General features: G+C 41.3%; 1 protein-coding gene across 1 annotated transcript; it reads left to right on the top strand.

The window, feature by feature from the left end:
• Positions 1-51485: 51485 nt before the first annotated feature.
• On the top strand, positions 51486-86070 carry ABHD5 (abhydrolase domain containing 5, lysophosphatidic acid acyltransferase). Its single transcript, XM_001381247.5, has 7 exons — positions 51486-51713; positions 68345-68430; positions 72273-72645; positions 80943-81097; positions 81852-81963; positions 84818-85004; positions 85698-86070. The coding sequence occupies exons 1-7, from the start codon at positions 51688-51690 to the stop codon at positions 85785-85787; spliced, it is 1029 nt and encodes a 342-aa protein (XP_001381284.2). The 5' UTR covers positions 51486-51687; the 3' UTR covers positions 85788-86070.
• The last annotated feature ends 58109 nt before the right edge of the window (positions 86071-144179 follow it).

Here is a 144179-nt window from a genome sequence, read left to right as displayed (position 1 = left end):
TTGGGATTGTGGTTCAAGTTCTGTCCCGAACTTGTACTAGTTGTGTGACTTTGGATCAATCATTGAATTCCCCCAGTTAACTCTCTAAGACCCTTACATTTCATAAAAGCAATCAGCATTGGCACAGAGAGTTTCCATACCAATTCCCACCCCTCTTCCTCCCTCTGCCCTGGGATAAAATCACAAATCTGGATAAAGACAAAAACAGCTTCTGGATGCAATCGAGGGTACGGATGATGCCATGAAAATCTTTATTTTGCATTTTCCAATGTTGGAGTGTTTAAGTATGCAATTATAATGAAATACTGTCATAGCTTTTGGTTGTAATGTGTTTCTATTGCTGTTTTAAAAATATTTTTTCACACAGTGCTTACAAAGGAATGAAACAAATAGAAGCCACACAGAATATTAATGCAATTTAAAATAATTTACATTATAGAAAACATACTTATTTCAAATAATATTAAATTTCTTATATAGATTCAGGTTTCTTAATTGAACTACCCATTTGTAAAGACATTTTCAAGTTCAAAGACTGTTTTGAAATTAAAGTCTTATTTCAAATGCTCAACTTAGTAAGAAGGAAATATCCAATATTGCTTTGGGTTCTTTTTTCCTCACCAATTAAAAAAGTCTCTGAGCTAAACAATGGTCAGTTAGCAGTAATAATACAAAGCATTATGCAAATGATTCCAAAACTGAAAGCAAAAGAAACAGAAAATTGTAGTTATTTGGAAAGAAAATCGTTATTGGACTTTCCTGGGAGTGAGATTGGTAAAAAGTAATAATCACTAGCAATGATTGTCCCAAAATAATTACTGATCCCAATAGAAGGCCAAAACTCTCTCTGGATTTGGGATCCCAGAGTCCAGTCCTAGATGATTTCATTAATGAGACATTGATGATCTAGGCAAATGACATTGAAACTCTAATGCTTTTGATTTGACATTTAGCCAGATCAGAATAATTTCAATGCAACGACAAATCATTAAGGGATGGGAGGAAACATGGGTGTTTTTATTACTATGATTAACTAAGCATTGATTTTTTTCCTTTTATTTTAAACAAAAAATCATAGGCTACTGGAGACCAGTCTTTATTATTTCAGGCAGCAGGATGGCAAAGAGAAAGTTGTACCTATAGGGGATTGTTCACAGAAAAAATTCCAGCTAGTTTGTAGTTACCTGGATCCTTTGATCTATGATCCAGTCCCTCCCTCAAGTGATGGAGATAGGAGCCCATCCTTGGTTTCTCATCCTTATCACTGTTGTCTCTGTTTTCTGGTAGACCAGTCACAAGGAGTTCAACAGAAATGCTAGGAGCCTTTTCTCTAGATCTTTGGACATTGCATGGAGACCATCCAGCAGGGCCTGTGGACTGGGTTTTGTTTTTCTTTTGCTCTTGCTAAATGACTAGCCCATGTTTTTATCCCCAGCATATGTTTCTTCAATAACATCCTATCTGGGCTTTTCCCCTGAATAGTTCCCCTTTTGTTATATGTTGTAACCATTTCTGTCCAACCAGAGATGGCCTCTCCATTACAGTTGGGAACACTTACCAACTTAATTCTTGAGTAACTGTACTAATCCATGACTCGTAACCCTGTGGTGCCAGTAGAAGAATAATGGAGTTTAAAAGATAGAACTGTATTTCAGGGAGAAGTTTGGGGTCATTCAAAGCACAGCGTAATTAATTTCTCAAAGATGATCCAAACTTGGCTCCTCCTCTTAGTCCGTGTTGGAACCAGTCCCAATATTTTCATTTTGATTTGGCAATATTTACAGGGTTATTGTTAAGTTGTTAGTTCATTTCTATTTAACAAAGATTACTGAGTATTTACTGTGTAAAGCACTATGCCAGGGATTCTGAGTTTTTTTTTCACTTTAAACATTATTTTATTTGGTCATTTCCAAACATTATTCATTGGAAACAAAGATCATTTTCTTTTCCTCCCACCCCCCCACCCCCTTCCCACCACCTCTCCCATAGCCCACGCGCAATTCCATTGGGTATCACATGTGTTCTTGGTTCGAACCCATTTCCATGTTGTGGGTATTTGCATTAGAGTGTTCATTTAGCGTCTCTCCTCAGTCATATCCCCTCCACCCCTGTAGTCAAGCAGTTGCTTTTCCTCGGTGTTTTTACTCCCACAGTTTATCCTCTGCTTGTGGATAGTGTTTTTTAGATCCCTGCAGATTGTGAGGGACATTGCATTGCTGCTAGTAGAGAAGTCCATTACATTCGATTGTACCACAGTGTATCAGTCTCTGTGTACAATGTTCTCCTGGTTCTGCTCCTCTCGCTCTGCATCACTTCCTGGAGGTTGTTCCAGTCTCCGTGGAATTCCTCCACTTTATTATTCCTTTTAGCACAATAGTATTCCATCACCAACATATACCACAATTTGTTCAGCCATTTCCCAATTGATGGGCATCCCCTTGTTTTCCATTTTTTGGCCACCACAAAGAGTGCAGCTATGAATATTCTTGTACAAGTCTTTTTCCTTATTGTCTCTTTGGGGTACAAACCCAGCAGTGCTATGGCTGGATCAAAGGGCAGACAGTCTTTTATCACCCTTTGGGCATAGTTCCAAATTGCCCTCCAGTATGGTTGGATCAATTTAAAACTCCACCAGCAATGAATTAATGTCCCTACTTTGCCACGGGATTCTGAGTTTTATAAAAAACAAAACAAAACAAAACAAAATCCCTGCTTTTGAGGTATTTATGATCTATTCATGAGGATAAAGTGGTCAACTAGGTGGCACAGTGGATAAAGCACAGGGTCTAGAGTCAGGAAGACCTGAGTTCAAATCCAGCTTCAAATACAAGTTGGGTGACCCTGGTCAAGTCACTTAAACCTGTTTGCCTCAGTTTCTTCACCTATAAAATGAGCTGGAGAAGGAAATAGAAAACCACTCCAGGACTTTGGTGAAGAAAATCCTAAAATGGAATCACTAAGAGTCAGATGTGACTGAAAACGACTAAACCACATCAACAAAGACAAGGAGGAGCACACAACTCAACTAGAAGGAAAGCCATGGTGTGACAAATAAAAGAAAGCTCCCAAGAAAGTTCTAAGGTACTTCAGAGAAGAGAGAGCTAACTAATTGAGGGAATAGGAAAAGAGAACATCGATCTGTAGACATTCATGAAATACTTGCTATGTGTTAGACACTGGGGATACAAAGAAAATCAAAAAAAAAAGAAAGAAAAAGAAAAGAAAGAGGCAGCTTCCACTCTCACAGAGAGGATAGTCATAAATGCTGTAGACAGAGTAGAAGCGATATGAAAGCAGGTCATCTGAAAAAGGAAAATGCTAACATCTTTGGGGACCAGGAAAGTGAGATTGGAGAGTTGGAGAAAGTCAGACAAGTAGGTGGGAGAATGAAAATATGTTCCAGGTGTGGGTGAAATCATCTGAGTGGAGGTGAGAAAGCTTGGAACTAAAGGAGCATTGAGAAATCCTGTGTGATTGGAACAAAGAGTACACGTGGGAGGGTTATTTGGCAGAGAGGTTGGTATCATCTTACAGAGGTCCCTTAGGCTTTGGACTCTTCAGTAGGCACTGAGCAGCAGCGTGATGTAGTGAATGGTGCTGCCCTCAAAGGCCAAAGGATCTGCATTCACATCCTCCCTCTAACAAATAATGACTGAGTGGCCGTGGGTGACGATGCTCTAGACAACTCTACTCTAGAGTGTGTAGCCCTGTATTGGCAGAAGAAAGTGCCTCACCAGGGAGTTCCCTCTATCAGTGAAATCTCAAGTCTGAGAAAGACAGTACATGCATCTCCTTGGAGCTGGGGAATTGGGCTGAAAAACCCCTGAGTGCTTAGAACTAACCTGAGCCTTTAGGGGATTTGACTCTCTGCCTGCCATTTTCCTGTCTGTCCAATAAGAATAACAGCATCCTGACATTTTTCTATGGCATTGTTGATCCTCTTTGACCTGATACACTCTACTTTGCATTGTAGTAGAGGCATGGAGAGAAACTGAGAGAACTTATAAACCAAGATGCAAGAGCCAGGGCTGGGACCTAGCTGTCAATCAAGAGAAAGTCCCAACGGAATGTTCCCAGGAGTGGCAGTTGGGGGTTTCTGGCCACACTAAGGGGAAGAGGCAGGAAAAAAGGGCTTTGGACTTGGTCTCTGGCTCTGAGCACTGGACGTTGATCAAGGGAGACATTTTGGGACTTTGGTTTCTCTTTGAGAGTTGAACTGGCTAGGAGGAGGATCTGATTCTCTCTCTCTCTCTCTGGAGGTTGGAAACCTGGCTGAAAGACCCCTGTGGGGCTGACTTGGTTTTGGGGGTTCTCTGGCTTTGGACAGTTGAAGTTGACAAGAAGGAGAAACTTGGCTTTTGAGTTGGTGGTCTATATGAGAGTTGAGCTGGCCAGGAGAAACTGCGAGACTTTGAGCTTTGTTTTTCTCTGGGGTTGAAGCTGAGAGATCTTGCTGAATTTTGTAAAGAAGAAGAAAGAAGATTTTTGAAAAGGCTGATGTCCTCCATCTCCCTAACTGTCTAAGAGTCACACTTGTGACTTCCCAAACCCTCAATTTTACCTCATTTAGATTAGGGAAATCCTCATCCCTCTTACCTCAGTTTCCCATCCTGTTATCCCAATAAACCCCCTGACTTGAAAAGGAAAAGAAAAGAGTATCTTTATAGTTCACTCAAGGGGGGAGGAAAGAATTGGGAGGAGAGGGTGGCAGGAAGAAGAGGGTTGGAAAAGGGAGGGAGTGAAAGGGAGGAGGAGATGAGAAAGATATACTGACCCATCAGCCATCAGTAGGCATCAGCAGGCAAACCCCAGAGTAAACCCCTGAGTATCCTCCAGTATCTATCTAGAGCAGTATCCCCTGTGTACCAGTATCTCTGTGTGGTGACATCCCTCAGCATTTCTTATTCCTACCTCCATTATAAATAAGCAGCGTCAGGTTCCTATAGCAGCTCTCTCTAGTCATAAACCAGAGAACAGCAGTCATTGCAAAGAGAAACAAGTTCCCCTCAGTTTACCTTCTCTATTTCAACAAGTAATAGTTTCAGTCAGTTTACTCTCTCTATTTCAAGGAGAAACAGTTTCCCTTCAGTTTCCCTTTTCTATTTCAATTAGAAATAGTTTCTCTCAGTTTACTTTTCTATTTCAAGTGGCACCCTTAGTCTGACTGTACCCAACAATCCCACAGGCAGGAAAGCTAGTAAAGATGTTCAAACAAGTAGTTTTTGGTGTGGTGGTTTTGGCAGCCATTGCTTGCTTTTGGGTTTATCATATTGTTTACAGCAGACTGACTCAAATGGTTGTGGAAAGTGTGGATCATGTAGGAAACTTGACAATGACTGTGTTACAAATACCTTTTCAACATGAATTAGTTCTCTGGCAAGTCCTAGTACAAGTATATGTACTCTTCATGGCTGTGTTTCAGACTCTAACCCAAGTGAAGAAAGTTTTTAGATTTATTGTTCCCTTGAAGGCAGAGAAGGTTATGGCCATTGATACCAACCTAGACAAGATGATTAAGGCAGTGTTTGAACAACTCATTAAGGAAAAAGGTTTGGATCTAGTTATGGGCAAACAGAGAATGCACCTCAGGAAACTGAAGGTGGCAGTGAAAATGAAAACCAGGCTGCTAGTGCCCCTGAGAAAATATGTCCATTGAAGGAAGTCACCAAACTAGCAACTAATGCTGGTGTTATTTACTCAAAGGCCCATAGACAATTCACTACTCAAGAACTTGAGTCCATTAAACGTCATTTTCCAAAATTTGTAGACAATCTTTTTAAATCCCACAAAGAGCTGAAGAGAGCATTTCGGATCTTTGATCCAGATTTCAAGGATGTTAAACTTCTTTTATTAGAAATGTTCATCCCCAATGAACAAAGGAAATTTGTGGAGACAACTAGATCTGATGACAATTTGACCAGCTGGCCTACAGTGGAACAAAGGGAGGATTTTGACTTTGCCAATCCAACTTGCATGTCATACCTTAAATGGTGCAGGGAGGATTTGCTTCAAGGCATTAAGCAATGCTGTTCCAAACCTAGTGCATGGTCCAAGTTTGACAAGGTTAGGCAGGATAAAGGGGAACATCCTGCCACATACATAGACTGTCTGTCAGAAATGGCAGAGGCAATCTTAGGTTTAGAAGCAGATAATGAAGAAACAGCTGGCCAGGTCCGTAGACAATTTCTGAGGGGATGCACATCCAATTTGAGGACATTTTTCAAGAACGATTTTCCTAGATATGACTCAGTTTCTCTAATTGAATTGAGAGAGACTGCAGGTTACCTATTTGAAAATAGTTCAGACTTCCAGTCAAGATGGCGGTGTAGAAGCAGCGAAAGTTCAGACCTCCGAAACCCTTCCCTACCGATCGCAAACAAAGTGCTCCTAGGCCACCGAAATTCAAGCTGAACAACAGGATAGACCTGGGGAAACCTCCTCCTGGACCTGGATCAAAAGGTACCACACCCCAAAAGCCAGAACCCTAGATCACTCAGATCTAAGGGGTAGACAGAAAGAAGGTCCCAGGACCCATCCCCCCCCAACCCAGAGTGCTGAGCCCAAGGCAGCAGCGGGAACCTCAGGGCTCTGAGGACTCACCTTGAAAGCAACCCGAGCCAGTCTCCGGAGCGCCCAACACAGACGGCAGGGAAGCATAAAGAGAAGGGGGAAGCCTGTGGCCCCCTGGCTGGGTTCTTCCCTCTGGGTCTCGGGGGAGGTCCCAGCTTTGGGGCACCAGGTGAGCCCAATACCATCGGGAGCCCTCAGAGCTACTGAAAGGACAGAGGGCTCAGGGCTGGCAAAGGGGTGGCACCGAAGAGCCTACCTTGAAAGTAATCCGGGCCAGTTTCTGGGCACTCAACACAGACTGAGGAAGAGGAGGTTGCTGCTTTTCTCTTTCTTCTTTTTTTTGGCTCCAGGATCATTTGCCCCACACCACCTGAACCTAATCCCATCAGGAGCCATCAGAGTCCAGGCAAGCCACTACCCCTCCCCCCTTAGAGAGCAGGGTCTTCTGAAAGAACCAGTTGAACCTAATCCCATCAGGAGCCCTTAGAGCTGCTGAGAGGACGGAGAACTCAGGGCTGGCAAGGGGGGTGCTCCGGGGAGCTTGCCTTGAAAGTAACCCGGGCCAGTTTCCGGGCATTCAACACAGACTGTGGAAGAGGAGGTTGCTGCTTTTCTCTTTCTTCTTTTTTTTGGCTCCGGGATCATTTGGCCCACACTACCTGAACCTAATCCCATCAGGAGCCATTAGAGTCCAGGCAAGCCACGACCCCTCCCCCCTTAGAGAGCAAGGTCTTCTGAAAGAACCAGCTGAACCTAATCCCATCAGGAGCCCTCAGAGCTACTGAAAGGACAGAAAACTCAGGGCTGGCAAAGGGGTTGCTCCAAAGAGCTTTCCTTGAAAGTAACTCGGCCAGTTTCTGGGCACTCAACACAGACTGTGGAAGAGGAGGTGGCTGCTTTTTTTTTTTCTTTCCTTCCCTTTTTTGGCTCTGGGATCTTTCGGCCCACACCACCTGAACCTAATCTCATCAGGAGCCCTCAGAGTCCAGGCAAGCCACAACCCCTTCCCCCTTAGAGAGCTGGGTCTTCTTAAAAAACAGAAACCTAGAGGCGAAGTCAAGATGGCAGCCTAGAAGGAGCATAGACCTGGCAGCCTGGCCAGAGCTTTAGAGATCCTCCATATCTGCTCCAGCCGTCCAGGAAGTTTAAAACTCAGAATAAACCCATCCCAAATAAGCTGAACTCAATCCCATCAAAAGTCTCCAGAACACAGGGAAGCCCAGGCTCCCCATCCATCCTCACTGACTGCTGAACTTTAAGCCAATCAAAAGCCTCCAGAGGACAGGAAAGCTCAAACCCCCAACAACCCTCCCTCAGAGATTACACCAAGAGATCCTCTGTTAAAGCTCCAAGAGGGGAGACTGATAGAAGTCCCTAAAAAATAAAAAAATGAGAGGAACAAGAGCACAGACAAATACAGGGAGGAAAGAAGGGGTGAATTTGAACAAACAACAGAAACAGAAGAAAGAAACTACAATAGACAGCTACTACTCACCAAATGGAACAGAGGGGGAGAGATCAGCAAACGATAAACCAGAAATCCCAGCGAATTGGATACAGGCTGTGGAAGAACTCAAAACACAACTAAGAGAGGCTGAAGACAATTGGGAAAAGAACTTAAAAATTAAGATAAGTCATCTGGAAACAGAGGCACTTGAACTAAAACAAGAAAATAGTGTCCTGAAAGCCAAAATCATCCAGCTGGAAAATGAGGCAAAGGAGATGAAAGATGAGGCAAAGGAGATGAAAGACGAGATAAAGAGGATGAAAGACAATCTTCAAAGAAACTCAGAGACCAGAAGGAAAAAGACGACCAAAAAGCCAAAGATGAAATCCAATCTTTAAGAACCCGAGTAAAACAACTAGAATCAAGTGACCTCACAAGGCAACAGGACACTATAAAACAAAACAAAAAGAATGAAAAAATTGAGGAAAATGTGAAGCATCTCATTCACAAAACAGACTATTTAGAAAATCGTTCAAGAAGAGACAATTTAAGAATAATTGGACTACCAGAAGACCACAACAAAAGAAAAAGCCTGGACATAATACTAGAGGAAATTATCCAGGAAAACTGTCCCGAAATCCTAGAACAAGAGGGGAAAGTGGAGATTGAAAGAATCCACAGATCACCCCCTGTTTTTAATCCCCAACTGACAACACCAAGAAATGTTATAGCCAAATTCAAAAACAATCAGATAAAAGAACAGGTATTACAAGCTGCCAAAAAGAAACCATTCAGATACCATGGAAACATGGTGAGGATAACACAGGATCTGTCTGCATCCACACTGAAGGACCGAAAGGCATGGAATATGATATTCCGGAAAGCAAGGGAACTAGGCCTATAGCCAAGAATAAAATACCCATCAAAACTGACTATATTCTTACAGGGGAAAGTATGGTCATTTAACACAACAGAGGAATTCCAAGCATTCATAAATAAAAGACCAGACCTGAACAGAAAATTCGAAGTCCAACCACAGAATTCAAGAGAATCATCAAAAGGTAATTAAAAAAGAGGGGAAAAACAACAACAACAACAAAGGTTTTCTTTAAGAGACTCAATAAGTTAAAATGATATGTATCCCTATAAGAAAAGAGGTCATTGGCAACTCTTAAAAACTGTTGCTATCACCTAAGCAGCTAGAAGAACTACACTCAGAGGGAACAGTGACAAACTGTATAGGATGAAAGGACAAGACATAAATAGGTATATAGAGATATGCATGCATAAATACATATACATGTGTATGTATATATATATATACATGACTAAAGCTAAAAAAGAAAAGAGGTTATGACTAAAAGAAATGGAAAAAAAAAGAAAAAAAAAGAAAATAGTTCAGATCAGAGCAAGGAAGTTAAAGATCTTAAGGAAAAGTTAGAGAGGACTGAAAAGGATTTGAAATAGAAGGAAATTGATGAAATAAAAATCTGAACATGGTCAGAACATACATAAAACCCAGTACTCAAAAGAAACCTAGTTACCAAGCAAGATCAGTGCAAAAATAAACTAGGGAGTGTTTCTTTTGCCACCATAAAGGACACTTGATTAGGAACTGTTTCTTGAAGAAGAAACATGAGAATACTAACAGGGACAAATATAAGGCAGAAACTGGGTACAAGAAATCCACTTGCTGTTCACACTGCAAGTTGAAGACCTCACAACAAGCTCCAAACTTGAGGGAAATGCAAAAGGCAATAGAAGCTGGAGCTAAGCCTAAATATTCCGAAATGGTTAGAAGGGAATTATGAAGCCAGGCACTCAGAGGTAGAAGAAATAGTAATTAAAAGGCTGCAGACAAAAATAATAGTAAAAAGTTGGGAAAATTGGTGCAAGAAAGTGATTCTGTAAATGATAGCCATTACAATAAAGCAAGAGAAAGGCAGAGCCAGATTAAAGAGTCAGAAACAGAAATTAAAGAAATAACATCTCAAATTGTAAATGAGATGAGAGAATTTGATAAGACCTATATAGTAACCACACAGGGAAAGTCTGTAAAGGAAATCATATCATTCCTAGAAAACTTTTTCCATTGTAGAGTGGATCATGGGGTTGAATTATGCAAAAGGGAAAGAAAGAATAAGTCACAAGAACTCAAGAAAAAGTTAGTGACTGATACAGAGACACATAATTTAAATTCCCTAAATGTTACTGTTGATAAAGATGACAAGACTCTAAAAACATTCACAGATGAAGTCCCAGCAAACTTAGTTAATTCTCCTAATAGCTTTATGGCAGAAGTATGCTTTGTAAATACATCTAGTTTGAATCCAGAAGCTAGTACTTTCCATCCAACAGAGTGTTATAGATAAGGAAAAACTAACTGATAATGGAGCTGACATTACTTTTGGACAAAATAATTATCATATTCGAAGTAGTGGAGGTGACATATCAGTTAAATTTGAATCTGGGGCTTTGTAACAACCAAGGATTCAGTTAGTGCCAATGTTTTATGGGGCACAGGGCTATCTAGCCAAAGCAACTACCATGGTTTAGTTTCATGTTCCATTGAAGATTTCATTGGGAATGAATCAAATCAGAAAGAATTAACTGGGTTACATATACACCTGAAAGAGAGTATCAAGGGCATAGACAATGAGTCATTAGTTATGAGCACCTTGGCTACTAAACCAGAAACAGATACATGTTGTTGTGGGGGGCAACATGAAGACCCACATCCTATTACTGATGGTGCAGGGGGAAATGCAGAAGTACAAACCTTATTCCCAGAAGACAGTAATGAATTAGAGGGAAAGATTCCTATCTCTACACAGTCAAATGAGAGGGGAAAATGAACATAAATCTCAGACTAGTGTTAGGGTAGGATCTATGATTATTAACAGTGGAGAAGTTCTGCATAACCCCATACCATCAAGTTTACCAATTCAAAGTGTAAATCAAAAGCTTAATAGTGAGACACACACAGAAACTGATTTGAGTAACACAGAAGCTGGTGACAAAGGCTTAGATCAAAATGCAAAGCCAGAGTTGCCAACATCTGACAAAAGTTTACAAGGCATTGAGCAAAATCCTAAAAGCATGGTGATTGCATTTAGTGACTGATCCAGACACTGAATCTGAAGGGATACCAGAAGGTATAATTATAATGAATGAAGATGATGTAGAACAAATGCCATGTCAGTTTTATAAGCTTTAGGAAGAGGTAGATGAAGAAGGGGATGTGTGGGATGCAAGTGAAAAGATAGAAAACCTAGAACCAGTGCAAACAAACTCATAGCAATACAATGATGAGGAATTCTTCTTTGGGCACCGAACAAGCTGTATAACATTGGAAAAAATTTATGCGAGTTTAGGGGTTGACAATGAAAATGATTTTATAGATGAGTTGAATTACATGGCGCATGAGGGTACAGATTCTGAATGGGTAGGATAATATCAAGAAACATGTGGAGAAATGGAGGAAGGGACATAGATACAAAATTTCATTTCTAGTCTCTAACTTCAAACATAGGACACGTACCATTCAAGCTGTAACAGTGAAACCAAGATTAGTTGGAGTTCCATAGGGTAACATTCTACACTAAACCTTATGTGAATGTAGGCTAAACTGATTGGAAACTATTACTTATTGAAATAAAAAAGTAAACTGATGGGAAACTGTTTCTTATTGAAATAGAGAAGGTAAACTGAGGGGAACTTGTTTCTCTTTGCAATGACTGCTGTTCTCTGGTTTATGACTAGAGAGAGCTGCTATAGGAACCTGACGCTGCTTATTTATAATGGAGGTAGGAATAAGAAATGCTGAGGGATGTCACCACACAGAGATACTGGTACACAGGGGATACTGCTCTAGATAGATACTGGAGGATACTCAGGGGTTTACTCTGGGGTTTGCCTGCTGATGCCTACTGATGGCTGATGGGTCAGTATATCTTTCTCATCTCCTCCTCCCTTTCACTCCCTCCCTTTTCCAACCCTCTTCTTCCTGCCACCCTCTCCTCCCAATTCTTCCCTCCCCCCTTGAGTGAACTATAAAGATACTCTTTTCTTTTCCTTTTCAAGTCAGGGGGTTTATTGGGATAACAGGATGGGAAACTGAGGTAAGAGGGATGAGGATTTCCCTAATCTAAATGAGGTAAAATTGAGGGTTTGGGAAGTCACAAGTGTGACTCTTAGACAGTTAGGGAGATGGAGGACATCAGCCTTTTCAAAAATCTTCTTTCTTCTTCTTTACAAAATTCAGCAAGATCTCTCAGCTTCAACCCCAGAGAAAAACAAAGCTCAAAGTCTCTCAGTTTCTCCTGGCCAGCTCAACTCTCATATAGACCACCAACTCAAAAGCCAAGTTTCTCCTTCTTGTCAACTTCAACTGTCCAAAGCCAGAGAACCCCTAAAACCAAGTCAGCCCCATAGGGGTCTTTCAGCCAGGTTTCCAACCTCCAGAGAGAGAGAGAGAGAGAATCAGATCCTCCTCCTAGCCAGTTCAACTCTCAAAGAGAAACCAAAGTCCCAAAATGTCTCCCTTGATCAACGTCCAGTGCTCAGAGTCAGAGACTAAGTCCAAAGCCTTTTTTTCCTGCCTCTTCCCCTTAGTGTGGCCAGAAACCCCCAACTGCCACTCCTGGGAACATTCTGTTGGGACCTTCTCTTGATTGACAGCTAGGTCCCAGCCCTGGCTCTTGCATCTTGGTTTATAAGTTCTCTCAGTTTCTCTCCATGCCTCTACTACAGCATTATATTTATCTGTATACATGATACATCTCTCCTCAATAAATCAATATTTATTAAGCACCTACTAAGTGCCAGGCACTGTGCTACTAGGCAAAAGATAGTTCCTGCACTCAGGAACTCAAAGTCTAATTGGGGAGACAATATGCAAACACATACGTACAAAACAAGCTGTATATATGATATATATATATGTTATATATATGATAAACAGGAAATAATCAACAGAGGGAAGACACTAGAATAAATAGGGTCTGGGAAAGGCTTCCTGCAGTAGATGAGATTTTAGTTGGGACTTGAAGACTAGAGGTTCTTTGAGTGTAGCGGTTATTTCATTTTTCATTTTATCTTTAATTCAAAGCATCTTACCTTGGATATATATACCTATCAAATCTTTTATTAGACTGAACATTAAGAATATTGCAAAGAAGAAGTAGTTAAATCTATCAAGCATTTTAAACTCCTTATAAAAGGATGCTATTTGAATAGGAAGTGTCATTTAGCCAATGGTGCAATGGATCACATATAGACCAAAGACTCAAAGGATCCATTAAATGAAAACATGTTGAAGTACCTCTAAGTATTTGCAAAGCAATCCATGGGGTGTTGAAAAGGCAGATCAGAAAAATAAAATCAAGAGTTCAAGAGATCTATTAAAAAAAGGGCCCTTGTTCTCAGACACTTCCCTCAACTTACCTGGTTCAAAGAGTCCCCCGCTGTGTCCACCTTCTACAGGAAGCTCTTAATTCTAACGCCTTTCAGATTCACCCTATATATAGCTTCTTTGTACATGGGTGCTTGAATACTGTCTCTCCCATTATATGGTGAGTTGCTCAATGACAAGGTTTGTTGGGGACAGCTTGGTGGCTCAGTGGATTGAGAGACAAGCCTAGAGATGGGGAGTCATAGGTTGAAATCTGGTTTCAGACACTTCCTAGCTGTGTAACCCTGAGCAAGTCACTTAACCCCTATTGCCTAATCCTTACTGCTCCCACTCTTCTGCCTTGGAACCAATACACAGTATTGATTCTAAGGTAGAAGGTAAAAGTTTTAAAAAAAACAACACCACAAGGTTTGTCTTTGTATCTCCATCCCTTAGTACTGTTCTTTAGCTCTTGGGTATTCAATAAAAGTTGACTGATTGACTTTATTCACTACAGTCTCAGCTGGCATTATGACAGTGAAAGGGATTAATTCATGCCTCCTCAGTCCCACCAACATCTTGGCCTTCCATAACTCTATATATTGTCTACCCCTATTAAGATAGAAAGTCCTACACTAATACACTGCTGGTGGAGCTGTGAATTGATCTAACCATTCTGGAGGACAATTTGGAACTCTGCCCAAAGGACTTTAAAAGTCTGCCTGCCCTTGGATCTAGCCATACTACTGCTAGGTTTGTCCCCCAGAGAGGTAATAAGGAAAGATTCATACAAAAATATTTATAGCCATACTTTGTGGTGGCAAAAAAATTGGAAAATGAGGGGATGTCCATCAATTGGGGAATGGCTGAACAAATTGTGGTATATGTTGGTGATGGAATACTATTGTGCTCAAAGGAATAATAAACTGGAGGGATTCCATGTGAACTGGAACGACCTCCAGGAATTGATGCAGAGTGAGAGGAGCAGAAGCAGGAAAACATTGTACACAGAGACTGATACATTGTGGTACAACTCCATTAGTGTCAATGCAATGTCCCTGAACAATCTGCAGGGATCTAGGAGAAGAAACACCATCCACAATCAGAGGACAAACTGTGGGAGTAAAAACACCGAGGAAAAGCAACTGCTTGACTACAGGGGTTGAGGGGACATGTCTGAGGAGAGACTCTAAATGAACACTCTAATGCAAATACCAACAACATGGAAATGGGTTCAAATCAAGAACACATGTGATACCCAGTGGAATCGCACGTTGGCTATGGTATAGGTGGGGGGGGGGAGGAAAAGAAAATGATCTTTGTCTCCAATGAATAATGTTTGGAAATGACCAAATAAAATAATGGTTTTTTTTAAAAGATCCTTGTACCAGAAATATTTGAGTACAACACACCCATAATGCCAATCAAGAAAGCAAAACCAGATAGTAAAGGAAAACAGCATAGAGATTTGTGCAAGACCTACGAGCTGCAAATGATTTCATGATAAAGTCATACTCTTTCATTCCAAGCCCTGCAAGTATTTTAGCTGAGATTCCAAGCAAAGTAAAATATTATACAATTATTCATCTCTGCTCTGCCTATTTTTCAATACCCATAGATAAAGAAAACCAAAATATTTTTACATTTACTTGGGAAGGCATTCAGATAACATGGCAGCATCTCCCACAAGACTGGTGTGAGTCAGGCAGTATCTTTCACCAAATTTTGAAGCAAGACCTGAAATCCATTGTGTTTAAAGAAAACACTTTGTGGAAAATATTCTCCTCACTAGCCCAATAGCAAAGATTTGTCTCAGAGATAGTACTAAACTCCTCTTTGAGCTTTACAAAAGGGCCCACAAAGCATCTAAATAAAAATTACAGTGGTGCACGCCCAGGGTTGAATATTTAGAGTTCATATTAGAGAAGGGGACAAGGCAGATATCTAAGAAAAGGGTAGCTGACATCCAAAAGCTCAGTGTGCCAAGGACCAAATGACAACTGGGAGCAATTCTAGGAGTGACAGGGTTCTATAGGCAATGGATCCCAGGTTATAATCAAATAACCAAATGCCTGACAAATCTTACAAGAAATAACGTAACCAAACTACTGAAACTCAATGCCAAACATCTATAAGCATTAGCTAAACTAAAAGCATCAATAAAAACAGCCCCAGCCTTAGGTATCCCAGATTATGACAAAGAGTTCCATCTGTTTGTCCACGAAGCACAAGGGATAGCTTCAGGAGTCTTAGTGCAACATTTAGGACCCAGTTTTAGACCAATGGCTTACTATAGTTCACATGGACAACATGGCAAAAGGCATGATCCCTTGCCTCAGAGCAGTAACAGCGGTAGCACTGTTGATCCAAAAGTCAATGGATCTTATGCTAGGATCTAACTAAATGTCTGTTCTGTGCACCAGCTGGAAGCAATCTTTTTTTTTTTTTATTTTAATATTATTTTATTTGGTCGTTTTCATACATTATTCACTGGAAACAAAGATTGTTTTCTTTTCCTCCCCTCCCCTCCCCCCCCCCCGCCTTTCCCTCTCCCATAGCCGACGCATGATTCCACTGGTTATCACATGTGTTCTTGACTCGAACCCATTTCCCTGTTGTTGGAGTTTGCATTATAGTGTTCATTTAGAGTCTCTCCTCAGTCTTATCTCCTCCAACCCTGTAGTCAAGCAGTTGCTTTTCAGCGGTGTTTTTACTCCCACAGTTTATCCTCTGCTTGTGGGTAGTATTTTTTTTTAGATCCCTGCAGATTGTTCAGGGATTGCATTGATATTAATGGAGAAGTCCATCACCTTCGATTGTACCACAATGTATCAGTCTCTGTGTACAATGTTTTCCTGGTTCTGCTCCTCTCGCTCTGCATTACTTCCTGGAGGTTGTTCCAGTCTCCATGGAACTTCTCCACTTTATTATTCCTTTTAGCACAATAGTATTCCATCACCAACATATACCACAATTTGTTCAGCCATTCCCCGATTGAAGGGCATCCCCTCATTTTCCAATTTTTGGCCACCACAAAGAGCGCAGCTATGAATATTTTTGTACAAGTCTTTTTGTCCATTATCTCTTTGGGGTACAAGCCCAGCAGTGCTATGGCTGGATCAAAGGGCAGACAGTCTTTTATTGCCCTTTGGACATAGTTCCAAATTGCCCTCCAGAATGGTTGGATCAATTCACAATTCCACCAGCAATGAATCAATGTCCCCACTTTGCCACATCCCCTCCAGCATTCATTGCTTTGCATAGCTGTCATGTTAGCCAATCTGCTAGGTGTGAGATGATACCTCAGAGTTGTTTTGATTTGCATCTCTCTGATTATAAGAGATGTAGAGCACTTTTTCATGTGCTTATTAATAGTTTTGATTTCTTTGGCTGAGAATTGCCTGTTCATGTCCCTTGCCCATTTGTCAATTGGAGAATGGCTTGATTTTTTGTACAATTGATTTAGTTCTTTATAAATTTTAGTAATTAAACCCTTGTCAGAGGTTTTTATGAAGATTGTTTCCCAATTTGTTGCTACCCTTCTGATTTTGGTTACATTGGTTTTGTTTGTACAAAAACTTTTTAATTTGATGTAATCCAGATTATTTATTTTACATTTTGTGACTCTTTCTAAGTGTTGCTTGGTTTTAAAGTCTTTCCCTTCCCAAAGGTCTGACATGTATACTATTCTGTGTTCGCCTAATTTTCTTATAGTTTCCTTCTTTATGTTCAAGTCATTCATCCATTTTGAATTTATCTTGGTGTAGGGTGTGAGGTGTTGATCTAAGCCTAATCTTTCCCACACTGTCCTCCAATTTTCCCAACAGTTTTTATGAAATAGTGGATTTTTGTCCCAAAAGCTGGGATCTTTGGGTTTGTCATATACTGTCTTGCTGAGGTTGCTTGCCCCCAGTCTATTCCACTGATCCTCCTTTCTGTCTCTTAGCCAGTACCAAATTGTTTTGATGACCGCTGCTTTATAATATAGTCTGAGATCTGGGACTGCAAGACCCCCTTCCTTTGTGTTTTTTTTTCATTAATTCCCTGGATATCCTTGATCTTTTGTTCTTCCAAATGAACTTTGTTATGTTTTTTTCTAAATCAGTAAAAAAAATTTTTGGAAGTTCCATGGGTATGGCACTAAATAGATAGATGAGTTTGGGTAGGATGGTCATTTTTATTATATTGGCTCGTCCTACCCATGAGCAGTTAATGTTCTTCCAATTGTTCAAGTCTAGTTTTAGTTGTGTGGAAAGTGTTTTGTAGTTGTGTTCATATAGATCCTGTGTTTGTCTCGGGAGATAGATTCCTAAGTATTTTATTTTGTCTTGGGTAATTTTGAATGGGATTTCTCTTTCTAGTTCTTGCTGCTGAGCTGTGTTGGAATTATATAGAAATGCTGATGACTTATGTGGGTTTATTTTGTATCCTGCAACTTTGCTAAAGTTGTTGATTATTTCAATTAGCTTTTTGGTTGAGTCTCTAGGATTCTTTAAGTAGACCATCATGTCATCTGCAAAGAGTGATAATTTGGTCTCCTCCTTGCCTATTTTGATGCCTTCAATTTCTTTTTCTTCTCTAATTGCTACTGCTAGTGTTTCTAATACAATGTCAAATAATAGAGGTGATAATGGGCATCCTTGTTTCACTCCTGATCTTAATGGGAATGGGTTTAGTTTATCCCCATTGCAGATGATATTAGCTGATGGTTTTAGATATATACTGTTTATTATTTTTAGGAATGACCCTTCTATTCCTATGCTTTCTAGTGTTTTTAGTAGGAATGGGTGTTGTATTTTATCAAAGGCTTTTTCTGCATCTATTGAGATAATCATGTGATTCTTGTTGGTTTGCTTGTTGATGTGGTCAATTATGTGGATAGTTTTCCTAATGTTGAACCAGCCCTGCATCCCTGGTATGAATCCTACTTGATCATGGTGGATGACCCTTCTAATCACTTGCTGGAGTCTTTTTGCTAGTATCCTATTTAAGATTTTTGCATCTATATTCATTAGGGAGATTGGCCTATAGTTTTCTTTCTCTGTTTTTGGCCTGCCTGGCTTTGGAATTAGTACCATGCTTGTGTCATAAAAGGAGTTTGGTAGGACTCCCTCTTTGCTTATTATGTCAAATAGTTTGTGTAATATTGGGGTTAACTGTTCTCTGAATGTTTGATAGAATTCACTGGTGAATCCATCAGGCCCTGGGGATTTTTTCTTAGGCAGTTCTTTGATGGCTTGATGGATTTCAATTTCTGATATGGGATTATTTAAGAAAACTATTTCTTCTTCTGTTAGTCTAGGCAATTTATATTTTTGTAAATATTCATCCATATCACCTAGGTTGGTATATTTATTGCCATATAGTTGGGCAAAGTAGTTTTTAATGATTGCCTTAATTTCCTCTTCATTTGAGGTGAGATCCCCCTTTTCATCCTTGATGCTATTAATTTGCCTTTCTTCTTTCCTTTTTTTAATTAAATTAACCAGTACTTTGTCTATTTTGTCTGTTTTTTCAAAGTACCAGCTTCTAGTCTTGTTTATTAGCTCAATAGTTCTGTCACTTTCTATTTTATTAATTTCTCCCTTAATTTTTAGGATCTCTAGTATGGTTTTCTTCTGGGGGTTTTTAATTTGTTCATTCTCAAGTTTTTTTATTTGCATTTCCAATTCCTTGGTCTCTGTCCTCCCTAATTTGTTAATATATGCACTCAGGGATATGAATTTTCCTCTAAGTACTGCCTTGGCTGCATCCCATAAGGTTTGAAAGGATGTTTCGCCGTTGTCATTTTCTTCAACGAAATTGTTAATTGTTTCTATGATTTCTTCTCTAACTATCCGATTTTGGAGTATCATGTTATTTAATTTCCAATTAATTTTTGATTTGGGTCTCCATGTACCCTTGCCGATCAATATTTTAATTGCCTTGTGATCTGAAAAGGCTGCAGTTAATATTTCTGCTTTTCTGCATTTAAGTGCCATGTTTCTATGACCTAGTGTATGATCTATTTTTGTGAATGTGCCATGTGGTGCTGAAAAGAAGGTGTATTCTTTTTTGTCCCTATTTATTTTTCTCCATATGTCTATTAATTCTAATTTTTCTAAGATTTCATTCACCTCTTTTACCTCTTTCTTATTTATTTTTTGATTTGATTTATCTAAATTTGATAGTGGTTGGTTCAAGTCTCCCACTAATATGGTTTTACTGTCTAATTCCTCCTTCAATTCTCCTAGTTTCTCTATTAAAAATTTGGATGCTATACCATTTGGTGCATACATGTTGATTAGTGATATTTCCTCATTGTCTATATTTCCTTTTAGCAGAATATATTTACCTTCCCTGTCCCTTTTGATCAGGTCTATTTGTACTTTGGCTTTGTCAGATATCATGATTGCAACTCCTGCCTTCTTTCTATCGGTTGAGGCCCAAAAGGTCTTACTCCAACCTTTAATTCTAACCTTGTGAGTGTCAACCCGTCTCATATGTGTTTCTTGAAGACAACATATGGTAGGGTTTTGTGTTCTAATCCAATCTGCTATTTGTCTGCGTTTTATGGGTGAGTTCATCCCATTCACGTTCAAAGTTATGATTGTTATTTGTGGATTCGCTGGCATTTTGATGTCTTCCCCTAGTTCTGATCTTTCTTCTTTAGCTTTCTCCTTTTCAACCAGTGATTTACTTTAGGTTAGTCCCCCTAGTCCCCTCCCTTGAGATGCTTCCCTTTCTAGCCCCTCCCTTTTTATGCTCCCTTCCCCTCCCCCCTCTCCTTCCCTCCCTTTTTGTACTCCCTCCCCCCCCTCCTTAATTTTCCTTTCTTTCTTGCCCTAATGGATAAGATAGAATTTAGGATCCCACTGGATCTAGATGTTCTTCCCTCTCAGATTTGATTTCACTGAGAGTAAGGTTTAAGTAATTCCACTTCACGCTCTCTTCCTCTCCTTCTCATATGAGAGTTCTTCCCCTCCCCTTCCCATGTGTATCTTTATATGGGAAAGTTTATTCTATTGATTCCCCCCCTATTTCTTGAAGTTAATCTTAGTATTATCACGGTTCCCCCCTCCCTTTTCCTTTTTTTGCCCCAACTTTCCCCAAATCTTCTTAATTCCCCAGTCTTTCCCTATGCATGTTTCTTCTAACTACTCTTATGATGATACAATTTATAAGAGTTACACAAAACATTTTCCCCACATATTAATATATATAATTAGATGTAAATGTAGTCCTTATAGAAGGGAGTTTGACTTAAAGAGAAAGATAAGATTTATCTCCTTTTCCCTTTCTTTCATATTTACCTTTTCATGTTTCTCTTGCTTTCTGTGCTTGGATATCGAACTTTCCACAGAGCTCTGGTCTTTTCTTAGCAAATGCTTGGAAATCTTCTATTTTGTTGAATGCCCATACTTTCCCCTGGAAGTATATAGTCAGTTTTGCTGGGTAGTTGATTCTTGGTTGGAGACCCAGCTCTCTTGCCTTTCTAAATATCGTGTTCCATGCTTTGCGGTCTCTTAGTGTATTAGCCGCTAAGTCGTGTGTGATCCTTATGGGAGCCCCCTTATATCTGAAGCTCTTCTTCTTGGCTTCTTGTAGGATTTTCTCCTTTACTTGGAAGCTCTTGAATTTGGCAATTACATTCCTAGGCGTTGTCTTTTGGGGATTTAGTATAGAAGGTGTTCTATGAATCCTTTCTATTTCTATTTTGCCCCCTTGCTCCAGAACGTGGGGGCAATTTTCTTTTATAATCTCCTCTAGAATAAAATCCAATTTGTTGTTTACCTCTGGTTTTTCTGGGAGACCGATGATACGGAGATTTTCTTGTCTTCCTCTGTTCTCCAGGTCCGTGACCTTCTCAGTGAGATATTTTCTGTTTTCTTCCAATTCATTAATTATTTGGGTTTGCTTTATTGATTCTTGCTGTTTTATCATCTCACTTTCTTCGAGGTCCTTAATTCTGGTCATTAGGGACTGGATTTGCTTTTCAGCCTTGTCTGCCCTTCTATTGGATGCTTCGAGTTCTTTTTCCAATTGAGCAGTCTTATCTGTCAGACAGCTGATCTCTTTCTCCCATTTTTCTTTCCAGAAGGTTTCCATCTTTTGGATAAGTTCCAGTTTGAGATCTTCCAGAGCTTGTTGATAGTTTCCATTTTGGGAGGCGTGTTCTGAATTTTTTTGGATTTCCTCCTCATTCTCCTCTTTTCCTTGGGTACTTCCACCATAAAAGTTTTCAATAGTCACTTTTTTCCCTTTCTTCCTGGAGGCTTGATTTTGGGCCATGTGAGCCATCCCTTTGGTGGTTTTATTTCCCTTTCCTTTTTGGTCTGGGGTCTGGGTTATAAGAGCGGTTTTTCTGTGAATTTAGGTTGCTTCAGACTAGTTCTTCCCAGCCTCCGAGCCCAGGTATTCAGCTCTGCCCAGATAATCAGCGCGCGTTGTTCAGCCCAGCCCGCACCGAGTCCAGGTCCGCTGGATTCTCCAGTGAAAGCGCCCTGAGACGTTTTTTTCCTGGCAGTCCCCAGATCCCAAGGACCCTGGAGTGCCCCCCCAGACAGAGACGCTCCCCACTCACTCGCTGTCCCGGTGAGCGCTCAGGTAGCTCACTCTGGTTTAGTGGGGGAGGTGGGGTGGGGGAAGGGCGGCTCAGTTCACTTTTCTGTGCAAGCTTTTCCTTCTTATTTTAGTGTGGAAATGTTCAAGCCCCACGTACCTTTGCCTCTGTGGGGTACTGGGGAGTCCTTCTGTTCCTCCAAAGGTGATTTTATGCTCCTTTGATGTAGTCTATTTCGTTCGGTGCTGGGGAGAGGAAGCGTGCGCGTCTAGATTGCAGCCATGATTACCCGGAAGTCCCTGGAAGCAATCTTAAAAAAGATGCAATCTGCAAACTTTCACTCAGCAGAGGTTCTCCCAAGATGAAATTGTTTTGCTGAGTAATGAAAATATCACTTTAAAGAGATGCAATGTATTAAATCCTGTAAGCATTCTCCAAGATTTACCACTACAGGGAGACCCAATCCATAACTATGAGGAAACAATCTCATTGGTAGAAAAAACCAAGATGGATTTGAAAGATACTATATTAGCGAATTCAGAACTAGAGATTTTTACTGATGGTTCAAGTTACATGGTTGTGGGCAAGAGATTTACAGGGGCAGTGGTGGTGACACAAACAAAAACATTGGATCATTGCCCAGTAACATAAGTATTTAAGGGGCAGAATTGATTGCTCTGGTGCATGCATGTAAGATAGGAAAAGGCAAGAGAGTAAATATATTTACTGATTCCAGATATGCTTTCTCAGTCATACATGCAACTGGAGAAATATGGAGTAATTAAGGATTTTTAATCAGTGCAGCCAAAGAAATAGTCTACGCCAAGATCATTACTGAACTTCTGGAAGCCATACAATTGCCTAAAGAAGTTGCAGTGATCCATTGTCAAACTCATAGCTTTGGAACAGATCTTATATCCCAGGGAAACCATACAGCAGATGTGACAGCCAAGTTTGCAGCCAGGAAAGGTCTAATGAATGTCCTGAATTTTTTAATCATCAAAGAGGAATATTTAACTAGTGACTATGATGATTTGGAAGTTCAGACATGGAAAAATAACTTTGGATCCAAGGAGATAGGAAAATATAGTTTTCAGACTTAGGCATACCCATCTTGCCTAAAAAGCTTTTCTATCATTTATGCAATGCAATACATGAGAAAGGACACTTTGGGACGCAGGCTATGATCGATACATTAAGGAGATTTTGGCTGGCACCAGGGATTACACCAATTGCAATGAGATTCTGTGGCAGATGTAACATTTGCATGAAGTACAATCAAGGAGTGTTCAAGAAAGGTCTGGGAGGTCAACCATTAGCATTCAATCCATTTGAAAGCATACAGATTGATTACATCAATATGCCAAGAGATAAAGGGTTTAAATATTGCCTAGTAATAGTAAATAGACTCATGAAGTGGCCAGAAGTATTTCCTGCTAGAAAGAACAATGCAGCATTCATAGTAAAAGTGTTATTGAAAGAAATCATACCTAGGTATAGAATTCCATCGCATGTGGATTTCAAACAGGGATCACATTGATCAGAAACCATTCTAAAGCAAGTCTATGAAAATTTGGGAATCAAAGCCAGTTTTCATGCACCTTACCATCCACAATGCTCTGGACAAGTGAAAAGATTGAATAGAAAGGTCAAGACTCTACTTGGAAAATTATGTTTAGAGACTCACTTGAAATGGACTGATATTTTGCCTCTAGCTCTTTTTTACTTATGAACTTGTCCAAGTGGAGAATTTACATCTTTCTCCATTTGAGATGCTGTACAGACATCTGCCATTATAAGTCCAAATGTGCAAACCAAGTTTTATTTCAGTGCTTGGAGGTGATTGTCAGCTGTCAAGTTACATAAAAGCTTTACAAACAAGATTTAAAGAACTCCATGAAATGGGAATGATCTAACAAAAAACACTTTTAGATTTTTCTTTGCATAAAATAACACCAGGAGACACAGTCTATGTAAGAAATTTTAATAGAAAAATGGTTACTGAAGAAAAATGGGTTAGACCCTATGAAGTTTTGCTCACAACTCCATCAGCAATAAAGGAAAATATTCTTGCATATACTGTTCCAATGTGAAAATCAAAAAACCTCACACTGATAGCAAAGATCAAAGTGCAAATAGTCATTAGGAAGACAATAATGAGGATACAAATCCAACAAAAGCAATAGAATTAGATCAAAGAGGAACAGAAGTTCCTGAACCGGTTTTAGAAGAAGATGCAGGTGTAGACAACAGTCAAGTATAGACAACTGGCAGAAAGTACATTAGGGGACAAATGGAGAGGAAGAGACAAGCCAGAAGAAAAGACAAAGATCTACCAGCCAAGAGGGAAAGAGGGAAGAAAAGCTGCAAGAACAGAATGAAAATAGAACTTTTAGGGAGCTGACATGGACAGCACAGCCACTGAATATTGTAAATAGTTGTACATAGCAAAAGGACAGACAGTAACCAGGACATGTGTAAGATCACAGACATACACAATCACAACTTAGAGCATGCAACACAAACACAACAGGGAAGAAAGAGAAGATTACAGCAGGCAGCTGTGAAAAGTGGATTTCTGAAGAGGATCTGTAAATATCACAGCCAACATGACATAAAATAGAATACATATTTTACAAAATGTTGCAACCCCATGTAGATAAATGGGAGTCTTTTATCTGTGGAAAATGTAATGATAAGTATGTAGATAGCTAGTATAGATCCCATAGGTGTTAATTGAATAAGAGAATCTATAATCTATAGTTCTCAGTTTAATTAACATCAGGGCATTGATAGAATTGAAAATGTTTTGTAAATATGTACATAAACATGTGTATATTTTTACATACTTGTAACAAAGATTCCTTGTAATTATGTATCATATCTGTGAAAAGACCATGTACAGGATGGGATTAGATGGTTATTGCAACAATTTAATTATAGAGTTCAGGAATAGTATAGAATATATGATAAACTATTTAGAAAGTTCAGAGCAAAAAGTTACACTGCATTTGCAAAAGTTTTTCTTTAAAATGAAAGTTTTTTGTGAAAGTTTTGGCCGAAATTGTGTTAAATGGAAAAGTTTAAGGTTTTAATGTTGTTCTAGTATATTAGTAGCCATAGATAGGAAGTTTTCTGTATTAGTCTAGTATTATAGGAATAGTTAGCAGTTGCATTTGCATTGGTTATTATAAAGATTAAAGATCTTTGTGTTCTAATGTTCCATTTTGTACTTATTATGTAAAACCCACCCTCAACCTATGTCTTTCCTGGGAAAATTCTAGATTAGGAATAGTTAAATAGAATATAGAATAGCATAGAGTAGAGAGAGTTTTGTGTTTTTTTTTTTATTCTGGGGGACTAGTTAATAGAATAGATTAAACTTTAAAGATAAGTAGTAGAATTCATGACATTGACCTTGGTAAGGTCTCCAATTGTAAAAGGGGACAATTAAGAGAAGGGTTTTGCAAGAAAATACCATGGAATGTTGATGAACAGAAAAGAATCTGGAAGCAAGGGGTTCTGGGAGTTCAACGCTCCCTGAAGGAGGATGCTCTGGGAACTGGGGGGTGGGGTGGGAAGGGGTTGGGCTCTGGGACTCTGAGGAGAGAGCTAGCTCTGAGATCCCTACTCCAGATCTTGGAAGTAAAACTATTCCTGTGAGGATTTTCATTAAAATCCAGAGATCTGCTGAGACCTGCAAATCATTCTTGTCACAATGAGATGAGCAAGACCTGTGTGGGAGATGATTGAACTGCTCCATTTGTCTTCAGGGTTAGCCTTGAGGATGGATGTGATCAGTCCTGAAGCCTGACCTCTCACCTTTGGAAACTGTTACCTAGAGACTTAACCCTTCATGGATTTAGCATAGGATTAGTCAGCATAGAAGGGAAATACCAGACAGAGAGGTTTTCCATGCTAGCCTTGGCTTTAGCAGAAGACTGAAGGCTTTTGAAGACCATTTCACTAATTAGGGAAACCTTATAATCCTCTTTCTGACCCCATCTCTGTTATATTCCATTTAAATAAATATCCATATAACAAGAAGCAGTCAGATCAATTATGCTTTTGGATAAGACAGGAATCAGACAGTTTGGTTCATATCCTGGAGAGAAAGTCCTATCTGACTGGGTTGAGCAAAACCTCCCAGTCACCCATCTTGATCTCTCTTTCAGGTTAGCACTCTGTCTCAGGGGAGAACACCTTAGATAGGCTAGGTCAGTCAAAAGGCAACCTTTTGACTTTGGTGTGTCAAAATTTGCCAAAAAACTGAGCATAACTTGGGTTTTGGGTCACTTTAAGAAAAAAACCATAATTTCGTGATGTTTATAGTTTAAATAACAAAAATGTATAATTGTAATATATAACTGTATTTAATAAAATAAAAACTAATTATTTAACTTACCTGCCTCCCTTTCCAGCACTAGCTGTATGTTCTTTCATTAGTTGGAGGTGGGAAGGAGGGGGAGAAAGGACAAATTGGAATATTCCTTGCTCCCCATACTTCTAGGCTTTCCCCCTTTCACCATCACTGCATAACCTCTTCTCCTTTGAGGTTCACTGAATCCATACCTATCATTTTTCTTGTTGTTTTTCAGTTGTATCTGACTCTTTGTGACCTCTTTTGGGGTTTTCTGGACAAAGATCCTAGAGTGTTTTACTATTTCCTTCTCCAGCTCATTTTCAGATGAGGAAACAGGACAACAGGGTAAAGTAACTCACACAGATTCAGCAGCTAATAAATGTCTGATTCCAGATTTGAACTCAGATCTTTTTGATTCTGGGCCCTGCATTCTATCTAATGTAACATCTGTAATTGTCCCCTCAGAATCCTGGTAGATGTTGCCTAATGACATTCATAATACCCCTTTTCTTGATGAGTTCAGTGCATCTCACCCAGTCTTTCTTTTCTCCTCAGCTCCCACCATTATAAGAGGGGACTTCAATATACATATTGTTACTGTAGTGCAGTGGTTCTCTTTCTAATGCTGTGACCCTGCAATATAGTTCCTCATGTTGCGATGACCTCAAACCAAAAAATTATTTTGGTGGCTACTTCAAAACTGTAATTTCACTAAAGTTATGATTCAGAATGTAAATATCTGATATGCATTATGTATTCTCATTGCTACAAATCAAACATAATTTAAACATAGTGATTAATCACAAAAACAATATTTAAGTATATATTGAGAAATATTAATCCAGCAGGAGGCAGCCTGAGTGCTGGGGCAGGAGATAAGTCCTGCCTGGAGAGGGGGTCCGCAGATGCTGCCTTCTTCTTCCTGTCATCTCCCTCCAGCTTGAGCTGAGGCTTCACTTTGCTGGGGTTACTCGGCTCCATTATCTGCTCCAGGAGTTATCCACTCCAGGACTCATTCTTAACCCCTCTGGAGCCAGCTCCCAGGTGCTCTCTCTGGGTCTCTGTTTGACTCCAGTCTCCAGGCCACAGGGTAAATCCATCGCCCCTCATAGGGGAAGGGCTGCTGATAGGTAACTAATATTAGTACAATATGCGGGCAGCAGGGTCCCTGTTCTTTCTGAGATCTTGTTGTAAAGTAGTGTGATTTCTCAGTGGCTAAAGCCATCAGAAATATGTATTTTCTGATGACTTTAAGGGACCCCTGTGTTTTGGTCATTCAACACCCCCCCCCCCCCGCTGGGGTCACGACCCACAGGTTGAGAACCGCTGCTGTAGTGTAAGATGTGATGTGTGTGAGGAATTCTGAGAAGCATTGGCAGAGCCACATGAACTGATGCAGCCCGAAGTCAGCAGAGCCCAGAAAACAATATACATACTAATTAGAACAATGTAAATGGAAGAACAATACAACAAAAAATCAAAGGGAAATGTGACAAAAAAAATTTTGTGATAAAATTATAAAGATCAAGCAGAACTCTAATCAAAAGATAACAAAAGACATCTTCACTTACCTATTCCTGGAGATGGACAGTCCACTGGTGTTATACATGACACATGTTTTGGGACATTTTCAATGTATTTATCGGTAATGCTGAGTCTTTTTCTTTTTTAAAAAATATTATTTGTCATAGGGGATGGCTTTTTGGAGAGGAGGGGAAAGTGTACTTGAGGATAACTATGATGATATAAGAAACAGAAAATATCAATTAAAAAGTATTTAAAAGAGAACACAAGAGGGGAAGCTAGATGGCTCTGTGTATTGAGAGCCAGGCCCTGAGACAGGAGGTCCTGGTTTCAAATCTGAAAAAAAGAAAACTTCATAGCTGTGTGACCCTAGGCAAGTCACTAAACTCAATTGCCTAGCCCTTACTACTCTTCTGTCATGGAACCAATACATAGTATTGATGAGATAGAAGATAGGGGTTTTAAAAAAAGAAAAGAAAATTACTCTGTTCTCTTCTTTCAAGTCCCTTTCCCCCTATCCTATCATCAATCTTGACCTCTAGAAGTTCAACATTGGATTACTTCCATCCTCTGATTTCTTCACTTCCACTCATGTACTACTGAACAAAGATATAGAAAATCATGAAACCATGTTGAATTGCAAATTTGTTAAATAAACTCAACTGAGCCCTCAGTGTGGCTAAGTAATTCTTTTATAATTCCATGTCAAATTACTCTTCCAATCACCCCAGTGGGCTTTCCAAATCATTCATCCCTCTACAAACGACCCAAAGTTTCTCCTTATACTCTCTCAGCTATGAACCTTTTTATAGAAAAAAATTGGAGTTATTAGCTGAGCACTCCCTCTTCTCCCCAATTCTTTATCTTATAACACTTGGACGATTTCTGCTACTATTTCCTCTACTAGCTTCATTTAATATAAAGAGGTCTGCCAGGCCAAATCTTTCTACATGAACAAGTGATCCCATTCTATCCTGTCTTGTCCAGCAGATTTCCCCTTCTATGATCCCCACTTTCCCTAATCTTCAATCTTTTCCTATCTAATTATTGCTTCCCTTTTGTCTACAAACAATGCCCATGTCTCCCCTATCCTTGAAAACCTCATTTGATCCATCCACTCTCACTATGGTCCTATATCTCTTCTACCCTTTGTGCTTCGAATCCTTGAGAAGGCTGTCTACAATGGATATCTACTTCCCTTTCCCTAATTTTTTCTTAACTTTCCGCAGTATGGCTTTCTGTGTCATTGTTCAATTGAAACTACTCCCTCCAAAGTTATCAATGATCTCTTAAATGCGAAATCTAGTGGTCCATTCTCAGTTCTCATCCTTCTTGACTTCTTTGGAGGCCCTCAGCACCTCATCCTTGGTCCATGCAATAGCTTTCTGGTTGGTCTCCATGTCTCACATCTCTCTCCACTCAGCTCAAGTTGGTCTTTCTTGAGGCAGATCTAACCATCTCCTCCTCCTTCTGTTTAATGAATCCCAGTGGCTCCTTATTAGCTCCAGGATCAAATATAACATTTCCTGTTGGACTTTTAAAGGCTTTTGTAACCTGGTCCCTTCTCCCTTTCCAATCTTCTTGTACCTTGCTCCATTGCACACACTTTGTGATCCAGTGACACTTGGCCTCCTTGCTGTTCCTGTCTCCTGACTCTGAGCACTTTCACTAGCTGAGTCCATGCCTGGAACTCTGTCCCTCCTCCTTTCTTTCTTCTAACTTCCATGATTTCTTTTAAGTCTAGTAAAGTCTTGCCTTCTGCAAAAATCCTTCCCTAGTCAGCCTTAATGTCAATGCCTCCCTCTGGTGATTATCTCCAACCGATCCTCCCAATCTCTCTTTTGTACACAGTTGTCTTCATGACATCTCCTCCACTGGACTGTGAACTCCCTAAGGGCAGGGACTGTTTTATGACTTTTTTTGTTTGTTTGTTTGTATCCTCATTGCTTGGCCCAGGCCTTAGCATATAGTAGGTGCTTAATAAATCTGCTTGACTAACTCTGTCGACTACAATTGCACTTTAAGTTAATGTACACTTTATCCACTGATTTGGGGTGTATTTGTTACAAGAGAGTATCCCAGGTTTTGGAAGGATGTATTATACCGGCTATCCATACTAGATTTTCTCTGTAGCTCCCTTTCCTGAAAACTAGTGTAGTCAGCTAGTTGGTTTTTCTGTTTGGGGCTTCAGAGCAACAGTAACAAAATTACAACCCCCAGGTTTATCCCTAAGACCCTGGGTAATAATAGTGATCCTGTCCCTTTAAGGACCCAATCTGTCAGTGGGCTATGAGTTGAGAAAATAAGTCCAGAGGGATACTACATTTGTATCCTCAATGCTAGCGGAGTTCCTGGCACTTAATAAATGCTTTTTCACTCAATCATGAAATTGTATAAAGTACAGGAAACCACAGATTATCATCTGGTTGGGTAAATGCAATCAATACTAACAAACTATACAAGTGTGTAAGTAATAAAATGCATAACCAATCAAAGCAATATACACATCCTATCTTGTTTGTGAAACAAATGGGAATAACCTGTTTCTGGTCAGGCTAATTGCTCAAAGAGGAAAACTGAGCCGCGCAAATCCAACGGTCCTATTCTAGCATCACCTAGTGAGATTAAGCAATGGATCATTTTTATACTAAAAGTTGTCTTTTGTTATGAAGGTGACTCTCTGGAAATGAAAGAAGGACTCTATTTGTTAACAAAAGGGGTATAAAAATAAAAGTTTTCAATAAAAACAATTATTGAAACCTATATAAAAATCTACCTAGCTATAAAATTCCATATTATGATTTTATTATATGATTTTAATATACATTCTATGTAGTATAGAATATATAATAATTCTTTATTATGAAATAATATGTAGAAGCTTCATAGAATCATACTCTGAGGTTTTTATGGATTTGTGAACTCGCTGATGATGTGGATACCTCCTCAATCAATGATTACATCCCATTCATTCATACCCACCATCTTGTGTCCTGCTCATTTTTGTCTTCCCATAAATACAACACAAGACTTTTCTCAAAATCGTTACTGTCGCACAGACACTAGCATAGCCCAAGCAATCTAGCCCTTGCCCTCACTATATGACCAACCCATTCTTTTTTTTAATTCACATATAGATTCATAAAATATTCTTCCCAGAAGGGATCTCTGAGATTGCTCAGTCCCCTCATTTTACAGATGAGAGGGTTAGATAAGCTAAGGAACTCACCCAAAATCACAAGGTGGGTTAATAGTTTCCATAAAGCAATCATTCATCCAATAAACATTTATTATTATTTATTATTATTTAAGCATTGGACCTGGGCTCAAATCCTGTCTCAGATGAGCTATGTAATACTAGACAAGCCACTTAACTTCCCTCTCCTGTAGCAAATCTCTAAGACAGTCAGTTACAGAGAAGATGCCAACAAAATCATAGCTCTGGTCTCTTTCACTGTCCAAAGTACTTCTTTTGGGTTAACCTGCACCTTTCCCTCAAGACTATGCCTGTTCGCCTGTTCGTGTAAAAGTGAAAGCCTAATTTAAATATCCAGCAGAAGACAGAAGAGCTAATATATCTAAGGTAGGAGACAAAGACATATGGTCCGTGCTAAGAAGCCTAAAGAAGACAGATTCAATAACAGCCATATCTCTGACCTGCAGCTGAAAGAAGATACATGATTAAATCCAAGGCATCACCGAGATGAGGTGAGTGTATCTAAGCAACAGTTTCAAGCCTCCAAGGAGAAATGTTATGAGAAAGGATGCCCTGAACTTAGCTATTAAACATATATTCAGCAGCAAAACTAAAGAGGGCCCCAAGGAACAGTTTCCAGCATCTAACAAAACAAAACAAAACAAAACAAAATGTGCTAAAAGTCATGGAAAGTTATTATGCAACTGAGGTTCTTGGAGGAGCCCTCTTCTACCTCCCAGTCATTTCTCAGGTCACTGTTTCTGTTTGGGATGCCCTTTCCACTAGTCTCCAGCTCCAGACTGCCTTTTTCCTCCTATAACTCAAGAGAGTGAAAATAGGCTGCCCCCCCTACCTTTCCCAATGTGGAAACATTGCTGCTTATAGCTATCCACTTTTAAGTGATAATTAGTATGAGCAAGGTTGATTTATTTGCCATCTACTTCCTGTCATGTTGTCAGACCCACTGGGGCTTGTTCCTCTTTCTGTGATGCTCTCAGATCCTCGTTTGTGGCTTCCTCTGTAATAATCCCAGTACAGCAGATAGTCTATGACCTTGTTGTCGCTTTTACATAGACTTATAGCACAATTTTGACTGCCTGCTCTCTGCCTTGTGATCCACTGCAGAATTCTACAGGAATCGTAAGATGTTTCAGCACAGAGTCAATGACGGGTGAAAATTGTCCCCTCAGTGCATCCCTGCAGTGAGAAAGCTAAACAGGCCAATTTGCTGAATTACTCAGAACAAAATATTTATTGCGTCGCAAACATATTTCCTCCTTGTCAGGAAATGTAATAGAGGCAAGACACCAATTGTTTGTTTTTTGCTGCGAATGTAGACTAAACTGAATGATTTTTCAATAAGTTGCATTGGATGGAAGGGAATGTTTTCAAAATGGTGAGAAGGTGCATAACTAGGAAACATTAACATCAGTGGGAATTATGAGGAAAAAACATTTCCACCTGGTTATTGTAAAAAAAAATCACATAGCTTCAAATGTATGATATAAATAACAACCCTAGAGATGTTTTCCTTCATTTTTTCAAAGATCAAAATGTTGTTTTACTTACAAAAATCTCAACATTTTGGGAGGTCTGTTTTTCTAGCTAAGGCTAACTATAAAAGAAAATAATGGCAACCAAAACCAAAAAGAAGGATCTAAAAGTCTTGAAAAAGAGTTTCATTGTAGCTATCAAATTTGAAGATGACATAGAATTGGGAGGATAATTAGTACCGTGAGTCAGAATCCCAAAATATTTCAACAAGCCAAAACAATAGAAATTAAGTGGGATAGATATAGACAGAATCAGGGTAATTCCCACATTGCCAAGAGAAGTAGAGGGAAGTCTCCATCTTGTCAATTGGTTGAACTTCTTGAGGAGGATTTATGGGAAGACATGAACAAGTGCTATACCTTGGCCAGACTAAATCAACAATATTGTCCCAGTTCTTTATGGTATTTTCAAGGAAAAACATAGACAAACTAGAGTATACCTTGAAGAGTTCAGACCAGGATTGTGAAAGACATATGAGAATCCACTGTAGGATCTGGAAATGATAGTCTCAAAAAGAGAAGACTTATGGTAAAAGATTGCTGTCCCATGTATCTGAAAAGCTGATATGAGGATGGGTTTAGACAGGGTCTAAGGGCAGAATACAGAATAAAGGTGGAAGTTCCATGGAGACAGATGTTAACTCAAGGTAATAGAAAAATTATAGCAGTCCAGTAGAATGAGCTGCCTTGGAAGATTCTGAGTTCTTTCTCACTGAAGGTCTTCAAGAGGCTAGACAATATTTGGAAGGGAAGTTGTGGTGTGAATGCCTATTCTGGTACAGTTTGGAGTAGATGACCTCTGAGTTTCCATGATTCTAAGAATTCTCATTCTGCAAATCAATGATTTTGTGATCCTCAAACAGAATTAACAATGAGCGCTTTGATATAACATACAGTGAAGTGGAGAATGGAAGAACTTACCTAATAATTAAGTCCTTTATTTTTCTTTGAGTTAGATCGTTTTGACCACCAAGTTGAAAAGTGCCACTTCCTACCTTTGCTTTCCATTATCTGATCACCCCAAACAATGGAATTGGAGGCTGGCTCCATTTGTACTTAATAACCTAAGTCAATGCCTCTCCCACCATAATTTTCAAGGAGTTATAGAGACAATGGGAGACACCACAAAGTTGCAGATAAATTCATAAACTGTGATCTACTAAAAATAGAGATGGATGGTTCTGAATGTGGACAGTAGAGGGAAATGAATTTATTTGGCTTTATTTACAAATACTCCCTTCCTCTCTTCAACTTCCAGATTCTGTGGACTATTGCAGATCTCAGCTTACAAAAGAGGGTCACAAAGTCAGATTTTGCTTCTTCTGTAGTCTTATCCTTTTACCCCTTACTTAATACTGAACCTCTTCCAACCATGCAAGCTCTTTCCCTCCCTTTCAACTTGTTTGTCTCTACTTTGGGATCATGGTTGCCTTGAGATAATTTCTCTAATTTCAGGGACCTTTGTGATAATTCAGAATAGATGTGGACTTTTTGATGAATTTATGACCTGAAGTGGGAACTATGGACAAGAATGCTATATTTAGTGCTTAGACCTCAGAGGATATCAAATCCAACCCTTGCAGATGAGGACACTGAGGCCCAGAGAAGTCATGATTTGCTCAAGTTCACAAGGAAGCAAGAGATAGAGTCAGAATTTGAACTTGGATTCTCTGACTTCATATTTTTCAGGAGTCTTTTCAGGAGATCTAGAAAAAAATCCCCCATCATGTTGGTTAGACTTCCTGAGGAGGACTTCAATGGAACCAAAATAGAAGACTTTGATAATCACAAATTTGCTCCGATATTTTCATTTATTCCATTTCCTGTGTCTAAATGTGTCTTCATACAGAATCCAACTTGTTCCTAGATCAATGAAAATAAGAGCATTTTTTGTCCTGGAAAACCTGTAATATTGTAGCTGAGGCATCTTATCCATTATAATAATGCAAGAGCTCACAATGAAAACACTCAGTAAAAGAGTTCATGAGATACTTCCTTTGAAATGAATTTAAAACTATTCAGGAAAAACTCAAGCAAGCAATCAAAATGCCTGCTATGAACCAGATTCTTCTCTAAACACTGTAGAATCAAAGTTGAAATAAAAATGATTCCTTTCATAAAGGAACTTATACTCTAAGGGTGAGAAAATATGTACCTATATTTTTGTCCTTGTTAAGTCATTTCAGTCATGTCTGACTCTTTGTGAGCACATTTTGCATTTTCTTGGCAAAAATGGCTTGCCATTTCCCTCTCCAATGTACATATGTAGGAATATTACATATATTATATATGCATATAACACACCTATAGATTATGCAAAACATAAATCAGATACAAGTTTATCTTGGAGGGGAAGGTACTACTCTCAAGAGGTTCAAGAAGGGTCTCATGCAGAAAGAAGAACTTGAGTTCTGTATAATTGAAAATCTGTTACGCTAAAAAAGAACTACATTTTGTGGGAGCTCACCGACTTTCTGCCATTACAGACTTCCTGTAGACAGGGGATATTAGGCAAGGATGGGGAGGGTCCCAGCCTCTTTGGTTTGCAACAAGCATGGTAGCAGTAGTAAGCTAAGTGCATGGATTTTTAATAGGTTAATCAACCGTGGGCACATGGTCTTTATTTTGTATCCTCTTTATTCCTTGATTTCTAATGATCATTAATAAATCTCCTAAAATATAATCTTTTATTAAGGCTAATTTTAATTTTTATGGTTAAATCTTGAAGAAAATAATAAATTCTAAGAGGAAGGAGAGCATGTCAAGCATGCGGATAGTCCATGCAAAAGTCATGGAGATGAGAGATTATGGGTTATGTTTAAGTAACAATAAGTAGACCTGTATGGTCAAAACACTGAGTTGATGGAGGGTAGTAATGTGAAAGACCAAAATATGTAGGATAGAGCAAGATGATGAAGACACCATGTTAATCAGAAGTTATCTTGGCCTTCCCTGAGCACAAGATTATAAGATATAGAGGACTTTGGAGACCATCTGGTCCAACTGTGGTATGGAAAGTGCATTGGTGGGAGTTGGTTTTGCCACTTGATGATACATATTTGTAACCAGAATTCTGCTTTTCTTGTTTTCTCAGCAGTGGTGGAGAGAGAAAGAAGAGGTAGGTTTTCATTTGGAACACAAACAGGGCATAGGACTTGAATTCAGGAGTTATGATTTTGACTATTTCCTATCTCCATGGGAATGACTAGGTAGTACAGTGAATAGAGCACTGGGCTTGGAGTCAGGAAGACCAATCTTTAGGATTTCAAAACCAGTCTTAGATACTTACTAGCTATGTGACCCTGGGGCAAATCACTTAACCCTTTATATCTCAATTTCCTCATCTGTAAAATGAGCTGGAGAAACAAATGGCAAACCACGCCAGCATCTCTGCCAAGAAAACCTCAAATGATGTCATGGAGCATGAGATCAACTAAAAAACAACTGAACAACAGCATGTCCATTTATAGAGATTCTAATCATTTATCTTGATGAAATGGCGTCTTCTCTTTGAACCTGTCTAGATTTCATAACTTGTATTTACAAAGCACCTTCAGGTTTATAAAGGGATTTACATACATTTATTATTTGAGTCATTCAACAACACTATGAAGTAGATACTTCAATTTAAAGATGAGGAAATTGAGGCTCATGGAGGTAGTGTTGGAGGTCTAGCCTAAAGATTCAGTACTCAAAGCACTATTATATCCCTTCTCTAGTAATCAAGACAATCTCTTTTTTGCTTCTTTTTTCTTTCTCTTTTCTCTCTCTTCCTCCCTCCCCTTAACCACACCATTCGAATTTTTTCTTTCTTTTTTCTTCCTTCCCTTCTTCTTTTTTTACTTTCTTCCTCACCTCTTTCTCTCTCTTCTCTCTCCGTCTTCTCTGTCATTCCCTCTCCTCCTCTTTCTTCCTTTTCCACCTTTTCTCTTTGTCTCTTTTCCTCCCCTTTCCTTGTATTCACTGGAGGCACTCATTCTATTTTGTATGATGGTTATCTGCACAAAGGTCTTATTGCTTCTCTTAAATTAAAAAATTCCTAGAAGGCACAAGCCATGCCTCTTTCATCTTTCTATTTCCCTTAGCGCCTAGTATATATTGTACATAATATTAGGTAGCTGATAAAATGTTTGTTGGATGGACGGCTAAATGGAATCTCCTTATTTCATTAAAAGTCTACTGTGACTTTTCATTGACCTACAGATAAGAGAGAAGATTTCCTTCTGTTTACTGAAGTTTTATCAGTCTGTCCAAGATTCAAATGGGTGTAATGGCTAGAACCTTGGTTTTACCCTATAAGAAGCCCTGGGTTTGAATGCCAGCTTTGTAACTCTGACCATGTGCTCTTTCTTTCCAGCCTCATCACTAGCTGATTACTTTAAGTTTCCAGACTTATTAATGTCTCGTAGTCACACAATATTAATTAAAATCAATAACTCATAATACTAATTTATATTAGGAAGAACCACCAGAGACACTGCATGCATTATAATGCCTCTTTTCTAGATGGGAAACTGAGGCTCATAGAAATTATAGACTTATCCAGTTATACAGTTAAGAAAGGTTGGGGTGGGGCTGTTAGGTGGCTCAGTGGATTGATAACCAGGCCTAGAGTTGGGAGGTCCTGGGTTCAGATCCAGCCTGACACTTCCTAGCTGAGTTACCCTGGGCAAGTCATTTAACCCCCACTGCCTTGCCCTTACCACTCTTCTGCCTTGGAATCAATAAACAGTATTGATTCTAAGACAGAAGGTAAGGGTTTAAAAAAATAAAAGGTTGGAACAGAGATTTATATACAGGTCTCTCCTGTTTCTAGATCTAGGCTCTTTCCATTATATCACACTATCTCCCTCATATATTTTCCAATGCCTCTTTTCCTCACCAGATCTATTTCTTTCTTTGATTTAAAGGAGTTCTTTGATTTCTCTCGCTGCCCAAGGCCTTTCTGGACTCTGGGAACGAGGGGACATTCTTTCCTTTTATTCCCTTCTCCAAACACAACTTCCATGTTTCACTTCGCAGTCTCAACCACAAAATGCTTATCAATACCTCCACCTGACATAGATGCAATAGGCCAGACTCCCCTATCCCCTCTGACTATGCCTGTGGGACCAACTCCTCTTCATTGATTGTTGAGCCAGAAAAACTGATGACAGACGATGCTACAAAGAGCAGAAGTGGCTCTTCTTTGGGAGAAAGCTCTGAACGAAGATTTTTGAGATGTGTTTCCAGTGAGGGAACAGGGTTGTGGAAGAAAAAAGGGATCTTCCCTAGCCAAGCAAAATGGGGGCTCCAGGGCCTTCCTGGTGTCCAAGCCTATTCCCCACTTGGGGAATAGGAGCATAGAATCAACTAGCGGGGTGTCTCCAGAATCCCTGAATGCCTTCCCTCTCCTTTTGCGTTTCTTCAGGCATTGACTCTGTAGCACCTCTCCAAGCAGTCCCAGTCCCTGCATCACTAGCAATATGAGGTTTTGGACACGAAAGATTTGGGCTTCCAAGACTCAGAAATGGAAGTTCCACTTGGGTCCTACTTGTCTCACTGGACAATGCCAGTGCAGTGGGACAGCCTCGTACACACTTCATCCCAATGAGCCCCCCAAATGACTATCAGGAATAGAGAGGATACAAAATAAAAACCACATGCCCATGACTGATTAGCCCATTAAAAATCCCCGCACGTAGCTTACTTGATGCATCATTGCGAAGGAAGAGAGCATGGGAGGCATCACTGCCAGTTAAATACCAATTGTGATCTCGCCAAGGTGGAGACTCAGGAGAGATTATAGGGAATTCTGGGAAATACCAAGGACTTCTGGGGAATGAAGTCTAGGGTTCAAAATCTCCATTTATACAATGGTGTGCCCTCATCAAAGAATGAACTGCTCTCTGTGAGCAAAGAAGAATAGTTATAACTCAAAAGAATTGTGGGATGCACAGACATCTCCATTCCAAATATTCCTACTATAAAAGATAATCTAATCAAGCAACTTAAATCTGTTCTTCTTGATTATTTTATACCTTTTTAGAAATATATCCTCTGTGTGTAATCCTATTAGATTCCTAGCATTTATAATAAGTTGTAACCACAGATTTAATAGTAAGTAAAAATCACAATTGTTGATTGAAGAATTATGTATGAGAATCGGTAATCAATAATCACATTGTGAGTAAAATAATAAGGAAAATGCTTTGAGATGCCTTGCAAAAAAGATCATTGCTAAGGGGCAGCTGGATGGCTCAGTGGATTGAGAGTCAGGTCCAGAGACAGAAGATCCTGGGTTCAAATCTGACTTCCTAACTATGTAACCCTGGGCAAGTCACTTATACAGTAGTGTGTGTGTGTGTGTGTGTGTGTGTGTGTGTGTGTGTGTGTGTGTGTGTGTGTACAGTATTGATTCTAAGATGGAAGATAAGGGTTTAAAAAATATTAAAAAAAGATCATTGCCAAGAGAGCTGTGAGCATGCCTCTAGCATCCTGGAATGTGTCTAAACATTCCTGAAGCCTATAGATGGATGACATTTCAGTTGGCTTTGACACTATAGAATGGCCTTGGCTATTACTGTATGTGGAACAGAGGTGATGGAATTGGCCACAAGATAAGAAGACTTTACTTTCTTGAAGAAGGAAACCCTCTAAAAGATGAAACTCTGGCTGACCCACATTGAGAAGAAATGTTCAGCTGACCCGCCTTTCTGGGGGGAGTTTGTAATCTCCTTTTTCATAGACTATAAAATCTTGGGCAGTTCAAATCTCAGCATCTTAGTACATACTAGGCATATCTTGGGTCCTGACATTTTGAATTTAGAGTTCCTACAATAAACATCAGTTTGAGCTAAGAAATGGCTTCCCAGTGTTTATTTTTCTTTGGCACTTTGGGTTATCGGTGCCAGACCCGTAGTCGAGCCATCAGAGCGCGCATCAGTCTGAATGTCGTTTTGGTTGTTTTTGAAAACAAAGGACCAGCTACCATGTGGTAATCCATTGTCTCTTCCGTACCTGACTCATAGTTGTACACCGGGTACCTTTTTTACTTTTCCCTCATGAGGGGGAAACACACACGCATATAAACACATATCCCCATTTCTAAGATTAGGAAATATAGATGGAGCAACATTTTCCAGAGCAGACAGCGTGGGGATGATGAGCCAATCAGTGGGAGAATTGAAAGCCTAGTTCCCCTATTGGGAAGTCAGGCAACTCTGGAGCAGTGAACCCAGAGGAAACCTCCAAGGAAGGTAAAGGATATGGAGGAGTACCCGTTGCCAAGCCCTGTGGCTTCAGCCAAGAAGGGCTGAGCAAGCCATTGTATGGCTAATTAATGCTCAGATCGCCCATTTGTCCAATACTTGCCAAGTTTGTCCGTTGTCGATTCTGGACTCCGGTAGAAGTCATCCTCCTTCTGAGCTCCACCTCTACGATCCCATTCACTCTTACAGCTTCAGCTAAATCCCTCTCCCCAGGCCTGATGCCTCTTCAGAGTTCCAGATGTGACTCACCAGTGTGAACGGTGCTCTATAGCCAGATGTAGAGTGTTCTCTGGGAGGCAGGCAGATGGCCGAGCATCCTTCCCCACTCAGCCCTCTCTAGACCGCACTTCTGTAGAAGCAGTTCATATCTCTTAGGTTACGCCCTGGACTCTACATTATGCCTAGACTTCCCAGAGGGCACCAATGACAGGAAGATGGGCTAATTGCTTCCCTGGAATGAGGGGCTCTCTCTGGGGAGTGAGAGTCTATTGCATGCATGCTCTCCATGGAGAAGCGAGAAGCCAAAGATGCACCAGTCCCCTCAGTTGTAGTTCTCAGGGTAGAATTCAGAGAGAGGGGACGAGGGCCTACCATGAGCTTAGGAGGCCAGGCTGACCCAGGACAGAGGAGATGTTTCTCAAGGATAGAGTTACTTGCTTCCCACTTGGTCTCTCCTTTCCTGTCTCTAGGAAATCAGGGAAGATCCTGCTAGATCTAAGGCTATATTCTGAAAAACCCAAGAGTGGCATGATTAACATGAAGCTGAAATGATAGTCTATGAGGCCTAGAAAATCAAGGAGATAGTAAATCAGGGAACCTAAAGGGGCTCCTGGAATAAGAACCTTTAAATTTTTTGTGTCATGGACACCTTGGGCTGTCTAGTGAAGTCTATGGACTCCTCAGAATGTTTTTCAATGCATGCAATGAAACATACAAGATCATAAAATAAACTCATATCAAAATAATTATCTATCTATATTTAGGGTTCATAAACCTCAAATTAAGAACCCCAGTACTACATGAATATTGATTTCATTGAGGTTGACAGAGGGAGAAAAGAGAGGAAGAATGTGAATTGGGTATTACCTGCCATCTTTGCTACCATTAGCACCAAATAGTTGCCACCAGCAAGCTGATTAAATCCAAGAATACCAAGAACAAATGGCATTTTCCTCCACATCAATGGCTCTGCTTCAGCCTGCATCCACCCAACTGACATCTAGGGGAGCAACCCTTGGGGAGAAGTGACCTGACATCTGATTCTGCATTTGCTCCCAGCTTCTCAGAATCCACAGCTACTAAAGACCCAGAAAAAAAAAAGTCTTGTCAGCAAAGTCTTCAGCACTGCCAAATGGCTCAACATCAGAAACAGATCAAATTTTAGCAATGGAAAAGGACTCTAGAAGATGCCTTGTCACCATACCCTAAAGACTACTGGACCTTTCCATCCACCCTGCAGGTGAACCATCCAATGTTTATCATCTCCTTCATTAGGATGTGAGTTCTTGTGAGCAAGGAGTTTCTTTTCTATCTATATCTTTAGTTCTTAGCATAGTTGCCCACAATAGATGTTTAATAAATGTTTTCCTGTTCTTTTTTCCTTTTCTTTCCTCTTTTTACCTCCCTCCCTCCCCTCCCTCCCTCCCTCCCTCCCTTCCTTCCTTCCTTCCTTCCTTCCTTCCTTCCTTCCTTCCTTCCTCCCTTCCTCCCTCCCTCCCTCCCTCCCTCCCTCCCTCCCTCCCTCCCTCCCTCCCTCCCTCCCTTCCTCCCTCCCTCCCTCCCTCCCTTCCTCCCTCCCTCCCTCCCTCCCTCCCTTCCTCCCTCCCTCCCTCCCTTCCTCCCTCCCTCCCTCCCTCCCTCCCTCCCTCCCTCCCTCCCTTCCTCCCTCCCTCCCTCCCTTCCTTCCTTCCTTCCTTCCTTCCTTCCTTCCTTCCTTCCTTCCTTCCTTCCTTCCTTCCTTCCTTCCTTCCTCCCTCCCTCCCTCCCTCTTCCACTCTCCCTTCCTTTCTTCTTCCCCATCTCCCCTCCTGTCTTCTTAAAATGGTAGAAGAAATTCTCAAGTAGATATTTGAACTTTTGTCTGCAAACAATTTATCTTTCCTGTTTGGTGCGTACATTTCCAAAATATCTTCCGCAGCACTAGGCTTTGGAGTATTCTCTAACACATCAGCTTTACAGAGCCAAGAAAAACTCTGTCAGAGTATAGCTTAGCCATGTGTGTCCAGAACTTGGCCCTTCTAAGACACTCAGAAGAAATTCCCTGTGCATCACAGAAGTAGCTCTGGGACTTTGGTGAACAAAACAGCGTATTTATGGGTGCACAAAAAGGGCACATTCTGTTTGTTCTGTCACATGTGATGTAAGCTAACTCAGATACTAACTTCCAAGGTCAGTCAAGGGCTGAATAATCAGGACATGGGAAGTCATTTATTTTTCCATGAAATGAGGAATTTTGACTTGAGAAATGGGCTTTCAACAAAGCATGTATGTTGGCACTTTCTTATGCCAGGACCTCTTTTTAGGGCCAGATTCCTATAAAGCTGTTCTGTTCTGAAGTAGAAGAATCTGGCTTTTTTTTCCCCAGAACTTTATAACAAGTGGATTTGCATCTCAGAGTGAGAGCACATGATAACACCAGACAATCTATTCTAGGATAATGTGACCTGGGCTAGTTTACTCCTAGTGCCTGGATAGTTATAGTCATAGCTCCCCAAATACCCAGAGTGACCTCAGTTGAATATAATAAAAAGTAGAAAACATCCATCAGTTTCATATCCTGTTTCATTCTCAATGGCAAGGAATAGTCACTCCATAAATATCTACTGAGCACCTACTATGTAGGTGACACAGTAATAACAAGCACCGATAGTATTTCACATATATTCATACAGTATTTTTAACTACATGATGCATAACATTTTTACCTAAAAAAAGAGTAAGCGACAAATTCTTGTTGTAGCTCTGCAAAGAAGGCTGGTGCTAGGTAAGTCCCATGCATCTGTCAATAGGGAAACTGAAAGACAGCATCAAGAGTCCATTAAGAAGGATGAGTTTTTGGTCAAAGGTCTGGTGCTACACTAACTCACCCGGTGCATTAGTCCAAGAAATCAGATGCTTGGCTTCTAAATTGGAGGAGGAGTGATCTATGCAAATCTTTCCTGATCTCTTATAACGGGATTACTTTTCCAAGTTCTCTATAAACAGCATGCCTTATGTCATAGGATCCCAGCTGGAAGGAAATGTAGAGACTATCTAGACCAAACCATTGGTTTTATAGGCAAACTAAGGATAAGGACCTTAAGTGATTGGCACAGGGCCAAATGGCCAAGTCAGGATTTTAGACCAATTATATCACCAGCTTGCTTTTACAAGTGAGGAATCAATGCAGAAAGATCTGCCCCATGTAGACAGATGGTGTCAGAGGTGGGATTCAAAGCCCAGTTCAGTATTCCAACCACTACATTAGCATTACATTACAGAATCTTAGAATCTCCAAGTGAGAAGGAGCCTGGGAAGCTCTCTGGCCAGAGCTATCTAGGATCCCTAGGAAGCTTTTCCTCACAGTGAGCCTCTAGGAAGAAATTTGCTAGTAAAAGAGAAGAAAAATGTAAAGTGGCGACTTGAGGAAAAACAAGATCAAGGAGAAATGAACATGTTTTTGGCAAAAGAGCCATTAGAGAAAGAAAATTCAAGATGGGGGTGGTAGAGAGAGGAGGTGAAGGAGAAGAGAGGTGAAAGAGAGAGGAGTGGGGAAGAGAGGGGGGGTGGTGAAGAGGGAAACAGAGACAGAGAAACAGAGAGAAAGAGACCGAGAATCTCAGTATAGATTTCCAGTAAAGTCTAGGGCTATTTGTTCAGAGGCTCCTCCTTTGTTTTCCTATGGGCTGTTCCACTTATTTATAGCAAACACTTGTAAAAATCAGCTTATCTTTATCTAGAGATAAACCCCACTATAAAAATACAGATTGCCAATAAGCAAATTTACCAAGGGTAGAGGATAAGAGATGCCAGTTTCCAGTAATTATTGGGGGCAGGAGAAGAGGAATTCTAGAGAGGACAACTTCACCAGGTACATAGCAAAATTCTGTCTATTCTTTGCATAGGTCAGTAAACTATCTGCTCATGATTGTATTCTGTTTGAGGTTCCCACTTGATTGCTGGTTCCATGCCCAGCCACTGGCATCAAGCTCATGCAATGATCCACGCACAATCAAACCCCCTAAAGCTCCAAAGTTCCTGGATTTTCCTTATCCCGATTGGCTTCTGCTTCCCATGGTCCTCCATTTCCTATCTCCAGGTGGGAGGGAGCTCTATTTCTTATCAGTTCTCCTTGCTAGTTAAGAGCTAACCAAAAATTGAATTAATAATGCTTAGACCACTTGTCCCTTGTTTGTTGTCTTTTTAAAGAAAAATTCTTTGTAAACTTTAAAAAGTTTATAAATGGATCACATCATTGTTATACAAAGATACTATATTGTGGCTAAGTTTTAATAATCAACTGCTCACAGAGAATTCACCATATAAAGAATGCTTAATAAACAATGGACCAGGCTTACTTCCATCCAAGGCAACCACTGCCATTGCTTACGCTTACTTGTAAACCCACAGAGAAACATCCTACAGATTTCTGGAATCAAGAGAGAAGGACTGTGGCTCATTGTGTTCTACTTATGTGTCTACCTAAAGATGAGGCCCAGTTTGGGGGAAATGACCCAAGGCAGGAGAATATTGGAAGAGGACAACTAAAAGCTCTTTGTGGCTTCTCTTTTTCAGTCACCACTGAACAAAAGCCTCTCTTTGGCTGTCAGACATAAGGAGACTAGCTCTTAATTAATTAGAGGCATCCTCTGTTAATTATTTCCAATTTATCCTGATTTTAACTTGTTTGTACACAATTTTTTGCATAATGTGTTCCTCATTAGACTGTGAGCTCCTTTAGAGCAGGAACTTTTGCCTTTCTATCTCCAGGGCTTAGCACTGTCCCAGAATAGAATAAACACTATATAAATGCTAGTTATTCTTTATTATTGTTATTAACAGTATTAGTATAACTTCAGTCATATATCTCTGGGTCTTTAATCATCCTTAAAATGAGGGGGTTGGAAGAGGTAATTTCTAAGATTCTTCAAGCTCTGGATTTGACCATCCTATGCTGTCATTTGCCTATGCAGAGTTCCTCACCTGTAACTTTGGAGTAATCTACAATTACTCATTTTGGAGTAAGATCACTTCCAGACTATATTATTAAGAAGAAATCAAAACTATTTGTTAGTTTAAAAAGTAGAAAAATAAATCAGCAGAATAGATAAGAATCAGAAAAAAATGGAATTCAATAACTCCTTGTTAGGTATTGCCCCCCCAAAGTAAATGTGAGAAAAAAACTCCTTATTTGACAAGAACTGATACGTGATCTGGGGTGAGAAATGAGGCCTTTAATAGGGAAACTTGTTATAAAAATGTTTGATATTATGATATCTTTGAACATAATGCAGTTTCTCAAATTACCTTTTAATCGGGTTCATCTTTATTTTGCTTTGTCTGAGGTCACGATTGCTACCCTTGTCTTTTTTGTTTTTACTTCAGCTGAAGCATGATAGCCCTTTATTTTAAGTCTGTGTGTGTCTTTCTGTTTTAAATGTGTTTCTTATGAACAACGTATTGTTGGATTCTGGTTTCTAATCCATTCTGCTTCTGTTTTATGGGTAAGCTCATCCCAACCACAGGCACAGTTAGTTATTACTGTGTATTTCCCTCCAACCTGTTTTCTTATGTTTTTTCATCTTTTTTATTCTACCCCTCCTCAAAGGCCCATATTTTGTTCTAATTGCTGCCTCTCTTAATCTTCCCTTCCTTATCCTATTCCTCCCTTTTATCCCCTCACCCCCCCCCCCCATTTCCATATTGGTTAAGTTACATTTATGTACACAACAGAGATTTTCATCATTCTCATTTCTCTTCCCAATTTGTACCACTCATCTCAGTTTTTAACTTCCAGGAAATGGATTTGGTTTTACAATGTACATTTCCCCCCCTTCTGTGTTAATGTCTTGCCCTGCCCTTGCAATAGCTTTGTAGAATAAAATTCTTTTGTTGTTGTTTGCTCATTTTTCTAGCCTATTTCTTTTTTTTTTACTTTTAAAACATTATTTTATTTGGTTATTTACAAACATTATTCATTGGAAACAATGATCATTATCTTTTCCTCCCCTCGCCCCCCTCCCACCACTTCTCCCATAGCCGGCGCACAATTCCACTGGGTTTCACATTTGTTCTTGGTTCGAACCCATTTCCATGTTGTTGGTATTTGCACTAGAGTGTTCATTTAGAGTCGCTCCTCAGTCATTTCCTCTCAGCCCCTGTAGTCAGGCAGTTGCCTTTCATCGGTGTTTTTATTCCCATAGTTTATCCTCTGCTTGTGGATAGTGTTTTTTAGTCCCTGCAGATTGTTCAGAGACATTGTATTGTCCCTAGTGGAGAAGTCCATCACCTTCGATTGTACCACAGTGTATTAGTCTCTGTGTACAATGTTCTCCTGGTTCTGCTCCTCTCGCTCTGCATCACTTCCTGGAGGTTGTTCCAGTCTCCATGGAATTCCTCCACTTTAGTATTCCTTTGAGCACAATAGTATTCCATCCCCAACATATACCACAGTTTGCTCAGCCATTCCCCAATTGAAGGGCATCCCCTCATTTTCCAATTTTTGGCTACCACAAAGAGCGCAGCTATGAATATTCTTGTACAAGTCTTTTTCCTTATGATCTCTTTGGGGTACAAACCCAGCAGTGCTATGGCTGGATCAAAGGGCAGACAGTCTTTTAGCACCCTTTGGGCAGAGTTCCAAATTGCCCTCCAGAATGGTTGGATCAATTCACAACTCCACCAGCAATGAATTAATGTCCCTACTTTGCCACATCCCCTCCAGCATTCATTACTTTCCATAGCTGTCATGTTAGCCAATCTGCTAGGTGTGAGGTGATACCTCAGAGTTGTTTTGATTTGCATCTCTCTGATTATAAGAGATGTAGAACACTTCTTCATGTGCTTGTTAATAGTTTTGATTTCTTTGGCTGAGAACTGCCTGTTCATGTCCCTTGCCCATTTATCAATTGGAGAATGGCTTGATTTTTGTACAATTGATTTAGCTCTTTGTACATTTGAGTAATTAAACCTTTGTCAGAGGTTTTTATGAAGATTGTTTCCCAATTTGTTGCTTCCCTTCTGATTTTGGTTACATTGGTTTTGTTTGTACAAAAGCTTTTTAATTTGATGTAGTCAAAATTATTTATTTTACATTTTGTGACTCTTTCTAAGTGTTGCTTGGTTTTAAAGTCTTTCCCTTCCCAAAGGTCTGACATGTATACTATTCTGTGTTTACTTAATTTACTTATAGTTTCCTTCTTTATGTTCATGTCAGTCACCCATTTTGAATTTATCTTGGTGCAGGGTGTGAGGTGTTGATCTAATCCTAATCTTTCCCACGCTATCCTCCAATTTTCCCAGCAGTTTTTATCGAATAGTGGATTTTTGACCCAAAAGCTGGGATCTTTGGGTTTATCATATATTGTCTTGCTGAGGTCACTTGCCCCAAGTCTATTCCACTTATCCTTCTTTCTGTCTCTTAGCCAGTACCAAATTGTTTTGATGACCGCTGCTTTGTAATATAGTCTGAGATCTTAGCCTATTTCTTGAACTTGAACTTTAGGTTAAAGTTGGGCTCTGCTCACCTGGAGGTGGGGAGACATAGTTCCAAACTTTAGGCGTTTGTGTGCTATTTTCAGGGACAGTTTAGGGGTCTGCAAGCTTTTGGTGCTTCCAAAGTGGTCTTTACTCAGGAGAGGCCCTCCGGCTCCTGCAGCCACAAGGAACAGAGTAATCACTTATTAAATGAGCTTGTTGACCGTCTGACATATCTGGCAGGTAAGTCATCTAGTTATTGCTTGACAAATTCCAGAGACAGGGAACTCACTACCTCCTAAAGAAGCCCATGTCACTTTTGGACAACTCTAATTATTAGCAAATTATCTGTACATGGAGTCAAAATACACTTACTAAATTTTTTTATCCAGTTGTAGTTTGTCAGCTTAGTTTTGTCCCATCTTTCCAACTTGGCCAGATTTGGGGTCATTTTGTTGAAGGTGGTTACCCTATAAACCCTTTGAAATTCTTTTGATTAGTGAGCTATCTTAAAAAAATATATTCCCAGGCTTACATGTAATTGGTAAAATAAAATATCTTTACAAAAAAATAATTCCCAGGTCTAAATGCAAAGGATGAGACATATAAAAAAATTATCCTAGTTATTGCTTTCTGGGTCTTTGGATCTTATTCCAAGTCTCCCCTTTTCCTACCTTTCTTTTTTTTTTTAACCTCTACCTTCTATCTTAGAACTAATACTGTATATTGGTTCCAAGGCAGAAGAGTGTCAAAGCCTAGGCAATGTGTCTGAGGCCATATTTGAACCCAAGACCTCTTGTCTCTAGGCTCAGATCTCAATCCACTGACCCACCTAGCTGCCCACCCTCTCCCCCCATTTCCTTCTTACTGTGGAAGGTACCATCAAGGTACATCTCATATCCAACCATGCCAAGTTCTGCCATTTCTACCTTCGTGACATCTCATATTTGGACTTTCTTGTCCAGTGCAAGCTCTTATCACATCACACTTGGACTTCTGCCAAAGCTGCTAGTCGTTCTGGTTGCCTCAAAGCTCTCTCCACTCTAGCCCATTCACTCTTCCACTGCTAAATTGATCTTCCTTAGCTCAGGTCTGGCCATACGACCTCAATCTATGTTCACTCAACTCCAGTGGCTTCCTATGGCCTCTGGTATCCAATATGAAATCCTCTGGCATTTAAAACCACCTGTACCAGGCTTCTAAAACCTTCCAGAGCTCCATGGACTTTGCTATCCAGCAACAATGGCCTCCTTGCTATTTCTCTCATCACTCCATCTCCTGATTCCAGGCATTTTCACTTGCTATCCCCCATGCCTAGCATTCCCTCCCTCTTCATCTCTGCCTCTGGACTCTCCTGAAGTCTCCTCTCAAGTCCCACCTTCTCTAAGAAGCTTTTCCTGATCCCCCTTAATGCTAGTACCTTCTCTCCATTGATTCCCCCCCTCCCCCAAGTTTATCTCTTATATGTCAGGTCTGTAAAGAGCTGTTTGCATAATGTCTTCCCCCTGAGGCTGTAAGCTCTTGTAAGGGCAGGAACTGTCTTTTATTTCTTTGTATTATTAGCACTTAGTGTAGTGCCTACCTGACACAAGTAATTATTGACTGACTGATTTACTACTGACTGACTGACTGACTAAGAAGAGGCAATGCAGAGAAAGGATATGGAGTCAGAATGCTGGTTCAAATCCTGATTTTGCCTCTGTGGGGCTTGGTGTAAGTCACTCATCAACTTGGAACTTCAGTTTTCTCATCTGTGAAGTGATAGACAGACGTGATCCCTCAGGTTTCAAAAGACATTTTTGCTAAACAACTTTAGAAAACCATGAGGTGTGGTTGTGGTAGGTAGTTAGGGAAACTTTGCTCCACAATGATTCCTCTCATGTTAGCTCTTAGTGGGATGTTTTATCCATGCAGTGTTTGCTCAGGACTGCTTTGTGATCCAGGACTCAAGAATGGACAATTACAAACTCATTCTTCCTTGGTCTCGTCTAATTCCTCAGGAATCTATTTGCGTGACCAGGTTTAAGAGCGTCTGTGTCATCCTGAGAGAGAAATTATAATAGTCATGGCAATGGTGTCAGTCATTTATTGAAGGCATACACAGATCCACAACTTCATCATCACCAGGCATTGCCTCACATCTGACAGCTCCATTACCCAGGAATTCCTGTTAAACCACAGCCTACTTCTCTGTTTTCTCCTCTCCAGACCCACACAGCTTTCAGTCTGTCTTAAACACTTCACTCAAACCCTTCCTGGCTCTCTGACCACTCCACATCTCTATACTCTATACTGGTTTGCCCTTTGTGACCTGCAAGGTTCCAGCTATAGTTTACCCTTTCATGCATCAGGGAAGCTAGGGAGGATTCCTAGAATTGTAGATTTGTAAGTGAAAGACTGGAGGTCAAGTGGTACAAACCCTTTATTTTATCAATAAGGAAACTCAGGCCCAAGTAGCATTAAAAGTAACTTGTCCAGCATCTCACAGGTAGAAAGTAGGCAGGGCTAGGATATGAATCAGGATTCTGCTAGGACTCACAGGGCAACAATAAAGTTATAAAGAGACAAATTTAGGTTTGATACAAGGAAGAAAATCTTGGCAATAAGTATGCAGAAGTGGAAATGAGCTGTCCTAGGAGGTAGTGAGTTCCCCTTACTAGAAGTTTCTGGCTGGCTCTCCATTCACTTTATGAGGAGAGGGAAGCAGCCCAAGAGAACATAAAGGAGTTGGTCCCAGACTGACAAAGAATTTGACTTGAAGTGCTGCCTTGGGTCATCCTGGTTTGTGACTGGCCAAAGTAACAACCTCTCAGGGCTCTAAGCAAACTTTTGCAGAGAAGGTGCCTCCCCTGGAGCTCCCAAGGCAGATAAAATCACAAACCCAGGGGAAAAAATCAAGGGGAATTTTGAGTTGGGCTGTGCAAGATGCCTCTGAACATCCTGGGACTCCATGGTCCCCAAACCACCCCTCTTCCACTGAATGGAGATGCCTTACCAGATCTCCCTCATTTGAGCTCCTCCTACTTCTTTCTCTCTCAGTGTAGGACAAATGCCACATCCTCCAAGATCTTTTCTAGACTCTGGCATTCCAGACTTCCAGTCATCCTTCCTGGGTTCCCTCTTCTGTCTTTCACTTCCTTGCTGGGTCCTAAAATCAGACTTTTAGACTCCACCCTTGTATAGCCAGCAAAACTATTTCAGCTTTCAGCTCACCCCAGATCGGTCCTTCCTTCTTCTCTCTCAGATTCATATCTCTTCTTCCTTTCCGTCACTCCCATCCCAAACTTGATTTATTTCTAATGATATAATTTACTACCATCTCACTCCCTCACACTCAAAGCCTGGGCTACCATCTTGGAGCCTTCTCTGCACCCAAACCACTTGCTAAGTCCTCTTTAGTCGGTCCTCATGGCTTCTCATTGCACTTCTCTACTTCTTCAGTCAAGCCCTCCCTAGGTCAAATCCCTAATTGGGCTTTACACCTTTACCCAAAGAATCCTCCTAACTCCGTGTTCTGATCACATCACTCCTCAGCTGGAGACAGGACGGCTCTTCTGGGGGGGGGGGGGGTCGCACTATATGACTTCTGCGGTCCTTTCCAGTCCTCAGTTTGCTCCCTCGGTATAAAGTGGGACTCCCACTAATTGACATCTGGAGTCTCTTTCAGCCCTTCATGTGGGCTCTTAGTTTGAAGGGATGTCTCTTCTATTTGCCTCGGTTTCCTCCTCTGTAAAAGGCGGGGGCCGCACTAATGGACCTCTAGGGTCTCCTCCAACCCTAGATCTGGGCTCCTGGAATGAAGAAACCTCTCTTCCCGGAGAAGGGTGGCCCTAACCAAACCCCGGGCTCCATTCCAGCGTTGACCTCTGCGCCCCGCCCCCTCATGACTCCTCCCCCTCCACCCGGTGGGAGGGGCGGTACCTGACGCGCATGCGCACAGGACACAGAGGTCGCGCTTGGCCGCGCCCGCGAGCGCGATGACGCAGAGGCACGTGCGGGGCCGGGCCAGGGGGTGGCGCGCGCCCTTAAGGTCTCGCGGCTGTGGGAGGCGGTGCCTCCTCAGTCGGGTTGTCAACCGGCTTGTGTGGTGGCGAGGGGCCTCGGGCGAGACTGGGTCATTTCTTCGGGGTCGCCCGGAGCCCGAGTCGGGCTGGGGCGAGCAAGGAGAAAGCGGACATGGCGGAGGAGGAGGTCCCCGAAAGGTGAGCGGCCCGGGCGGCTCGGACTGGGGAGGAGGGAGCGAACGTTGGGGCCGGGAGTGGGGAACGGCGCGAGGACGACGATGGAACGACGGGGTCTGACGCGAGGAGTGGGGGGTGGGGGTGGGGTGAGCAGGTGTGGTGACCCTGCCGGGAGCCGGCTCGGAGCTCCGAGAATGGGGGAGGAGAGCGTTTAGACCAGGGCGGGGCGAGGATGTTGAGAACTGTCGGGGATTGGCTGGAGCAGACTCGGGTGGGGTGAGCGTGAGAGCATTGGGGGACGTTGAGTGTGACTGGAAGGAGAAGGCGTGGTTAGAACTACGAGAGTAGCCTGGGATTGGCTGCAGACCGCGTGAGAGGGCCAGGCGAGGATTAGAATGTTGTGAGTCGTGTGTGACGAGGTGAAGAGGAGGATGGAGCCCTGAAGCTGGGGGGCGGGGCTAGGACGCTGGGAGCGGCCGGTGATTGGCCGGGCCGACGGGGGTCGGTGCGGCTTTCCTCCCGGGTTGGGGGGGAGGCTAACCTATCCTTGGGTGTTGGCGCCTCTCTGAGTAGTCCAGGTGTGACTCCGGGTGTGACTGTATATTTGCGGGGACTCTATTGTGACTGGCTATGTTGCCGTTATTGCTCGCGAATTCCGAGTACGGGATTTACCCGGGAAGTTGTCCTTGGGGGCCTTACCTACTTCCTTAGCTCAATCTGACTCCTGGTTCCTCGTTGAAGAAACTGGCTGGCGAGTGAGGGAGGGACTCCCTCACTTGCCAGCTCTTTCCCTATAGGCGTGTCACTTACAGTACACCTTAGTTTCCTCTTTTGCAAAAGTGGCCCTAACGCCACCTGTATTTCCAACGTTTCTGAGACCTGCTGAAGTCTTGACTTTTTGAGACTCATGTGGGGTTTTCTTGTCGGAGATCCTGGTTTGCCATTTCCTTACTCCAGCTCATTTGATAGATGAGGAAACAAAGACAAAAAGGGTGAAATGACTTGTTCAGGGTCACACAGCTAGTAAGTGTCTGAGGCCAGATTTTAATTTAGGAAGATGAGCCTTCCAAACACCAGGCCTGGGACTATATCCACTCTACCACCTTTAGCTGCCCTAATCTGAAAAATGACTCAGTTTTAAATACAACTCATGGAAAAACTAGGTTTTGACCAAAAATGCTCCAGTTACTGAGAACTAAATTCTTCAAGGTTGTATTTCTTGGACCTATACCCCACTCCATCTCACCCCCCACCCCCACATACACACAAACAATATAGAAATGCTTTTGAATGAGGTTCAGGGTGAGTGACATACAGTTGCAAGTTTCAGGGAACTTTTGACTTAAAAAGAATGTAACAAAAAAAGTGAAGCATGTCTGTGAAATAAAATCCCTGCAAATTATCACTTAGATCTGTTGGTTTGTTTCCCCATTCCAAATTCTTTTAGATCTATTTTTTTTTAAGAGCAATTTGGAGGTTGAATTAATCCAGCATTAAAACATTTTTAATAGTTTAAAATAAAGAACTTGTACCTATTTTGCCTTTCATTTAAAGTCAGGTTCTTGATAATTAAACCTGGTTAATTTCCTGAAGAATTAATTTGAAAAAAATTATCTTATTTCTCAACATTGGAAAAAATTGCATTTCTACACTCTTCTCCACATGGATCAAGTTTTTCAGTTGGTTGAAGCGTATGTGGCTTCTTTCTGAGACCTGCAGAAATATACTTCTAATTTTACTATTTACAATTCATTATGAAAACTAGTATATTCAGAAAGATATGATTATAGAAACATTGAAACTTATGGTAAAATAAAGACTGATGACCATTTGCCAGGTATGTTGTAAGAATTTTTGCAAAGATAGATTTGATTAGACCACCATCAAGATCCTTTCCAATTCAGAAATTCTGTGGTTCTATAATTCTCATTACCTCCTTGGCTGAAGGATGATAGTTTTCAAAAACAACACCTGCCAAACACTACAGAGTGGTTATGCTTGGTGAGGTGGGGTGGTCCCACATCAATGAAATCCTAGATTCTTGGAAAGTGCAAAGCCATGTCAGGCTCTGGGGAAGACAAAAAGACTAAGAAATGGTTCCTGTCCTTATGGAGTGTAAAGGACATTATTATTTTTAACATTTTATCTTATTATTATTCATTTCTTACATTATTGCAGCACATTCATTTCCCAATATTTTCCTCTCCCACTCAAATGAGCTATCTCTTGAAACAGAAATGTTTAAAAAGAGGGTAAAAAGACATTTCAGCAAAACAGACCACCATAGTGACCTGACTGCTGGTATGTTGTTCACTGTTCCTAGGGGAGAGGTGTTTTTGCTCTACTCTTCAGGGTAAAGTTTGGGCATTATAGTTACCTTATGTTCCCCCCCCCCCCTTCCATTTTCCATTCTTGGCATTGTGTGTATTGTTTTCTTGGTTCAGTTTCATTTACCCTGCCTCATCTTGTGTAAGTTTTTCCATGATTCACTGAACATTCCTTATTTCTTATAACAGCTATCATTAATTCTATTATACACATGCCAATATTTGTTTGGCCATCTTCAATTGAAAGGCATCTGCTTGTTTTGAAGTTTCTTGCTACCAAAAAAGTTCTTATATAAATATTTTGCTATATAAAGAGCCTTTCAGTCTTTAATCTCCTTGAAGTATGTACCTAGCAGTAGGTTCTCTAGGTCAAAGAGTATGGATATTTTAGTTCTTTTTTCATAATTCTATACTGCTTTCTAGCAGTGTTTCTCTATCAACTGTGTTTGCTTAACTTTCTTGCTAGCATTTTTAACTATTTCTCCTTTGTCATCAGATAATTTACTGGATCTGAGGTGAAGCCTCAGAATGGTTTCACTTTGCATTCTCTTATTGTTATTATGGTGACTTTTCTTTCGTAATTATTCTTCATGACTCATGCAGCTGTTCCTCACAAATGAGGAAACTATTATTCTTCAGACATTTCATTTGTGTATAACTCTTTCTGACCTATTTGGGGTCTTGTTGGCAAAGATACTTTCTCCAACTCATTTGACAGATGAGAAAACTGGGTTAAGTGACTGTCCCAGGGTCCCACAGCTAATAAGTATCTGAGGCCAGGTTTGAACTCGAGATGAGTTTTCCTTACTACAGGCCTTAGTCCTCATCCTCTGTGTCACCTAGCAGTCTAGTAAAGTTCAAAGTGCTTCAACAAATCTTATTTCTGGTGGGCATGGAGAGTAGACCATATTTGCAGTGATTTGAGAGTGTGTATGTGAGATAGTTTTGTATTTCTGCCTTAATTTGTTGACTGCCTGCTTAGAATTGGAAGTGAAAGCTTGTCTCCCTTATAGAAAAATAGATAGGGATGACTCTATTCACCAAATCATTAGGAAGAATGAAAAATCTCTAAAAAAATAAAATAAGGGGGAAGCTGGGTGGTTCAGTGGTTCAAATGTGGCCTCAAATACTTCCTAGCTGTGTGACCCTGGGCAAGTCATTTAATCCTCATTGCCTAGCCCTTACTGCTCTTCTGCCTTGAAACCAATACATAATATTGATTCTAAGACAGAAGGTAAGGGACTCTAAAAAAATAAATAAAATAAAAGGACTCAATGTGAAAAATGAAGAAAAAGGTTCTCAATAAAATAATTGTGGCTTATTTGAGGAGACTTGGGGGATAGAAAAAAATTTTTTAATTATAAAATTCTTTACTTGTTGAGAAGCCAAACTTGGGCGAAAATACTGGAGTTGTTGTCTTTGAGGCACATTATTTATGATGTTCATGTTAACTTTTCTCTCCTTGAACCTCTGGGGCCATCTGAAATGGCATTTGCTTTGTGACATATATCTAATACACTTATTCCAGGTTCAAGAACCAGTTCAGAGAATGGAGCTTCTTTAAACAGCACTTTTAACTCTTCATCAGCCATAATTTCTAGTGCTTCTATACTGCAATGATAAAAGCCTTGAGTACACCTTTTGGCAGATCCCAATCCTTTCTTACCATGAACAAATTTTGTCACTTCTGTTGCAAGCCATATTTGGGGTCATGTTTTTCTGTCACTTTCATATGCATCTACATTATATGTTCGATTTCCGGAAGGGGTAGAAAAGGTAGTTTAAGGTACCTTTCTATATAGTCATTGGACTGTAGGACAAAAAACTGATAAAATTCAAAAGGAGAAGTGAGAAATAGATAAAGAGTCTTAAAGAAGAGAATTGGCCCTGAAGAGAAAGGAACTTTTCTGTTTACTACAAGGAATGATGTTGATGCTGACAAAGTTCTCTGGGTCATCAAGGGTGAGCAAAAAAGAGGATCGGTATCCGGAATCCTGCTCAGGAGATCTGAGGAACAGTTTGTCACCTTGATCCCAGTAGTAAAGATCAGGAAAATGTTTAGGATGTGATAGAGAATTTCCCAAGACTTGTCAAACCAGAAGGTTACCACCCACTTCTGATGACTCAGTTGGCCATAATTGATGTTGTCTAAAGGAATTTGACAGCATTGCTAAGCTTTGTAAAGGTGTGGGGAAGAAATTGAAGAACTTAGAGGTGTGGTGTTTCATCACTATAGCCAGTCAATCACCAAGCATTTATTAATAACCTACTATGTTCCGAGGATTTATGAAGGATACCAAGACAAAAATGAAACAGCTTCTGTCCCCAAGGATCTTCCATTCTAATAAATCAAAGGCAAGAGTTTCAGAAGAGAGAGGTAGATTTATGAAGTGAATCACTGTTTAAAGAAGGTGGTGTCTGAGAAATGGGATTTGTATTTCTTGGCCGTACCCTGAAATATAAGAATGATAGGCTCCTGGCCAGGGACACTGTGCTCTTGGGAATGGCTGGTGAGAATGTTTGGACTCTTGCAATATCTGTAATCAAAAAGTCTGTAAATTGAAAAGGAAGGGGAGAGAAGAAAATTGATGTCTATATAGTTACCAAACTAGATACCATAGAGAGTGGCCACAAGGTAGGGAGAAAAATGACACCTTCAAATTCTTAGCAGAATAAACTAAATTCAAGATGAAAGGATCTAGAAGTAAAACATGTAACTTATATACACAAATGCACAAAGTTTAGGCAAACAAGTAAGAACTGAAGATCCAAAAAGCAAGGAGGCAAATTTGAACCTCATAAGTATCACTGAGACTTGATGGGAGTTAACTTAATTAGAGTATGACTCTGGAAGAGTATGCCTTATTCAAAAGGTAAAGGATAAGTAAAAAGGAAGTGTAGTAGATTCTTGAGAAGATTTTTGAGAAAACAGCTTCTTGGAAAGATAGGACATCTGTAACAGTTAAAATTTAGGAATATGGGGAGACTAAGGCAGGTAGAAATTAGTTTCTCTCTGCAAGGAGTATTATATTTTTTAGAGGTTTATTAAGGATTAAGGATTAAAGAATATACAAGTAAGAAACATGTGCCTAGGCCAGAGGCCTAGACAAAATAACCTCAAATCATGGAAAAGACGCCTCTGCTCCAAAAAGGAAGTCCAAAAAGAGACCTCAGCTTAAATACCTTCTAGATCTCGCCCACCTCAGAATTCTGTGGGATTACAAAGCATTTTGGGGAAGTGGAGCAAGGGCTTGTGGGGATTGAAGTCCAGAGTTCAAATCTCAATTTTACACATCTAAGTTCTAGAGCAGGAAGCTCTAATTCAACAGAGGGAGAAACTTATGATTAAATCCTACAGACCACCTGGAAAGGAGAAGATGGGTATGAAAAGTTTTGGAAATAGGTGATTTCTAGCATGGAGACAGGATATAATAGTAATGAGAAGCATCTGGTTATCTACTGGAGTTTTCTCTCGGCCAAAAGCAAAGCTTCAGGTAATGACTTGCCTTATTAATAACCTTATCTTTAAAAAGATGGAAGACTCAAGGAGAAATACTGTACTAGATTGGATTCTCACAAACAAGGAAGAATTGGTTGCTAGGGTACAAATGATGGTAGTCTTCTGGGAAAGAGACAATTTCCAACTAAAAATTTATGATAGAGAATAGGAAAGTCAGGGTTCACCTTAGATGTGCTGTAGATTTAGATTTTTAAAGGATATGTATGGAAGATTTTTAAACGGGAAGATAAGAGAGATAGCTATCATGTTTCCCCTTAGTCTATAGGCCAATCATTTCCAAGTCCATCAGCTGATCCTCATGTACCATGATCTTAAGGCTCCACCATTCTGGTTGTCCTCTGCACATTTTCCAGCTTATCAATGTCCTCCTTAAATCATTGTGCCCAGAATTAAACACAACCCTTGAGGTCTGAGAGCATAGTGTAGGGGAATTTTCACCTTGCTATTTCTATAAGCTATGATTCTTCTAATGGAAACCTTGACTTCATTAGCTTTTTTTTTGACTACCCCATATCATATTATTGACTCAGTCTGAGTTTGTAGTCCACTATTAAAAACTCCAATTCTTTTTCAGAACTATTGTTTTTCCATACCTTTTGCATCTTATGCTAGTAAAATTGGTACCCAGGTGCAAGACTTGATATGAATCCCTTATGAATCCCCGTTGAATGTTTTATTAGATTAAGCCTGTTAACATCCTTTTGGATCCTGATTCTGTTATCTAGTGTGTTAGCTGCTTCTCCTAGCTTTGCGACATCTGCAAATTTGATGAGCATACTGTCCATTCCTTTATGTTAAAAAGGTTAAAAGTAAATGACCTAAACACTGATCCTAGGGACATTTCTCTTAAGGGCCTCTTGTCAAGAAGACAAACATTGTGCCATTAGCAGGTACTTTCTGAGTCTGACCATCTAATCTATTATGAATCCATTTGACTGTATTCATGTCCATTTTATCTGTAAGAATAGTATGAGATACTTTTATCAAAAGCTTTGCTAAAATAAATCTAGGTAAACTATACCTCATCTACTAATTTAGTTTTCCTGTCAAAAAAGGAAACAAGGTTAGTCTGGAATGACTCGTTCCTAATGAGAAATCAGTGTAACTCTTTATATTCCATTGCCTTTTGTAGATGTTTGTCAGCCATTTCTTTTATGATCTATTCATATACCTATTCTAGGCAGCAAGGTGGTATAGTGGGTAGAACACTGTGTCTAGAGTCTGAAAGACCCAGACAAATCACTTAATGTTTGCCTCATCTGTAAAATGGGGATCACCCATTGTTGGGGGTCTACTTGGCACTGAATTCTTACCTTTGTTTCCAAGAAGCTCTAGCACATAGAGTGACCACAGCCCTCTGAACCATCTTAGCAGATGGGCTAAACTAGATTGAGGGTGATCAATGGGCCACCAACTCATTGGTGAGTTGGGAGGGGGGTTGTCTATCCAAGCATGTGAAAACTAACCATGGTGGAATTGGGCAGATGAGAACAATTTGTTCCACTAGCCATGAAGGTGGGTGCTTAGAGCTTGGTCAGACATGGAGGGTGCCAAGGTCATCCAGGGCCATCACTAATCCTCCTGACCTTTGTCTTGCCACTGAATGGTCTTAGATGACTTTGGAAGAGAGAATGAGATTGACCACTCTGTGCACCTTTGCCTCACTTCAATCCAATTAATGCAAAAGTCAAGACATCTCTCCTGGATAGCATTGGTTTTCTTAAAAGGAAGGATGAACAACAAAATGGGAATAATAACAGCTCCTACTTTGTAAGGTTGGGAGGACAAATGAGAATCTGAAGTGCCAAGTAGTTTCTGGCACATAGAAGGTACTATATAAATATATATATTATGCCCTTCCTCTTTTCCAGCATTCAAAATTTTCCTTCTGACTCTGTGCCTTTGGACTATGCTTTCCTCCATGTCTTCCCCTCTTGGCTTCCTTCAGAAACTCATTTCAAAGCCCACCTTTTGCTGGAGGGCCTTCCTTTCATTCTCTTATCCCCCTTTCCTCTGAAATCACTTTACATCATCTACTCTATTACCTTATATAATACTCTGTTGTCTAGTTATTTAGGAATTGTCTCTCTCCTTAGACCATGAGCTTCTTGAAGGCAAGGATGTTTTTGCCTTTCTTGTATCTTTAGCACTAAGTACCATACCTGACAGATAGTCAATTATTGTTGATTGATTAACTCCACAACTGTATCTCCTTTAAAATTCCAGTTAGTTGTGAAAGTTTAGAGCAGATTTTATTATATCAGAAAAAGCCCCATGTAAACAAAAAGATTGCCAGTCCTTGGTTAATTGCCATCTTATTTGGAACAATCTTTGATACAACAAAATTTCAGTACCAAATTTCAGTGGATTTTGAATTTATCAAAATGGGATTTATCTGGAATGATTTTTCAAAGACTATGCCTTTATAGAGTTTTGCCAGGACTGTTTTGCTGGCTCCTCAGTGGGAACAAGAATAATTTTTAACATTTACTAAGGCACAGAGAGGGTAAGGAGCTAATTGGTGGGGATTCAGATGGAAAAAAACAACAGTCCTTACTCTCAAGGGGAGATGTAAGCATAAAGGAGAAGAGAGTGGGAGAGAGCTTGTGTTTTGGACTGGGAAGTCAGGGGCATGGTTAGTGGAGTCATAGGGCAAGGCAAAGTACATACCATTTCCAGGAATGGTAGTAGAGATTTGATTTTTCTTTCCAGAACAAGAAATGGAAAACAAGTAGCTAGATATGATGAATAGTCATCAGTCAGGACTAAAATGATTTAAATGTAGACAGTGGAAGCTGCAGCATTACAGAAAAATGATAGGCATTCAAGAGTCTTTGAGGCAAAGAATAAGACTGTTCATTAAACAAAAACAGTTGAGAATCGCTGGTCTTTTTAAAACCTGGAGTTGTTCTATCAAACCATATTTTGATTCAGTCTTATTTTCTAATTCTCCAATTTGGAGAAGTATTTTGATGAACAAGAAACTTCCCTTCAGAATTTTGATGGAATGGTTATTAATAATAGATATTTAATATATGAGACTTGAACTTTTTATCTTTTATGTTTTTATCCTTTACCATTACAATACCAGCTTGATATTGTTATTTCTTTTTTAAACCCTTACCTTCTGTCTTGGAATCAATACTGTGTATTGGTTCCAAGGTAGAAGAGTGGTAAGAGCTGGTCAGTGGGGGTAAAGTGACTTGCCCAGGGCCACACATCTAGGAAGTATCGAAGGCCAGATTTGAACCTGGACTGCCCATGCCTAGGCCTGTCTTTCAGTCCACTGAGCCACCAAACTGCTCCAAAGCTTGATTTTTTCAAAACTGAAATGTCATCAGCTTTTTAAGCAATATAAGAGTAAAAAATACACATTATCTTTTTGGGTGGTTGGATAGTGTTCTGGAATGGTTGGCAGCAGTGTGGGGGAAGCTGGACAGTAAAGGCAGTAACGGAGAAGAAAATAGTTTCAACAGATTTAGTATTCATGCAGTGGCATTCTAGTTTGAGATTTTTTTTTTCCACTTACAACCAATTTTTATGGTGGTTTTATAGACCATACAGTATGAATGTGACTCCAAAGCTATGTAATCCACTAGAGAAGCCATAACATATTAATGTAAATTGATAAGATTTTAGAAAATCAAATCATGTATGTAAAGTCCTTTCCAAACCTCATGGGATTACTTATAGAAAAACCAACTATATTATCTAGGTGACTGTTTTTGGAAGCAGGAAGACCTTGGTACACATCTCTTCTTCACTAAGCTGTGCGATGTTATTTCTCAGTGCCCAAGGCAATTCTGCCTGTAGATAGAATAGACTTAAAACAATAAGAAGAGATTCAAATTCGTTTGACCAACATTGATTAATTAGTTGACACCTTTTATCCTAAGTTCTTGCTTTAACAAAGTTATTTTTTAATGTCACATTTCTTGTCTTTAAGAATCACTTGCACTGAGGTTAGGATATCCCATGTGTACATTTAAATATAATAAAAGGCAGGAAGTGGTAGAGACAAAGGAAGGTTCCAGATAAGGTTCTTTAGGGAACCAGATAACGTTCTTTAGGAGGAAGAGATGATTGTCAACTAGGGAGATACAGAAGAAAAAAGTCAAGGCTGCTCTTTAGCTGAGCCTTGAAAGGAGAAGGATTCTGAAAAGCAGAGACTAGCAGGGAATTCGTTTGGGCACAGGAATTGCTATGTTCATTGAAGCCTTTGCCCCTAAATGAATGTGAGCTCCTCAAGAGCAGGGACCATCAAGCTTTTCTGTTTTCATCCTTTGTGCTTAGCTTAGGACTTCTTCACCTTGTAAGTGTTTAATAAATGTTTCATTCACTCAAGTGTTACTGGTTTTCGAAGAAATCTGTTTTTATGTAGGGAAGAAAGAGCCAATTTTTTTTAATGAAATAAATTGACATCTCCTATTACCTCTGGTACTTTGGGTTACAAAAAGGTATCCTGTTATTTATAGTTTCCTTGGCCCTGTGTAAAGATTAAAATTTAGGAATATGGAGACTGAGGCAGGTAGAAATTAGTTTCTCTCTGCAAGGAGTATTATATTTTTTAGAGGTTTATTAAAGGTTAAAGATTAAAGAAAATACAGAATAAGAAAAAACACGTGCCTAGGCCAGAGGTCTAGGCAAGATAACCTCACATCATGGAAAAGACGCCTCTGCTCCAAAACAGAAGTCCAAAAAAGAAGACCAAAAAGCCTTTGCCATCAGTTTAAATCCTTCCTCAATCTCGGCCCACCTCAGAATTGCATGAGATTACAAAGCATTCTGGGGAAGTGGAGCAAGGGTTTGTGGGGATTGAAGTCCAGAGTTCAGATCTCAATTTTACACCTGTGAGATCTACCTGTTCATCTACAAAAGGGAAAATAAAGTATGGGGGCAGCTGAGTTGTTCAGTGGATTGAGTGCCAGGCCTAGAGATGGGAGGACCTAGGTTCAAATATGGCCTCAGACACGTTTCACCTCCATTGCCTACCCCTTACCATTCTTCTGCCTTGGAACCAATACACAGTACTGATTCTAAGACAGAAAGAAGGGTTTAAAAAAAATAGAAGAACACTGTAGTACCCAGAGAATAACATGGTTAAACTGGCAGCTCATTATATATAGCTTGAACAGTACTCCATATAGACAGTGAGAAATGAATAGCAAGAGAGTAAAATTGGGTCAGATTTGGAGAAAATGAAGTTCTTCCAGCGATATCTCTCTTCTCAGCTAAACTCTTCGAGAAACACATCTACACTGGATAATTCCAGTTTCTCTCATCACATACTTCCAGACCTACTGAATTGTGACTTCTGACCAAATATTCAACTCAAATTGTTTTCTCCAAAGTTACCAGAGATCTTTTAAATTGCTAAATCTAATGCCTCTCTTTCATTCTTCATCCTTCTTGACCTCTCTGCGTCTTTTGACATTGTTGATCACTCTCTTCTCCTGAATCTTCTTTCCAGTCTAGTTTTCATGGAACTGTTCATTGTTGGGTCTTTTCTTACCTGTCTTGACTATTCCTTCTCAGGCTCTTGCTAGAGTCACTTTTGCTCAGTCTCTTTTTCATCCACTTATGTCCACTAATAGTAAGTATTCCCCAAAGCCCTGCTCTAGGCCCATTTCTCTTTTCCCTCTATACTGTCTCACTTGGTTTCATTAAGTCCCCATCTACTTAATCCTTGCAAATGGTGCCCAGATCTATATCCAGTCCTAGTCTTTCATTCCAGTCCTATATAAACATTCTTGAGTTGGATAGCCGCCCGAGCCTCTCAAACTCAGTATGTTCAAAACAGAACTCATTATCTTTCCACCTTAAACTTTTTGAACCTTTCTTTTCTCTTCCCAACTTTCCTGTTACGGTCCTGGGTGTTACCATGTTCAGCCCAGGATTACAACTTTGGTGCCACCTTCAATTCTTTACTCTTAATTCCTATCAATTATTCTTTTGTCATCAGATGACGTTTTTACCTTCACAGCATCTCTCTTATAATATCTGTTTCTCTCCATTTTTACACAGGCATCACTATAGTACAGGCCTTAGAACATGACCTCACTCTGTGACAAGGAAATCACTTTAAAAGACTGATATATATTAATTTAAGGTCGCCAAGGGATTCAGCTATGTAATTCCTAAATGAAAACTCAAGTCAGCCGTCAGCCTTTTATAGAGTTTAATTACAAACAGGAGGAAGAAAGGAATTAGAGATATAGAGAGAGAGGGAGAGAGAAAGGGGAGAGAAGGGAATAGGGCTTAAATACCCCTTCTGTTTAGGCTGGGCCAAAAGGCCCAAGCCCTTAGATAGCTGGGGCAATGAAAGGAGATCAGTCCCTATCACTCACGTGACCAAAATGGAGAAACAGATCTCTTCACTTTAATCCATCCTTTACCCAGCCAGTGGTGGTTTTCCTAAAGGAAAGGCCTGACCATAGTACTGTCCTACTCAGTAAGCTCTATTGGTTCTCTCTTCCAAGCTCAAATATAAAATGCTCTGGTTGGCATTTATAGCCTTTCATGATTTGCTGCCTTCCTACATTCTAGTCTGACAGTATTCCTCTCCACTCACTTTGTGGTCTGGTTTCATTGGTCACCTTGCAGTTCTTGGAATATGACAGTCTCCATCTCCATCCTCTGTGGCGTTTCACCAGCAATCCTCCATGTCAGTCCTCCATGTCAGAAATTGTTCAGCTTCAATCTCACCCTCTGCGGAGGCTCTTCCTGATCCCTTTCCCTCAGAGATCTCTGTATACGTCTCTATACATACCTAGTTATGTGCATGTTTCTCCCCCATTAGATTGCATGCTTCTGGGAGGAGTGGGGACTATTTTTTTTCCTTTTATATATCCCTACCACTTACCACCACAGTGACAGTAAGTGATTAGTAAATGCTGGTCTACGCACGTCTGTCATAGAAAACCCACTGGTAATGTTCCATAGCCTGTCGGTGATGCTGTAGCACTATCTGGAGTCACAACTGCAACTAGAACATGGAAAGCTGTAGAGAGACTCGGTCGGAGTGGGCATAAGCAGCATCAGACCAAATTGTGATCATTTAAAATAAAACTAAAGTACTAGAAAGATATTTCACAAAATAATTACAAATGTGTTCTTTAAGAGTTTTTTTGTGGAAATAAGCCAACCTGCTTCTTTGAAATCTTTGACTTTCATAATATCTATGGATTGTGTAATTCAGATTTAGCAACACTCTCGATTGTCAAATAGCTTGACTGAACAGAATAAAGAAATTACTAGGGAACAGATGTTAGGATATTATAATGTTAAATACCTTTAAAAAGTATGTTTGGTAGCAATCCCTTTTGTAGGGGAATTTTTTTTTCCCTAGGAAAAGTATTTTCAGCACAGTAACTCCTAATTCTTTGAGTGTAAATAATTGCTTGTATATATTTTCTCTTAATCTGTTACTATTATATAAGCACAGATTACTTATGTTATTCTTCTTAATATTGGCTTTCACTGACCACAAAGATAGCTAATTAGTCCTTAAAATCCTTTATTGCTGTGGACTTCTTATTACTAAAAGGACCAGCCTCATTTTCATTTGTTTAGTTTTTTTAGCTAGAATCCATTGCAACCTGGATCCTTTGTGTCACTAACATTCCTCACTGTCGAACCAGTGAGGTGGAACCTCCAGCCAATTAGGGTCCAGCATAAAACTTTATTTTGCTATGAGTATTTGCTTGTAGGAGGTTGTATACTATTGATTAGTGGACTTTTTCTGTTCTTTCTTTTATGTATGGACAGATCTCATGACCAAGCAGAGGATGAAAATGTTTCCAGTATCTCTGCCCAAACACAGCATATTCAGCTTTACTCCCAAATCTCTAATATATAGACCCTACCTCTGTGCCATTTTTGAGTGGTAGGCTTAGAAGAACCTTTTAGTGATCTTTCTCACCATATTCTTGAAGTCATAGCTTCCTATTTATGAGATTTGTTTGTTTTTGTGAATTTTGTGTTCTCAAAAGAATTGCCTTATCAGGCTTCTCTCACACTTATACTTTGAATGCTTTTTTTTTACCCTGTACCTACACTTAGTGAATAAAAGAACATGGAAAATGGAGGGAAGGGAGCTAGGTATTAGTGGTTGGAAGAGATCCAGAAAAACCCAGGGAAAGTGGGCTTTCTGCTCAGAAAAGAGGCCTCAGAGGGATTAGGAAGCAGTAAATTATGAGAACTCCTTGGAGGACAACAGCTGAAAGAAAAAGTTGACCAAATTTTTATTCTGTAGAATCATAGGATAGAACTGAAAGAGCCCAATGAGTCATTTAATCAAGCTTCTTCCTCCTTTTGTAGTGTGACTCAAGTGATAGAGGGGAAGAAGGATCTTAGCACAAGCCAGGCAGTAAAAGGAATTCCAAAAGAGGTTCTTAGATTCAAAAGGTTTATAATCTAGTGATTAAAGTGAAATTGAGGGGGCAGCTACATGGCTCAGTGGATAGAGAGCCAGGCCTAGAGATGGGAGATTCTGGGTTCAGATTTAGCCTCAAACACTTCCTACGAACGATGTGACTTTGATCGATTCACCGAACCCCAATTGCCAACCCTTACCCCTTTTTTGCCTTAGAACAGAAGGTAAGGCTTTTTTTTGTTATTGTTTAAATTAAATTAAGACTTGATGCTAAAAAAAAAAATCTGAAGGATTAGAGAAAGCAGGATTTTGTTTAATTAAAATGGAAAATTCAATTTTTGATTAGCTTTTCTTAACAGATTTGTGTTAAATGCATCTTCTTTGTAAGTGTTATAAATAGCAATATCTAAATTTCCTTTAGTACTTGAAAGGAATGGGTTTTAATAAAGTATTAATCTGGAAAATATAGAAATATTTGTTGGTCATGACACAGCAAAATGATTGGGAGATGATAATGGCTTTGCTCTTCTAAAATATTCATCTTGGTTGTGCCCAGAGTATCCATACAACTAGATAGGAGTAAGTTTTCACAAATTAGAGTAGTGTTGGAAAAAGTTATTTTAATGGTTTTAGACTGGAACAAAGATTGTACTGGTCTTCTCTTTGAAGTAATTTTAATTTCTTGGTTGTAGGTCAGTGGAACAATAATTATATTTAATTCTTTCACTTTTTAAATTTTGATTTGTATTGACCTCTGGTTCTCTCTGGTAGAGAAGTTTGCTATGATTTGAAACTTAGTTACTTAAGTAGGTGGTTGAGATTGGATATAAATGTCCTCCTCTTGGTAGGAGTCCATGTTTATATGATCTAACATGAGAAGTGGTCTCATGTGCATCTGGTCAAGGGCAGAGAGAACATAACTAGAGCATATTCTTTTGAGCAAAAAAAAAAAGCCAGGAAAATTATTGTTTTCAGTATAGTGCTTTTTTCAGCTCAATAGAAATATAGTTTTTAAAAAATTGTTATACCCTGGATAAGTTCTCTCACACACAAATCCTCTCCCTCTAGCCTCTTAGTTAATCTAGCTTTTTGGATTGGTTCAGTGTTCTGGTCCTCCCTAGAAAGCATCAAGGGAGAGATGAAATAGAGCTCAAGGTTCTGACTCCTAGACTTTTCCTCTGGGGTATTACAAGAATGCTTGTCATTACTATTCATAATAGTTCTTTCTTTTCTTTTTTTTTAAACCCTTACCTTCCATCTTACAATCAATACTGGGTATTGGTTCCAAGGCTGAAGAGTGGTAAGGGCTAGGGTAGGCAAGGGGGTATAAGTGACTTGCCCAGGGGACACACAGCTAGGAAGTGTCCAAGACCAGATTTGAACCTAGGACCTCTTGTCTCTAGGCCTGGCTCTCAATCCACTGAGCTACCCAACTGCCCTCCATAATAGTTCTTTCTTTCTTTCTTTCTTTTTTAAACCCTTACTTTCCATCTTGGAGTCAATACTGTGTATTGGCTCCAAGGCAGAAGAGTGATAAGGGCTAGGCAATGGGGGTCAAGTGACTTGCCCAGGGTCACACAGCTGGGAAGTATCTGAGGCTAGATTTGAACCCAGGACCTCCCATCTCTAGGCCTGGTTCTCAGACCACTGAGCCACCCAGCTGCCCCCCATAATAGTTCTTTCTGCAGCAGCCTTTTTCTCTCCTTTCCAAGGCACCTGCTTGACCACCAGACAGCCCCTCTCACCTCTTGGCTCTCTGGCTTGGGTTTTTTTTTCTTTGCTGTTGCTGCTCTAATGAGAGTGATTTTGTAACCTGAAAAAGAGGGCTCTTTTTCATCACTCTTGTTTTGCCTATTCTCAGTAGAGAAGCAGGGTAGACTAGAGAGCATGAGTTTAGGAGTACAAAGTCCTGGTCCACATCCTGACTCACCTGTAACTATAGAACCTGGACTTCTGTAAATGAGGGCTTGGAGTATTCACTTTTGTAAGATGTATTCCTGCTCTTTTTCACTGTTGTGGCATAATGGGATCATCTGTGGAGCATGAGATATGCTGTATGTAGGCTATTGGTTATATGCAGGAATGGGGGTTGACCTTGAATATATGGAATGTTACAAGTCTCATCCCTTCTTGGACTGAATTCCTAAAGGTTTCCAGAACTGTGACTCCATTGGCATATAGGGCCATTTCAGATGAGGAAACCTTCAACAACCCAGGTCTTGTACCTTTTCTGCCTAGAGTGCTGAGGGTTCAGCCAACTGGTCAAATCCAAACATTTGTCATGGAAGCCAGGCCTGCCGGGATCCAAGGCCAGCTCTCTCTGAGACCACACTCCCAGGGAAGAGCAGGATAAAACAGGCTTCACCACACTTATGAAATATTCGTTTCTAACTTGTAACATGTCTACTGTATTCTGTTTTCATTGGTCCAGGTCAGGATGGCTGACAGGATGGCTTCCCACTTGGTGTCCAACATCTTTGTCCCTGCTAAAAGAAGCTGAGGAAAAGATCTTAAAGTGTGAGTCTTTGTCCCTTTCCCCCTCCTCATTGCATCCCACGTCTAAAGGAGATTGAGTGGTGGTGCAGGAGGAAGAGCCTGGTTTGGGATTCTGGAGCCCTGAATTCTAGGGCCACCTTGGCCTTGAGAACGGTAGGCCTTTGGACAAAGTCCCCACTTATCTGAGCTTCAGTTTTCCATTAGTTAAAGGAGGGAGTTAGATTAGATGACTACTTTGTGGAAATAATTGAAGGTTGTGAGAGAGAATAAAGACTGGCCAAAGACAGCTCTTTGGGAAATCCCTATATTAAAGGTCAGGAAGAAGACAAGAAAAAGGAGTGATTAGAGGAGAATCAGGAGAGGGCAGTTTGGGATCACCAGTGTGAAAAGCTGTGGTAATGCTGAAGAGGATGAGGGCTAAAAAAGCACAGTTTGGCATTAGGTGACAGTCTTTGGTAACTTTGTGTGACTATCAGTGTGTCTGGGGCTGAAGCCCATTTGCAAAAGGTTGGAAAGAGTAAATGAGTAGTGAGTGAGAAAGGGACTGCATAGGGTCAAGACAGTTCATCCCAGCTCTTCCACACTAAAGAGGAGAGTGAGACCGGTAGGGCACTGGCTGGACAAGGGAGAAGGATGCTATTTGTAGTATGAATGTTTTGATAGATTAGGGTGACCTGAGGATGGTTTTGAAAAGGAACCAGTGAGAAAGGTTGGAATGCGTAAGAGAGGGAATATCTAATGGAACAGTATCCCTAAGGGGGGAAGGAGGGAGTGGGATGATGGGATTACTGTGATTGGAAGTATTGGGATTCATGTTGGGGAGCTATCTGGGGGATGTTTCTCTTATTACTGGAGAGATGGAAGAGGGGAAAGATAACAATGTTGAGGGGATTTGGGAAGGGGAACCTGAGTGATAAGGTTATCTGCTGGGGACAAGTATGAGATGCAGGGCAAGAAATGGGAAGGTCAGTTGGCCGGACAATACTTTTCTTGTGAGGCTGTAGTAATATAGTCTCACTAATGTGAAAAGGGGAAATTGCATTGAAACACTAAAGTGAGAATTATTCTGTGCTAGAGGATGACAGAATGGGTTCTCCATCCACAGTGAAAGGCCCTGTGCTTTTGGCATCTTTGTTTTAGTATATGTGCAAGGGCCTGTTGTCATCTTTGTGAGAGGGGAGCTCTGTTAACTCCTACACACAGTTGGCTCTTTGATGCTGTTGCTGTACTTCTTGGGAAGAATCTAATGAAGAGAGATAAAACAGGGGCTACTTTGATTCCTGCCACAGTGGGCTGGCACTGGGAAGCCCTTTCTATTTATCTTCCAACTCTTGCTCTGTGTTTCTGATTTGCTTTCAGGGATGGAGCAAGTGTTGAGGCTGACTCCATCTCAGCAAATACTGATGTGTGACTGCCAGATGGATCTTTAGATAAAAGAGCTTGAGTATTTCCAAGATCCTTGATTTCAGCACTATATATGCTTCTCACCTTGAAGACAGGCTTGGTGTTTTGATAAGACTAAAATATTCATTGCTTAATCACCAGCATTCAGGTGATGGAGCTCCAAATATAGCTGGGTTTGTCCCCTGTAGCAGATGTAGTCAGGTGTGCTGGGGCCATCTTTAAGGCTCTAACTTGCTTGGACAAGTGTGAGAGAATCTAGTCTGCTGGCATAGCCTTTGATAATTCAGAGTCCTCCACTATGATAAGGTATAAGAGAAGGATTTTAGTGAAGACTCAAAACAAAAAGTATACAGATAACTTGAGAATGAGGGTCTTTGGAGGCATGGCATTTATGTGGGAATCTCTGTTTTCACATTTGAATAGGGAAAGAATGATTGACATTTAGAAATGAAGCAATCTTCTTTTAAGTGATGACTTGAAAATAGATTGGAAATGGCTTCCTGTACTTAACATGAGATCATAAATTTAGAGCAGGAGGGAACCTTGGAAACTATCAAGTCTACCTCCCCCCCCCCCCCATCATTTTACAGAGAGAAAACTAAAGCCCAGAGATTTAAGTGAATGACTCAGGGTCACATAGCCAGTATATGATATGCTCAGGGAAGATTCAAACTAGGATCATCCTGAACAGAAAATTGCATTTGATGTGCTTTCTTAAAGTAGAGAAAGTTAGGAGTGGGATTGTTACAAGTGCTATTTCTTGGTCTTGAGAACTGGCTTATCTGCCATCTAGCCCTCTGTTCAGAGTGCTTTAGTCCTAGAACTGAAAAAGTGGACTGACATGCTCTTTTCTAATCTGCTTGTTTGAATTTCTGGATAGAAGTTTACTTTGATTTTTGTGAAGAAATGGAATATGGCACCTCATTTCAGAGGAGGAAGAGAGAGATTTCTCTTTCAGTTCCTGAGGCTAATCTTCTTCCCCATTCTCTCGCTTCCCTTACTCCTTTTCTCTGCCTTTCCACACCGATAGTGGTTTACATAGCTTAACTTTTGTCTTGTTGTAGGATGTCATGTTGAGGGAGAGGCAGTAAATGTGCCTGTAGTTTGAAAGTATTAAATAGTCTCATGGGAACACTCATTGTCATTTGTTTTATTCTGTCCTCAGCCTCCCAACAGACTGACAGCTGGAGTTCTGTTCACATTCCTTCTCTCACCCACCTTGAGGCCCAGGTGCTTTCTTTTTTTGGACCTCTTCTCTTCATGTGGTGTCACATAGGCCCTTTTAGATGATAGAACTCCACAATACTGGACTGAGACAGCTCAGAGACCCTCCTATTTTTTTCGGTTTTATTCTAGGCTTCCCACTTGTGAATTTTCTGTGAAGCTTTCCTTCCCTTAGCTTCTTGTCACCAATACTTTTTTTTTTCCTTCTGGTGTGTACCACCCTGAATAGATGATTAATACCTGGAGAGTCTCTTTTCTGCTAGCTAGAATGTTGGCATGTCCCCTTCGAATTTCCCATTCATGAGATATACCTACTGATTCTGAAGCAGAATTTTAGAGCTGAAAGGGAGGGGCCTTTGAGATCTGCTAGCTAGCCCACCCATTCCAGTTATATTATAGATGAGAAAATTTGAGGCCCTGAGGAGCTGTGATTCACCCAAAGACTCTATCAGGACTTAGTAGCCAAGAATCTAGATTTCTTGTCTAGTGCTGCAGCGGATAGATTGCCTAGCCTGGAGCCTAGAAGACTCATCTTCCAGATTTCAAATCTGGCCTCAGACACTTAACAAATATGGACCCTGGGCAAGTCACTTCATCCTGCTTGCCTCAGTTTCCTCATCTATAAAATGAGGTGATGAAGCAAATGGCAAAGCACTCCAATATCTTTGCCAAGAACACTCCAAATGGGTTCAGGAAGAGTCAAACATGCCCGAAAACTTCTGAACGGTAGCAGCTCTTTCTACTCAATCAGAGCTACTTTTAAAATATTTTAACTTCTCAATGAGGTGTTAGTACAGATTCTTCTCATTTCTTTTTCTACCCTTCTCTCATTGTTTTATGGTATCTCTCCTGGTTTTAAAGCAGCCTGGCTTTCCTTAGCAGCACAGTGCCTGGCACATAGTAAGTAGATGTTTAATAAATGTGTGTTGATTTTCTTTGAACCAAAGCATAAAATGAACGTTCTCCAGATCTAGAGACTCAGCCAGCTTTTTGGTCAAAGTCGAGCACTGTAGGGACAAGACTGAGGCCCATATCATATGGGGAGACTTTTTTCAGTTTCATTAATTAGCTCCTGTGCAGGTTTTAGATTTCCTTTTTTAGAATGAGAGTCAAGCAGTGATTTATGAATGGGATAGATATTTTTCAGTGTTAATTAAGAATATATTCTATTTCCCAGAAATAGTATGATCAAATTAAGCAAAATTTTTCTTTTGTTTTCTGTTTTTTTCTTTTAGGTGTGCCCTGTTCATACAAAAAAGAACCTGTTTGTATATCTAATGGAAATAAAATATGGACACTAAAATTCTCTCAGGATATTGTACATAAGACTCCGCTTGTCCTCCTCCATGGCTTTGGAGGTGGTGTCGGACTCTGGGCACTCAACTTTGGAGATCTTTGTGAAAACAGACCCGTCTATGCTTTGGACCTGCTGGGATTTGGGCGGAGTAGTAGACCCCAGTTTGGTAGTGATGCCACAGAAGCCGAGGACCAGTTTGTGGAAACAATTGAAGAATGGAGGTGTGCCCTGGGTTTGGATGCAGTGATCATGCTGGGACACAATCTGGGTGGATTCTTGGCTGCTGCGTATTCACTGAAGTATCCATCAAGGTAAAGTGAGGGCAGCAGGAACGGATGAAACTTTAGTCATAGAATCACAAAGATGGAGGACATCTGACCACATCATTTGTTCTTCAGACTGGATTTAGACCCACAGTGCAGAGCTGCTTTAGTATTGGGGAATCATAAACATAAGAGACCATATTAGTAACAAGAATATTGTCAGGTCTTGGCTTTCTTTTATCAGAGCAATGAAATGTATGAGCCATGGTTGACTGCTTGTCATTAAAAAAAAAAATCCAGAGAGGAAGAGAAACTGCCAATTTCTTGTCAGAGTCTTCCAGAAAATTAAAGACACCTCCATTGGTCAGCCCAAATCCTGCAATATTTGGAGAGAGGAGACTTGAAAAGGGACTGTCTTAATATTCCTGGAACAGGTTAGGAAGTACATGTCTGAGTTTGTGTAAGCTAGAAGCCAGAGGAGTAATCCTGGATGTAGTTACTACCCAGCACAGCGTTTTTATTGACTGTGTGTGTATTCACTTTAGGTCTGGGCATTTGCATTTCTAGTACTCTGTAATCAATTGGACAAAATGTAACATCTACTAAATGGTCCTTCCCTTCTTCAAAGCACTATATCCATACTGTAGGACTTAGGAAAGGGCTTGCCCATTGTGAAAAGTTTTGCTTGTACATACTATGAAATCCCTGACTGAACATTTTTGGGTAGAAAAACATTTATTCATTGTGTAAATTGCCTTGTTCCTCCTCTATCTTATTTAACTAGTCGATGAGTCAGTACTTTATTGAGGAAACAAGGAGTGGCAAAGAAGAGGAAAAACGTATTCATTAATTCTAGGTACAGGTGCTTGTTAACAATTGTGTAGTCACAGAATTTGGGCTGGTTGCAACCTTAGAGATGATTTGTACCCTAAGTGACTTGGTAAGACATCTTTCTGAATTTCTTCATAAATGATGAAAATCACTTCATTGACAAGTTATATTAATTCTGAATGGGAATTTTAGTATTTATTTTGTATATATTAATTATATAAAATGCTTTCCAATAGGATGGCCATGGTTATAGAAAATTCATTTTGGCTTTGGAAAGAAAACAGGTGAATCTTGAAGTTCTGGTAAGAGGGATATTTCTGGGATTAACTGTCAGGATCAAGAGGTCTTTTCTAGAAAAGATTAGTACAACCCAAAGGATTGGAGTATAACTATAAAAAGTATTAAAATGGTGTTTTTCTTATAGTTAACTTTTTTTTTGGAAATCCTTACCTTCTGTCTTGGAATCAGTACTGTGTATTGGTTCCAAGGCAGAAGAGTGTGGTAAGGGCTAAGTAATGGGAGTTGTGACTTGCCCAGGGTCACACAGCTAGGAAGTGTCTGAGGCCAAATTTGAACCTAGAACCTCCCATCTATAGGCCTGGCTTTCAATCCACTGAGCCACCCAGCTGTCCCCTATAGTTTACTTTTAAAAACTGTACAAACTCATCTTCTCTGGGTGGCATAGATATTAGGACACTAGACTGGGAATTAGGAAAATTTTAGTTGTGCTTCTGCCAACTCCACATCCTTAGCTCTTTTCCCCTGGCCAAGTCTTTGAACCTCCTCTTTAGCCTCAGTTTTTTCATCTGTAAAAATGAGAATAAATACACTAAAGTCTTCACAGTGTTGTGGGGAAGATCAGATGAAATAATGTATAGAATCCTGGGCAAAGCTTAAAGAGCTATATAAATGCTAACTCCTGTTATCATCATCATTGTCATCTTCATCCTTAAGCCAGCCCCCCTAATCCCCCACCCCCATTATGCTATCCTCTCCAGCAAATGTAGCTTTAAGATCCAGGAATGAATTACTGGCCACTTAATACAAACTTGGATGTTGGGGAGTATAATCCAAAGAATGAGAAAAAAAGTCTCCCTCTTAGCTTTTAGGAAAGATTATTTAAAATTGTTTTCCCAACAAAGAAAAGGAGCTTCTGATTTGAGTCTGTCTGGGCAATTTTCATTTATAATTTCTTGATCGAGATGTCTTTTGCTTGTGGTCTTCTCAGGTGTCCATATGGTTCTTAAAATGTCTCTTTCTTTTCTCTTTTCTATTTCTAGGCCATTTGTTTTTGATAGGAGATACCTTACATTTTCTTCAGTCTTTTAAATTTTGTTCTTATATTTCTAGTGTCTCATTGAGTCTTTGATTCTATTTGTTTTACTTAAATTTTTAGGGAGTTGATTTCTTGGGCAAGATCTTGCTTATTCTTCTGGAACTTTTCCCTAGTGCCTATTTAATTTTTTATTTCATCTTTTCCAAGAATTTTAGTAGATCTTATGACCAAGCCACACCTTTGGTCTATGAACTGCCCATAGTTTCTATAGAGTTACTCTTTTCCTCTAGCTTTGTGTTTTGGACATTCCTAGGTCCATAAAATTTATTTATCAGCAACATCTTCTATTTGCCCATTTTCCAGCTTGATTTACTGAATTGGAATTTTTGTCAGGGTGAGGCTCTGACTCTTCCTGCACTCTTAGGTGGGATGGAGGGCCCAACTTTGGTCCCATTTGATGTTATTTGGTGTCCTGCCACTGGTGTCTGCTCTTAACAGAAGCTCCTGAAGTGCTGATGTCTTTGAGACTGTTAGCCCAAAAGTACCTTAGGTAGGGTAGGGCTCGGGTTATTATATGTACATCCAATCAGAGTTCTCCAAGTACAACTATGGCTTTGGTGGCATTTGGGCCTTGTTTCTCAAGCTCCTCATCTACTTTCTATCCAAGTAATCTGTAGCATGCCTTAGTGATAGTCCTACCTGCATTGATCTTCCTCAGACTTTGTGGATTTCCTCACTTGAGTATCTTTTTAGTATATAACACACATAGCCCCTCTTTCTGTTCATTTTGTCCCTCACCCAAGTTTGACTTCTCTTTCTCCTTTGGAGTAAGATGTACTCATATTCCCATCTGGGTACTCCTACCAAGACTCAATGACACTAAAGAGAGAACTCACCCTTCCTTCAGTGCCGTGGAGGCCACTGCCTCCTGAGGCAGTCTGTTCTCCTTTTGGATTGTTCTCATTGGAAAAATTGAGTTTCTCTGTATTTGCCCTGGGATATCTATAATCCCACTTTGCATGAAACAGTTTCTTTGCCATCTTCTGGGAGGGGGACGATAAGTACTTTGAAAGTCAGTCACTTGGTTACTGTAGAAATACAAACATTGTACAATACAAATTGCCCATAATATTGCTCTTGCTTATTGAGCTGTTGGAAGTAAGATTTTTTTAGTCCTTTTTATATTCTCTCTTCAGTACCCAGGAAAACCATTGTCTTACATTGCATGTGGGACCCTTCAGCCCTGAATCCTTTTCATACTCTTAGCTTTGAGAGCAATCCTTTCTCTCTGACCTCATGTTAACTTACCTAACTACTGACCTCTTCTTACTAACTTAGTCTCTTATCTGGCTTAATAACTTGCCTTATCTTTTCTCTGCTAGCTTCCTTTAGCTCAAAACCTTCATCTCCCTTCTTGGTCCCTTTTCTTCACCTCTAGCACTTCCATTTTTCAGCTTCTTTAAAGTTCTCCCAGATTTTACTTCCAAACACAACCTTGGCCTTCTTCATGAACCTTCCAGATCCTTTGTATTAATTCCCCTTCTTGCTTCTCCTCCAACCTCAGCTGGGAAATTAAAGAATTACAGACAAAGTCCATTCTCTCCAGATCAGTTCTTTTTAAGTGGTAATAGATTAATAGCCATGTTTTAACTCACCTTCTTAGATGACTTTAGGTTGTTTCTCACCTTCTGTAGAATGAGAAACACCTTTATGTTAAGGTTGTTTTTTTATGTTATGTTGAGGTATTGAGGAGTAGCATCTTCTATTTGTATTTATTCTTTTTCCTTTCCCCAAGAATATTTTCTTTTAGGTAAAAACACATTTTAGTAATGCATGTTATACCTATATATACCTTCTCTAATGCTAATGGTCCCTAGCTGACCATGGAACATCCTTTTAGACAAGCAAAAGCTAGGAAAGTAGTTTGTTCTTGCTTTCTCTCATTTGACAGATATTGACTAAAATAAACTAGTTAGAAAGTTGCAGAACTTTAAATTTGTTCCACTTTTAAGTCAGGATCATAGGATCCTGAAAAAGATCCTAAATTAACTTTTTGATAATACTTGATAAAAGAAGACTTATTAGATTCTTGGAATATTTAGCCAATTTTTAATTTAATTATTTCAATCTCATAGTACATTATTTCTATATTATGAAGTTTTCATTATTCCTTCTTGAACTCAGTATTTTAATAGTAGTAGTAGTAGTTAGGGAAGCAAAAAGCTGACTGAGTTCTCAATACTTTGTTCTCCAAAACTACTCTGTCCATTTGACTTCCTAATTCTTTGCCTGGAAAACCATGTCCCTTCAAAGCATGAAAGAGTGGAAGTCTTTTTATTTATATATATGTATGATGTACTGCTTAGTCTCTTCCTTTAGGTAAGTCCAGATAATCAATACTTGAATCTGTCAGCTCATCCATCCAAGGGATAATCCTTTGGACACTGAAGATCTCCTCCCAGCTCAGCAATCTCATCTTGTCTGATTCTCATCCATGTTTTCCCATGAATCCTTCAAAGAGAATCTACTGAAAAATGCTGTGTTTCTTCTAGATCATTGAACTTTGTTGGTAGCATAGCAGCACTCAAGCTTACCATCTCTTACTACTTGCTGAGAGGGATCTCTGATACCACTACTTGTGAGCAAGTCATTGTTGATCCATAGGCTTTGGCCTCCTTGCTTCTACCAGACCACTTTCCATTGCTTTCTTGATTCACTCAAAATTTGAGGGATTTACTACAAACTTTTAGGGTGAGGGGCATTTAGGAAGTTCCTCAAACTGCCAATATCAGAAGCTCTCCTAGGCCTTATGACATCAAAATTTGATAATTGTTGCTACCTTCTGATGTGAAAATCAACCATTTTAATCCTTTGCCTTATGAGCTCATTTTATCTGTTGCCTGGCCTGGTCTTATCCTGTGTCCTGACTATGCATTTCTGTTAGCCTCCCCCCCAGACCTCTGAAAAGAGGTCCTGCTCTTCTGGGGCCTCATTAGCTTCTGAAATCTGCAGGGGAGGACTTTTCCAGTCCTGACAATTACTCTGCTGACTTCAGACCAGTTGTCTCATCCTTACAGATGCTTCTGTCACAGGTATTCTCACATCCCTCTATTACCTCTTCTCCATTATCCAAATAGACCTAGCATTCTCCCTAGCATTCTGGTTCTTTTCTGATAGAAATTGACCAGTAACCATGGCTAACTTGAATGCCACTGTGAGATCAAGCAAGCTTCTTCACCTGTTGTGGGCTACAGCTCAGTTTGTTAGCCTTTAGACATAGTGTGGACTTTCCTTTATTATCATATCCCTGGAGAAGAAGTACTCTGTTCCTTTTTGCTCTAAAATTGACTTCATTTCCCCATTTTCTAGTTGTTCTCTTATGCTAACTCATCCCATTCCCAAGAGAGGACAGGTATGAAGAAAGCATGAAGACCAGCTAAGGGTCTGGATTATAGATACTGAGCTGGGAAGAACCTCTGAGGCTAGCAGGTCATCTATGTTGGGACAAAATTCAGGCCTATGGAGTCCCTAGCCTCCAGTGCCAATTCTCCCATTATACCATGCTGCCAGCCCTCAGCAGTGCTGTTGAGTTTCAAAGTTTTTTTGGATCCGCAGTTTTGATTCTCATTTGTAATCCTTGCACAGAAAACAGTGTTTCTGGGGGCATCTAGGTTGCTTAGTGGATTGAGAGCCAAGCTCAGAAACAGGACTAGCCTCAGAACCTTCCAAGCTGTGTGACTCTGGGGAAGTCACTTTACCCCTATTGCTCTAGCCATTACTGCTCTTCTGCCTTGGAACTAATACATCATATTGATTCTAAGACAGAAGATAAGGATTTTTTTTTAAAATGGTGTTAACTAAGAGGGATCTGGTACTTGAAAATGTTAAAAAAAGAACAAAATAATTCACTTCTTCATTGACACTGTTGGCTCATAATATAATCTTCACTTTATGTACTCTTATTCAGTTTGGACCAATCCATTCTAATCTGAAAAAAGTGTTTAGTTTCTGAATCTTTCCCTATTTGTGTGGGGATGACACACTTTTCAAAAACTGTGTGAGAAAGTACCTTACAAAGATTAGTTAGATCATTTTAGGAAATTTAGACTCACTATGGGATCCTTTTATTTGGCCATAAGAGCAGCTATTGAATATTTAAGCAAGACAGTTTTAGTGACAATAAAGATGTTTAGTTTAGTGAAGGAATGTGCCTTGTCTGGCCTTGGTTTTTTTGTTAGGGGTAAAAATTTTAGAAGCATTTATGTGAATTTCACTGATGACTCTTCATTACACACTTAATAGCTACTAATGCCTGAGAAATTGTGTCTGGCCCTCTAAAACTTAACTGTTCCAAGTGACTTAGTAGTTTTGGTTAAATACCTTGATATAGCTAGACCTAGTCTGTCCTTACCAAGTTAGGAGATGAGGAAGAGAATAAAATCACTATTTTTTCCCTGATTCACTATTTTTCCTCCTCTGCTAGGAAAATAAACCTATAAAAGGGTAAAGCTAGAATTTTGGTGGGAGATGTGGGGACCAAACTCCCTTCAAAGTGACATCAGTGTGTATGAATGATGAAAAGAAGTGTTGAGTACTGGACTGAGAGTTGGGCATACCGAGTCCTTGCCCTCAAGGAGCTTTCATTCTAAAGAAGAAACAACTTGATATTTATTAAACACTTACTATGTGCCAGGCACAGCTAAGCACTGAGAATACAAATACAAAAAGACTGTTCTGCTCTCAGAGGAACAGAGGCAGATATCCTAAGGGGGGGAAGACTCCAAAGGAACTCTTAGCTAGAAGGTGGGAGTGAAGTGGGATAGGGGAGAGAGCAGAAATGGGAGAGGAATGAAGGATGAGAGGAGCTTGGGTCTTTTCTAAAATTAGAGGTTCCAAGAGGAACTCAGCAGTGGGAGGAGGTCAGAAGGCCCTGAGGGATGGCCATTCTTGAGTGAGATAACTCAGCCACTGAGGGAACTTCCAAGGTGAGAAGGCATCCAAGGCAAAGTCTGGAGAAAACTCCTAAAATGTGGTGGCCCAAAAAGGATCTTTTGGTCTAGAACTCACAGGGACAGTATACCATGAGTCATCTTCAGAAGCCCTTGGCAGGAGGTGCAAAGAAACTTGGGCAATGACATCGCAGGAAGATGTCTATGAAGCCTTGTTGGGTGTTTGAGGCCAGTCTCAATAAGGTGAGCTCTTACCAATCAAATGACACATAAAAGGCCCCAGATAATAAGGATAGATTTAGAGACTAAGACTGTGAGCCAGGTATTGAACTCCTTGAAAAAAGAAGTCATCTAGAGATCAGGGGAGGCAGAGAGATGGCCAGCGCCTCCTCTTGGACCAGCTCATTTGGGCAGCACCAGAGAAGAAGCAACCCACACTAGCAACATGGACCAGTCTTGGTGTGGGGTCTTCATTAAATAAAGACCTAAGCACCAGCCTTCTCAGGAGAGTGATGTTTACTTACGGTGGTCTTGACCAAACTAGACAAACGAGAGAGAAGACTTTCTGAGGTTTGGCCTTCTTTTGCCATGATACTTTCATACTCTTTTGTTGTCTAGGAAGCTTATTAATATCGTGATCTGTTCCTTCCTTTTGGGGATAGCCAAAACCAGTGGGAACTACAGCTGGTTAGTACGCCTTGGAAGTTAGCACCCACAAACACATTGATACAAATTAGCACCACTTCCCTGCAAGACTCATATCAGTCCTCGCCCTTGGCTACCCTTAGTGTTGTCAGAGAGCCCCACTGAATACTTCATGTGACCATTTTCTTAGTTTTCAAAATGATTGTACATTATTTTTTACCATTTCCTGCATGTGCCCTGCTTGAAGGTTTTCCAGTGCCCTTGCTGCTAGCCTTTTTTTCACACTGTACACATATAGATTTGAATGTACAGTCATTTGTATGCAGTTTGCTCCATTAGAATGTGAGATCCTTGGGACAGGAAGCATGTATTTGCCTTTGTACTTTAGCACATACCACCATGTCTGTCATATATTAGACACTTAGTAAATGCTTATTGACTGACTACATTATTTCATCTGATTCCCACTGAGTCTGGTGAAGCTGTGGTCTCTGTGGTCTTACAGGTATTACTATCCCCCTGACGTTTTTTTACAGAGGAGAAAGGCAAACTCAAAGAATTGCAGTGATATTCTATGGCAAACCAGTGTTGGACTGCTTCTAACAAATCCATTCTTATCTGAAAATGACTTATTGTCCCTAAAGGGTGAAGCACCTTATCTTAGTGGAGCCTTGGGGTTTTCCAGAGAGACCTGATAGTGCTGATCAAGACAGGCCAATTCCAGTGTGGATCAAAGCCTTGGGAGCTGTACTGACCCCTTTTAATCCCTTAGCTGGCCTCAGAATTGCAGGACCCTTTGGTAAGTACTTATATCCCTTCAAAGTAAAGGCATGCATCCATAAACATTTTGGTCTTAGATTTCAGTGAAATGAAATGAGAATGCTTTTTTTTTGTGATGACATTAGTAATATCTTTAGACAATTTTTACTTGATGTTGTTTGGAAAAAATAATCCCCTTGATATTACCTGTTGATTAATAATAATTATAATCATTCTTTACATCTCTCATCTACTAATCTTATCTGGAAATTCTATGCAACCAATGTACGGTATGTCTGCAGCCTAATTATAGACTATAACATCCATTTTAGTAATAAATGTATTTTTTGAATTGGTGGGGGTTTTTCCTTTTATTTCCTCATTAACTTGTTCTATTTCAGAGGGTTTATCTTGTGTTTTCACATTTACATGCTCTCCTGCTAGTTAATCGTAAAACTTTACCTTCTCTATTCTGGGGAAGTAAACACTTCTCTGTGCCCTTCTTCCTTCCCTGGTTTTCCTAGTACTTAGGTTATATTGAGTATTGCCCAATAACATTGGCATACATAGAGCTGCCCTTAAAAATAGGCTGTTGGTAATTATTTTAACCCTCTTGGTGTGACTTTTGGGGAGTAGCATCTAGGATCTAATTTCTGTTTGTTTTTGTACTTAAGGTTAACATCTGTATATCTATCATAAGTGGTCTATGCAGATTAGTGCTAAAATCTGTTGATTTAGGCTCTTGGCTTTTGCTAGACTTTAAAGGATAAACTGTATTCTCTGTCATTACTTAGGCTTAAGCCTTGTGCAACGTTTAAGACCTGATTTTAAGAGAAAGTATGCCTCAATGTTTGAAGATGATACCGTGACAGAATATATCTACCACTGTAATGTACAGACACCCAGGTAAACTTTGTGTTTCTTAAGTTGATTATGTTTGCATACATTTTAGGAAAATTGTACTAGAAAAATGAGTACCACAGAAAATCGTTTGGAAGTTCTCAAGTGTCTAATAAATTGTAACCTAGTTGCAAATCATTCATCAAATACTGCTAGTACTTGCATAGAAAATGCTTTTCACAGCACTGTATGACAAAGAGTTTATACTCTTGACCTAAAAGTTTTATTTACCAATCATTTTCCAAGTTCTTGTATGTAAAGCATTATGATGATTGCTGAGAAAAATAAAAACATAATTAAGATAACATATATTCCTTCGCTTTGTGGATACAGTTTGACAAGTTCATGAGTGAGTACTACAGAGGGCATGTGGTTTAGGACTGCAGCAGAATTAAACATCATTGAATTGGAATGGTTTGGGGAAGCTTCATAAAAGAGTTTGGTTTTTAAGCTCTGTTCCTGGAAAGATGGGTGACATTTAAATAGACTTTCTACATGTCAGAGGGCATTGCTCTGAACAGGATAGGGAGACAGGTGTGGAGGCTGTGCTGTTCTCAAGACACTGCCTAAACGTTGGTTTGTGGAGATAAGTAGTGAACTAAATGTAAAGGTGGGCAAGAGGGCCTCCGTTCATAAGGAAACACTTGGTGGCTCACCATTATCTTTAGGGTAGTGAATGGATAAAGGGGTGCAATAGGTTTGACTTTTTCAGTTTCCCAGTCAGACATCACTGCCCATGTTTATATAGGGTAGTCAAGGTTTCATAAAGTTTCTTCCACTTGAGTCGGATTGGTATCATCTTTGAAATCATCATTTTAGAAACTAAGAGATCTCATTGACTTAAGAACATGAAGAACAACAGTGAAGTAGTCCTACAATTGCTGAGGTATATATACATTCATGTGCCCTGACCTCAGCTTGGGGGTTCCTCTTCTCTAGTTCATCCTGTGTGACCAGTGCCTAAAGGCTCTTTTTTCTCCATGGCCTTTAGTTGAGCTTTGCTAAAAAGCACTGTTTCTTGGGGATTTTGTACATCAATCAATTCAACTTTATAAGTGGGTGAATCTTTAACAACCAAAACTAGTGGGGAAAAACTTGAAAGGGGGAGCCATGAGGATATTTTATCCAAGAGTGAACAGAATGAACTTGATGAAATTCACAAAGGAACAAAATAGCTCTTACAGTTAAAAAAAAAAAAGACCTAAATAATATTCTTTCTATGTTTTAGGGAAAGTTATAGGGGCTACAAATCAGATATTATGGAATGAGTTCAGTCAGCAAGCATTTATGAGTTGTGGCAGTCACAAACTAGCTGGCTAAGACCAGATTCTGATACAAACTGGAAAGACTTCTTTCCAGCCTAGCCCACAAATGGTTTGGATCCAGCCTTTGCAGGAAGGAATCCAGGGAAGAGAAGCCTCATTGCCTCTCAAGAGATCAGGCAGTTTGAAGACTATCCAGTCAGATGAGAGACTGATTATAGAGATGGAGATATTGCAAATGTAGATAAGGGAATTCAAGTGGACAACCTTGATCTTTTCAGTAAGATATATTTTGAAAGAGGGAGATTAAGGTCTTGAAGATAGTGGAAAAGACTTTTAGTTGTGCTGGAGAATTAGCAGAAGGTAAAAATAAAAGAACGGGCAAGTTGCATTTAGCAGGAGTTTGCAGTAGGTCAGGTTTATATCATTTCATGACTTTTTTTTTTTTTAAACCCTCACCTTCCATCTTGGAATCAATACTGTGTATTGGTTCCAAGGCAAAAGAGTAGTAAGGGCTAGGCAATGGGGGTTAAGTGACTTGCCCAGAGTCATCCATCTAGGAAGTGTCTGAGGCCAGATTTGAACCTAGGACCTCCCATCTCTAGGCCTGGCTCTCAGACCACTGAGCTACTCAGCTGCCCCCAATTTCATGACTTTTTAAAGGTAAAATTATGGAATGGGATGTGATAGGTTGGGATAGACTTCACTCCCACTAACTGATGTCCATGGTTATGCCATTAACACCCCTTGGTGGAATAATGGAATTCTTGAGCCTCTACTGTAGCTTCTTCTTTCCCCTTTTCTGCCTGCTGATAGGCAGCATTCTTTTCCTTCTTTATGTGCTCATTCCCATCACCAACAATGCCCAAGGATGTCTTGGCTCATTTTCCCTACTGCCTTTGACTTAATCCAGGAAAAAGACCCACAAAACTGCCACCACTGCTATAGGTAAGGAATTTACAAAGTCATACAGTAGGAAGGCAGCATATTGTGTGGTTGTTGAGCCTTCCATTTAGAGTCAGAACACCAGAGGGGTCAGTTCCTGGTTCTCTCTTCTGTTCCCTACTTGTTTAACTTTGGACAAAGTCACTGGGTCTCAGGTTTCTTTATTATGTATAATAAAAAGGATATACTGGGTTATCACTGATATATCAACAAAAGGTTAATGACTTCATTTCAGTTTTTCTTACAGATTAGTGTACTAGTTTTGATGTTTAAGTTGTCCTTATATATCAGAAATGGTTTGTTTCATCTCTGAAAAGTTCTCTTAAAATATATCTTTTCTGGAGCTTGATAGGGTTGATATGTTTGCAAGTATATATATATATATATATATATATATATATATATATAATATGTATATGTATATATATATGTATATATATATATATGTATATATATATATTGGGTTTTGCTTTAATTTAGAAGGGCAGTAGAAGAGGTGACTCTGATTTTTATTCTCCAAATGTGTGTGCCTTTTACATATAGTAAATTTATACTCTTTGGAGATCTACATTCACATGATTCAGCATTTCTCATGAAATAACTTATTTTGTTTAATTGATCAAATCTTAAGACTTTTCCTCATTACTTTTAAGTGGTGAAACTGCCTTTAGAAATATGACTATTCCTTATGGATGGGCGAAAAGACCAATGATCATGCGGATTGGGAAGATGGATCCAGACATTCCTATTTCCGTCATCTATGGAGCCCGATCTTGCATAGACGGCAATTCTGGCCACACCATCCAGTCCCTAAGGCCACATTCATATGTGAAGACTATAGTGAGTGTTTGGTTTATTCAAGGTTTTCTGTTATATATGATGTATGCTTATTTATAGGTAAATAAGGGGCACATAACAGTCCTTTCTTGTACAATGCTGCATGTCAGAACTTAGTTATGGAGTGTACACTCTAATGGGAAGATCTAAAGTCTTTTATGTGAGCTACATATAAGAATCATTTTGCCAAGATCTTTTTTTCTACTCTTACTTTTTGGAGCTCTAAAGAATGGTAAAAACATTCTTCAAGACTCATCTATGGGGACAGTGAGGTGGTTCAGTAGATTGAGAGCCAGGCCCAGAGACAGGAGGTCTTGAGTTCATATTTTATCTCCAACACTTCCTAGCAGTTTGACCCACATTCTGAACCATTTTGAGAACACCTCTTCTTTTTTTGTTAAGGCAACATGGCAGATTGGGGAGTGGGTTTTTAGCAGCTTCAATGTTTGCATGGTGGCAGGTGTTAATTTGGATTGTTAGAGGAAGTTTTCTAGCCTGGCGTTCCATGTACCTATGAAGTCACATGTCTGGTAAAAACAAAAAGCTTAAGTAGGATAGCATTGGAGTTTATTGCTACCTGTAGACTGAATACAAGGCTAAGGACCCTAGTAAGGGAATCTGTTAGCTAACCAGCATCTTGCTCCAAGATGATCTTATTCTACTAAACCCCCACTGACTTATGCTGTTCTCACCCAGGCTATCCTTGGTGCTGGACATTATGTCTACGCTGACCAACCAGAAGAATTCAACCAAAAAGTAAAGGAGATTTGTGATTCTGTGGACTGACCCCAGTCAGATCTCAATGGACAAGCCTGGTGATGGATGCAGTTCCTCAGCTATTACTTAGAAAATGTGATGAAGAATAAGGAAACCAACACAAAGAAACCGAGCAATCCTCTTGATTCCTATTTTGCACATTTGGCATTTCTTCCATGAAGTCACTTGCACATTTATATCAGATAGTGCCTTTTTGGATGGGAACCCCTTTTTAAATAGAAATTTCTTTTGAAATATCTACAGAAAGCTCAGAAACGAATAGATTTAAATAAAGGGTTTCTTGCCTCCCTGATCTAGTGGAAATACTGTAATTTTTTAACTGGAACATTTTTTTTCAAATATAACTTTGCTATATTGAATACTTTTGATATTGGAACCTACCTTTCCACTATAAAGACTTTGATATATCATTGTGTTATGTATTATAAATGTGCAATTTATTTTATTTATGTCTTCTATGATTAACATGTGTTTGCCCTTGGGTTAGTCATGTTCCTTCTCAACATGTGTTGAGAAGTAGCAAATTTTTGTATCAGAAATTCCCACACAGTCCTTGATGGAAGAGTATTGTGACAGACTGGGAATATTCCTAGGAAGAGGAGGGAAGGGTCTGAAAGGAAGGAACATTGAACAGGAGAAGCCAAGAATGAAGGTTCTGTATTTCATATTTTCAAGCCAATGGGCTGGTAGGTCAGAGACTTTGCAGGGATCCCTCTCCTTAAAAGTTGCCAAGTTCATCCTGAACATAGTCTTTTATACCTTAACTCTTCATGGAAGCCATTGTCAAAGACATTAAAGTTAGCACCTAGAAAAGGCATTATAATCCAGTGGAAACAGCCCTAGATGTGGGGCCATTGGGCCTGGCTTCAAATCCTATTACCAGCATTTTCTAGCTGTGACTAAACTTACTTTCTCTGAGCCTCAGTTTTTTTTATCCAAAAAATGGAGATAATAACACCTGCTTCACCAAGACCAATATGAGCATTAAATGAGAATATATATCAAGAGTTTGATCAACTTTATAAAGTGCAATATAAATTTGTATTATTATTCTAAGTTCCCCTCACGACAGGGGTTTAGTACTTGAGTACTTGGAAGTGCTAAATGATTTCCCTGTACAACCTGTCTTTGTTATTTTTGGATCCTTAGTATAAAATGTTACATTAATTAATGGTTGCAAACAGCCTACTCTCTTCTAACAACTATCCTCAGAACAGAAGGTTTTCTTCACTTGGAATATCAAAGGCATCCATCTTAGAACTATATTCTTAGGATAGGATTGGACTAAATGATACCAAATTTTCACCAACAATTCCTAGTGCAGCCTTGAAAAATAATCAACTGAGTTCTTGGCTATGATATGGGATCAGGGTGGGTCTAGATTTTTAAAAAATTATTAATTATGGCATAGGAATACTTTTTTAAACGTCTATATGTATCTGTGTATGTGTATATATACACATAAACACATGCATGACAGCGTTTATATATATCCCCACGTGTATATATTTTTGAAACCCTATAACTTGAACTGCCACAAATGACAATACTTTCTTGCTATGGTTTTTAAAAAAAGTATTTTCACTGAAACTGAAAACTAGGACTATATAATAACTAACCAGTTGCCAAAATATCTCTTTTAATGGGAAACAAAAAAACTAGGGAAGAGTTACACTAGATGAGACATTTGGGTTTCATTTATGTGGTATTAAACCTTTAGGAAAGGTAAATTTAATAAAGACTTGAAAAACATAGCGAATGATGCTATAGTGTGTCTGATCACTTTAAGAATGTCTATAATAATAATTAAATGTTGGGTTGTACTTCCTAGGAAACAAAACTGTTTTATTTTTCATCATTAATAGGTGAATTTGGAGTTTAATGAATGACTTAGTGAACAGTGGTTTCTTCCACTTTTCAAATAAAGTAGTTGGGTACAAGTAGGGAATGAGACATTTTGTTCTCAAGAAAAATCGAATAGAGGATTAATTATTATTTTGAAGTGTCATCTTGGATTTTCAGGTTACACTTACAGTCTTGAAAGGGTTGGTTGTTTGTTTTTCAGATTTTTGGTTTGTTTTTAGGACTTAAAGACCATGCCAAAAAAAATCAGACTTTATTTAAACTTTGCTGTGTGAAACCTTACTAGTTAAAACTATAATTATAAGTTTTGGCACTTTGGAATGAAACTGAATATTGCCTTTGAGGGCAGGAACTATTTGACATTTGGAGATATTTATTCTTGGATTACTTGTTAAATGGAAGTGATTATGTGCAATCTGACTAAATTTGTTTAACCTTTTGATGTTACCTTAAACTTACACACACCTATATATATATATATATATATATATATATATATATATATATATATATATATATATATATATATATATATATATATATATATATATATATATATATATATATATATATATATATGTAGTTGCTTTTTCTATTGAAGGCAACCTGGATTCCCTGGATTTCTTCTGGGTGCTAACCATTTAGTGAGTTTTGAAAGATTGTAGAAGATGTGAAGAGCATAGGACTGGAAAAGTGGAAATGTCCCGATTTTCTAATAAATTTTGTCTCATTAAATCAAGTAAAACATACCTCATTAAATATGATGTGACTATGTCATCTAAAATTCTGTATGTTTTCTGGTCTTAATATAATGAGCAAATGTTTACTGAAACTAACCCAGTATATATGTTTGTTTATGGCTGATAGAGAACTGCACCTCAATAGGCTGGATAAGTTGAAGTCACCAGACCCAGGTGACCTGTTTCCTTGGGTACTAAAAGAAATGCCATTGTGAATCTTGAACCGTTGATGTCAATGGACTTTGCAATATCTTGGCCAAGAAGAAATGTACTTCAGGACAGGAGAAAGGAAGTGTCCAAATTTCTTAAAGAGAATGGAGTCTGCAAACCACAGCCTAGCCAGCATAACTTCAGTCCTGGCCAAATTCTAAAACGTTTTTTAAAGAGAGGTTCTTGACTGCCTAAAAGATGAAACAGTAATCACAAAGAGCCCCTGGTCTGTTATGCCAGGCTTAACCACATTTCCCTTTGTGATATGGTTTTTAGACTTTGTAGATCCAGGGAGTGCTATCAAGTGGGGTTTACCTAGATTTTAGAAAGCCTTTAACAAAGTTCTTGTGGGGAAAGTGGATTGACATGAATTGGGAATGGGTTTTGGCCAGATTTTTAAAATCATGAATGGTTGGGGACATGTCATTGGAAGGATGTCCCTATGGAGTGACCCAGAGATCTGTCTTGTCCCTGTTCTAGTTAATGCTTTAAACAGTGACTGAGGTAGTCACAGAATGAATGCTTATCCAACTTGCAGATTTCACAAAATTGGGAGAGATTTCATACCAAATGACAGGATGAAAAAAGGTCTTGCCAGACTAGAATATTAGTTTTCATTTGGTAAGACCACATTTAAAAGAGATAAAAGTAAAGTCTTATAGTTGGGTTCAAAAAATCAACTTTAGAAGGCTTAAGGTTGGACATACATAACACAGAAAGCTGCTAAATCTTTCCAATTGCTACTGACTTGGCTTCCCCACTACATTTAAAGTGTTCAGTGGAGAGGGACAGGACTTTTTATTGTTTATGAGGCAGATGTATTCTCAAACTCAGAAAAATTTTGAAGGCTGAAAAGCATTGCAGGAGGGGCGTGTCAGTTTGGCCAACTTTCAAATAGAATTTCCTCTGACCCAAGAGTCCCAGGTCCAGAGTGATTTGCTCCTTTGCCTTGGCAGGCTATATAGCATGACTCACTGTTGCAACTTGAGGGCTGAGAGCTCTAAGTCTCATTATGCAAGTTACAATGACCCTGAGTAAGTTGCTTAGTAATTCTGTTCCTGTAAGTCCTGTGAGTCCTCATTTGTAAAATTAGGATATGTGGGAGCACCCTTATGGAAATGACTAGGGCCAGATGCTGGGTGCTGACAGCCACCATAGGCATGTGCCTGCTATCTTTTCAGCAGGCTTCATGGGACATGATTAATATTATGTTTCAAGCATGCTCCTTTTTATAATTAGAAATCACAGCAATGGAAACAATCAAAAGTCGTTTGCAAGATTCCAGGAGGGAACGACTGTTAATGCCTTCCCCTTTCAAGGCCAACCAACCAATCTCCCTAGGTCTCAGCTGATTTGAAAACAGATCAAATATCAGCATAGGTTACTGAGGCCTTGGCCCCTTGTAAGGAAGCAGTTCCATGAAATAGTCCACATTGGGTTTTCTTTCCCTCAGCATCCCTGCACTTAGAAGCCAAAGCCTGCCTACTCCCTTATCCTGACCCTTAACTTTTGTACTGAGGTAACCCAAAGCGAAGAGTTTAGATCTTAGAAGCCAAGTTCTGGGAAAAGATGGGAAGCCCAGAGACTCCCAGAGCTGAAGGATATGCTCAGCTTTTTTGGGTAGGTCCTTAAAGAGGAAATATTCCCATTCAACAGACTTGCCCAGAGGCCTGTAGCATCACAAGCAGAACTGGATCCCACATCTTCCAATGCCAAAGACTTTTTTGCTCTCTACCATGTTCCAGTTTACCTCAAAGGTAAATGAAGGTTCAATCAGAATGAACACAGCCAGAAGTGATCCCTTTCCACATCAGAAATGGTGGTAGACATGTAAAACCCAGTGGGAATTGTGTGTTGGCTATGGGAGGGGGTGGGGAGAGGGAAGGGAAAGCACATGATTCTTGTAACCAAGGAAAAATACTCTAAATTGACAAATTAAATAAAATTTTCAAAAAAAAAATGGTGGTAGAGGGACAGGGTGGGCTTGCAGGGGAGCTACATCACACTACATTCTGTTTACTTGGTTTCTTGATCTGAGAGTTTCCTGCATGAAAAAGCATCAAGAAGAGGGCTGTGGGTAGTGACTTGCCCATAAACACAGAATATGGGTCTCTACTTGGTTTGGGGGCATTATCTGTGGCTTTTGGCTAGCACTGATCTTTTCTGCATGGCACTCCTAAAGCTTTTAATCTCCAAGTCAGCTGTTGCCCTGCTGACTGTCCACTTGGGCCTCTACCCACTTCTTTGATAACCTAAGGTAACCTCCTCCTCAAGCAGTCAGGTCTAGGCTGCAATCAGTCATTGCTTAACACCTCCACTTGCTTTGTCAATTCATGATGGTCCAATGACAGCTTTCTGAAAGTCCTTAAGATCCCTACCTGACCTGCTATCTTGGAGTTTGCTTAGAAGGGCCATGCAAAGAGCAGCATGGAGCCTGTGAGAATTGTGTGTGCTGTGAGCAAGGTGGGCTACAGAGCTAGAGCCATGCTGATAAATCAGGAATCAACGAAAAAGGAAGAGATCAGAAATTACGGGCTGGTGACATTCCCATAACAGCTTTTTTGTTTGGGGGCCTTGGATGTTATTAAGCACACGGTAGGATACAGTGCCAATAGGGAAAGTTAGGTAGATAATTTTGTCAGCTGGGAAATTTTTTTTTAATCCTTTAATGCAGATATAGAGAGAATACATATAACCATTTGGTTCCTAATTTCGTGGTCCTAAAAATACTTAGTGTTGAGGAACAGGTCTTTGGATGAAATGTATTAGTATCATAAAGACAAAGCTGAATAAGAAAAATCTTCTGGCCACACCATTTGGAAGCTCATTTTAATCTACTGCTTTATAGACTGAAAATCAAGCACATTGTAGTAGAGATAGTACCAAGCTTCTAGTCTTGAATCAAAAAGCATTTTTTTTATTTTTTTATATTTTTTTAATTTTATAATATTTTATTTGATCATTTCCAAGTATTATTCATTAAAGACAAAGATCATTTTCTTTTCCTCCCCCCACCCCCCGTAGCCGACGCGTGATTCCACTGGGTATTACATGTGTTCTTGATTCGAACCCATTGCTATGTTGTTAATATTTGCATTAGGGTTTCCTTTAGAGTCTCTCCTCTGTCATGTCCCCTCAACCGCTGTAGTCAGGCAGTTGCTTTTCCTCGGTGTTTCTACTCCCACAGTTTATCCTCTGCTTATGAATAGCTTTTTTTCTCCTAGATCTCTGCAGGTTGTTCAGGGACATTACACCGCCACTAATGGAGACGTCCATTACGTTCGATTATACCACAGTGTATTAGTCTCTGTGTACAATGTTCTCCTGGTTCTGCTCCTCTCGCTCTGCATCACTTCCTGGAGGTTGTTCCAGTCTCCATGGAACTCCTCCACTTTATTATTCCTTTTAGCACAATAGTATTCCATCACCAACATATACCACAATTTGCTCAGCCATTCCCCAATTGATGGGCATCCCCTCGTTTTCCAACTTTTGGCCACCACAAAGAGCGCAGCTATGAATATTCTTGTACAAGTCTTTTTCCCCATTATCTCTTTGGGGTACAGACCCAGCAGTGCTATGGCTGGATCAAAGGGTAGACATTCTTTTGTCGCCCTTTGGGCATAGTTCCAAATTGCCCTCCAGAATGGTTGGATCAGTTCACAACTCCACCAGCAATGAATTAGTGTCCCCACTTTGCCACATCCCCTCTAGCATTCATTACTTTCCATAACTGTCATGTTAGCCAATCTGCTAGGTGTGAGGTGATACCTCAGAGTTGTTTTGATTTGCATCTCTCTGATTATAAGAGATTTAGAACACTTCTTCGTGTGCTTACTAATACTTTTGATTTCTTTATCTGAGAACTGCCTATCCATGTCCCTTGCCCATTTATCAATTGGAGAATGGCTTGATTTTTTGTACAATTGATTTAGCTCTTTATAAATTTGAGTAATTAAACCTTTGTCAGAGGTTTCTATGAAGATTTTTTTCCCAATTTGTTGTTTTCCTTCTGATTTTAGTTACATCGGTTTTGTTTGTACTAAAGCTTTTTAATTTGACGTAGTCAAAATTATTTATTTTACATTTTGTGATTCTTTCTATGTCTTGCTTGGTTTTAAAGTCTTTGCCCTCCCAAAGGTCTGACATGTATACTATTCTGTGTTTACCCAATTTACTTATGGTTTCCTTCTTTATGTTTAAGTCATTCACCCATTTTGAATTTATCTTGGTGTAGGGTGTGAGGTGTTGATCCAAACCTAATCTCTCCCACACTGTCTTCCAGTTTTCCCAGCAGTTTTTATCGAATAGTGGATTTTTGTCCCAAAAGCTGGGATCTTTGGGTTTATTGTATACTGTCTTGCTGAGGTCGCTTTCCCCCAGTCTATTCCACTGATCTTCCTTTCTGTTTCTTAGCCAGTATCAAATTGTTTTGATGACTGCTGCTTTGTAATATAGTTTAAGATCTGGGACTGCAAGGCCCACATCATATGTGTTTTTTTTTTTTCATTATTTCCCTGGATATCCTTGATCTTTTGTTATTCCAGGTGAATTTTGTTATGTTTTTTCCTAAATCAGTAAAGAAATATTTTGGGAGTTCAATGGGTATGGCACTAAATAGATAAATAAGTTTGGGTAGGATGGTCATTTTTATTATATTGGCTCATCCTATCCATGAGCAGTTAATGTTTTTCCAATTGCTCAAGTCTAGTTTTAGTTGTGTGGAAAGTGTTTTGTAGTTGTGTTCATATAGTTCCTGTGTTTGTCTCGGGAGATAGATTCCTAGGTATTTTATTTTGTCTAAGGTGATTTTGAATGGGATTTCTCTTTTTAGTTTTTGCTGCTGAGCTGTGTTGGAGATATATAGAAATGCTGATGACTTTTGTGGGTTTATTTTGTATCCTGCAACTTTGCTAAAGTTGATTATTTCAATTAGCTTTTTGGTTGAATCTCTAGGATTCTTTAAGTAGACCTACATCATGTCATCTGCAAAGAGTGATAACTTGGTCTCCTCCTTGCCTATTTTGATGCCTTCAATTTCTTTTTCTTCTCTAATTGCTACTGCTAGTGTTTCTAGTACAATGTCAAATAGTAGAGGTGATAATGGGCATCCTTGTTTCACTCCTGATCTTATTGGGAATGCATCTAGTTTATCCCCATTGTAGATGATATTAGCTGATGGTTTTAGATATATACTGTTTATTATTTTTAGGAATGACCCTTCTATTCCTATGCTTTCTAGTGTTTTTAATAGGAATGGGTATTGTATTTTATCAAAGGCTTTTTCTGCGTCTCTTGAGATAATCATGTGATTCTTGTTGGTTTGCTTGTTGATGTGGTCAATTATGTGGACGGTTTTCCTAATGTTGAACCAGCCCTGCATCCCTGGTATGAATCCTACTTGATCATGGTGAATGGTCCTTCTGATCACTTGCTGGAGTCTTTTTGCTAGTATCCTATTTAAGATTTTTGCATCTATATTCATTAGGGAGATTGGCCTATAGTTTTCTTTCTCTGTTTTTGACCTGCCTGGTTTTGGAATCAGTAACATGTTTGTGTCATAAAAGGAGTTTGGTAGAACTCCCTCTTTGCTTATTATGTCAAATAGTTTGTATAGTATTGGGATTAACCGTTCTCTGAATGTTTGATAGAATTCACTGGTGAATCTATCAGGCCCTGGGGATTTTTTCTTAGGAAGTTCTTTGATGGCTTGTTGGATTTCATTTTCTGATATGGGATTATTTAAGAATTCTATTTCTTCTTCTGTTAGTCTAGGCAGCTTGTATTTTTGTATATATTCATTCATATCACCTAAATTGGTGTATTTATTGCCATATAATTGGGCAAAGTGATTTTTAATGATTGCCTTAATTTCCTCTTCATCGGAGGTGCTGTCCCCCTTTTCATCTTTGATGCTGTTCATTTGCTTTTCTTCCTTCCTTCTTTAAATTAGATTGACCAGTACTTTGTCTATTTTGTTTGTTTTTTCAAAGTACCAGCTTCTAGTCTTATTTATTATTAAATCAATAGTTCTATCACTTTCTATTTTATTAATTTCTCCCTTAATTTTTAGGATTTCTAGTTTGGTTTTCTCCTGGGGATTTTTAATTTGATCGTTTTTGAGTTTTTTAATTTGCATTTCCAATTGATTGATCTCTGCTCTCCCTAGTTTGTTAATATAAGCATTCAGGGATATGAATTTACCTCTGATTACCTCTTTGGCTGCATCCCAAAAGGTTTGAAAGGATGTCTCTCCATTGTCATTTTCCTCGATGAAATTGTTAATTGTGTCTATGATTTCTTCTCTAACTAAATGATTTTGGAGTATCATATTGTTTAATTTCCAATTAGTTTTTGATTTGGTTTTCCATGTACCATTACTGAACATTATTTTTATTGCCTTGTGATCTGAAAAGGCTGAATTTATTATTTCTGCTTTTCTGCATTTGTGTGCCATATTTCTGTGACCTAATGTATGGTCAATCTTTGTGAATGTGCCATGTGGTGCTGAGAAGAAGGTGTATTCCTTTTTATCCCTATTTATCTTTCTCCATATGTCTATTAATTCTATTTTTTCTAAGATTTCATTTACTTCTTTTACCTCTTTCTTATTTATTTATTTATTTGATTTATCTAAATTTGCTAATGGTTGGTTTAAGTCTCCCACTAATATGGTTTTACTGTCTATTTCTTCCTTCAATTCTCCTAGTTTCTCCATTAGAAATTTGGATGCTATATTATTTGGTGCATACATGTTGATTCATGATATTTCCTCATTATCTAAAGTCCCTTTTAACAAAATATAATTACCTTCCCTATCCCTTTTGATCAGGTATATTTTTGCTTTGCTTTGGCTTTATCAGATATCATGATTACCATTCCTGCCTTCTTTCTGTCAGTTGAGGCCCAGAAGGTCTTACTCCATCCTTTAATTCTGACCTTGTGGGTATCAACCCGCCTCATGTTTCTTGAAGACAACAGATGGTAGGGTTTTGGATTCTAATCCATTCTGCTATTTGTCTACATTTTATGGGTGAGTTCATCCCATTCATGTTCAAAGTTATGACTGTCATTTGTGGATTCCCTGGCATTATGATATCCTTCCCTAATTCTAACCTTTTCTTCTTCAGCTCTACCTTTTAGTCCAGTGATTTACTTTAAATCAGTCCCCCTTGTCCCCTCCCTTGATATGTTTCCTTTTTTAGTCCCTCCCTTTTTGTTCCCTCCCCCTCCCTCCTCTCTTTCCCTCTCCTTTTGTTTTCCCTTCCTCCCTCCCCCCCTTGGTTTTCTCTTCTCCCTACCCTTGTTGGGTAAGATAGAATTCAAGATCCCAATGGATCTGGTTGTTTTTCCCTCTCAGAGTTGATTTCCCTGAGATTAAGGTTTAGGTAAAAATTCCCTTCCTCTCCTTCTTATAGGAGTTTTCTTCCCTTCCCCTTCCCATGTGAATCTTTGTGTGAGAAAGATTATTCTATTTGGTCTTTCTTTTCCCCCCATTTACACATTACATTTTCCTCACATGTTAGTATACATAGATTGATATAAATGTAGTCCTTATAGAAGAGAGTTTGAGTAAAAGAAGATAACATTTTTCTCCTTTTCCCTTTCCTTCATATTTACCTTTTCAGGTATTCCATGCTCTTTGATTTTCGATATCGAACTTTCCACAGAGCTCTGGTCTTTTCTTTGCAAAATCTTGGAAATCTTCTATTTTGTTGAATGCCCATACTTTTCCTTGGAAGTATATAGTCAGTTTTTCTGGATAGCTGATTCTTGGTTGAAGACCCAGCTCTCTTGCCTTTCTGAAGATCATGTTCCATGCCTTACGATCATTCAGAGTAGAAATTGCAAGGTCTTGTGTGACCCTGATTGGCATTCCTTTATATCTAAATTGTCTTTTTCTGGCTTCTTGTAGGATTTTTTCTTTTGTTTGAGAGCTTTGGAATTTGGCAATTACATTCCTGGGAGTTGTCCTTTGGGGGTTTAATGTAGAGGGTGTTCTGTGAGCTCTGTCAGTGGCTGTATTGCCCCCTTGTTCTAGAATCTCTGGGCAATTTTCTTTCATTATATCTTGTATTACGATGTTGCGTTTGCTGTTTATTTCTGGCTTTTTTGGAAGTCCAATTATTCTTAAATTATCTCTTCTCCCTCTATTTTCCAAGTCTGTCACCTTGTCAGTGAGATATTTTATGTTCTCTTCTAATTTCTTGGTCTTTTGGCTTTGCTTTATTCTTTCTTTAAAGTCTGGTTTTCTTTTACAGTTTGGTCAAACTGGTTTTGTAGATGCTTGAATTTCTTTTGCATTATTTCCCATTTTTCCTCCCAGAAGGCTTCCATCTTTTTGATCATTTCTGATTCATATTCTTCATGGGTTTGTGGAGAGTTTCCATTTCCTTTGGAAGGTTTTGGAGCATTTGCTTGTGTTTCCTCTTCTATCTCCTCTGTGTTTTGTATTTTTTGCTCCATAAAATGTGTCCAAAGTCGCCCCCTTCTTGGTTTTTTTTTTTTTTTTTTGGAATTTTGGGTTTTTTGTGCTTCTGTGGAGTTTGCCATCTCTATCTGAGTGGGGAGGATTAGCTTTTCTTATCTCTGTCTGGCTTCAGAGGTTTTATCCCTAGGCAGATTGTCCTTCTATGGCTTGGCCCTTGTTTCTGTGCCTCAGCACTGTGAGGGGGGAGGGCTTCCTGGAGCTCTGAGGGCTGGTGATAGGATTAACCTCAGACTGAGTATGCCCTCAGGCAAGGACCTTCAGTGAGACTCAGATGGAAGGATCTGGTCAGGGGGCTACAGGCTCCTCCTGTCTCTCTCTGTTTCCCTGCTGTCTGGGTGCCCCCTCCACTGGGTCAGGTTGTTTTCAGGATTCTGCCTTCAGCTCCGAGGCCCTTTTGCCAGCCCTGAGGGTTACTGTTGTTTCTGTGCCTCAGCACTCTGAGGGGGAAGGGGCTGCGGCTTCCCAGAGCTCTGAGGGCTGGTGATAGGATTAACCTCAGACTGAGTATGCCCTGAGGCAGGGACCTTTGGTGAGACTCAGATGGAAGGTTCTGGTCAGGGGGCTATAGGCTCCCCCGTCTCTCTCTGCCTCCCTGCTCTCTGGGTGCCCCCGCGACTGGCTCAGGTCGTTTTCAGGGGGCGGCCCTCAGAACAGCCGGCTCCCAAGGCCCCCCTGCCTGCCCTGAGGTTCCTGCTGCTGCCTCGGACTCAGCACTCTGGGGTGGGTGGGATGGGTCCTGGGACCTTCTCTTTGCCTTCCCCTTAGATCCGAGTGATCTCGGGCTCCAACTCTTGGGGGGCTGTACCTTTTGATCCAGGTCCAGGAGGAGTGTTTCCGGGGTCTATTCTGCTGTTTGTTTTGAATTCCGGTGCCCTAAGAGCATTCCGTTTGAGATCGGTAAGGAAGGGTTTCTGGAGCTCCGACCTTTAGCTTTCTCTAAGCCGCCATCTTGACCGGAAGTCTCAAAAAGCATTTATTAATCACCTGCTATCAGCTGGGCACTGTGCTAGTAGGAGGGAAAGTGAAAACAATCTCTTGGCCCACCTTCTAAAGGTTTCTTTTTCTTAACCCCTCACCTTCCATCTTGGAATCAATACTGGGTATTGGTTCCAAGGCAGCAGAGTGGTAAGGGCTAGGCAATGGGGCTTAAGTGACTTGCCCAGGGTCACACAGCTGGGAAATGTCTGAGGCTAGATTTGAACCTAGGACCTCCCATCTCTAGGCCTGGCTCTCCATTCATTGAGCTTCGCAGCTGCCCATTCCAACCGTTTCTTGCAGAAAGTTAGGCTATAGGCTGAATTGAAGGAAGAAATATGGCAGAGCGAAGGAAGGAGAGCATTCTGTGCTTAGGAGAATGCCAGTAAGAAGATAGTGTTGGGAGACATGAAGAAAAGCAAAATCACAGTCACTGGATTGTAAAGGGCACAGAGAAGAGTAAGATGGAAGGAAGAAGACTGGAAAGGCAGGAGGACCTTTAAAAAGCCAAACAGGACTTTGCATTTGGCCTGAGGGTAATAGGGAGCCCATGACTAGAGAAGAAACTGATCAGACACGGAAGATCACCGGAAGGTGAATGAAGAAGGATGGACTAGAAGAGAAAGACGAAGCAGGGGCGCCAACCAAGCAGCCTATGCCAGTAGTCCAGAAAATGAAGTCATGAGGGCTGGTGCCAGAGAACAAGGCATACGTGAGATGTGAGGAAGGTGAAAACATTAAGACTCGGCAGAGGAGCTGAGAAGGACACCTGACTTGGGAGTCGATGCCTAGGAGCATGGTGACATCCTGGACAGGAAGGCAAGAAGAAGAGACGTTTCCGGGGAGAGATGAGTCTAGCTGGTGACTGGCAAGGGTAGGGGGCCATCCAGTTCAAGTTGCCCAATAGGCAGCTGGAGATGTGGGGTCAGGGCTGTTCCGGCTGCTTGCCTGGATCTGATCCTCTTTAGCCTAGAGATGCTAATTGAATCTGGGAGCTGATGGAATCCCTGAGGGAAATGGTATCCAGAGAAAAGGGTCTAGCCCAGACCCTTGGGCAACACCCAGGGCCAGTGGATGAAGCAAAGGAGACTGAGAAGTCATTAGATAGGAGAAAGCCCAGAAGACACCAGGGAGCAGAAGAAGGGGAGAAGAAGAAGCAGAAGAAGCCTGCCGTGGATCCTGCAGAGAGCTCAGGGATGGGGACTCAGTGGGAGACCGTTAAGGGAGAGTGGGCAGTTTGGGAGAAGGCCGCTTGGTTGGAATGAGGAAATTGGAAGTCTGGTTTACAGAGAGTTTGGAGCAGAGTAAAAGGAGAGGAAGCCAAAGCCCCACTGTATGGACTTCTCAAGGGTTTTAGCTAGCGGCCATGGTCAGAGGAAGGGGGGAATGATTGGTCTTTTTATTTGTTCATTCATTTCTCTGTCTGCCTACTGCCTAGCTCTGTGCTTAGGATGAGGGAGACACGGAGGCAGCAGGAAAAGAGCCAGAGTGGAGATCACTAGAGGGAGCAATCTGAGCACCTGACCCAGGGTCAAGGGGGCACCTAGAAGAGTTCTTGCAAAGAGAAAGGTTCAGGAGGAAATTGGGGAAGGCACGGGAGGGACAGGGCGTGAGGAAGGGGAGAAGCTGGAGTGCTCACGGATGAAGCGGGAGGGAAGGGTCTCAGAAGACCAGGTCAGAGAAAGGGTGCCAGGGGAAGTTTGGAGAGGGCTACAGCTGGAAAAGCTGCTGGGGGAGTGGGCTAGTGAACCGGGGAGGTCGCTGTACAGGCTGCCTTGCTCTAGTGAGGCCCATTGGAGGTTAGAGAACATGCTGGTAGAGGGTTTCATCCTTTTCTCCAGCTTTGTTTAGCAGTGGGTGGGGAGGAGTGATGGGAGTGGATGTGGAGAGTGAACCAACACTGAGGCTTGGCTGAGCAAGGCAGGCCAGAGGATAAGAGGGGGGGCAGGTTGAGGGGGGAGCATAGTGTGGAGGACAACTAGTTCCCCCAGAAGGTGAGCCCCAAAAGAGTGTAGCCAGGTGATGGCCTGGGAAAGAACTGACGGGGAGGGGGGTGGAATTGGAGATCATGGTGAAGACAAAGAACAGAAATCGTGGCCAGGCCTCAAAAGTGACCAGCGACGCCATATTGTCAAGAGGGGCCCAGAAGATGGAAGGAGTAGAAAAGAAAAGATGGCAACAAGTTTCACCGCAGAGGAAGCTTCCCAAAGAGCATGGTGAAGAGGGAGATAGACCTGGAGGGAGACATGGATGGCGAAGGGTTGAGGAGATGGGAGTCAGGGATGGGCCCTGGAGCAAGAGGAGCAGGCTCTGAACAACAGCAGCCAGGGCTGCAGAATCCCTGGGGTGGGGAGGGGGTGAGGATGCTAGCCACTGAGGAATGAGTTGTGGCTGATGATCACTGAGAGGAGGGAAGGTTGTTGAGAGAGGAAGGTGTTCAGGACCCTCCTTTGATGTCTGTCCTGGCAGGTGGTGATGATGGACTTTGTGAGGCCCAGGACACCAGATTCCAGGTAGGCAGGAGCAGGCAAAAATGCAGCCTGGGAAAGTCTGAACCAATTCATTCATTCGATCAATCAATCAATAAGCATTTATTGGGGGCAGCTAGGTGGTTCAGGGGATAAAGAGACAGGCCTTGAGACAGGAGGTCCTGGGTTCAAATGTGACCCCAGACACTGACTAGCTATGTGACCCTGGGCAAGTCACTTACTCCTGTTTGCCTAGCCCTCACTGTTCTTCAGTCTTGGAGCTGACATGTAGTATTGATTCTAAGACAGGAAATAAGGAAAAAAAGGAAGAAAGGAAGAAAGGAAGAAAGAAAGGAAGAAAGAAAGAAAGAAAGAAAGAAAGAAAGAAAGAAAGAAAGAAAGAAAGAAAGAAAGAAAGAAAGAAAGAAAGAAAGAAAGAAAGAAAGAAAGAAAGAAAGAAAGAAAGAAAGAGGGAGGGAGGGAGGGAGGAAGGAAGGAAGGAAGGAAGGAAGGAAGGAAGGAAGGAAGGAAGGAAGGAAGGAAGGAAGGAAGAGAGGAAGGAAGGAAGGGAGGAAGGGAGGAAGAAGGAAGGAAGGAAGGAAGGAAGGGAGGAAGGGAGGAAGAAGGAAGGAAGGAAAGCTTGAATAGTGTGTTTACGTGTTTAAAGTACTTTATAGATACTCTTTTTTTCTAATTCTCACATGGGTGCAAAGGATGCACCATTTCCCCCCATTTTACCAAGGAGGGAAACCTTGCCCAGGTTTGATTTGTAGCTGTCTTTTATCCCATTTCCCACCCCTGGCCGCTGGATTTAGGCTCGTGAGCATCAGGGCCCTCCATCTGTAGTCTTTGGCTCTTTGCTTTCCTCACCCCCCACCCTATTGCAGTGCCTCGGACATCACAAGCACGTAAGAAATGATTATTGAATTCCATTCTGCGTGCCCTCATTTTGCTTTCCCTCGCAGTAATAACTAGAATGTCACATGAAAAGGGAAGGATCCTGGATCTCGGAGGGGTCTTAGAGGCCATCATTTTACAGATGAGGACACAGCCCAGAGAGGTGAAGGGATCTGCCCAGGGCCACACAGCTAGTCACTGTTGGAGGCAGGAGCAGTGCTCTAGCCACAACCCCAGGCTGTAAGTTGCCCTAGATAGGGCAGACTGCAGAAGGACAACGTGCCCTGGAGACCCCTGCCCAGCGGTTGGCAGGGGCAGCAGGCCTGGTGCCAACTCACCCTTCTAATTCCTGTTCCCAAATAGGGATCAGTGTTGCTTTATTGTAGCCAGCTTTGGGGGGAGTTGAACGGGCACTTGGAGGTGAAGTAAGGATGGCCTGTGGCCTTCCACTTCATCGGCTCCCTCCAGCAGGCCCCAGATAGCCAGTTAGAGCTCTGTTCTCTGGACCCGGATCAGGTGCCTCATCCAGGAAATGGTTGCATCACAAGAGAGCTGTGGGGCTCTCCTTGCGCTTGCCCGGTCCTGCTCCCTGGTTCTCCTCCCTTGACCTGTGTCTGGAGCTTTCTAAGCAGGGACTTTTTGCCTCTGGCCCTCCCAAACTGTACCACGCCAGGCTCTTCGAAGGCCCCGGCCCTAAAAGTACTGCTCCTGCCCTCATCTCGCGTCACTGCCCCAGAGCCTTTGCAGTGTGCTTTGGGTTAGTCGTCTTTTCAAGTCCTAAGTGGTTACTAGGCGGACCAGTCCGGTGCTTTGTCCTGACTGAGGTTTCCCCTCCCACAAGGTCTTTCTAAGGTGGAGAGGAGAAAAAGGGGGTTGGGGAGGAGGTCTGCATAGCCAGAGGGGGTTGAGGTATCCCAGTGCTTGGCTGGGGGGACCAAAGGGTTGAGGAAGAGGGGGAGGCGGGGTCAGCTTCACCTGACTCGAGTTCAGTCATAAAAAGAAAAATCCGTTCATTCTTGGTCTCCAGCCTTATGATGATAAAGGAACTCTCCAGTGGGAATCACGGGGCTTGGGTTCAGAACCTGATTCTGCCGTCCCTCACCCTGTGGGCAGTCTGGGGCAAGTCCCTTCCTCTTGACTCAGTTTCCTCATTTGTACAATGAGGGGTGTGGAGGAGATGCTCTTGAAGGGCACATCCCTTCTAGCTCTGAATTCTCTGGACACGTTCCCAGGAGGTCACTGGACAGCCCACACTTTTCCAGGACCCGTGGGAAAGGAGTCACTGGCACCTCCCCAAATGACCTCTGCCCTAGAACTATCGAATTCTCTCACCTGCCCACTGTGGAAGGGCACCGCGCCAGAGATCAAAAGAGACCATTGGCTGAGGCCAGACACCCGAGAGAGTTACTAAGAAGGCCGCCGTCCCTGTTTCCCCAGAGGCCTCCAAGGCACACCACATGAGCGGGCGCCCCAGGAGCCCCGTGGAGCTGACCTTTTGTCTTACATTTGCTGGCGTGTCTGAAAAAGAACCTCATCAGACCAAAGAGCAGAATGAAACAGAAACCTTCGAGTCCTTTATCTGGAAATGGACTCTGCGTCAGAGGCTCGGTGGCAGGGAAGAGTGGACTCTGTCTGAGTAGCCTGGCTTGGCCCAGTCTAGAGCAGGAGGGGAGTTTGTCTAGCCACTATCTAAGCCCCCCCAAGCAGGTGATCAATGAGGCAATCCCTGGGATGGCTGCAATAGCGGATGTCTTCCCCCAGGCCAGGTAGAGCCTCCCCTTTTGGCTTGTTCTCTCTCCCCCTCCCCTTAGTGCTGGGCCCTCAGACACCTCCCAGGTGACAGGACTGGACCCGAGTCCTCAAGATTTCATTGACTGCAGACAAGTTGGTGGTCTGCCATCTTCTGTGGGAATTTCCACTCCTAGCAATTCCCTACTCTGATGGAATTGGACCCTTCCCACTACCACCCACACACAAGCAGACAGGACCCTCAGGGTAGTCTGAGAGCCAGACCTAGAGATGGGGGATCCCGGGTTCAAATGTGACCTTGGACATGTGCTAGCTCTGGGACCCTGCAGGACTCAGGGGTTACGCACTCTTAGCACTCTTCTGCCTTGGAGCCAACGCACGGTTTCCATTCTAATTTCTGTCCCAGGAAAGTAGAGAGAGGAGCAGGGCTCTCCACTGGTTCTCCTAGCCCAGCCTGGGTTTCCTAAACTGTGTGAGTCCCTGGCCTGTTATTGTCCACGGCAGCCACTCATTATCTGAGGTAGAAGAACTCTGTGGCCTGCATAAAGGTAGGGGAAGAAACCACATGGCAACCTGTCTTCAAGACTGACCCTGGTCCCAGATCAAGCACAATATCCTCAGGTGCCCGTCAGTCCCCCGAGGCAGGTCCCAAACCTGCAGTTCCTCTTAATCATCCAGGCTCCAATGAATCCAACTGACCAGCTTAAAGGCTTCCCCTTCTAAATAAATTCCCTCTTTGTGTGCAGTTCATTGGAAGTCCCAGGATCAGGGTGGCTTTCCAGATTATAACCCATCTGCTCTGAGTAAAGACCCTGGTTATAACTGCTTCAGTAGTTCTGATTTATTTACAGGTGGATACAGGAGAGAACCTCCCTTTAAAAATCCTTCCCAGCACTTCCTTCATAAGGCTTTCTCCAATTCACACTTTGCAAACAGTTGGCAATTAATAGATGCTTACAGAACTGCATTTCAGGAAGGTAGCTAGCTGGAAGCTGTTCCCTTGATCTTTTTTTTTTAAGTTTCTAGAAAAATCCAAGGACTCTACACCAGGATCCTAGGAAGGACTGAGGGTACGAATAGCCTTTTCTCTTTTCTAGCGACTTGCATTGCTAACCAGAGTTTTATAGGAGAACCATAAAGCTGATGAAGAAGTGGAGCAGAAGAAGAAAAATGGAAGCGCTATCCATGTCGAATCATTGACCCTCAGGGCTGGAAGGATTCCAGATTCATCGATTTCAAACTGGAAGGAACCTCAGACTTCTCTCTTGATTTACCTTCATTTCGTCCGATCATCCCAACAATACTGTGAAATAGGGGCCCTTCTTATCCTCCTCGCTTTACACATGAGGAAAACGGATCCTAGGATCAGAGATCTAGAGTTAGAAGGGAACTTGGAAGCCCCCTAGTTCAATCTTCTCATTTTTTTTACAGACGAGGAAGCTGAGGCCCAGAGAAGCTAAGTAATTTGCCCCTGTCACACAGAGCTGGGAAGTATTCCAATCAGGATTTGAATCCAAACCTTCCTAATGCCAAGTCTAGTAATCATCCATTATATAAAATTTCCTGCAGTCTAACCGTTTCATTTTATGGCAAAGGAAATTGAGGTCATCAAAGGTTCATATTCTCAAATGCCAAACAGGGTGACTGGAAAGAAATGCATGCCAAGGTCAGAATGATCCTTGCACCCATTTTTATTGGTTAAATTAACCGGAATGGGCTCCGATCAGAAGAATGACATCCTTACTTTGATGAAAAATGGTGTCACCCTTAAAGAAAAACCCAGGACAAGCAGGAGCCATCCCACACTGGGAGAGGCTGCCCAGGAGGTGGTGGGTTCCCCTCTTCAGAGGTCCTCAGGCAAAAGCGCAATGACTATTTGTCCCGGATATTACAGAAAGAATCTGTAGGCTTAGCTAATTTGTTTGGGCCTCATAAAGAGATTAAGGTCTAGATGATCAATTAAAAACCTGATTAACACCTTGATTAATGTGGGTGGAGTAGAGACACCTCCTCCTTCAGACTCTGGATATGACCACTGCCAAGAGAATGGCCTGGAGGCGCTTTGGGAAAGAGTTGGTAAGGCTTGTGGCTTTTTTTTTTTTTGATGTGTTACATGGCAAGCAATGCCAGTCCATCCAAAGGGAAGGACAGTCATGCCAGGGTTCTTGCAGCTATGGTGGAATGTACTGCAGTGGCCCCTCTCTCTTGGCCTTGCAGCATTCTGTCTGGATAGGTGGATTCTTTCATATCCTCAAATGCAAGAACAATTGAATATAATAGAGAGACATGAGCTGAGCCATCCCAGGGGGCTCTGGGGAAAGCAGGACCAGTGGGAGTCCTCTGAGATGGTTCTTAGACAAACCTCACTGCTGCCTTCTTTGTATTTAGGTTTCTCAACACCCTGTAGCAGTAACACAAAGAATTACTTAAGTGATTGTCTGTAGAAAAATTTGGGAAGTTAGCTGATACTTATGTATCACTGTTTATTTGAAGCCTGAGGCAATATAATAGCCCACAAGGTCTGGTTGTTTCTTCCTATGCCATATTAGTTGGGTGTTGATAGAAATGAAAAGTGAATGATACTGTCACAGTTGCTCTGAGCCCCCAGTCAGGAAAATCTCTACTACTTAGGCAGAGGTTGGGCTCTGTGCTTCAGTTCACTAAACCCTGCCCTTTTTATGTTTGAGGCAAAATCCAAGTTACTGCAAACAATTGGGGAAAGATATCAGAGAACATTAGAAGCTCTGTTCATAGACAGGGTGCTGGAGGGGAAGTTAGGCAAGACTTTTCTTGACCCTTTCCTCACTTGTCAAGGAGGTAGACACAACTGATTGCATCAGCCCAAGTCTTCTGCTGGGCTCTTTTCCATCACTCCCTCCTTATCCACAGGCTATTTTGTATAACCTATCCTTTAGTTCAATGGAACAGTTATTCTGGTGAGGATTGGTCTGATTGTCTTCCAAGGGGGACCTGAGTCACTAAAGACTCTTAATTTTATTTCTTTAAATTTAAATTTCTGCTCAACTCAGAAAAAGGGAAAACCATTGAGGTACAGGACCTAGAGGAGAGCAGCTTTGGAACCTGAATAGAGGAGTATCACTGGGAGAAAGGATGAACCACAGATCTGGTCATGTCACTTCTCTGTTCAAAACCTTTCAATGGCTCCCTATTACCTTCAAGTTAAAATGGACACGCCTCAGCTAAGCATCCCAAGAACCTCTACCATTGGATAGTATTCTGCCCTTTTTAGCCTTATCTCACCCTAAAACCTCCCCATTCTATACACCCCAAGCTTTCCTTCCTTTCAACTTGCCTGAAATGTCCTCCATTTGCTAGTCAGATATAGAAGCCCACCTTTTATAGCCCAAGGTAGTGGGGAGAATGTTGGACTTAATGTTGGTCTTAAGTCAGCAAGCATTTATTAGCCTACTATGTACCAGCACTGGGCCAAGTGCTGGGGACTCAAAAAAGGAAAATCAGCCCTTGTTCTCAAGGAGTTCACCATCTAATGGGAGAAACAACACAGGGACGACAGGTACGTACAAAGAAGATAAACAGCATAAATAGAAGATGATTCCAGTGAGAGGGATCTGGAAAGGCTTCTTGTAGAAGGTGGGATTTCAGTTTGGAATTAAAGGAAGAATGTGGAGGAAGTAGAGGTGAGGAGGGAGAACATCCCAAGCATGTGAGACAACCATTGAAAATGCACAGACTTGATTACAGATCAAAGTATACCATCTTTCATTTTATTTCCTTTATGAGTTTTTTTAATTGTATGTATGATCTGGGTCTTCTGTCACAGCTTGTGGAATATGGAAATATGTATTACACAAAAGCACCAATTTAATCTCTACTAGACTATATACCACCTCAGGGAGGGAGGGAGAGAATCTGAATCAAAACTGTCAGAAAACAACTGCCAAAAATTGTTTCTACATGTGAATAAATTATCTGGAGGCCAGTGTCACTAGATTGCAGAGTATGGAGAGGGGAGGAAGGAACAAAAAGACTGGAAAGGGAGGAAGGGGCCAGGTTGTGAAGGGCTTTGAATGCCCACGTGAGGATTTTATGTCATTTCACAGAGAAGATAATTATCAAGGAAAGCCATTGGTCCTACAGAAATCAGGGAAGGAAAAACTTGGGCTTATGCCACCAGTTGTGCCAACCTCCTCAAGGACTGAAGGAAGTTCTAAGAAAAGGTCTGTGCTTTTCCCAACTTCCTCTCTATTAACAAATTCTAAAATACACTCTACTGGTTTGTTGGTTTGTTTTTTACCCAAACATTTCCAGTAACTTGAACTTTGCCTCCACCACCAAGAACCCAGGAGTTAACTAGAGATACATAGAAATGTAAATTAAGTCAGAGAGCTAGCCTTTTGACTAAATGTTGGGAATTTTCTTAACTGGGAGCTCAGAGTGATTATGATTGTGCTCTTAACTTTTCATCTACAATAAACTCAAGTAGGAAAGGAGGGAACCATGTGGACCCAAGACCATCATATTTTCCTTAGGCTTAAAATGAGCTAATTATTGAAACATGTTACATTTGGATGTGTTCTGCACCCAGCATTAATAAATATTTGTTGCATGAATGAATGAACCCTTAGCCGCAAAGCTCACAACAGAGGACGTATCCTGTGCTGACGATGTCTTCAAAGGACATCCTACAATCCTACGAATCAAACAATTTCCCCCCAAAGTAGCAAGAAATACTTCAACTGATTATTCAGATGCTGAAACTTCCTAAGGTTTATTGTGACTGAATAAGGGTCCCAAGTCACCTGGGAAACCTCCAATGACAATTTATCAAGTGCACAGTCCTCCAAAGACTGCGGTCTACCCGAAGGCACACTCTAGACCCAGACTCATGGGTTTTCTTGGAGAGTCCAGACAAGCGAGAACCCAGCAGACATGAATCAAGTTAATGTCCCTTCCAGTTCCTGGTTGGAATTAATTGTCCCCTCATTGATAACAGCCTTCTTTCCCCAGGAGATATGGACAGGGATCCGAGAAGGCCTAGACTTAATGCTAGAAGATTTGGGTTCTTGTAGATACATTTCCCAGATAACTTGTTTCTCTTTGATCTCCAGTACAAGCTAATTTATTTCCAATCTAGTAGATACTTATTAAGCACCTACTCTATGCTAGGCATACTAAGCCCCTAATTAGATATTCAGATTTATCCCTGCTCAAACAATATCCTACAGAAAAGCAGATATATCAAATGGGGAGCACAGAAAAGCTCTCCTAACAAGTCCTTACGAAAATATACCTTAACTCTTCAAGGGAGTAATTGTTAGCTTTAAGAGTGTCTCTATAGGCAGGGCCATGATGTTTGTGTTTGGGTATCATTCAATCAATCAACAAACACGTATTAAGCACCTACTGTGTACCCACCAATGTACCAGGTACTGGGGAGACAAAAATGAAAATGTTCTTGCCTTCAAGGAGTCTGCATTCCACAGCATGTAAATATGTATAAAATGAATACAAAAATGTTTGGTGGGGGAAGGGGAGGCACTAGCACCTGGAGGCAGCAGGGAAGGTTCCATGTAAAGGTATATTAAAAGACTAATAGAAGGCTCCTTCCTGGTGATGCTACTTGATAATAAGAAAAGTAGCAATTACAATTTGTATTTCACCCTAAGATCCCCAAAGCATGATGTATGTTACACATATACTTTATCTCATGTGACCCTCAAAAATGGTACAGATGTCATTTACCCCATTTTAGAGATGAGAAGACTGATACTAAAGGAAGTTAAGGGTCTTGCCTAGCGTTACACCACCAGGAAGGGTCTGAAGCCAGATTTGAACTCATGAAGATGAGTCTTCCTGACTCCAGACCTGGCACTCGATGTACTATGGCACCCCCTAGTGGCCCCACATGATGAAATAGTTGGCTTTTGTCTATATATGCTTGCCTTCTCAAGGAGAGAGGAGGAAAGGAAGGGAAAGAATGTGGAACTGAATTTTTTTTTAAATGAATGTCAAAAATTGTTTTTACATATAATTGGGGGAAAATGTAAAAATTTTAAAATGGAAAAAAAGAATCTTCCATTGTCAGAGGTACCTTTTCAAAACTAGGCTCAGCTACTTATTAGTATAAGGTGAGGCTAATCATCTCCTCTGGATGCCTCAGTTTCCTCATCAGTAAATGAAGCAATTGCACTAAACCTTTGAGGGTGCTTCTAGCTCCAAGTCTAAGGTCTTCTGTACATAATGGCAACATCTAGCTTTTATATAGTGCTTTAAAGTCTGCAAAGAGCTTTACAAATATGATCTCATTTGATCTTCACAACAATAATAATAGCTAATACATAATGACAATAATATAAAATATAATAAATGTATTTTAATAGTAAATAATAAATAACAATGTAATGATATAATAGCTAACATATGTATGGGACTTACAGTGTGCCAAACACTTTACAATTATTATCATTTATCCTGACAACAACCTTGGGAGATTGGTGATATTGTCCTCATTTTACATTAGGGGAAACTGAGGCAAACAAATTAAGTGACTTACTTTGGCTGACATAGCTAGTCAGAGTTGGAGGCCAAATTTGAACTTGAGTCTTCCAACTTCAAGTCTATCACTTATCCACTGAGGCAACCAACTGCCTACTTGACTTGTTGAACCAATGTTTGTATTTCTGATTCTACTTTGTTTAGCACAGCGTAACTGAGGGCCCATTGAAGGTCCAGGCCAGGTGTGAGGACAGTGGTATTTCTGCTTCCCAGTGAGAGGTATAACTTGCCATTTGGGCATGTACAAATAGCATTAAAGATACTCTAGGGGAAGCTGGGCAGCTCAGTGGATAGAGACAGGAGATCCTGGGTTCAAATATGACCTCAAAAACTTCCTAGCTATGTGACCCTGGGCAAGTCACTTAACCCCCATTGCCTAGCCCTTACCACTCTTCTGCCTTGGATCCAATGCTCAGTATTGCTTCTAAGATGGAAGGTAAGGGTTAAAAAAAAAGATACCCTATATAAGTGACATAAAATACTCCCTCTAGTCCTGCTGGGGATGGGGTGACATGGGCAGGTAGAGGAGCTCACCTGTGATGTGGCAGCCTGGGATTGAGAGAAGCACAGCATCCTTTTATCTCTGCTAACAAGATAATGAGTTCAGTTGCTTCTAGGTTGCTGAAAATTTGTCTATACCTTCTAATTTCTGATATATGGGGGAAAGCCCTAGTTGTTCTCCTCTAGTAAGATGAAAAGTATCCGAAGATCTATTGATTAGGTACCCCTGTCAATCACCAAATCAATGATGCTGAGATGGTACTGCAATTTTATTATGCTCAGTGTATCCAGACATTCGTGAGCCCAGAGCATCGGTTACAGCAACCTTGTATAGAATGGGAACACACAGGTAACATGAAAATAATGAAATGTTCTAGAAAGCAGGAGAGGAAGTTATGGGCATACAAACCTGGAAGCAGGTAACAGAAGGAGAAGATAAGGCAGGTTGGGGAACTCGCTGGTCAGAACTGGAGCTACAGTTGGCATTGGCAATCCTGCTATTGGCAGTCTCCTCCAGGCAGGGTAGTCTAGCTTTCCGTACCAATGTCTAGAAGTTCAAGATAGACACAGTCTCGTTGAAAGATGGTGGTACTAAACGGTCTCTCAGGTGCCTTCTCTGTGTATCCTTCTGGTAGTTCTCTCCTTCCCTGAGCACCAAGGGCCAGGAGTGCTGAAATTTTAGAAAGTTGAGTGTCATTTTGGTCAGGAAACACTTCCACTGAACACTTGTATAAGGATCATAGATTGGGACCTGGGAAGGATCTTAGAGGCCATCAATCCCAGAAACTAAGGGACAAAGAGTAACCCTACAAGCAAGAGATAGCAGAGGCAGAATTTGAATCTGGGTCCTCTCATTCTAAATCTTTCCAACACCACTTGAAATGAGTTCTCTTTCCTGTGGCTTTTGTGATAGGGAAAGGACATTTTGCAACAAACTGAGTTATGCATACCAAAATGCTATTATAACACTTTCCAATACAAATGGGTCTGCTTGATTGTCTAAGGTGGACTTGAGTTCAAACAGTTTCCAGTTTGGAAGTGGAATATGAAGTTTTAAAAATATGCCCCATTGCTTCATCCTCTAAGTCTCTCTTGAACCCAATCTGATGATTATTTTTCAGTCCCCTTGTCTTCTCCAAAGATTAGAATGAACATTAGACTCCGATACATCATTTTTAGTTACTCTGGCTTCTTCTAGATGACAAAGAATCCAATTTTCAGGAATTTCAGGGAGGCAGTATTATGAATGAGTTGTAAAACCAAATGATCATTACCCCAGATTCAGTGGAGACTATTATGGTTCTACAAATACAACTTGAGTTCATTGCTTACCATACTGTACCATAGTAGTACCATAAATCCAACAGCAAGGCTTTTCATTAGGACAGAATAGCAAAGTAATAACAAGGGAAAATAAAGGCTTAGAATCATTTTCCAACACTCCCCCCACCTCAAACACAGAGGGGTCTCTTTTCCATAGATTACCTCACCATTGGAAGAAGAAATGCATCCTGAGCAATTTACATTCCTGGAACTACAACAGAACCTTCTCTCACTGCTTGGCCTCCCAACAATCTGCTGTGCCTAATTTATTCCATTCTGCTTCTTCCATTGCTGCCATTTCTCTCTGCCTTTGAAATTGATGTCTGCTGCTTCTCCAACAAACTTCTGCTGCCATCTGCTGGCACTGTCTTCTGTTGGTGGAGTTTCTTTCATAAAGGGAATGTTATTATTTTTTCCCCAAGATTGCCCAAGGCAATATGCCTGGGGGCTGATCAACACATTTTTCAGTTCTTTTATTCAGTAGATTCTTAGCCATAGCAGTCTAGTACACGAAAGGGTCCCTATTATTACCACCAAACTGTTTGTCAGCTTTCTCCAGATACCCCTGAGAGGGTAGGGCAAGTAAATTCCCTCTAGTTGCCACTATTTCCTTAGAAACTAGCCTCAGTGCTATACCAATTACCCTGAAGCCTGATGAGCTGGGAGGAGATACTTGGTAATTTTGGAAGACATAGAGAGAGCTGATACCTCCTCAAATTCCCATTTCCCTCAGACTAAAATCTTGAAAAGTTATCAAATCCAAGTGAAGTGGACACCAGCTCCTCTGATTGTAACAGCTGCCTGATCCTTTAACAACAGCCTTAGCTTTCCTTTGGTCTCCTTCCACTCAGTGGATTATTTGCAATGTGACTTGAAAACCAGTTTTCTAACATTTAAAGCTAGAAATCAAACTTCTTTTATTCAAACTCTCATCACTACTATTGCAACGATCTTTAATTTTCTTTTAAGTAATAGCTTTTGTTTATTCATCACTTCTATTTCCAAATATGACCCTTTGCCTCTATTATTATATAGCCATCTCTAGTAACAGAACAAAAAAAGAAAGAAACCATCAGCCAAATATGACGAGTCCAAAGCTGAGAGGAAATAGTGCATTTTTTCATCTTTTCTTTAGGCCAAGTTTGGACATTATATGTGCACAGAGTTCATCTGAGAGTTTTTAAAATGGTTTTTAACATTTACATTGTAAACATAATTTTCCTGGTTCTGCTTACTTAACTCTGCATCTGTTCACATAGATCTTTCCATGCTTCTCTGGAATCTTCTTATTTGTTATTTATTTTGGAACAGCATATATTCCATTATATTACCAAATTTGTGTAGCTATTTTCCAGTCAATAGGCATCTATTTTGTATCAGATTCTTTGCTATCACAAAAAGTGCTGCTGTGAATATTCTGATGTATTTTAGACCTTTCTTCCTCTCACCTCTTGGTGGGGGGGGGGTATACCTATCAGTGAGATCTCTAAGTCAAAGGAGGGGGACATTTTATCACTTGGGGGAAATAATTCCAAATTGTTTTCCAGAATGATTAGTTCAACCCATAGCTCCACCAACAGTGTATTAGTGTGTCTATATATCAGCAACCCTTGCAACATTGACTTGTTTTATCTTTGCCATTTTTACCAATTTCAATAGTTAAAAAAAATATGACCTCTCTGTTTTCAAATTATCCACTCTACCTACCCTCCATATATCCATGAAATTGATAAAACATAGAACTATCTCATTCCCTTGTGGAGCTCCCTCCAGTGGCTCCCAATTGCCTCTAGAATAAAATAAAACTCATTTGGCATTTAGACTTCTTCACACTCTGGCTTCAGACAATCATAGTTTAACATTACTCTTCCTCACAAACTCTATGTAATAGCCAAACCCATTTGCTCTTTTTTGAAAATGACATTCTATCCCCTGCACAGGCTGTCCTCCTTGCCTGGAATGTTCTCCTTCTTTATCTGGAGACTTCTAATGATGAGGAATCCAGCACCAGCTACAGCAGTCCAGTCCTCTTTTGGACAGTTCTGATTATTTTTCCCCACTTAGTGCTGGGAGCTGACTCTGCAACTTATAGAATCATAGGATTCACAGCTGGAAAAGACCTTCCTTTGATGCCATCTCATTAGTTTGAAAGTAATTAATTGTCAGATTCATGCATTTGAAGTCAGCAGGAACCTCAGAGGTCATCTACTCCAATCTCTTCATTTTACAAATTAGGGAAACAGAGAAATGCAAAGTGATTTGTACAGTCATACAGGTACCAATCAGCAGAGCCAATAGAGCACTGAAATTGGAATTGGAATTAGAATTTTTAAAATGCGGGTTCGAATCTTACCTCAGACACTGGCTGTGATGCTGGCTCAGCCATTTTTCTTCTCTTAGATCCTACTGTGTAAAATGGGGACTTTCACAATAGCACCAAGGTCATGGGGTTGTTGTCAGGAGCCAGTGGGACTGTGGATGGAAGGTACTTTGCAAACCTTGGGGTGTATGAAGGTATGGGCAAGACGAGCACCTCTGCTTGCTGAGCCTTTTTCAGGGCTGTGCTTCCATCTTTGGTGTCCACCAGCCACCCAGCTCACACCCGTGTCTCCAGGAAGCTGTAGCACAAACAGCAGCCACACTTGAGTAAACCATCTCTGCAGAAGGGCTAACCAGAATGAAGGTGGACCACAAACCTATTGGTAAGTTAGGGAATGTCTATCACCGGCATTTGAAGATATCCTCCCAGTAGAATGGGCAGAGGAGAATAATGTCCATGAAGGTAGCTGAAGAAGGCTCTGTGGAGCACTTAGAGATGGGTCAGATGCCAAAGAAGCCAACGTCATTCACTGCATCCTGGGCCATTGCTAGTCATCTCGACTTTTGTCTTGCCACTGGACTCTAATGACTCTGGAAGGGAGAGTGAAGCAGACGACTTTGTAAAACGGTACTTCATTGAAATCCAATTTACTCACAGGTCAAGATGTCACCCCATCATGTCATTGGTCCTCTTTGAAAATGAAATGGACCAACAACAACAATAAGCAAGCTACCGTGATTATCAATAGCAATGTCAGAAATTATGTTGTTTTAATTATAAATGATTCATGCCGTATAAATGGGGCAGCTAGGTGGCACGGTAGAGCGAGAGACCTGAAATCAGGAAGATGGGAGTTCCAATGTGGACTCGGACACTTACTAGTGGTGTGACTCCAAGCAAGACATTTAACCCTGTTGGGCTCGATAAAAATGAGCTGGAGAAGGAAATGGCCAACCACTTCAGCACTTGCCAAGAAAACCCCAAATGGGATCACAAAGGGTTGGACATGACCAGAACATCTGAACAACAAGATATAAATGCAAGCTATTGTCATCAATTATTTTATTAGTAGTAGATACATCTATAGATATAAACACTGGACTTTACATTTTTAAAAAATTATGTTTAAATCTCAAACAATAAATATAAATACCAATTTTATTATTAAAAATAGCTTGCATTTGATAGCACTTTAATCTCAATCATAATAATGAATCCAAGGCCCTAGGTAGAGCCCTGCACTGGCTTAGCAGATATTTCTGGATACCTGAAAGATGATGGCTGATGAAAAGACATTGTGGATTAGGGGACTTTGTCCCCAAGATGGGAGGCGTTCAGATTCTGGCAGAGGAGACATCTGGCTCATCAGGGGAAATTGTACTACTTTCTGCTTGTGGCCATGTTAGCCAGGAAGCAGGAACTGCAATACAGCTTAATTGAGGTGGAGCTCAGGGGTGGATAAGCCCAAAGAGGTTTTCTTCCTGCCTGCCTCCAGCCACCTCTTTAGACCATCTTCACCTTTCCTTATCCCTTATCCTTAACCCTCTCCTGTGTGAAAGCAAACAACTGCAAATAACATGAAAAACTAGGGGTTTGGGTTTCTCTCTCTCTCTCTCTCTCTCTCTCTCTCTCTCTCTCTCTCTCTCTGTAGGAGGAACTGTGAAAGATGTGAATTCATGGGTGTCAAAGACATACACCAGTCACTTTGGCGGCTCCCCCAAAACAGCCATATTCAGGAATTTGTTACCCAAAAAAAGAGATAAAAGGAAGAGCTGCCTTTTGATTGATGAATTCACATTAGTTTGGCAGAGCTATTTGCTTGTTGAATTTCTAGGATCGTGGATTTGGAGCTGGAAAGGATGGCAGATATCTTCTCCCTAAATAAGGAAACTGAGACCCAGAGAAGAACAGTAACTCAATGCTACACAAATATTAAGTGACAGATGGGATTTGACCTCAGGTCTTCTGTTCCTATACTCTTTGCATCATACCACTCTGATCTAAGGTACCTAAGTACTGGGTAAGCCATTTGGATCTCTTGGGTCAAGTCTATTTCTCCCCCACTTCAGCCCCAGAGAAAGGCCTGGAATAAACACTCATTGTAAATGGCTGAGTTTTCAGGGGAACTTTTTACTCCTATTCTCCTCCATAAATAGGTCCCTAACTCACTGAACTGTCCAGGAGGACATTTTAGCTCCTGGGCTCAGGGAAGGATGCAGCCTAACTCTAGAGTCTGAGACACTTGATCAGTTTTGAGATGGTAACATTTATCATTCCCCAAAGCCAGAGGGTCTTCAGTGACACAGTTTGGACTGCTGGGCTGGTACTACAAAGGCTCCTTTTATCTGCTCCAGTGATAAGTGACTGAAGAAGAGGACTTTCCTTTCCTGGGTACCAGTCAGGGTCATTCAACCAGCCCTGAAAGTACCTGCTTTCTAGATTATGAATGTTTTGCTGGATGGAAGTTGCATACACTGGATCATTAGAGAGGTGAAGAACTTAAATGTCAATCCATTGGAAGTCAAGGGTCCAATCCCCCAAGGAAGAAGCTATCTGTAGTAGAATTCATTCAGGTGAGAGGACCTGGGTTCAAATCTCACACCTGAAATTTATAGACCTCTGACAAGAAATTTCACCTCCCTCAGCCTCAGTTTCCTCATCTGTAAAAATAAGACGATTAAAGAAGATGATTTGGGGGGAGCAGAGTTTAGACCTATGAATTCCAAGTTTATATCAGTTTTTGTTATTGTTCAGTCATTTCAGTTGTGTCTGACTCTTCATGACCCCATTCTGGGTTTTCGTGGCAAAGATACTGGAGTGTTTTGCCATTTCCTGTTCCAGTTCATTTTACAGATGAGGAAACTGAAGCAACAACAGGGTTAAGTGACTTGATCAGGATTACATAGCTGTTAAGCATCTAAGACAAGATTTGAACTCATGAAGATGAATCTTCCTGATTCCAAGAGAGTCCAGTCCTCTATCCACTGAGCCACCCAGTTGACCAGTATTATCAGCTTTAGACCTTTGAATTCCAAATTGCTCCTTCTTCTTTGTTCTCATTTCCCTTCCAGTAAAATGAAGGCTGGAAGATTGGACTTGATACTTTCTGAGGTTCCCTTCCAGTTTTCAATACCATGAAAGCTGCCTTCATTAGATGCCTCTCCCCCCAACCCCTATTGCTAGAGCTTCCAACCCTCCATGCCACAGATCCCTTAGATGCCTCAGGTCAGTCCTATTGCTTCTTTGACCCTTTTACTCACCTTGGGTTAAATGGAGCAGAGCCTTTCTGCTTATTACCTTCCTATCTCCTAAGAGAAAGGCGGGCTCCTATTCTGCCTTTTGGCTAACCCTGGAGGCAACCATGGTGGCTAGAAATGCAGTAATAGGATCTTGAGGTGGATGCTGGAAGGGACAAGGATTTATTAAGCATCTGCCATATATCAGGCACAGTGCTAAGTGCCCAAGATGCAAAGGGGGAAAAAAAGCCATCATTGGGAGAAGGTATGCAGATAACTATGGACAAACAAGCTACATACAAGAAAAATCAGAGACAATCAACAACTTTGGTCTCAATTCATCTCATCTGGCAAAGTGACTTCTCCAAAGTCATTGTTAAATTTATATGGTTTGACTGAATTATTTAATTGGTGTTTGCCAGGGATTTAATTACTAAATCCCAAAATGAATTACTCAAGTAAATGAAATTTATGGTAGTTTATTTTTACAATAGAGGAAGATATTAAGGAAGAGAGGAGAGACAGAGACAGAGAGAAAGACACACAGAGAGAGTAAGAGACAGAGAAAGAAACAGAGAGAGAGAGAGAGAGAGAGAGAGAGAGAGAGAGAGAGAGAGAGAGAGAGAGCGCTTCTGTTTCCTCTGAACCAGTTAGAAATTCTAAGGCACCAGTTAGGGAAAAGGAGTCTCAAGATGATGGGCCTTTCTCAGAGGTTCACAGCTCTAGAAAGGGCAAGGAAGGAAGTCAACCTTTATACCCACCACAGTGATCATCTAAAAGGAGAGCAGTCTGAGGTCTTCTGCACGAGCTCCTCTAGGGGTCCAGTTCCACAGCCACATATCTTTACTCCAAGTCTGAGTGTCTGTCTTCCAGTCTCTCCTCAGGTGTCTGTCTTCCCTCAAGCACCTAGTGACTCTCTTCACTCCAAGCCCAAGTGAGTCTCTTCCAGTCCAACTCTGAGTGACTGAATGATCTTCACTCCAAATAGGAGTGACTGATTGATATCTGTGTGTCTCTGTTTCCACTATTTAAATATCTTTTTCTCTTGTGTTACCTCCCCTAAAATTATACTTCTACCAATCACAGCAGACGATCCTCTCCAGGACTGCCCACTCTTTCACCTTTCACACGTGGGTCACAGACCTCCCACTCAATACATGAAATGGGTATTCACACCTTTTGTGGTTAGTTCACACCTTTTGTGGTTAAAATGGGTAGATCCACTTTAAGTACTGGGTTTACATTTTGGGGATTAAAATCTAAAAATAGACTGGGGATTATAATTTAATCTCCATAATAAAGGAAGAGTTAAGTACCTTCATTGTTACAATCAGGGGACAGCCAAATCGAATCTTCACATCATGTAGTGATCTATTTGCAGAAGCAAGATTGGAACCTAGATCTTCTGCTTCTAAATCTAACTTTGGTCTTCAACCATTACCATTACTACTTGCTACCATTACTACTTCAACCATTACTACTTGCCTCCATATTTGCAGACCTTTCTGTGTATATCCCAGCACTTAGAACAATATTTGACACATAGTATGTACTGCATAAATTATTTTCTCATTCATTTATTCACATTTTAGTCAAATAAACCTATTTACTATCTTTCCCTTGACCTCTGCCTTCCTGACTCCTTACCTTTAGACAACTAGGTGTTGCAGTGGTTAGAATCAAGGACTTGGTGTCAAGAAGCTCTGTATTTAAGTTCTGCTTCAGATATCTAATAGCTGTGTAATTCTGGATTAGTAACTTAACCTCTGTCTGCCTCAGTTTCATTATCTGTAAATGGGGGGGGTAGTAATTTCAACTAGCTCACAGGGCTCTTTTAAAAACCAAATGAGAGAGTTTCTGGCACACAATAGGCACTTAATCAATGCATGTTCCCTTCCCTTTGCTCATTTCCATTCTCCACACTTTCATTTTTATGCTCTGGTTGAAATGAAATCCATTCACACAGTTCAAACAGTACCTCCTCCTTGAAGCTTTCCTGGATGCCTCCAAATTAGAAATCATTCTTATTCCTTCCTTAGTTTTCACTGTTTCTCTTAGAATTCTAGACTCTAGAGCTGGAAGGGAACTTGCAAGTTGTCTAATTCCACCCACTCATTGTACAGCTGAAGAAACAGTTCTATTTTTCCTCTGACTTCAATTCTCCAGCCCATCCTTTGACATAGTATCATAGGTCAATTTTGAGTACCACAAGAGAATGACCTCATGGTTTCTTTGGGCTCTGCTCCTATGGATGGCAATGCCTCATTCCTGTGCTTAGTAGTTCTCTTAACTGCACTTCTGACCCATGTAAATGCCAAAACTGTAAGGATAATTTTAGTGTTTTGACTTAAAAAATAAGTAAGTGATTGCCATGGGAAATTCTCAAATATGAAAATGCCCAAGTCAGCTGGGATTTATGGAGATTTTAATAAATAAATAAAGAAGGAATTAAGGGAAGGAGAGAGAGAGAGAAAGAGAGAGAGAATTAATTTAAACTGCTCTGGCTCAGGTTGAGCCAAGCAGTAGAAAACTAGGCCTGAGCCTAAGGGAGAGTGAGTCAGTCTTTATCACTCACCACAAGACTGCCACCAAGCTGGGTTCTTCCATTCTGAACTGAAATTACTCTCCAAACTGAATTCAATTGTCCCTGAACTGTTCCTTCGCCTCCTTTTAAAGAGATTTTTCTCTTATGTCACCTTCCCTAAATTTTCACATCTACCAATCACAGTAGAGGCTTTTTTCCAGGATTGCTCATTCTTAGTTTTCACCTTTTTTGGTTCTCACCTTCTCTTGTTAGATTAAATCTTCTGAGTACTTTACAGCTCTTTGTTAAGCTTGCCTTTTGTAAGTTACTTGACCTTTTTGTGATTAATTTAACCTTTATAGGTACTTAACACCCTTTTGTATTAGATCTAAAAACAGACTTAGCTTAAGTTTTGGTTTTACTATAAGGTATGAGTTGGGGACTTTCATTGTTCAACCAGGAGTTTACAACTTTATCTTCCCCTAAGGCACTGTCTGAGTAGGGTAGAGTAATTTTAAAAGTTCCCAATACATTCCTGATCAAGTATCTCCATTATTACAATAGGGGAATAGCTAGACCAAATCTTCTAAAGTAGAGTCTGAGTAGGTTTTTAAGATTCACACCCAGTCCAATGCCTACAAACAAATGGCAAATGGGGTTTCAGACCAACTGTGGAAGGGCATGATGCAAAAGGATCCAATACCCATTACCTGATAGATCAAGATTGTGGCGAATTCTAGCTTGATCTATTCTTGGAACATCTGATGGTGAAAACTCAGTAAGAAATGACTTCATGGGACTTGGAGAAAGAATGCTCTCCACAACCAAAGAAAGAACTGGGGGAGTAGAAATGCAGAAGAAAAACATACGATTGATCACATGATTCTACAGGGATATGATTGGGGATTTTGGCTTTAAAAGATCACTCTGTTGCAAATATTAATAATATGAGAATAGGTTTTGAACAATGATACATGTATAACCCAGTGGAATTGCTCATCAACTCTGGGGGGGGGGGAGGAAGGGAGGAAAAGAACATGAATGATGTTACCATGGGAAAATATTCTTAATTAATTAATTAATTAATTAATTTAAAAAAGAAATGACCTCACAGGCTTTAGTCACTGGCAATAGAACTTCAAACTTAAGATTCATTGTCCTCTGTTCCAGGTCTTGAAATGCTATTTCTTGTTGGACCAAAGCATATTATCTTATAGGCACCTATGTGTAAGCAAGATGCAAGATGCAGGAGCGCTTGAGTTCAGGTCCAACCTCTGACACAAACTGGTAGCATGACCCTGTGCAAATATTTCTGCCTCCTAAGGCAAAAAAAAAAGTCACAATATTAACTACTCATCATTGACAGGGAGGGGGAGTTTCCTCACTGGAGATTTCCCAAACTAATAAATCAATAAGCTAGCATTTTAAAAGAAAACGTAGCCTGGTCTTGTGCCCTCCCCTCGGCATAATGGATGAGTGAAGCAATGGACCTTTCTGCCTGTTAGTCGTTGAAAGTCCCATGTGGTGGGTACAGGACAAAACATCTGGCCCACTACCTATCCCGTCAGCTAAGTGTCCAAGGAGTTAATGCTGTGAACCATTATCAAAATAACATTCTGAGTACCCTAAATGGCGCTGCTCAATATTGCAAAAAGGGACCTGAATTATGAGAGGCATCAGGGTACACTAGGGTGGGAACTGGCTCTCGAGTCAGCAGACTTGGGTTCAAATCCTCTTTGACATCTACTACCTTGGGAAAATCAGTTCACCTCCCTCCAGCCTTATCTTCCCGATCTGTAAAATCCTTCAAGTCCTTGGAGATCTAGACCAATAACCCTATAAGCACCATCAATCAATATGAATTATAATAATGGACATTTATGGGGAGCCTTCAGGAAGATTTTCAGAGTGATTTATCCACATTATCTTATTTCATCCACAACACTCAGTGAAGTAGGAGCTACTGCCATCTTCCTTTTCTAACACTCATTGAGCACCCTCATGAGAGGGTTTCTTTGTAATTGGTACCAGAGGAGACAAGGCAGGAAGTTGGGGTATCCCGTGTATATGCCCACATGATGTGGCAACTGACTTGTTAGTTTCCATAGAGAATCTTAGCATTGAAAGAGACCTTGGAAAATCATGTAGGCCAACACTTCCATTTTATGGCTAAGGAGGCAGGCCCAAAGAGGTCCGTGGGTCATGGACCTGGTGGCTGAGCTCCTTCCTTTCTGGTGCCCTTCTCAGTGTTCACTTCCCTCCTCTACGGCATCCAGCAGACCGTAGAAAAAATCAGTTTCTACTCCCAGAACTCCCACACACCTTACTTCCTCCCCTTCCCACAAAGCTGGACACCGTAAGCCTGAAACGTTGGACAGCGTCTCAAGGGCAGGCTCACTCCTCTGGAAGTCAGCACCAGGGAGAGTGTCCTGGCTGCCCCACCGTTGTAGTTCTCTCTACCTCTGAGCAATTTCCCTCCGTTGTTGCCCCCGAGCTCCCCAGGAACTAAAGAGATTAAGCCTAATCATCCCTCCACCTGGCCACCCAGATCCTGCCCAGAATCGGCTGGGCCCCCCTCCCGGCTGAACCCATCCCCGAATCCTCTCCTTTGCCCTCCCACTTATTATTGAACATCACCTTGGCTCCCTCGGAGGAGCTGTCACCGCCTGTGTTCACAGCTCGATCTGCGAGCCCCTGTCAATTCCCCTAAATATCTGATTCCATTTTGTGGGGAAGTGAAGTCGGCAGATTAAATATATGTTGTGTTAAGAAGCCTCCGGTTTTATCACGAGCGAGTCTCTGCCAAAAAGCAGCGAGTTCTGCATGTTAATCAGGAGCGCTGACGGCACCTCCCAGGATGGGCCCTTTTCCTTTGTCTTCTCCCCACTCACCCCAAGGGGATGAGCGCCCTTCAAAATGGGAAACAGAGTCACGGGCCCCAGCAGCCCATTAGAAAACCGACCCAGAGAGCGACGGGCTGCTCCCTGGGCCAGCTCGCGGAGAGACCTTGACCTCAGACTTAAGTGGGAGCTGTGCCCTCCCGGCTCAAGGCAGCGTTTGGTCCAAGCCTCCACTGGGCAATGGCGGCGGGAAGGGGAAGCCAGCCTACCAGGAAGCCAGGTTAAGCGGGTCAGTAGGGACAGGGAGAAGGAGCATGGCAGCCTGGGGCTCATCTGTAAGCGGAGGGGACTGGTCTCAGTGACCTGTAAAGAGCCCTTCCAGGCTTAGCAGGCGTGTCTGTAGCATCGAGTACGTATGATCACCTGTAACATACATGTTATATGTAATCTGGAATGATGCGTTATAAATATTATCCATAGTCATAATATACACATAGATGCTTGTGTGGATATTATAAAGAGCACACGTGATAATACAGTGTAGCTGTTATGTCACGTATGTATGTCGTGTGCGATCGAGAATTGTGTTATAAATGTATACATGATATAGCGATAATATGCCAATGTGTGTCTATATTACAAACAGTACATGATAATCTATTGTTACTATATAACGTCTATATTGTGTAACAGAATCATATTCTAAACGCACACATAACACCCCCTATAGAAATAGTCTACATACAGCAGCACACGTGCTGTGTCTTCTACATTAGCCACATACATGTCCGTGGACGTCCACATACACGCTACGCACACAGGACAGAAATATTCCGGGCGGGTATTATACACACATTATAGCTATACCTGCCATATACGTATTCTACCGAAGTGAAACACACATGCACACGCTTAGGTGTGAGCCAGAATGACGCGTTATCCATGAATATTCACAGTACCCCAGGATGTGGGGCTGCATTCCAATGGCACACGTGCCAGAGCTGCATAGAATGGACACGTATCACGGGTCACCTAGCATTACCATTGTACAGACGGCATACTACACAGACACGCCTTGCCACACGACTATCAGGCGCGCGTGCGCACGCACGCGCGCAGGCACGTACAACACGTGGGCAATTTGTAAAAAGCAGAGTCACGGGGCCAAATGGGAGAGGCCTCAGGGCCTACCGAGCCCCGATGAGGGAGCCCCACGTGCTGACCGTTCTTCTCCTCTGACTGGCGCGCGTGCCCCGAAGCCAACGGCTTCGGCGGCTAGCTCCGCCCCTATCCCGTGACCAGGGCTCTGCCACAGGCTCCAGAAATCATTAGACACCTCTGAGCTGTGGGGGAGGGGTGCAAAGCGACCTCCAGGGGTTCCCTCGCCACCCCTCTCTGAGGCAGGGGCGATTCACACCCCTAGTTACCAATGAGGAAAGGAGCTGGGAAGAGCCTCAGTGACATCCCCAGAATCACAGCTAAAAAAAACCTGAGGTTAAATTCGAACTCAGGTCTTGCTGCCCAAGTCCAGGGGTCTCTTTTTAGTTCCTTTCCACTGACTTCCATATTATGGGATCATAGACCTAGAAGTGGCCCTACAGGCCGCCTAGTTCCACCTTCTCCCAATTTTTCAGATGAGGAAACTGAGGCCCAGGGAGGCTAAGTGCGACAGCATCGGAGGAAAGATTTGAACTCAGCTCTACGAGCTCTAAAGCCCAGGTCCCTTTCTGGTCCCGATGACCCACTGCCTACCTCCTTCTGGCTCCTTGAAAGCCTATGCCATTCATCAGTGGGGTCCCCTGCCTCTCCTCGCCCCTCCCCCCTGTCATGACTGCCTACTCCACCCCGTCCTTCCCCTGCCTTTCCCCCTCTGCCCTGTTGTTTCTTCACCTTTGAGACACAGGCACCATTTCAAGACCCTGAAGGCTTGCACAATCCCTTCCCAGATCTCCGGGGTTGGAAGCCCACAAAGGAAGGATCGGGTTAACGTGCTTGAGGAGGGTGAGGCAAGAGGCCCGGACTGCCGGGGCGGGAAGGGGTGGGGCCCTTTGGCCTAGACCAGGCCGTCCAGGAGACCTCCCAGCTCCCCTCTCCCTCAGTGGGCCTCTTCCCTAAACCTTTCTTGGTCAGGCCGCAGTACCAGCTAGGGGCAGCAGGGGGAGCCCTGGGTCTCTGAGCTCCCTTTCCAGGACCATTGCCCACCTGCCCCGCCAGACTTTACTCAGCCCTCCTGGCACCAGCAAGGAAGTTTTTGCGGAGCTATTCAAAGAACCCTGAGACAGCCATGGCCTTCCTCTTCTCTCCTCCACCTTCCCTTCCCTTCCCTTCCCTTCCCTTCCCTTCCCTTCCCTTCCCTTCCCTTCCCTTCCCTTCCCTTCCCTTCCCTTCCCTTCCCTTCCCTTCCCTTCCCTTCCCTTCCCTTCCCTTCCCTTCCCTTCCCTTCCCTTCCCTTCCCTTCCCTTCCCTTCCCTTCCCTTCCCTTCCCTTCCCTTCCCTTCCCTTCCCTTCCCTTCCCTTCCCTTCCCTTCCCTTCCCTTCCCTTCCCTTCCCTTCCCTTCCCTTCCCTTCCCTTCCCTTCCCTTCCCTTCCCTTCCCTTCCCTTCCCTTCCCTTCCCTTCCCTTCCCTTCCCTTCCCTTCCCTTCCCTTCCCTTCCCTTCCCTTCCCTTCCCTTCCCTTCCCTTCCCTTCCCTTCCCTTCCCTTCCCTTCCCAAGAAGGAAAGAAAAAGGGAGCAATGATGTTTTCCTCACTAATGAAATTCCATCCAATGTGCATTTATTAAGCACCTACTGACTGCTGGGCACAGGAGACAGAAACAAAGGCCAAACGGTGCCTGCCAAATATCCTCAGGCCATGTGGATTATCTGTTTTGGTATCCTGGAACTTCAAGTTGGAAGAGACCTCAGAGATCCTCTAGTCTTGGAGCCACAAGACAGGAGTTCTAATTCCAACTCCAATAATCATTTTTGTTGTTATGTCTGATGTTTCATGACCCCATTCGGGGCTTTCTTCTCTTCTCTTCACCGAATTTGTTTTTCAATTACATGTAGGAACACGTTTTGACAATAGTTTTCTGGCATTTTGTGATTCAGATTTTCTCTTCCCACCCCCCACCCAGAGGTGGTAAATAGTTTGACATTGTTTATGTCAGTGCTTTCATGCAATACATATTTCCATATTCCATTGGAGGCTTTTTTAAATAGAGATACTAGAATAGCAACTTCTATAGATGAGAAAACTTAGGCAAACAGGGTGAAATGACTTCCTCAGGGTCACACAACTAGTATGCTTCTGAGACTAGATTTGAATTCAGGATGTTGAGGCTTCCTGACTCCATACTGCCTCAATAATCATTAGCTTCATGATTATGGGCAAGTCAGTGAACTCTTAAGACCTCAGTTCCTTCAACTAAAAATAAGGATGTTAGACTTGATCTGCCTAATAAATGATAACATTTATTATACCTACTGTGTGCTAGCATTGAGGATAACAAAAGTTGAAATAGCCCCCACCCTTAGCAAACACAATGGAGCTGGAAAAAATAACATATAGGTAGAGAAAAATAGACACAAGCAGGGGCAGCTGGGTGGCTGAATGGATGGAGAGCCAGGCCTAGAGATAGGAAGTCCTAGGTTCAAATCTGGCCTCAGACACTTCCCAGCTGGGTGACCCTGGGTGAGTCACAATATTGATTCCAGGATGGAAGGTAAGGGTTAAAAAAAAATAGACACAAGGTAATTTGTAAGAAGGTAATGGGCAATGGATGGAGTAGCTGGGTTGTTCAATAGTTAGAGAGTCAGACCCAGAGATGGAAGGTCCTGGGTTCAAATCTGACCACAAACATTTCCTAGCTGTGTGACCCTGGGTAAATCATTTAACCCCAGTTGCCTAGCCCTTAGCACTCTTCTGCCTTGGAGCCAATACAGAGAATTGATTCTAAGACAAAAAGTGAGGGTTTAAAAAGGGGAAAAAGAAGGCAATGGACACTGAAGGCATTGTGAGGGCCTGGAGGGTCTCTACCCATTCATCTTTGCTCTTATGGTAAGGAAGGGCGTCCTAAAACTCGAGGGAAGGCAGTCAGGCAAAAGGCTGAGATGACGCGTTCAATGTGTGACCAAGACGAGCTCTTTCTAAGATGGGTCAAAGAGGAAAGAAACGTGATTGGCTGAGAAGACAGTAACAACTTTATTCTACGGATAAGAGTAGACATTTGGGGAGGGAGGGGCGGGGCAGGCTAATGGCAAAGACGTCCAGCTCAGGACCGAAGACCCCGCTGCTGGGGAATCGCTTTTTGAGGAAAGAGAAAAGTCTCCCCCAAGAGACCAGGCCGGATTCCTCCAGCAGCGGCAAGCTAGCCGCCGCGGGAAGGAGGGAGCAGCGAGCCGCGGCCACCCATTCTCCAGCAACAGCAGCCCTTTCAGTGGGCCAGAGAGGACTCTCCAGAGGAAGAAGGACGCTTCGGAAGCAGGAGTTGTTCGCTCTGCTTGTGTGCCTCTCTGGACGCGGGCCCGTTCTCCCTGGGCTCGCGACGTGCGGGGAGACTGTGCCCTACGCCTTGGGGGGTGCTTTTGTGCCAAATGCTCTTTCTTTACCCCCTCAGTAAACAGTGTCGCTTTAAAAACGCTAATGTCGCCTACTCAAGGGAAGCGCGCCCACCGGGGCTTGAGAGACTGATAGAACCCAGTCTCTGTTATCCCTAGAACCCCGAAAGAGGAGCAGCAGCCACCCCGTGAGCTCCTCCCCGCCATGCAAATGCGGAGTCCGGAAAGCTGCCGGAGAGAAGCTCTTAGATAACTATCCTTCGTTTCATAGATGAGGATATGGGACTTGCTTAAGGTCACAGAGACGGTAACGACACCATAATTCACACCCAAGACCTCTGATGCACACTCTCAGTACTTTTGTGCTACAAAAACGCGTTTCATTCTGCTGCCAGAGACCTCGAGGCGCTTAGAGATATTTCCCATAGAGAGAGCTCCAGAGGGCTGGCAAAGGGCTGAATCCACTGTGACTAGCCTGTTTGGGGAGGAACGTTTGTCTGTGCTGGAGCAAGGAGAGAAGCACACTGCAGGCACAGCTGGCCAGCGGCCAAAGGCTGGGGTTTACCACAGAGTTGAATGAATCCTGTCAGATCGTGCCCTTGGAGAGTTCAGAGCAGCCAGGAGGCTTTGGGGGGGCTCAGATCCGATCGCCCCAAACAAACCTGCCCACTAAAACATCTTTGCCTCCCAGGTTAGTCATTGGCACAGAGGCACAAACACAATCAGAGACAGAGGGAGAGAGAAAGAGAGAGACGGAGACAGAAAGACAGAGACAGACAGAAAGAGACAGACAGAGAGAAACAGACAGAGACAGAGAGAGAGAGAGAGACAGACAGAGAGAAAGACAGAAAGAGGCAGAGACAGAGAGACAGAGGCAGAGACAGAGAAAGAGACCGAGAGAGACAGAGACAGAAAGACAGAGACAGACAGAGAGAAAGACAGAAAGAGGCAGAGACAGAGAGACAGAGGCAGAGACAGAGAAAGAGACAGAGAGAGACAGAGACAGAAAGACAGAGACAGACAGAAAGAGACAGACAGAGAGAAAGAGACAGAGACAGAGAGAGACAGAGTCAGACAGAGAGAGAGAGACAGAAAGAGGCAGAGACAGAGAAAGAGACAGAGAGGAAGACAGAAGCACAGAGAGAGACACACACACACAGAGAAGGATCATCTCTGATTTATTAATAATGAACTATTGAATATGGAATTTCTTTGTGCCTCCCACTTAGCTAATTAGTTCCATCTCTTAATGGCCTGTGTTCTTTATTAGGCGACTGCAGAGGTAGAACCATGACTCACTGGAGCCAAGATCTGAATGGTGACCTACATACAGGGCCCAGGGGAGCATGGGAGGGGGAAATGGGAGCCCTGGGGTCCATCTCCACCCTTCTGCTGCTGGACTTGGAGTTCAGAAAGATGGATTTGAATCCTCTGCGGATGAAACCAGATTCTTAGAGTTTTAAAGAAATAACAGTTGCTTTAGTCGCTGTCTTCAGAGCTGTCCTGGGGATCGGAAGTATGTATGAGGAGGTGTGACATTTAGGGTCAAGCATCTGAAGGGCTTTTTCATGGAGGAGGGATTAGATTTGTTCTGTGTAACTGGGGGCAGGAGAGGGAGGGAGAACCAGGAGTTAATAATGAGAGCTGTTTAACAGTAGAGTTGCTGCTTGGAGGGATGCCGGTGTGTCCCCCTCCCCATTTTGTTGTTCAGCCATTTTTGGTTGTGTCCAACTCTTCGTGATCACATTTGGGGGTTTCTTGGCAGAGATAGTCATTTCCTTCTCCAGCTCATTTTACAGATAAGGAAACTGAGGCCAACAGGGTAAAGTGACTTGCCCAGGGTCACACAACTAGTAAGTGCCTGAGGCCAGTTTTGCTTTCAGGAAGCTGTCTTCTTGTCTCCAAGCTCAGGGCTCTCTCCACTGAGCTCCCTAGCTGCCCAGCTCCCCCTTTAGAGGTCTGCAGAACGAAGCCTGAATGAGCCCTTGTAGAAGAGACTCTAGTTCCCATCCACGTCAGAGGAGGTGGTCTCCCAGCTCCCTTCTAGCTCCGATGCTGGCCCCCAATGAGATAAAGTATATAAAGTGCCTGCAGAATTAAAGTAGCATCGAAATGGAAGGGATTGTTCCTCCTCTTCCCATGATCTCATTCTTCTCTCTTTCAAGGTCAGCCAGGAGTGGCTCTGGGACAAGTTACAACCTGTGATGATGGCGGGTATTTCATACTCAGGAGCTCTTACCCTGGGCTCAGCGAACTTGTTTGAAACATACTTCCATCATTGTTCCTCCATATAATTGGTCTCCTTGGTAACCCCATGCATTGAAACACAATTGTGAGGAAGGGCGGTGGGTTTGCCCAGAGCTGATGTCTTCAGGAGGAATCCACCGAGACAGGGAAGCCCACTTTCTTTTCTTAGAGCTGTCGCTTGTGCTGTATGGGGTGGGAGAGGGGGTCAGGGTTGGACTGGGGCAAACATCCACAGATAAATAATGCACGGCCACCCAGACCCCAGGCTCTGTCCCCTCCCCCTCAGCCGACACCGGCTGCCACTTATCCTTCTAAAGCATGACTTGGTTCCCATCTCTTGAGGGCTCCAGACCCACCCATGATTCTAAATCACTTAGCGAAGAGTGGCCAGATTCCGTCACCTGGCTGGTGTCTGTTTGCCAGCTTCCTGTGTTTGCTAAGATGACCTCCCTTACAGATGAGGAAACCGAGGCCCAGAGAGGAATGACTTGGACAATCACAGAACTAGAAAGTTTCTGAGGCAGTGTTTGAACTCAGATCTTCTTAGTTCTCCTTTCCCAAAGACCTTGTATTCATTTAGTATAGATTTCTCGGTGCCTGTGTTGCCTCTCCGATAGTGTAAGCTCCTTTGGGATGAGAAAGGCTTTCCTTTTCCTTTGTGAAACCCAATAGATACTCCAGCAAATTACTGACTGATGGTCCTTCAGCTTCCATTCCACAGTTTCCCAGAACTGCAATGTAGTGGAAACTTTGGAGTCCTGGCATTCAGCTTCAGGTTTTAACTTGCCGTGTGACTGGTGAAGTCGATTCACCTCTTTGCTCTCTCCTAGTCTGTAAAAGAAGCTCCCCTAACTGGCAGGGGAGGGAGGGAATTTGGAGCTCAAAACCAGAAGTAAATATGAAAATAATCATCATAGCTCAACTCCCTGCCTCCATGGTTGGTGCATCAAATAAAATCATGTGCACAAAAGGCTTGGAAAGCCGCTAAAAGAATTGGGGCTCTCACGTCACTCACATGCCCGCCAGATTCTTCATTTCTATGATCGCTCTTCATGGATATCTTAGGGCCTCTTCAATGCTCCTGGTGGGCAGGAACTGTGTTGAATTTATGTTTGTATTTTTGCACATAGTAGGTGTTTGATAGATGACTTTTGGCTGCGTGACTGAATGTGTAAAAGGACGTCGTAGCCCGGGATGTTCTGCCACAGCTAGTCGACCCCCTTAGCTTCCTGAGACGTACAGAACCTGCTGTAGGGAGTGGCCCCTCATGGGGCAAAGGGTGATGCCAGATGCTGGGCTGAGGCAGCTTTTTAAAGGCCAAGAGATGGACAGAATCGAAGGGATCGCCATAGCAATGCCAGTGTCCCTACTATGGTGCTGTTCCTAGGTGTCTTTAGATATTAACTCTATGATGATCACAAGGCTTCCAAGACAAATTGGTTCTTGGGGCCAGAGTAACCACAAAGACAGCCAGAAGAACTATCTAGACTGGAAGCCACCCTTGTCTTCCTGCATGTTTCTGTGTTCCAGAAAACAATGGGGAACTACCAGATACTGATGCTGGGATTCTGGGTTCTAGACTGAGTCTAGAAGACTTCACTTGGAGGAAACTGATGCTGAGCCTATTGAAAGTTTTCTTGTAAAAAAAATAAACACAATAAAATGTTACTGGAAGAAAAAATTTTAAATCAAATTATATACTGTCTTGGGGAAGGAGAAGGAAGGGAAGGAGAGAATTTGGATCCCCAAATGTCAGAAAACAAATGTTAAAAATTGTTTCTACAAGTAATTGGGGGAAAATACAATAAAATGTTATTGGAAGAAAGTTTTCTTGTCTTGGGGGAGGAAGGCTAGATTTGGGATCTGAGAAGAATGTTGTGCTTTGCAATACATATGTCTTTTCCTTTGCATTATATTACACTTTTACCAAAACTAATTAAACTGTTGTCTGACCAAGACTATGATTTTGAGTGGAGGTAACCGAAATAACATTTTGGTCTGGGCAGCCAAGTAGGTGGGAGCCAAGCCAGAAACTGAGTGACATATACTCCTCGACAAGAATCTGGGAGGCTAGCAGTGGGGGAAGAATTGGAATTATTGACAACCATATGTCCCTGGGATGCTGACTATGTGAGGAAGCAAACCGGGACATGTGTTAGCAAAGAAAGAACACTGTGCAAAATGAATGACAAGAGCTAGCTATTGTGCTGGGAACTTCTGAAACGAGGTATGTGCACATCGAGCCCGTTACAACTCTACTATGTGATTTGCGTTTTGCTTCAGACATTCCAATTTTTGAAGGACTCGATACAGACAGACATCTCCACTCTACTGCCATCCCCTTTACAAACTTGATCGAGCCTCGTTTCCAGGATAATTATATATTATTTGCTCTTAGACAGTCTATGCTCCAGCCAAATGGGTCTCTTTGCTGTACTCTGCTCCCCACATTCCACCTGGCCTCAGTGCCTACCTAGAAGTTGTCCTTGTTCCATCCCTAAGTAGCATCCCTCCGAGGCAAGGAGGAACTGGTTGACTGTATGTTTTTATCTTCTTAGACTTCTATCATTGCTCCTTAGCACAGTGCCAGGCTTAATGGGTCATTAATAAATACTGATTCCCTTCATTGCCCCAAAATGATGAAAAAATAATAAGAGGGAGCTCGGTGATCAACTAATACTTTTCTGTTTGTCCAAATGAGCGGTCCTAGACTGAGGCCCACACAATTAAGTTACTCTCATATGAGCAGAGAAGCCTTCATGGAGAGGGAGGGAATTTGGGCAGTTATGGGAAGGGAAGGCAAATGTCTAGTTAATCCTGGGAAAGAGATTCAGGGAGCAGGAAGTACCAGGCCCTCTCGATTCTGAAATTTGATGGAAAACCGAACAATTTGTTATTGCTTATATGAGAATTCAGGTAAGAGGAAATGAGATGCCAGGTAGTCTGGCTGCATGGCTCAGGGGCTGTTAGAGGGGCCAAGAGCTCAACACACGAGGGGCAGCTGAGAGCCGTGGTCTTTACTAAGTACTTTGAGTGAATGACCTTGGGAAAGAGAAGCCAAGCCCTAGTTAAGAAATCAGTTGGAAGGAGCCAGAAAAGTCTTGAAAATTGTCTGGGGATGAGAATATCGAAAGATGCTTTTCCCCACGATGTGAGAAAAAGGAACCAGGTTTGAAATGGAAAGCTACGGAGTTCAGAGAATGAATGTATCCCAAGATGGGAAGAAAGTGGGGGTGGAGAGGGGAAGGGGGGCTCAGACTGCCTGAGTTCTGGAAGCTTTTTTTAGCCAATCTGGGAAGGAGAAGCCATGAAATATGTCCTTGGCAATACAAACATACAAACATTCATACATATGTACATAACTTTTTAGAATCATTTTAATTTGAGGCATTATGGTGTCGTGTGAGGAGCATGCGATTTGGGGTCGGAAATACCCAAGGCAGGTTAGAGAAGGAGAGCTGCAGTTTGGGGATACTTGTTCTTCAACTCAGATGAAGTAATTTCACTTTTTCCTTCCTCCCTCTTTTCCTCCTTCCTCCCTCTCATTCTTTCCTTCCTTCTTTGTTCTTTCCTTCTTTCTCCCCCTCCTCCTCCCTTTCTTCCCTTCTTCTTCCCTTCCTTTTTTTTTTGACTTCCTTCCTCTCCCCTTCCTTCCTCTTTCCCTTCCTTCCTGTCTTTCTTCATATATTCCACTTCTCTTTCTCAAATGGATTATAAACACAACATCTTCAAAATGAAGTTAAACCAAAAGATCTTTAATGCTTCTTCTAGCTCTGAAGCCAGTGATCCTACTGCAATCACTGCTTGGAGGAAGAACAGAAGAGCATGAGGCACACAGCCCAACCTCTTGCCCAGTATTGGGAGACCGAACTTCCCAAAGAGACAGTGACTTTCGAAGACTGGATGTAGAGTCAATAAGACCCGGGTCTGACTCATGCCTTCCACATTCACTAGCCATGTGATTCTGGTCTGGTCACTTAACCTCATTGGGCCTCAGTTTTCTCTTATGCAAAATGAGGGAGCTGGACTCAGTGGTTTCAAAGATTCCTTCCAGCCCTATGATGCTATGAGACAATCTGGGTTCAAGTTGTGCCTATGATCCATCCTGGCTTGTGATCCTAGGCAAGTCATTCAGTCTCTTATAAGGTACTCCAGACAGCTATCTAAAACTGTAAGTTGAAGAGAAGGTGTTGACTTGCAGGGGGTAGAAGGAGTTTCCGTAATGGAATGATTAATTCTGAACAGGTCTGAACCATTCTATTCCCTCCCCCCACCCCACCTCCACGAAAGTTTCAGAACAGCAACAGAAGTTCTGAGCTTCAGTCCATTCAGTGTTGTCTTTCAATGTGTGTGGTGTTAGGAAGGAATGCCTTCAGGTCAGTATCTTCTTTAATGACAAGATGGAGGATTTTCCATTTGTAAAATAAACATTCGACTCCAAATCATTCCAGAAAAGAGCTTCAGTTTAATGAGAGAGTCATGTCTGCATCTGGGTCACTTTATCACCATATACCCAGAATACTTTACTAGAAGAGATCTATCCCCTGCGCTATTCTCTTTTCTTCATTCATTAACTTTTCCAAAATTTTCCTCTCTGAGGAAAGGGGGACAACAAGAAAGTTGTTGGTGGGGTTTTTTTTTAAGATTGGAGAGCAAAGTGAATTTCATTTAATGAGCATCTAAGCACTGTAGACAATAAAGAAGCAGCAAAAGACAAAAGATCTCTGTCCTTAAGGAGTTGACAATCTAGTTGCTGAGGGCAGGATCCACAAACATGAAACAATAATTATTTTATCAACCCAATAATTATTTTATCAACCGCCATTTCTCTAGGGACGGGACTTTATTATACACAGTCGGGACATAATTAAGTGATTACATGGGACAATCTGTAGAATTTCAGTAAAGTATCTTTTTGAGCATGGGAATTTCAAGGGACAGGAATTTTTCAAGAATGAAATTTTGAATACACAAAAGGAAATCAGTCATGGCAGGCAAAGGAAGAATTGTATCAAGATCAGAGATCTAGAGCTAGGCTCTAGATCTCAGAGGCCATCTAATTCATTTCCCTCATTTTACAGAGGAGGAAACTGAGGCTGAGAGAAGTCAAGGATTTAGTCTAATTCACGTTAGAGGAGCGATTTGAGTTCAGTTCTTCTGACTCCACAGACAGTTCTTTGTGATAAGGATGCACAGGGAACTCCCCAATGAGCTTAGTTTAGATTTAAAAAGGCAGGTATAGAAGACACAAAAAGATTGGGTAACAGAGGACAAGTACAAAAATGTTGCATGGAGTCCTATAAAAATAGGGACCAGAATTGTAAAGCTCACAGTGACCTAGAGCTGTAAAAGATGGTTTTATGTTATTGGAGAAAAGAAGAAGACCAAAGGACAACTACTTTGTATGTGAGAGAAAGCCAGCCAGTATCAGATATGAAATAAGATTTGAGCAATTCTACTCTTCCTAGGTTTTCTTTGCTAAGAAGAATGGCGCTTGGACAAGAAAGAACAAAATAAAAATGTCTCACTGAGCGTGGCTTCCCAAGAAAAATAGAAAGATAGTAAAAGAGAAGCTCTTGGCCCTGGATCGGTTCATGAAACCAAGCTCTCAAACTTCATTCTGGCAAGACCAAGGAATATCAGATTGTTGAGCCATTGTTGAGAAATTGTGGAGAATGAGAGAATGTTGTGAGTCAGTTATTGGGACCAAAGGGGCTTTGGAGAAAAATTGGATGGCTCAGGCAATGCTGAAAAGAAGAGACCCTTTTATTTAACATATTTAAGGACTGACTTGGGAAGTGTGTCCTCCCTCTCCTTGGAAGTCTGGGAGCAAAACCTCTATGAACCTTTGTTAGGGATATTATAGAGGGGTTTCCCTGAGGTCCTTTCTAATGACAAGATTCCTTTGGAAGAGGGAGAGAGGGTCATGGAGGAGATGAACTTTGGTGAAGGATGGAGAATAAAGGAGGAAGTGGAGAGGTGAGTGTGGGGAGGTTGGAGTGGGAGTCGGTATGATGCATTTTCAGGCTAGAGAATTCATATGCTAGTACTTTTCTCTACTGCTCCCTCACAGGTGTGTCTCTTCCTGGTGAATTTTATCCCCTTCCCCTGAGCTGTAGAAGGATTCTACTCACTTCCCAGAGTCCCCCCGGCCAGTCTATGCCCATCAGTCTCTCTGGACTGAGATCCCTCTAAGCTGCAAATGACCCAATAGTCAAAGGTAAAGCAAGGACTTCAGGACTGAGAAGGCTGGTCTGCTAGCCAGGTCTAGACAGGAAAAACAAAACAAAAAACTTGCAAGTCATCCTGGCAGGAAACTCCCAGGCTTGGGGGAGGGAGGGAAGGGCGGTGGCTAATGAACAAGCTGCAGTATCTCAGGAGCTAAATTCCAAGGCAGCAAGGAAGGATTATGGGAGGAGAGCAAAGAAAGAAAGGAAGGAAGGAGAAGCAGCTTATTTAGGAGGTCTTATTTAACCATGGTTTGAAAGCAGGATTCTGAGAATTCACATCTACAAGGAAGTTTCCTCTTCAGAGATTCTCCCTCTCTGTCCCTTCATCTAATCTCCCCTGAACTGCCAGTTCATCAAATACAACCCAGTCTGGGCTGTCTCTGTCCAGCACTTTCGTGCTGAAGAAACTACAGAGAATAAATGATCTCTGAGGTTCCTTCTAGTTCTAGACCTATCAGGTTGTCCATTTCCAGGATACCGGTAGTGAGCCCACCAGCATATGTCATGTTAACAATAATAACAACAAAACAATGATTTACACAATCATCTTGAGATTTGCACTCTTTGAATCTTACAAAGACCCCATAAGGCATTACTACATGTTATTTCCCCTTTTTTACAGTTGAGGGAACTAAGGACCAGAGATGTTAGGTGTCTTGCCTGTAGTCACACAGCTAACAGCAGTTGTTGGATTTCAACCCAGATCTGGACTTCAAGTCCTATACTATGTTGGAGGGGAAGAATGTCTGAATATTTACATCCTCTACCCCTCCTACAGAGGCATCCATGGAGGTGAATTGTGGAGTATTAAAGTACTTTTCTTCTTAGGGTAGGATTTGTGCCCATCCTCTGACCCTGTCTCAGTCTTTCCCCAGAGCCTTGATACACTGACGTCCTAGGAGCATCTAGGAAAACAGCCTGGTTCTTTGTGTAAAAACAGACCTGAGCTAGCCAAGCTGCCTGATGACTCGGGTCTGAGATTAGAAGGAAAGGAGGTCTTCCTGATCTGGTTAACTGTTATAGTTAAAAAAGGATGTTTACTTAGCACTTGTAGGACATTCGAAGCAAGGAGAGCCTTCAACCAATGAAGCCTTGAAGACAGTTTCAATGCCTTTTAAGAAAAAACTAACACAATCTACCTGGAAGAGTTGAACTTTGGCTCAGGGCAGGGGCTGATGATATTGTTCCCACAACTCTTTGATGGTGATGCAATATCAAGAGATTTAGAGGGAAACTCTCAGGCCATCAGAGTTGAGTGGAAGCTTTATAAGAGGACCCAAATGAGAGAAGAGGCAGGCAGACGTAGGGGGTGAGCCATGGAGGCCTTGATCATTGCTGCAGCCTGCTGTTTAGGTCAGAGAATAAATAACTCATAACTGTGTTTTAAGGTTTGCAAACTGCATTATATATATTAATCCAATTGACCATCATAAGAACACTGCAAGGTTGGTACCATTACCTTCACTTTATAGATGAGGAAACTGAGGTTGAGAGAGGTCATGACTTGAGGAAGATTATACAGGACGATGGTGGCCTTGATGACTGGCCACTAATTTTGAGATGCAACTCTGGCAAATATAGGGTTCTTTACGACTTTAATGGATATTTCCTTTACATTATCTTTCTTGTTCCTGTTTCTTTCCCCTTTTCCCTTTCATCTCACTTACTCTACTGCTCCCTCCCTCCTTTCCCCTTCCCTTCCCATTCTTCCATTTCTCTTTTTTCCCTTTCCTTTTTCACATATTCCAAGGAAGAAGTCATTCAGAAATTTAAACTGATCAAAAACTTTAGGATAGTTGTTTTCATATCTCTGGGCCTTGGTTTCCTCATTTGTACATAGCATCTTGGCCTGCTTCAAATGTGGTCCTGCTCCAGAAAGTGACCCCAGCTTTGAGGCCCAGTTTGTGTCAATACTCACTTAAAGCTAGAGTTTATAAGATCCTACTAACATTTTTTTTACCAGCGAAACAGAAAACCCAGTGATTTGTAGCTAAAGAAATTTAATGAAGCAACATAGTAAATAAAGTGGCAAGAAAAGCCAGTCCCTACTAATAATGCCCATGAACACGTGTTGGACATGTTCTAATCGGTTACCATATCACCACAAGGAGAGGGATAGATAATCAGAAACACGCTTATATGACCTGAAACTTGCTTTCAGGGGCCTCAAGAGACCACAAGGCTAGCTTAGGAGGGCACACATTGCATGACTTGAATGGCCGTTGTTCATCATCCACCATTCTGCTGGGTATCACATCTTTGCCGTGTGGATTGCCTCTGCTGGTCATGCTTAGTGCTGGATTTCTGCCTTTCATTTTTCAGATGAAGTCACTGTGCTTTGCTACTGATCCTTGGGAATCAGTGACTCCTAAGCCTTTCCCCAATAAGAGTGAGGTAATGATCTTTTAAGGCATAGCCAGAGATCTGATTCTATTTTTTCTTGTCTCTTGTATCATTCCTACTGTCTTTAATCTTCAATCTCTCCTTCTCTCCTAGATGCTTCCCCATTATTTACAAACTATGTCCTTGCTTCCCCATCCTCAAAAAGATTCTTACTTGATCTATCCATCCCCACTAGCTATCAACCCATCTCATTCCTCCTTTTTGTGGCTAATCTCCTGAGGAGGAGCCTATAATATGTGCCTCTACTTCCTTTGTTCTCATTACTTTCTTAACTCTATATATAATCTGCCTTCTGACTTCATCATTCAACTGAAAGTGTTCTTTCCAAAGTTACTAATGATCTTTTGATCGTCAAATTAAATAGCCTTTGCCCACCCTCATCCTTCTTGAACTCTTTGCAGACTGTGACACTGTTGCTCAATCTCTTCCTGATGTCCTCTTCAGTTGAGGTTTCCATGACTCTTCTTTCTTGGTTCTCCTCCTACTCATCTGACCACCCCTCCATCTCCTTTGCTAGATCTTCATCTAGGTCGTGAGTGTCCCAGGGACTTTGTCCTGGGCCCTCTTCTCTTCTCTATCTTATTTCACTTAATGATCTTATCCATGAATCCTATGGATTCAGTGATCATCTCTGTGCTGCTGAGTCTCAAATATACTTACCCAGTCTTAAGCTCTATCTCCTGACCTCCAGTCTTAAATCTTCAACTGTCCATTAGGCATCTCAACCTGAAAGTTTTGTAAACATCTTAAACTCAACATGTCCAAGACTGAACTCATTATCTGTCCCTGTAGCCCTACTTTCTTCCCATTTTCCCTGATACTGTCAAGGGCAGCTATAATACTAATTGGGTTACCTACTAACTCTGGGTCACAATCTAGATGTCATCCTGGACTCTTCACCCCCCTTCACCCCCATACCAAGGTCTGTTGATTCTGCCTTCATAACATCTCGTGTATATGCCCCTTTTCTCCTCAGACACTGCCCCCACCCTGTATAGGCAGGCCCCTGTACACATAGAGCATTACAATAATTCTCTGGTTAGTTTTTCTGCCAGAAGTCTCTCCTTACTCCATTATTGGGTCTGCTATGTCCCCCCCCCACTCCCCTCAACTCTAGGGGCTCCTGATCACCTCCAGGCTCCAATGTAAAATTCTCTCACATTTAAAGCCCTTCATAACTTGTCTTCCCCACTTCCATTCTTCTTATGCCTTCCCTCTCACTGCATACACCTGTCTATCCAGTAACATGAACCTTTTTGCTATTCTTCCCACAAGAAGTTCTTGACTCTGAGCATTTTAGCTGATCATTCCAAATGCCTGGACTTCTCTCTCCTCTTCTATGCTTTTTGTCTTCTGTGTCTTCCTTCACATCCTTCTACAGGAAGCCGTTCCTGATCCCCCTTCTTTCTAGTCTTCCCTCTGAGGTGATCTCCAATTCATCCTGTACATAACTGGCTTGTATGGAGTTGTTCACATGTCTCTCATTTTTGACTGAGAGTCTGGACTGTCTTTTGACTGTATCACAGTGCCTGACACATAGTCACTGATTAAAAAATGTTTTTTGACTATGAGCCACCTCACCCAGCTAGTCAGATGATAAAAACCAGAGGGAGTCCTGAGGCTAAAATTAAGTCTAATCTTTAGCCTGCCTTTTTCCTGATTCAAAATCAAGGACCTTGGCTAATCATTGCTAGCATTTATATAGCACTTTCTTATTTGTGATGTGCTTTACAGATATCTCTTTTTATTATTATCACAACCTTGGCATATAGCTGCTATTATCCTCATTTACAGATGAAGAAACTGAGGCAAAGATTAAGTGACAACTAGGATCACACAGCTAGGAAGTATCTGAGGCCAGTTTTTTTTTAAAGCCTTTACCTTCTGTCTTAATATTAATTCAAGATTTGAACCCAGGACCTCCCAACTCCAGGCCTGGTGCTCTATCCAGTGTGCTACTGAGCTGCTCCCTGAGGCCAGTTTTGAACTCAGATCTTCCTGAATTCAGGTCTACCATGCTATCCACTGCACCACCTAGCTACCTCCAGTCCATCCTCTAATGTGGGATATGATCATGTCATCCCCCACTCCACTCAATTTTAGGGGGTCCTGATCATCTCCAGGCTCAAATGTAAATCCTCCCACATTTAAATCCCTTTATAACCTGTTCTCCTCCACTTCCATTTTTCTGATGCCTTCTCTCTCACCCTACGTATCTGCCGATCCAGTGGCATGAATCTTTTTGCTATTCTTCCCACAAGAAGTTTTTGTCTCCAAGCATTTCAAAACAACTATTTGATTTAAGGTTAGAAAATTATTAACTTCAGACAGAATCCTTGTTTGGGAGTCTATGCCCTCATAACCCATTTTGGCAACTTGGTCCCGCCTAAACCCCAAAGAAGCTGATGAGGGATGGGGGTAACAAGGTCCCTAGCAGGCGTGGAAATGAAGCCAGAGGCCAGAACAAAAGGCTAGGTAAGACAAGCAAGATCATCAGCCTCCAGCTCTCCATCCTATGCCTGCATTCCTTATGCCTATCGCCCAGCAGCAAAGGCATTGGTCTTCTGTGCATCATTCTGGCTGGACCATTGATGGCCTTCATTCATGAAAAATGAAGATTGGCACAGGTGGCCACTAAGGTACTCTCTAGTTCTCAGCCCCCTGACCTGATATGACTATCAGGATGAGACATTTTCCCTCCTCTCACCTTATCCGTTCTGACCCCCCCCCCTCAAACTCTCCTGGCCTCCTAGAATTTGACAAATGATTCATAGACTTAGAAGTTTGATTTGCACAATTTGGAGGGATTCAAGAGAAAAGAATCTCAGAGCTAGACTTTTCCAAGGGTACAAAAACATCTACAGCCTTCTCTCCCTCCTACCTAGCCAGAAGGTGATTCCCTCCTTTCTCCTTCAGCTGGGGAATAGCTAGAGGGTACCCACACTAGTGGTGCCCAAGGGTGTGGTAGTCTGAGGGTTCTTTCCCAAAGAAGGAAGGTCTGGATCTGTTTTTTCATTTCCCAGGCACATAAATGTACATATATACATGTGAGCACAAACACACACATTTATCTAACTCAATTTCATTTGGATTTTGTTGCTTGGCAGCCCGAAGACTCTCTAATTAGAGGCAAATAAATTCACCAATGCCATTTTTGGTTTTGTGCATTTAGATCAACTCTCAGCTTCCTCTGGAATCCAGGCCTCTCAGGGAAAGCTCAGTCAATTACCCTGAGCTGTCATTTCCCGTTCAATACTATAATTCACAAGCCTCTCCTTTTGCCAAAAGGCAGACAAGGAAAGCAGTTCATGGGAGGAAGAGTTAATTATGGAATTGAAGCCTTAAAAATTTCCTCTTTTCCTTATGGCTTCTCTGATATTCAAGGGACACCCTGAAATCTAGCATTCTAGGATTTGAGAACTACAACTTAGAAGGGGCAAACAAGGCACTCCCTGTTCCATGGAGCAAGAAAGTCCTTGCCCACAGTGGAGAAGTACAAGGCTCTGGCCGATTCCCAGCATTCTCATTATTCTGCACACTTTGTCTTTTCCTTCCCTAACAACTTAGAAGTGGAGTGAGGGAGCAGAGAGCTGATAGGTCTGTGGGAAGAAGGGTAATACTTATGAGAGTCACCAAACAGAATTTCAACTTCTACCCTGGAATTGATCATGCTCAGGTCCCAGGATGGATCAGGAGTTCTTCTGACCATAATCTCAGCCATTTACCTACTTGTGTGACCTTAGATAAGTCAATTGGACTCTTTGGACCTTTGGTTCCTCATTTGTAAAATGAAGGTGATGGATTACTTGAACTCTTAAGTGCTTTCTAGTTCTAAATATCTGAGCCTATGAGCAAGAAGCAATGGAAAGGCAGGAATCTCTTTTAATTTTCAAAATGGGCTTCCTTGATTTCTTTGAAATATTCCTTGCTTACCTCTTCTAAGTAGCATTTATCAAATGAATACTAGAGCTCAGGCTTATCTCAGAGAGTGTAGGAGAGTGGGGTATTGGTAGGGCCAACTGGTATTGGTATTGGTATTGGTAGGACCAGTACAAGGGATCCTTGCCTTAATCAGTAGGGAGTGAAGATGGAACTTGTTAAGTCCAAGAAGTGGCACTGAGTGGAAACACACAGAGATTCAAGAATATTTAACATAAAGAGGAATAGTTGGTAACACTAATAACAAGCAGTATTTATAGAGATATTGAAAGATTGCAAAGAGAGACAGCCCTGAAAACCTCAGTTCCCGTCCTATCTCTGACACGCGTTGGCTCTGGGACCCTGAAAATTATTTTTACATTTTAATGTTCTAGTCAACTCTCTATGATTGCAAATTACAGAGAAGGTGCCAACTTGTATCAGTAGAGGGAGTTTTCTTGCCCAAGAGTCTATAAAATCAGAGATTCGGTCCCTAACCTGAAAAATTTGCAAAACATTTTATATGTATTATCTCATGTTTGTTAAACCAGTGAGCATCCCAATAACTCTGCAGGAGAGTAGAGGGTGTAAATCCTAGGATCATAGTTTGAAACTGAAAGAGAATTCATGGGCCACCTAGTCTATCTTTCCCATTTTACAGATGAGAAAATTATGGCTAAGAGAGTTTAAGAGACCTACCCAAGATCACCCAAATCCTAAGTGCAACAACCAGGATCTGGATCTGATTCCTTTTGCTCCAAATCCAGCCTGGATTCACAGCCAAATCCACTGGAACCCCACTAGGATGAGTATCATTAAATTCCCTCTCTTACTGAGGAAGACATCAAGCTTCAGAGTGGTGAATTGACTGATATTGGGGCTCAAGTCTAGATCATCCTTTCCATCTCCCAGCTCCATACTTTTGCATTGGCTGTTTCCCAAACTTGGAATGCTGTCCCTCCTCACCTCTTCCTCTTACAATGTTTGACTTCCTTTAGGAATCACTTCAAATACCACCTTCTTGAGAAGGTCTTTTCCAGCCCCCCCCCCCCACTGCTGGTGCCGTCCCCTCTAAGGCTCCCTTTCATCTACTCCACATTTATTTTGTATGTCCCAATTTCTATAAGTTGGCTCCCTGTTAGAATGTAGGCACCTTGAGGGCAGGGACTACTTTTTCTTTGTATCTTCCAGGATTAGTACTGTGTTTGACATACGGTAGAGGCTTAATAAATGTTTATTGAGTGATTGGTGGCTAATGCATTGTTTGGAGCACCAAGCACTTTGGGGGGAATAGCTTTTTGACATTTATATTCCAAGGATGACCTTACCTTTCCATGAACTGTCACAAGGTCTTAGCAATTTTAGTCCAAGGAAAGACCCTCTGGGTTCATCTAGTCTAACCATTTATTTTACAGATGAGGAAACTGAGGTCCAGAGATGTGTCTTAGGGCACATGATTAATAAGTCATGGAGGGAGATGAGCCTCAAATCCAAGGCTTCTTGTTTCAAGTGTCCACAGTCTTTTTTGGTCCATCCTGTTGATCTTCTGTGTGCCTGTCTAGTTGTGCCATTGACCTTTTCGGTTGTTCTTTAGACTTGAATGGAAAGACTTGTTAGAATTAGAAGTCTTAGAGATCACCTCGTCTAACCCCTTCATTTTACAGAAGAGAAACCGAGGTTCAGAGAGATGAAGAGACTTGCTCGGGGTCCTTTAGGGAATTAGTAACAGAAAGGGGACAGGGACCCAAGTCTTCAGATTCCCCAATGCTATATATACACTTTCCCCTGGATCATACTTTAGTCGGAAAATGAAGCTTCCCCTTCCTTTGTGGAGAGGTAAGCTGCCTGGGCCAGGTTCACGGTGAGCCACGAGCAGCAAAGAAGGCAGAACCGAAGCCCGCAGTGAAATCAGTCAACAAACATTAAATATATATGAGATAAATACAACTGAAGACAAAACAAAATCTATATGAAACAAATATAACATTAATGAATGTGAGATATGATAAATAATAATATTACATATTATATTTACATTATACATAACAAATAGATATGAAAATATGTTTTAAATAAATACAAAACTTATTTTTGAGGGGCACTCTGGCAGCTAGAGGGGATCAGGAAAGGGTCTATATAAAAAGTGTCAAGAACAGAATTTTGAAAGAAACAAAGGATTCTAAGAGGCAGAAATAAGGTGGGAGGGCATTCCAGGCACAAGGGATGGCCAAGGCAAAGGTAAGCTGATGGGAGATGGAGCATCACATGTGAGGGATAAGAAAATCTTCTCTACAAGTTGCTAGAAATTCTTAAAAATTGTTAAGGAATGAACAGATTTGTACTTTCTAAAAGTGGCACGGGGTGCCTTGGGCAGTGATGGATTCCAATC

Source organism: Monodelphis domestica, chromosome 5 (assembly GCF_027887165.1).
Source record: "Monodelphis domestica isolate mMonDom1 chromosome 5, mMonDom1.pri, whole genome shotgun sequence".
In the NCBI taxonomy this organism is placed as follows: Eukaryota; Metazoa; Chordata; class Mammalia; order Didelphimorphia; family Didelphidae; genus Monodelphis; species Monodelphis domestica.
This window is presented reverse-complemented; position numbering and strand designations above follow the sequence as displayed.

Coding starts and splice junctions, on each gene's coding strand:
- ABHD5 (XM_001381247.5), top strand. CDS start 51,688: ATGGCGGAGGAGGAGGTCCCCGAAAG. Junction 51,714..68,344: donor GAGGAGGAGGTCCCCGAAAG/GTGAGCGGCCCG, acceptor TCATTGGTCCAG/GTCAGGATGGCTGACAGGAT. Junction 68,431..72,272: donor TGAGGAAAAGATCTTAAAGT/GTGAGTCTTTGT, acceptor TTTTTCTTTTAG/GTGTGCCCTGTTCATACAAA.